General features: G+C 26.1%; 11 long non-coding RNA genes across 15 annotated transcripts; all 11 read left to right on the forward strand.

Moving 5' to 3' along the window:
- The first annotated feature begins 6930 nt into the window (after nucleotides 1-6930).
- LOC132928012 (uncharacterized) lies at nucleotides 6931-7268 on the forward strand. Its single transcript, XR_009661944.1, has 2 exons — nucleotides 6931-7103; nucleotides 7168-7268. It is a non-coding gene; the product is annotated as an uncharacterized LOC132928012 (long non-coding RNA).
- Nucleotides 7269-7587: 319 nt separating this feature from the next.
- On the forward strand, nucleotides 7588-121167 carry LOC132924669 (uncharacterized). Of its 5 annotated transcripts, none has more exons than XR_009661364.1 (7): nucleotides 7588-7736; nucleotides 8735-8862; nucleotides 101968-102115; nucleotides 106072-106219; nucleotides 109993-110140; nucleotides 117288-117435; nucleotides 121026-121167. It is a non-coding gene; the product is annotated as an uncharacterized LOC132924669 (long non-coding RNA). The 5 variants fall into 5 exon arrangements; XR_009661366.1 differs by having other exon boundaries at nucleotides 117288-117415; XR_009661365.1 differs by having other exon boundaries at nucleotides 106072-106199.
- LOC132927944 (uncharacterized) lies at nucleotides 57153-57926 on the forward strand. Its single transcript, XR_009661909.1, has 2 exons — nucleotides 57153-57276; nucleotides 57749-57926. It is a non-coding gene; the product is annotated as an uncharacterized LOC132927944 (long non-coding RNA).
- LOC132927971 (uncharacterized) lies at nucleotides 74361-75134 on the forward strand. The gene is made up of 2 exons (XR_009661917.1): nucleotides 74361-74484; nucleotides 74957-75134. It is a non-coding gene; the product is annotated as an uncharacterized LOC132927971 (long non-coding RNA).
- LOC132927975 (uncharacterized) lies at nucleotides 81737-82510 on the forward strand. The gene is made up of 2 exons (XR_009661919.1): nucleotides 81737-81860; nucleotides 82333-82510. It is a non-coding gene; the product is annotated as an uncharacterized LOC132927975 (long non-coding RNA).
- On the forward strand, nucleotides 84509-85282 carry LOC132927986 (uncharacterized). Its single transcript, XR_009661940.1, has 2 exons — nucleotides 84509-84632; nucleotides 85105-85282. It is a non-coding gene; the product is annotated as an uncharacterized LOC132927986 (long non-coding RNA).
- On the forward strand, nucleotides 87281-88054 carry LOC132927983 (uncharacterized). The gene is made up of 2 exons (XR_009661938.1): nucleotides 87281-87404; nucleotides 87877-88054. It is a non-coding gene; the product is annotated as an uncharacterized LOC132927983 (long non-coding RNA).
- Nucleotides 90053-90826, forward strand: LOC132927984 (uncharacterized). Its single transcript, XR_009661939.1, has 2 exons — nucleotides 90053-90176; nucleotides 90649-90826. It is a non-coding gene; the product is annotated as an uncharacterized LOC132927984 (long non-coding RNA).
- On the forward strand, nucleotides 92825-93598 carry LOC132927982 (uncharacterized). The gene is made up of 2 exons (XR_009661937.1): nucleotides 92825-92948; nucleotides 93421-93598. It is a non-coding gene; the product is annotated as an uncharacterized LOC132927982 (long non-coding RNA).
- Nucleotides 95597-96370, forward strand: LOC132927201 (uncharacterized). Its single transcript, XR_009661668.1, has 2 exons — nucleotides 95597-95720; nucleotides 96193-96370. It is a non-coding gene; the product is annotated as an uncharacterized LOC132927201 (long non-coding RNA).
- On the forward strand, nucleotides 99831-100604 carry LOC132927202 (uncharacterized). Its single transcript, XR_009661669.1, has 2 exons — nucleotides 99831-99954; nucleotides 100427-100604. It is a non-coding gene; the product is annotated as an uncharacterized LOC132927202 (long non-coding RNA).
- Nucleotides 121168-121896: the final 729 nt, after the last annotated feature.

Raw genomic sequence — 121896 nt, forward strand, 5'->3', positions numbered from 1 at the left:
TAAACGTCGTACTTAGGTCGAACGATTTTTGAAAACCCAAAATTTGAAATAACGAGTTTTTGGAAAAAACAAAAACTGATTCTGATTTAGAATTACATGTAGAACATTTTATCTTCTGTGATAAATTGTCGTTGGACCACCAGGTGACCTAGGAAACGCGAATGAAAATTGAAAATTTCGAAAAATGAAAATTCTCGTTTACGAAATGTTTTACGGGAAAACCGAGAGAGATAGGACGAAAGTCGTGAGACATAACATTGATCCCCATAACCAGCTTCATAAGTTTAATGCTTTTGATTTTTCGAAAAACCGTTATTAAGGATTTTTAAACGTCGTACTTAGGTCGAACGATTTTTGAAAACCCAAAATTTGAAATAACGAGTTTTTGGAAAAAACAAAAACTGATTCTGATTAAGAATTACATGTAGAACATTTTAACTTCTGTGATAAATTGTCGTTGGACCACCAGGTGACCTAGGAAACGCGAATGAAAATTGAAAATTTCGAAAAATGAAAATTCTCGTTTACGAAATGTTTTACGGGAAAACCGAGAGAGATAGGACGACAGTCGTCAGACATAAAATTGATCCCCATAACCAGCTTCATAAGTTGTATGCTTTTGATTTTTCGAAAAACTGTTATTAAGGATTTTTAAACGTCGTACTTAGGTCGAACGATTTTTGAAAACCCAAAATTTGAAATAACGAGTTTTTTGAAGAATGAAAAACTGTTTCTGGTTTGGAATTACATGTAGAACATTTTAACTTCTGTGATAAATTGTCGTTGGACCACCAGGTGACCTAGGAAACGCGAATGAAAATTGAAAATTTCGAAAAATGAAAATTCTCGTTTACGAAATGTTTTACGGGAAAACCGAGAGAGATAGGACGACAGTCGTAAGACATAAAATTGATCCCCATAACCAGCTTCATAAGTTGTATGCTTTTGATTTTTCGAAAAACCGTTATTAAGGATTTTTAAACGTCGTACTTAGGTCGAACGATTTTTGAAAACCCAAAATTTGAAATAAACAATTTTTGGAAAAAACAAAAACTGATTCTGATTTAGAATTACATGTAGAACATTTTAACTTCTGTGATAAATTTGTCGTTGGACCACCAGGTGACCTAGGAAACGCGAATGAAAATTGAAAATTTCGAAAAATGAAAATTCTCGTTTACGAAATGTTTTACGGGAAAACCGAGAGAGATAGGACGACAGTCGTAAGACATAAAATTGATCCCCATAACCAGCTTCATAAGTTGTATGCTTTTGATTTTTCGAAAAACCGTTATTAAGGATTTTTAAACGTCGTACTTAGGTCGAACGATTTTTGAAAACCCAAAATTTGAAATAAACAATTTTTGGAAAAAACAAAAACTGATTCTGATTTAGAATTACATGTAGAACATTTTAACTTCTGTGATAAATTTGTCGTTGGACCACCAGGTGACCTAGGAAACGCGAATGAAAATTGAAAATTTCGAAAAATGAAAATTCTCGTTTACGAAATGTTTTACGGGAAAACCGAGAGAGATAGGACGACAGTCGTAAGACATAAAATTGATCCCCATAACCAGCTTCATAAGTTGTATGCTTTTGATTTTTCGAAAAACCGTTATTAAGGATTTTTAAACGTCGTACTTAGTTCGAACGATTTTTGAAAACCCAAAATTTGAAATAAACAATTTTTGGAAAAAACAAAAACTGATTCTGATTTAGAATAACATGTAGAACATTTTAACTTCTGTGATAAATTTGTCGTTGGACCACCAGGTGACCTAGGAAACGCGAATGAAAATTGAAAATTTCGAAAAATGAAAATTCTCGTTTACGAAATGTTTTACGGGAAAACCGAGAGAGATAGGACGAAAGTCGTGAGACATAACATTGTTCCCCATAACCAGCTTCATAAGTTTAATGCTTTTGATTTTTCGAAAAACCGTTATTAAGGATTTTTAAACGTCGTACTTAGGTCGAACGATTTTTGAAAACCCAAAATTTGAAATAACGAGTTTTTGGAAAAAACAAAAACTGATTCTGATTTAGAATTACATGTAGAACATTTTAACTTCTGTGATAAATTGTCGTTGGACCACCAGGTGACCTAGGAAACGCGAATGAAAATTGAAAATTTCGAAAAATGAAAATTCTCGTTTACGAAGTGTTTTACGGGAAAACCGAGAGAGATAGGACGAAAGTCGTTAGTCATAAAATTGATCCCCATAACCAGCTTCATAAGTTGTATGCTTATGATTTTTTGAAAAACCGTTATTAAGGATTTTTAAACGTCGTACTTAGGTCGAACGATTTTTGAAAACCCAAAATTTGAAATAACGAGTTTTTGGAAAAAACAAAAACTGATTCTGATTTAGAATTACATGTAGAACATTTTAACTTCTGTGATAAATTGTCGTTGGACCACCAGGTGACCTAGGAAACGCGAATGAAAATTGAAAATTTTGAAAAATTAAAATTCTCGTTTACGAAGTGTTTTACGGGAAAACCGAGAGAGATAGGACGAAAGTCGTTAGTCATAAAATTGATCCCCATAACCAGCTTCATAAGTTGTATGCTTTTGATTTTTCGAAAAACTGTTATTAAGGATTTTTAAACGTCGTACTTAGGTCGAACGATTTTTGAAAACCCAAAATTTGAAATAACGAGTTTTTGGAAAAAACAAAAACTGATTCTGATTTAGAATTACATGTAGAACATTTTAACTTCTGTGATAAATTGTCGTTGGACCACCAGGTGACCTAGGAAACGCGAATGAAAATTGAAAATTTCGAAAAATGAAAATTCTCGTTTACGAAATGTTTTACGGGAAAACCGAGAGAGATAGGACGACAGTCGTAAGACATAAAATTGATCCCCATAACCAGCTTCATAAGTTGTATGCTTTTGATTTTTCGAAAAACCGTTATTAAGGATTTTTAAACGTCGTACTTAGGTCGAACGATTTTTGAAAACCCAAAATTTGAAATAAACAATTTTTGGAAAAAACAAAAACTGATTCTGATTTAGAATTACATGTAGAACATTTTAACTTCTGTGATAAATTTGTCGTTGGACCACCAGGTGACCTAGGAAACGCGAATGAAAATTGAAAATTTCGAAAAATGAAAATTCTCGTTTACGAAATGTTTTACGGGAAAACCGAGAGAGATAGGACGACAGTCGTAAGACATAAAATTGATCCCCATAACCAGCTTCATAAGTTGTATGCTTTTGATTTTTCGAAAAACCGTTATTAAGGATTTTTAAACGTCGTACTTAGGTCGAACGATTTTTGAAAACCCAAAATTTGAAATAAACAATTTTTGGAAAAAACAAAAACTGATTCTGATTTAGAATTACATGTAGAACATTTTAACTTCTGTGATAAATTTGTCGTTGGACCACCAGGTGACCTAGGAAACGCGAATGAAAATTGAAAATTTCGAAAAATGAAAATTCTCGTTTACGAAATGTTTTACGGGAAAACCGAGAGAGATAGGACGACAGTCGTAAGACATAAAATTGATCCCCATAACCAGCTTCATAAGTTGTATGCTTTTGATTTTTCGAAAAACCGTTATTAAGGATTTTTAAACGTCGTACTTAGTTCGAACGATTTTTGAAAACCCAAAATTTGAAATAAACAATTTTTGGAAAAAACAAAAACTGATTCTGATTTAGAATAACATGTAGAACATTTTAACTTCTGTGATAAATTTGTCGTTGGACCACCAGGTGACCTAGGAAACGCGAATGAAAATTGAAAATTTCGAAAAATGAAAATTCTCGTTTACGAAATGTTTTACGGGAAAACCGAGAGAGATAGGACGAAAGTCGTGAGACATAACATTGTTCCCCATAACCAGCTTCATAAGTTTAATGCTTTTGATTTTTCGAAAAACCGTTATTAAGGATTTTTAAACGTCGTACTTAGGTCGAACGATTTTTGAAAACCCAAAATTTGAAATAACGAGTTTTTGGAAAAAACAAAAACTGATTCTGATTTAGAATTACATGTAGAACATTTTAACTTCTGTGATAAATTGTCGTTGGACCACCAGGTGACCTAGGAAACGCGAATGAAAATTGAAAATTTCGAAAAATGAAAATTCTCGTTTACGAAGTGTTTTACGGGAAAACCGAGAGAGATAGGACGAAAGTCGTTAGTCATAAAATTGATCCCCATAACCAGCTTCATAAGTTGTATGCTTATGATTTTTTGAAAAACCGTTATTAAGGATTTTTAAACGTCGTACTTAGGTCGAACGATTTTTGAAAACCCAAAATTTGAAATAACGAGTTTTTGGAAAAAACAAAAACTGATTCTGATTTAGAATTACATGTAGAACATTTTAACTTCTGTGATAAATTGTCGTTGGACCACCAGGTGACCTAGGAAACGCGAATGAAAATTGAAAATTTTGAAAAATTAAAATTCTCGTTTACGAAGTGTTTTACGGGAAAACCGAGAGAGATAGGACGAAAGTCGTTAGTCATAAAATTGATCCCCATAACCAGCTTCATAAGTTGTATGCTTTTGATTTTTCGAAAAACTGTTATTAAGGATTTTTAAACGTCGTACTTAGGTCGAACGATTTTTGAAAACCCAAAATTTGAAATAACGAGTTTTTGGAAAAAACAAAAACTGATTCTGATTTAGAATTACATGTAGAACATTTTAACTTCTGTGATAAATTGTCGTTGGACCACCAGGTGACCTAGGAAACGCGAATGAAAATTGAAAATTTTGAAAAATTAAAATTCTCGTTTACGAAGTGTTTTACGGGAAAACCGAGAGAGATAGGACGAAAGTCGTTAGTCATAAAATTGATCCCCATAACCAGCTTCATAAGTTGTATGCTTTTGATTTTTCGAAAAACCGTTATTAAGGATTTTTAAACGTCGTACTTAGGTCGAACGATTTTTGAAAACCCAAAATTTGAAATAAACAATTTTTGGAAAAAACAAAAACTGATTCTGATTTAGAATTACATGTAGAACATTTTAACTTCTGTGATAAATTGTCGTTGGACCACCAGGTGACCTAGGAAACGCGAATGAAAATTGAAAATTTCGAAAAATGAAAATTCTCGTTTACGAAATGTTTTACGGGAAAACCGAGAGAGATAGGACGAAAGTCGTGAGACATAAAATTGATCCCTATAACCAGCTTCATAAGTTGTATGCTTTTGATTTTTCGAAAAACCGTTATTAAGGATTTTTAAACGTCGTACTTAGGTCGAACGATTTTTGAAAACCCAAAATTTGAAATAACGAGTTTTTGGAAAAATGAAAAACTGATTCTGGTTTGGAATTACACGTAGAACATTTTAAATTCTGTGATAAATTGTCGTTGGACCACCAGGTGACCTAGGAAAGGCGAATGAAAATTGAAAATTTCGAAAAATTAAAAAGCTCTAATAGTTACACTGTGTAACAAATGTAACAAAAAATATATATTTTGTAATATTACTCAGTCAACCTTTTTATTCATAAGAGATACTATAAAGTTGACCCATGACCCACACACACTTAAACCCAAATGACCAAACATAATATGCTGTGATCTTATACTGGTGAATCTGTGTAGTGTGTAACACAAAATTCATAATAATTTTGATTATGTCTTATATAACAAAAAATGTATGTGTTTGTACTCTTTTATAATATGTTGGATTTGATGCAATGCAATTAATTTAATATTCATTAACAATTATTTGTGATTTTTTTTTTATCGTTTTTTAATGCAGTTTCAAAAACATACATACATATTAATATCAGTAGTAAACTCAACATAATTTATAAAGCATAAATAAATCTTAGAAATAGCATTTACACACCATTACAAAGCAAAAATATCCACTACACGATTTCTATTTATAATGATACATTTACATATAACTTAGTACTTGAAGTAATAAAAATTTCTCAAAATTAAAACTAATTTTTTTCATCAGTGATTCAATATTAATAAGGGAATTGTTCAAATTTTACAACACCAGGTTAAATGGCAATATGATAAATACGCACAGCAAATAAAAAACAATTTATATACTAGACTAAATACAAATATTGATGGAACTTACTAATTTTGTTATGAATTGTTGTTACACTGTTAATTATGTTAAACATGTACCTATCAACAAAACATAAAACACATAAGATAGAATACTAACATTTATAGGACAGTGTAACATAGAGACCACAGTGCAACTAAGATGATTAACAAAGAAAAAAAAGGAAAATAATTTTAAAATAACATGTAATGATCTTATTGATAAATATAAAATATATGTAATTTGTAATTTATTATGAGTTGTAAAGTATTTATGTATTATATATTTATATTGAAATAATAAGGAAATTATTTACTTTATGAGTATAATAATATATAAGTTGTACAACATACAAATAAGTAATAATGTGTGAAATTCTATAAACAAACATTTGTTATTTAGGTCTATAGTTGCGCCAATGGCTTAAAAATAAAGGTAGTACTTACTACTTACTAGTTGGATATTAATTAATTAATAAACATTCAAATATATTACAAACAATTGATTTAGGCACTTATTATACACAAGTTTTACTTATGTTAAATGTTGAACCAAACTTCCAGCCAGGGGCAGCAAACGTAATACAAGTAATCGTTATTCGTTGCCCGTTAAAGTCGTTAAAATGTTGAATAACGGTAATTTATTAATTTCGACCGACAGAATACGACGGATAAATAATGTATCTGGTGCTGGGGACCAGGCTGAGAAATTTATATACTCAAAAATCGTTGTAGAATTATTTACAATGTTGAATAGTTGGTATTAATTTGAATTTTTGCGATTTGAGGTTAGTGTTCAAACTTTTAATTTCTGTTATCACCTATAATTTCTTATCACGGGGTCCAACTCTTATCACGGACTCCAACTGGCCCCATCACCTGTTTTACAATCGTATTTGCATTTAAGTTTTAACTGAAAATTGTTTTTAAATATTTTGTATTAAGAATAAAGTTGTTCAGATAGTTATTGTTTGATTGTTTCCGTTACTGACTTATTCAGTATTTTCCAAATACTAGTAATCATATAAAGATTTTCGTTCTAATTATGGTGTGTAGTAGTGACATTGTTTACTCCAACTATACCCATATTTAACTGACTACAATATTTTCAGATTGCAATACAGCAGACAATGAAAGCCATGGTGAGACATGAATTCACGATTCTATCAGTTTGGAAAATATAAACATCCTATGATGAAAATGGACTAGAAGATACTGATAACAATAATTGTTTTATTCAACGTACGTGTAGAGCTTACAATAGAATATAATTTATAGAAAATTAATAGTTATGTAACAAAATGTTAATGTCATGAAATCCTGACAATAGGACTAAGTAAATGATTCTTATTTACTATAATTAACTTTCATACAATTCATTTAACTTGATACTTCATAAACACTAAAAAACATGATTTTATATGATCATTTTGACGAATATCAAAAATTCATGTTTTAAACTGCTTATGAAGCACTAAGTTATCGAGTCATTCTCCAATTATTATATATATATAACTGATTAAATTTTTTTAGATGGCAATACAGCAGATGACTTAAGGAATGCTGAGACATTAATTTGTATGCATACAACTTTGGGAAAGTATGAACATCCAATGTTGAAAATGAACTAAAAGATACTGATTATAAAGAATTTATGCAATGTACGTGTAATGGTTATTAGGTATAGTTGATAGAAAATTAATAGCAATGTATCTAAAAGTTACTCAAATGCTTCCCTGACCATAATATTAATTAAATTTTTTAATTTATTATTATTAACTTGCATACATTTCATTTAAGCAGATACTTTATATACACTATAAGACATGATTTTATATGATAATTTTGACGTATATTAAAAATTTATTTTTTGATCTGCTTATAAAACAAATAATTATCAAGTTAATCTCTTGAAACCTGGACCACTATATTAGGAAAATGATTCTAATTTGTTATTATTAACTTGCATAATCTCATTTAAGCAGATACTTCATTAAAACTATAAAACATGATTTTATATAATAATTTTGACGAATATTAAATATTTATTTTTTGATCTGCTTATAAAACAAACAATTCTCAAGTTAATCTCTTGAAACTTGGACCAATATATTAAGAAAATGATTCTAAATTGTTATTATTAACTTGCATACATCTCATTTAAGCAGATACTTCATTAAAACTATAAAACATGTTTTTATATGATAATTTTGACGAATATTATATATTTATTTTTTGATCTACTTATAAAACAAACAATTCTCAAGATAATCTCTTGAACCCTGGACCACTATATTACGAAGATGATTCTAATTTATAATTATTAACTTGCATACATCTCATTTAAGCAGATACTTCATTAAAACTATAAAACATGTTTTTATATGATAATTTTGACGAATATTATATATTTATTTTTTGATCTGCTTATAAAACAAACAATTCTCAAGATAATCTCTTGAATCCTGGACCACTATATTAAGAAAATGATTCTAATTTATTATTTTTAACTTGCATACACCTCATTTAAGCAGATACTTCATTAAAACTATAAAACATGATTTTATATGATCATTTTGACGAATATCAAAAATTCATGTTTTAAACTGCTTATAAAGCACTGAGTTATCGAGTCATTCTCCAATTATTATGTATGTTTAACTGATTAAATTTTATTAGATGGCAATACAGCAGATGACTCAAGGAATGCTGAGACATTTATTTGTATGCATACGTATTTGGGAAAGTATGAACATCCAATGTTGAAAATGAACTAAAAGATACTGATTATAAAGAATTTATGCAATGTACGTGTAATGGTTATTAGGTATAGTTGATAGAAAATTAATAGCAATGTATCTAAAAGTTACTCAAATGCTTCCCTCACCATAATATTAAGAAAATGATTCGAATTTATTATTACTAACTTGCATACATCTCATTTAAGCAGATTTTTCATAAACACTATAAAACATGATTTTATATGATAAATTTGACGAATATTAAATATTTATTTTTTGATCTGCTTATAAAACAAACAATTCTCAAGTTAATCTCTTGAAAGCTGGACCACTATATTAAGAAAATGATTCTAATTTGTTATTATTAACTTGCATACATTTCATTTAAGCAGATTTTTCATTAAAACTATAAAACATGATTTTATATGATAATTTTGACGAATATTAAATATTTATTTTTTGATCTGCTTATAAAACAAACAATTCTCAAGATAATCTCTTGAAACCTGGACCACTATATTAAGAAAATGATTCTAATTTATTATTATTAACTTGCATACATCTCATTTAAGCAGATTTTACATAAACACTATAAAACATGATTTTATATGATAAATTTGACGAATATTAAATATTTATTTTTTGATCTGCTTATAAAACAAACAATTCTCAAGTTAATCTCTTGAAACCTGGACCAATATATTAAGAAAATGATTCTAATTTGTTATAATTAACTTGCATACATCTCATTTAAGCAGATACTTCATTAAAACTATAAAACATGTTTTTATATGATAATTTTGACGAATATTATATATTTATTTTTTGATCTACTTATAAAACAAACAATTCTCAAGATAATCTCTTGAACCCTGGACCACTATATTAAGAAAATGATTCTAATTTATTATTATTAACTTGCATACATCTCATTTAAGCAGATACTTCATAAACACTAAAAAACATGATTTTATATGATCATTTTGACGAATATCAAAAATTCATTTTTTAAACTGCTTATAACGCACTGAGTTATCGAGTCATTCTCCAATTATTATATATGTTTAACTGATTAAATTTTTTTAGATGACAATAAAGCAGATGACTCAAGGAATGCTGAGACATTTATTTGTATGCATACAACTTTGGGAAAGTATGAACATTCAATGTTGAAAATTAACTAAAAGTTACTGATTATAAAGAATTTATGCAATGTACGTGTAATGGTTATTAGGTATTTTTGATAGAAAATTAATAGCAATGTATCTAAAAGTTACTCAAATGCTTCCCTGACCATAATATTAAGAAAATGATTCTAATTTATTATTACTAACTTGCATACATCTCATTTAAGCAGATTTTTCATAAACACTATAAAACATGATTTTATATGATAAATTTGACGAATATTAAATATTTATTTTTTGATCTGCTTATAAAACAAACAATTCTCAAGTTAATCTCTTGAAAGCTGGACCACTATATTAAGAAAATGATTCTAATTTGTTATTATTAACTTGCATACATTTCATTTAAGCAGATTTTTCATTAAAACTATAAAACATGATTTTATATGATAATTTTGACGAATATTAAATATTTATTTTTTGATCTGCTTATAAAACAAACAATTCTCAAGATAATCTCTTGAAACCTGGACCACTATATTAAGAAAATGATTCTAATTTATTATTATTAACTTGCATACATCTCATTTAAGCAGATTTTACATAAACACTATAAAACATGATTTTATATGATAAATTTGACGAATATTAAATATTTATGTTTTTAACTGCTTATAAAACCCACAATTCTCAAGTTAATCTCTTGAAACCTACACCACTATATTAAGAAAATGATTCTAATTATTTATTATTAACTTGCATACATTTCATTTAAGCAGATACTTTATATACTCTATAATACATTATTTTATATGATAATCTTTACCAATATTAAAAATTCAAATTATTATCTGCTTATAAAACACTCAATTCTTAAGTTAGTGTCATGAAATCCAGACAATTATATTAAGTAAATGATTCTTATTTACTATTATTAACTTCTATAGATATTATGTTAGCTGATTCTTCATAAACACTATAAAACATGTTTTTATATGATAAGTTTGAGAAATATTATGAATTCCTATTTTAATCTGCTTATAAAACAGTCAATTATTAAATGTATACACCAACAGAGGGCGTGAGCGTCGCCGTAGTAGGGACGACATCCGTCGGCCGAACCGCCTCAGAAAGAAACTAGATAGTTGTGTGGCGTTCACCGTACTGCTGTGTGTCGTAACGGGTCGTTGTTTTTACTTAGCTTTTGAGTCTACTCGTTATTTATTAATTAAGATTTTTGATATTATAAACGAATTGTTCATATTTTATGCCCGAAGTTAACACAAGTAAGTTTCTTGACCCTTGACTACTAGATCAAGAAAATGATTCTAATTTATAATTTTTAACTTTCACTTTTTTCATTTTACCTGATATTTTTACTTCATAAAAACTATAAAATATGATTTTATAAGTCAATTCTGACCAATAATACAACTTAACATTTTTTCGTATTGAAAAGGAGCGATTTTCAGTTGTTGTACAAATGTATTCTTTAGTTACACTCATAATACATTTGAATTTCTTCTACAAAACATTCTGGTATATTTGTACTATCTTTTATGGCTTATCATAATTATTATTTATTATCATCTGTTATACATGTTTTGCAGTTTTACATTCGTATTTGTATTTAAGTTTCAATTGTAAATTCCTTTCATGTATTTTGTATAAAAATGAAGTTTGTCCGTTAGTTTATGTTTTGATAGTTTCCACTTCTGAATTACTCAGTGTTGTCCACGTACTAGTTGTCATATAAAAATTGTCGTTCTCCTTATGGTATCTAGTAGTGACATTTTATCATCCAACCATTATACATATTTAACTTACTATTTTTTTTTAGATGACAGTACACCAGATATACTCAGGACATATTGAGACATGAATTACCATTTCTACCACATGGGAAAGTTTCAACATCCTACGTTGAAAATGGACTAGACGATCCTGATAATAATAATAGTTTTATGCAAAGTACGAGTAATGGATATTGAATATAATTGATATTAAATTAATAGTAGTGTAAAAAAAAATCAGTGTCATGAAACCCTGACCATTAGATTGTAAGCAAATGATTCTAATTTTCCATAATTGACATTCAAATATTACATTTAAGCTGAAACTTCATAAACACAATAAAAAATGATTTAATATTCTGAATTTTGACATGATTTTACATGGTAATTTAAACAAATATTACAAAGTCATACTTTGAACTGCTTGTAAAACACTGTATTCTCAAGTTATTCTCCAACCACTATACATATTTAACTGAGTAAATTCTTTCAGATTGCGGTACAGCAGATCATTCAAGACATGCTGAGACATGAATTACCATTTCTACCACATAAGAAAGTTACAACATCCTATGTTGAAAATGGACTAGAAGATACTGATAATAATATTGGATTTATGCGATGTACGTGTAATGGTAATTAAATGTAACTGATAGCAACATAATTGCAGTATAACAAAAACTTAGTGTCATGAAATCCAGACCATTAGATTAAGTAAATGATTCTTATTTACCATTACTAACTTTCATATATATCATGTAAGCTGATACTTCATAAATACTATAAAACATGTTTTTATATGATTATTTTGACTCGTATTTTAAATTTATATTTTTAACTGCTTATAAAACATACAATTCTTAAGTTAATCTCTTGAATCCTGGACGACTATATTAAGAAAATTACTCTAATTTACCATTATTAACTTGCATACATTTCATTTAAGCAGATACTTTATATACTCTATAATACATGATTTTATACGATAATTTTGACGAATATTAAATATTTATGTTTTTAACTGCTTATAAAACCCACAATTATCAAGTTAATATCTTGAAACCTGGACCACTATATTAAGAAAATGATTCTAATTTACCATTGTTAATTTGCATACATTTCATTTAAGCTGTTACTTCATAGACACTATAAAAACATGTTTTGTATATGATTATTTTGACTCGTATTTTATTTTCATATTTTTAACTGCTTATAAAATACTGAATTCTCAAGTTATTCTTTAACAATTATACATTATTAACTTACTACATTTTTTGAGATGGACATGTTTGTCAGATCACTCAAGGCATGCAGAAACATGAATTCACATTTCTACCACTTACGAAGGTATCAACATCCTATGCTGAAAATGGACTAGAAGATACTGCTAATAATATTGGGTTTATGTAATGTGCGTGTAATGGTTATTGAATATAATTGACAGTAAATTAATGGCAGTGAAACAATTGAGATTTGTTAATAATCTGAAATAAATATTAGTAAACACCTTTGACTTGTAATTTTCATTCTTAAGAGTTACCATTAGTAACTTGCATACATTTCGTTTAAGCTGATACTTCAATAACACTATAAAACATGCTTTTTTACGATGACAATTTTGACGAATATTAAAAATTCATTTTTTTAACTGTTTATAAAACAAACAATTTCTCAAGTAAATCTCTTGAAACCTATACCACTATATTAAGAAAATGATTCTAATTATTTATTATTAACTTGCATACATTTCATTTAAGCAGATACATCATAAACACTATAAAACATGATTTTATATGATAATTTTGACGAATATTAAATATTTATATTTAGAACTGCTTATAAAACACACAATTCTCAAGTTTATCTCTTGAAACCTGGACCACTATATTAAGAAAATGATTCTAATTTTTTATTATTAACTTGCATACATTTCATTTAAGCAGATACTTCATAAACACTATAAAACATGATTTTATATGATAATTTTGACGAATATTAAATATTTATGTTTTTAACTGCTTATAAAACCCACAATTCTCAAGTTAATCTCTTGAAACCTACACCACTATATTAAGAAAATGATTCTAATTATTTATTATTAACTTGCATACATTTCATTTAAGCAGATACTTCATAAACACTATAAACATGATTTTATATGATAATTTTGACGAATATAAAATATTTATGTTTTTAACTGCTTATAAAACCCACAATTCTCAAGTTAATCTCTTGAAACCTGGACGACTATATTAAGAAAATTACTCCAATTTACCATTATTAACTTGCATACATTTCATTTAAGCAGATACTTTATATACCCTATAATACATTATTTTATATGATAATCTTTACCAATATTAAAAATTCAAATTATTATCTGCTTATAAAACACTCAATTCTTAAGTTAGTGTCATGAAATCCAGACAATTATATTAAGTAAATGATTCTTATTTACTATTATTAACTTCTATAGATATTATGTTAGCTGATTCTTCATAAACACTATAAAACATGTTTTTATATGATAAGTTTGAGAAATATTATGAATTCCTATTTTAATCTGCTTATAAAACAGTCAATTATTAAATGTATACACCAACAGAGGGCGTGAGCGTCGCCGTAGTAGGGACGACATCCGTCGGCCGAACCGCCTCAGAAAGAAACTAGATAGTTGTGTGGCGTTCACCGTACTGCTGTGTGTCGTAACGGGTCGTTGTTTTTACTTAGCTTTTGAGTCTACTCGTTATTTATTAATTAAGATTTTTGATATTATAAACGAATTGTTCATATTTTATGCCCGAAGTTAACACAAGTAAGTTTCTTGACCCTTGACTACTAGATCAAGAAAATGATTCTAATTTATAATTTTTAACTTTCACTTTTTTCATTTTACCTGATATTTTTACTTCATAAAAACTATAAAATATGATTTTATAAGTCAATTCTGACCAATAATACAACTTAACATTTTTTCGTATTGAAAAGGAGCGATTTTCAGTTGTTGTACAAATGTATTCTTTAGTTACACTCATAATACATTTGAATTTCTTCTACAAAACATTCTGGTATATTTGTACTATCTTTTATGGCTTATCATAATTATTATTTATTATCATCTGTTATACATGTTTTGCAGTTTTACATTCGTATTTGTATTTAAGTTTCAATTGTAAATTCCTTTCATGTATTTTGTATAAAAATGAAGTTTGTCCGTTAGTTTATGTTTTGATAGTTTCCACTTCTGAATTACTCAGTGTTGTCCACGTACTAGTTGTCATATAAAAATTGTCGTTCTCCTTATGGTATCTAGTAGTGACATTTTATCATCCAACCATTATACATATTTAACTTACTATTTTTTTTTAGATGACAGTACACCAGATCTACTCAGGACATATTGAGACATGAATTACCATTTCTACCACATGGGAAAGTTTCAACATCCTACGTTGAAAATGGACTAGACGATCCTGATAATAATAATAGTTTTATGCAAAGTACGAGTAATGGATATTGAATATAATTGATATTAAATTAATAGTAGTGTAAAAAAAAATCAGTGTCATGAAACCCTGACCATTAGATTGTAAGCAAATGATTCTAATTTTCCATAATTGACATTCAAATATTACATTTAAGCTGAAACTTCATAAACACAATAAAAAATGATTTAATATTCTGAATGTTGACATGATTTTACATGGTAATTTAAACAAATATTACAAAGTCATACTTTGAACTGCTTGTAAAACACTGTATTCTCAAGTTATTCTCCAACCACTATACATATTTAACTGAGTAAATTCTTTCAGATTGCGGTACAGCAGATCATTCAAGACATGCTGAGACATGAATTACCATTTCTACCACATAAGAAAGTTACAACATCCTATGTTGAAAATGGACTAGAAGATACTGATAATAATATTGGATTTATGCGATGTACGTGTAATGGTAATTAAATGTAACTGATAGCAACATAATTGCAGTATAACAAAAACTTAGTGTCATGAAATCCAGACCATTAGATTAAGTAAATGATTCTTATTTACCATTACTAACTTTCATATATATCATGTAAGCTGATACTTCATAAATACTATAAAACATGTTTTTATATGATTATTTTGACTCGTATTTTAAATTTATATTTTTAACTGCTTATAAAACCTACAATTATCAAGTTAATATCTTGAAACCTGGACCACTATATTAAGAAAATGATTCTAATTTACCATTGTTAATTTGCATACATTTCATTTAAGCTGTTACTTCATAGACACTATAAAACATGTTTTGTATATGATTATTTTGACTCGTATTTTATATTCATATTTTTAACTGCTTATAAAATACTGAATTCTCAAGTTATTCTTTAACAATTATACATTATTAACTTACTACATTTTTTCAGATGGACATGTTTGTCAGATCACTCAAGGCATGCAGAAACATGAATTCACATTTCTACCACTTACGAAGGTATCAACATCCTATGCTGAAAATGGACTAGAAGATACTGCTAATAATATTGGGTTTATGTAATGTGCGTGTAATGGTTATTGAATATAATTGACAGTAAATTAATGGCAGTGAAACAATTGAGATTTGTTAATAATCTGAAATAAATATTAGTAAACACCTTTGACTTGTAATTTTCATTCTTAAGAGTTACCATTAGTAATTTGCATACACTTCGTTTAAGCTGATACTTCAATAACACTATAAAACATGCTTTTTTACGATGACAATTTTGACGAATATTAAAAATTCATTTTTTTAACTGTTTATAAAACAAACAATTTCTCGAGTTAATCTCTTGAAACCTGGACCACTATATTAAGAAAATGATTCTAATTATTTATTATTAACTTGCATACATTTCATTTAAGCAGATACTTCATAAACACTATAAACATGATTTTATATGATAATTTTGACGAATATTAAATATTTATGTTTTTAACTGCTTATAAAACCCACAATTCTCAAGTTTATCTCTTGAAACCTGGACCACTATATTAAGAAAATGATTCTAATTTTTTATTATTAACTTGCATACATTTCATTTAAGCAGATACTTCATAAACACTATAAACATGATTTTATATGATAATTTTGACGAATATTAAATATTTATGTTTTTAACTGCTTATAAAACCCACAATTCTCAAGTTAATCTCTTGAAACCTACACCACTATATTAAGAAAATGATTCTAATTATTTATTATTAACTTGCATACATTTCATTTAAGCAGATTTTACATAAACACTATAAAACATGATTTTATATGATAAATTTGACGAATATTAAATATTTATTTTTTGATCTGCTTATAAAACAAACAATTCTCAAGTTAATCTCTTGAAACCTGGACCAAAATATTAAGAAAATGATTCTAATTTGTTATAATTAACTTGCATACATCTCATTTAAGCAGATACTTCATTAAAACTTTAAAACATGATTTTATATGATAATCTTGACGAATATTAAATATTTATTTTTTGATCTGCTTATAAAACAAACAATTCTCAAGATAATCTCTTGAACCCTGGACCACTATATTAAGAAAATGATTCTAATTTATTATTATTAACTTGCATACATCTCATTTAAGCAGATTTTTCATAAACACTATAAAACATGATTTTATATGATAAATTTGACGAATATTAAATATTTATGTTTTTAACTGCTTATAAAACCCACAATTCTCAAGTTAATCTCTTGAAACCTACACCACTATATTAAGAAAATGATTCTAATTATTTATTATTAACTTGCATACATTTCATTTAAGCAGATACTTTATATACTCTATAATACATTATTTTATATGATAATCTTTACCAATATTAAAAATTCAAATTATTATCTGCTTATAAAACACTCAATTCTTAAGTTAGTGTCATGTAATCCAGACAATTATATTAAGTAAATGATTCTTATTTACTATTATTAACTTCTATAGATATTATGTTAGCTGATTCTTCATAAACACTATAAAACATGTTTTTATATGATAAGTTTGAGAAATATTATGAATTCCTATTTTAATCTGCTTATAAAACAGTCAATTATTAAATGTATACACCAACAGAGGGCGTGAGCGTCGCCGTAGTAGGGACGACATCCGTCGGCCGAACCGCCTCAGAAAGAAACTAGATAGTTGTGTGGCGTTCACCGTACTGCTGTGTGTCGTAACGGGTCGTTGTTTTTACTTAGCTTTTGAGTCTACTCGTTATTTATTAATTAAGATTTTTGATATTATAAACGAATTGTTCATATTTTATGCCCGAAGTTAACACAAGTAAGTTTCTTGACCCTTGACTACTAGATCAAGAAAATGATTCTAATTTATAATTTTTAACTTTCACTTTTTTCATTTTACCTGATATTTTTACTTCATAAAAACTATAAAATATGATTTTATAAGTCAATTCTGACCAATAATACAACTTAACATTTTTTCGTATTGAAAAGGAGCGATTTTCAGTTGTTGTACAAATGTATTCTTTAGTTACACTCATAATACATTTGAATTTCTTCTACAAAACATTCTGGTATATTTGTACTATCTTTTATGGCTTATCATAATTATTATTTATTATCATCTGTTATACATGTTTTGCAGTTTTACATTCGTATTTGTATTTAAGTTTCAATTGTAAATTCCTTTCATGTATTTTGTATAAAAATGAAGTTTGTCCGTTAGTTTATGTTTTGATAGTTTCCACTTCTGAATTACTCAGTGTTGTCCACGTACTAGTTGTCATATAAAAATTGTCGTTCTCCTTATGGTATCTAGTAGTGACATTTTATCATCCAACCATTATACATATTTAACTTACTATTTTTTTTTAGATGGCAGTACACCAGATATACTCAGGACATATTGAGACATGAATTACCATTTCTACCACATGGGAAAGTTTCAACATCCTACGTTGAAAATGGACTAGACGATCCTGATAATAATAATAGTTTTATGCAAAGTACGAGTAATGGATATTGAATATAATTGATATTAAATTAATAGTAGTGTAAAAAAAAATCAGTGTCATGAAACCCTGACCATTAGATTGTAAGCAAATGATTCTAATTTTCCATAATTGACATTCAAATATTACATTTAAGCTGAAACTTCATAAACACAATAAAAAATGATTTAATATTCTGAATGTTGACATGATTTTACATGGTAATTTAAACAAATATTACAAAGTCATACTTTGAACTGCTTGTAAAACACTGTATTCTCAAGTTATTCTCCAACCACTATACATATTTAACTGAGTAAATTCTTTCAGATTGCGGTACAGCAGATCATTCAAGACATGCTGAGACATGAATTACCATTTCTGCCACATAAGAAAGTTACAACATCCTATGTTGAAAATGGACTAGAAGATACTGATAATAATATTGGATTTATGCGATGTACGTGTAATGGTAATTAAATGTAACTGATAGCAACATAATTGCAGTATAACAAAAACTTAGTGTCATGAAATCCAGACCATTAGATTAAGTAAATGATTCTTATTTACCATTACTAACTTTCATATATATCATGTAAGCTGATACTTCATAAATACTATAAAACATGTTTTTATATGATTATTTTGACTCGTATTTTAAATTTATATTTTTAACTGCTTATAAAACCTACAATTATCAAGTTAATATCTTGAAACCTGGACCACTATATTAAGAAAATGATTCTAATTTACCATTGTTAATTTGCATACATTTCATTTAAGCTGTTACTTCATAGACACTATAAAACATGTTTTGTATATGATTATTTTGACTCGTATTTTATATTCATATTTTTAACTGCTTATAAAATACTGAATTCTCAAGTTATTCTTTAACAATTATACATTATTAACTTACTACATTTTTTCAGATGGACATGTTTGTCAGATCACTCAAGGCATGCAGAAACATGAATTCACATTTCTACCACTTACGAAGGTATCAACATCCTATGCTGAAAATGGACTAGAAGATACTGCTAATAATATTGGGTTTATGTAATGTGCGTGTAATGGTTATTGAATATAATTAACAGTAAATTAATGGCAGTGAAACAATTGAGATTTGTTAATAATCTGAAATAAATATTAGTAAACACCTTTGACTTGTAATTTTCATTCTTAAGAGTTACCATTAGTAACTTGCATACATTTCGTTTAAGCTGATACTTCAATAACACTATAAAACATGCTTTTTTACGATGACAATTTTGACGAATATTAAAAATTAATTTTTTTAACTGTTTATAAAACAAACAATTTCTCAAGTAAATCTCTTGAAACCTATACCACTATATTAAGAAAATGATTCTAATTATTTATTATTAACTTGCATACATTTCATTTAAGCAGATACTTCATAAACACTATAAAACATGATTTTAAATGATAATTTTGACGAATATTAAATATTTATATTTAGAACTGCTTATAAAACAAACAATTCTCAAGTTAATCTCTTGAAAGCTGGACCACTATATTAAGAAAATGATTCTAATTTGTTATTATTAACTTGCATACATTTCATTTAAGCAGATTTTTCATTAAAAACTATAAAACATGATTTTATATGATAAATTTGACGAATATTAAATATTTATTTTTTGATCTGCTTATAAAACAAACAATTCTCAAGTTAATCTCTTGAAACCTGGACCAAAATATTAAGAAAATGATTCTAATTTGTTATAATTAACTTGCATACATCTCATTTAAGCAGATACTTCATTAAAACTTTAAAACATGATTTTATATGATAATCTTGACGAATATTAAATATTTATTTTTTGATCTGCTTATAAAACAAACAATTCTCAAGATAATCTCTTGAAACCTACACCACTATATTAAGAAAATTACTCCAATTTACCATTATTAACTTGCATACATTTCATTTAAGCAGATACTTTATATACTCTATAATACATTATTTTATATGATAATCTTTACCAATATTAAAAATTCAAATTATTATCTGCTTATAAAACACTCAATTCTTAAGTTAGTGTCATGAAATCCAGACCATTATATTAAGTAAATGATTCTTATTTACTATTATTAACTTCTATAGATATTATGTTAGCTGATTCTTCATAAACACTATAAAACATGTTTTTATATGATAAGTTTGAGAAATATTATGAATTCCTATTTTAATCTGCTTATAAAACAGTCAATTATTAAATGTATACACCAACAGAGGGCGTGAGCGTCGCCGTAGTAGGGACGACATCCGTCGGCCGAACCGCCTCAGAAAGAAACTAGATAGTTGTGTGGCGTTCACCGTACTGCTGTGTGTCGTAACGGGTCGTTGTTTTTACTTAGCTTTTGAGTCTACTCGTTATTTATTAATTAAGATTTTTGATATTATAAACGAATTGTTCATATTTTATGCCCGAAGTTAACACAAGTAAGTTTCTTGACCCTTGACTACTAGATCAAGAAAATGATTCTAATTTATAATTTTTAACTTTCACTTTTTTCATTTTACCTGATATTTTTACTTCATAAAAACTATAAAATATGATTTTATAAGTCAATTCTGACCAATAATACAACTTAAAATTTTTTCGTATTGAAAAGGAGCGATTTTCAGTTGTTGTACAAATGTATTCTTTAGTTACACTCATAATACATTTGAATTTCTTCTACAAAACATTCTGGTATATTTGTACTATCTTTTATGGCTTATCATAATTATTATTTATTATCATCTGTTATACATGTTTTGCAGTTTTACATTCGTATTTGTATTTAAGTTTCAATTGTAAATTCCTTTCATGTATTTTGTATAAAAATGAAGTTTGTCCGTTAGTTTATGTTTTGATAGTTTCCACTTCTGAATTACTCAGTGTTGTCCACGTACTAGTTGTCATATAAAAATTGTCGTTCTCCTTATGGTATCTAGTAGTGACATTTTATCATCCAACCATTATACATATTTAACTTACTATTTTTTTTTAGATGGCAGTACACCAGATATACTCAGGACATATTGAGACATGAATTACCATTTCTACCACATGGGAAAGTTTCAACATCCTACGTTGAAAATGGACTAGACGATCCTGATAATAATAATAGTTTTATGCAAAGTACGAGTAATGGATATTGAATATAATTGATATTAAATTAATAGTAGTGTAAAAAAAAATCAGTGTCATGAAACCCTGACCATTAGATTGTAAGCAAATGATTCTAATTTTCCATAATTGACATTCAAATATTACATTTAAGCTGAAACTTCATAAACACAATAAAAAATGATTTAATATTCTGAATGTTGACATGATTTTACATGGTAATTTAAACAAATATTACAAAGTCATACTTTGAACTGCTTGTAAAACACTGTATTCTCAAGTTATTCTCCAACCACTATACATATTTAACTGAGTAAATTCTTTCAGATTGCGGTACAGCAGATCATTCAAGACATGCTGAGACATGAATTACCATTTCTGCCACATAAGAAAGTTACAACATCCTATGTTGAAAATGGACTAGAAGATACTGATAATAATATTGGATTTATGCGATGTACGTGTAATGGTAATTAAATGTAACTGATAGCAACATAATTGCAGTATAACAAAAACTTAGTGTCATGAAATCCAGACCATTAGATTAAGTAAATGATTCTTATTTACCATTACTAACTTTCATATATATCATGTAAGCTGATACTTCATAAATACTATAAAACATGTTTTTATATGATTATTTTGACTCGTATTTTAAATTTATATTTTTAACTGCTTATAAAACCTACAATTATCAAGTTAATATCTTGAAACCTGGACCACTATATTAAGAAAATGATTCTAATTTACCATTGTTAATTTGCATACATTTCATTTAAGCTGTTACTTCATAGACACTATAAAACATGTTTTGTATATGATTATTTTGACTCGTATTTTATATTCATATTTTTAACTGCTTATAAAATACTGAATTCTCAAGTTATTCTTTAACAATTATACATTATTAACTTACTACATTTTTTCAGATGGACATGTTTGTCAGATCACTCAAGGCATGCAGAAACATGAATTCACATTTCTACCACTTACGAAGGTATCAACATCCTATGCTGAAAATGGACTAGAAGATACTGCTAATAATATTGGGTTTATGTAATGTGCGTGTAATGGTTATTGAATATAATTAACAGTAAATTAATGGCAGTGAAACAATTGAGATTTGTTAATAATCTGAAATAAATATTAGTAAACACCTTTGACTTGTAATTTTCATTCTTAAGAGTTACCATTAGTAACTTGCATACATTTCGTTTAAGCTGATACTTCAATAACACTATAAAACATGCTTTTTTACGATGACAATTTTGACGAATATTAAAAATTAATTTTTTTAACTGTTTATAAAACAAACAATTTCTCAAGTAAATCTCTTGAAACCTATACCACTATATTAAGAAAATGATTCTAATTATTTATTATTAACTTGCATACATTTCATTTAAGCAGATACTTCATAAACACTATAAAACATGATTTTAAATGATAATTTTGACGAATATTAAATATTTATATTTAGAACTGCTTATAAAACAAACAATTCTCAAGTTAATCTCTTGAAAGCTGGACCACTATATTAAGAAAATGATTCAAATTTGTTATTATTAACTTGCATACATTTCATTTAAGCAGATTTTTCATTAAAACTATAAAACATGATTTTATATGATAAATTTGACGAATATTAAATATTTATTTTTTGATCTGCTTATAAAACAAACAATTCTCAAGTTAATCTCTTGAAACCTGGACCAAAATATTAAGAAAATGATTCTAATTTGTTATAATTAACTTGCATACATCTCATTTAAGCAGATACTTCATTAAAACTTTAAAACATGATTTTATATGATAATCTTGACGAATATTAAATATTTATTTTTTGATCTGCTTATAAAACAAACAATTCTCAAGATAATCTCTTGAAACCTACACCACTATATTAAGAAAATTACTCCAATTTACCATTATTAACTTGCATACATTTCATTTAAGCAGATACTTTATATACTCTATAATACATTATTTTATATGATAATCTTTACCAATATTAAAAATTCAAATTATTATCTGCTTATAAAACACTCAATTCTTAAGTTAGTGTCATGAAATCCAGACCATTATATTAAGTAAATGATTCTTATTTACTATTATTAACTTCTATAGATATTATGTTAGCTGATTCTTCATAAACACTATAAAACATGTTTTTATATGATAAGTTTGAGAAATATTATGAATTCCTATTTTAATCTGCTTATAAAACAGTCAATTATTAAATGTATACACCAACAGAGGGCGTGAGCGTCGCCGTAGTAGGGACGACATCCGTCGGCCGAACCGCCTCAGAAAGAAACTAGATAGTTGTGTGGCGTTCACCGTACTGCTGTGTGTCGTAACGGGTCGTTGTTTTTACTTAGCTTTTGAGTCTACTCGTTATTTATTAATTAAGATTTTTGATATTATAAACGAATTGTTCATATTTTATGCCCGAAGTTAACACAAGTAAGTTTCTTGACCCTTGACTACTAGATCAAGAAAATGATTCTAATTTATAATTTTTAACTTTCACTTTTTTCATTTTACCTGATATTTTTACTTCATAAAAACTATAAAATATGATTTTATAAGTCAATTCTGACCAATAATACAACTTAAAATTTTTTCGTATTGAAAAGGAGCGATTTTCAGTTGTTGTACAAATGTATTCTTTAGTTACACTCATAATACATTTGAATTTCTTCTACAAAACATTCTGGTATATTTGTACTATCTTTTATGGCTTATCATAATTATTATTTATTATCATCTGTTATACATGTTTTGCAGTTTTACATTCGTATTTGTATTTAAGTTTCAATTGTAAATTCCTTTCATGTATTTTGTATAAAAATGAAGTTTGTCCGTTAGTTTATGTTTTGATAGTTTCCACTTCTGAATTACTCAGTGTTGTCCACGTACTAGTTGTCATATAAAAATTGTCGTTCTCCTTATGGTATCTAGTAGTGACATTTTATCATCCAACCATTATACATATTTAACTTACTATTTTTTTTTAGATGGCAGTACACCAGATATACTCAGGACATATTGAGACATGAATTACCATTTCTACCACATGGGAAAGTTTCAACATCCTACGTTGAAAATGGACTAGACGATCCTGATAATAATAATAGTTTTATGCAAAGTACGAGTAATGGATATTGAATATAATTGATATTAAATTAATAGTAGTGTAAAAAAAAATCAGTGTCATGAAACCCTGACCATTAGATTGTAAGCAAATGATTCTAATTTTCCATAATTGACATTCAAATATTACATTTAAGCTGAAACTTCATAAACACAATAAAAAATGATTTAATATTCTGAATGTTGACATGATTTTACATGGTAATTTAAACAAATATTACAAAGTCATACTTTGAACTGCTTGTAAAACACTGTATTCTCAAGTTATTCTCCAACCACTATACATATTTAACTGAGTAAATTCTTTCAGATTGCGGTACAGCAGATCATTCAAGACATGCTGAGACATGAATTACCATTTCTGCCACATAAGAAAGTTACAACATCCTATGTTGAAAATGGACTAGAAGATACTGATAATAATATTGGATTTATGCGATGTACGTGTAATGGTAATTAAATGTAACTGATAGCAACATAATTGCAGTATAACAAAAACTTAGTGTCATGAAATCCAGACCATTAGATTAAGTAAATGATTCTTATTTACCATTACTAACTTTCATATATATCATGTAAGCTGATACTTCATAAATACTATAAAACATGTTTTTATATGATTATTTTGACTCGTATTTTAAATTTATATTTTTAACTGCTTATAAAACCTACAATTATCAAGTTAATATCTTGAAACCTGGACCACTATATTAAGAAAATGATTCTAATTTACCATTGTTAATTTGCATACATTTCATTTAAGCTGTTACTTCATAGACACTATAAAACATGTTTTGTATATGATTATTTTGACTCGTATTTTATATTCATATTTTTAACTGCTTATAAAATACTGAATTCTCAAGTTATTCTTTAACAATTATACATTATTAACTTACTACATTTTTTCAGATGGACATGTTTGTCAGATCACTCAAGGCATGCAGAAACATGAATTCACATTTCTACCACTTACGAAGGTATCAACATCCTATGCTGAAAATGGACTAGAAGATACTGCTAATAATATTGGGTTTATGTAATGTGCGTGTAATGGTTATTGAATATAATTAACAGTAAATTAATGGCAGTGAAACAATTGAGATTTGTTAATAATCTGAAATAAATATTAGTAAACACCTTTGACTTGTAATTTTCATTCTTAAGAGTTACCATTAGTAACTTGCATACATTTCGTTTAAGCTGATACTTCAATAACACTATAAAACATGCTTTTTTACGATGACAATTTTGACGAATATTAAAAATTAATTTTTTTAACTGTTTATAAAACAAACAATTTCTCAAGTAAATCTCTTGAAACCTATACCACTATATTAAGAAAATGATTCTAATTATTTATTATTAACTTGCATACATTTCATTTAAGCAGATACTTCATAAACACTATAAAACATGATTTTAAATGATAATTTTGACGAATATTAAATATTTATATTTAGAACTGCTTATAAAACAAACAATTCTCAAGTTAATCTCTTGAAAGCTGGACCACTATATTAAGAAAATGATTCAAATTTGTTATTATTAACTTGCATACATTTCATTTAAGCAGATTTTTCATTAAAACTATAAAACATGATTTTATATGATAAATTTGACGAATATTAAATATTTATTTTTTGATCTGCTTATAAAACAAACAATTCTCAAGTTAATCTCTTGAAACCTGGACCAAAATATTAAGAAAATGATTCTAATTTGTTATAATTAACTTGCATACATCTCATTTAAGCAGATACTTCATTAAAACTTTAAAACATGATTTTATATGATAATCTTGACGAATATTAAATATTTATTTTTTGATCTGCTTATAAAACAAACAATTCTCAAGATAATCTCTTGAACCCTGGACCACTATATTAAGAAAATGATTCTAATTTATTATTATTAACTTGCATACATCTCATTTAAGCAGATTTTTCATAAACACTATAAAACATGATTTTATATGATAAATTTGACGAATATTAAATATTTATTTTTTGATCTGCTTATAAAACAAACAATTCTCAAGTTAATCTCTTGAAAGCTGGACCACTATATTAAGAAAATGATTCTAATTTATTATTATTAACTTGCATACATCTCATTTAAGCAGATTTTACATAAACACTATAAAACATGATTTTATATGATAAATTTGACGAATATTAAATATTTATTTTTTGATCTGCTTATAAAACAAACAATTCTCAAGTTAATCTCTTGAAACCTGGACCAAAATATTAAGAAAATGATTCTAATTTGTTATAATTAACTTGCATACATCTCATTTAAGCAGATACTTCATTAAAACTTTAAAACATGATTTTATATGATAATTTTGACGAATATTAAATATTTATGTTTTTAACTGCTTATAAAACCCACAATTCTCAAGTTAATCTCTTGAAACCTACACCACTATATTAAGAAAATTACTCCAATTTACCATTATTAACTTGCATACATTTCATTTAAGCAGATACTTTATATACTCTATAATACATTATTTTATATGATAATCTTTACCAATATTAAAAATTCAAATTATTATCTGCTTATAAAACACTCAATTCTTAAGTTAGTGTCATGAAATCCAGACCATTATATTAAGTAAATGATTCTTATTTACTATTATTAACTTCTATAGATATTATGTTAGCTGATTCTTCATAAACACTATAAAACATGTTTTTATATGATAAGTTTGAGAAATATTATGAATTCCTATTTTAATCTGCTTATAAAACAGTCAATTATTAAATGTATACACCAACAGAGGGCGTGAGCGTCGCCGTAGTAGGGACGACATCCGTCGGCCGAACCGCCTCAGAAAGAAACTAGATAGTTGTGTGGCGTTCACCGTACTGCTGTGTGTCGTAACGGGTCGTTGTTTTTACTTAGCTTTTGAGTCTACTCGTTATTTATTAATTAAGATTTTTGATATTATAAACGAATTGTTCATATTTTATGCCCGAAGTTAACACAAGTAAGTTTCTTGACCCTTGACTACTAGATCAAGAAAATGATTCTAATTTATAATTTTTAACTTTCACTTTTTTCATTTTACCTGATATTTTTACTTCATAAAAACTATAAAATATGATTTTATAAGTCAATTCTGACCAATAATACAACTTAAAATTTTTTCGTATTGAAAAGGAGCGATTTTCAGTTGTTGTACAAATGTATTCTTTAGTTACACTCATAATACATTTGAATTTCTTCTACAAAACATTCTGGTATATTTGTACTATCTTTTATGGCTTATCATAATTATTATTTATTATCATCTGTTATACATGTTTTGCAGTTTTACATTCGTATTTGTATTTAAGTTTCAATTGTAAATTCCTTTCTTGTATTTTGTATAAAAATGAAGTTTGTCCGTTAGTTTATGTTTTGATAGTTTCCACTTCTGAATTACTCAGTGTTGTCCACGTACTAGTTGTCATATAAAAATTGTCGTTCTCCTTATGGTATCTAGTAGTGACATTTTATCATCCAACCATTATACATATTTAACTTACTATTTTTTTTTAGATGGCAGTACACCAGATATACTCAGGACATATTGAGACATGAATTACCATTTCTACCACATGGGAAAGTTTCAACATCCTACGTTGAAAATGGACTAGACGATCCTGATAATAATAATAGTTTTATGCAAAGTACGAGTAATGGATATTGAATATAATTGATATTAAATTAATAGTAGTGTAAAAAAAAATCAGTGTCATGAAACCCTGACCATTAGATTGTAAGCAAATGATTCTAATTTTCCATAATTGACATTCAAATATTACATTTAAGCTGAAACTTCATAAACACAATAAAAAATGATTTAATATTCTGAATGTTGACATGATTTTACATGGTAATTTAAACAAATATTACAAAGTCATACTTTGAACTGCTTGTAAAACACTGTATTCTCAAGTTATTCTCCAACCACTATACATATTTAACTGAGTAAATTCTTTCAGATTGCGGTACAGCAGATCATTCAAGACATGCTGAGACATGAATTACCATTTCTGCCACATAAGAAAGTTACAACATCCTATGTTGAAAATGGACTAGAAGATACTGATAATAATATTGGATTTATGCGATGTACGTGTAATGGTAATTAAATGTAACTGATAGCAACATAATTGCAGTATAACAAAAACTTAGTGTCATGAAATCCAGACCATTAGATTAAGTAAATGATTCTTATTTACCATTACTAACTTTCATATATATCATGTAAGCTGATACTTCATAAATACTATAAAACATGTTTTTATATGATTATTTTGACTCGTATTTTAAATTTATATTTTTAACTGCTTATAAAACCTACAATTATCAAGTTAATATCTTGAAACCTGGACCACTATATTAAGAAAATGATTCTAATTTACCATTGTTAATTTGCATACATTTCATTTAAGCTGTTACTTCATAGACACTATAAAACATGTTTTGTATATGATTATTTTGACTCGTATTTTATATTCATATTTTTAACTGCTTATAAAATACTGAATTCTCAAGTTATTCTTTAACAATTATACATTATTAACTTACTACATTTTTTCAGATGGACATGTTTGTCAGATCACTCAAGGCATGCAGAAACATGAATTCACATTTCTACCACTTACGAAGGTATCAACATCCTATGCTGAAAATGGACTAGAAGATACTGCTAATAATATTGGGTTTATGTAATGTGCGTGTAATGGTTATTGAATATAATTAACAGTAAATTAATGGCAGTGAAACAATTGAGATTTGTTAATAATCTGAAATAAATATTAGTAAACACCTTTGACTTGTAATTTTCATTCTTAAGAGTTACCATTAGTAACTTGCATACATTTCGTTTAAGCTGATACTTCAATAACACTATAAAACATGCTTTTTTACGATGACAATTTTGACGAATATTAAAAATTAATTTTTTTAACTGTTTATAAAACAAACAATTTCTCAAGTAAATCTCTTGAAATCTATACCACTATATTAAGAAAATGATACTAATTATTTATTATTAACTTGCATACATTTCATTTAAGCAGATACTTCATAAACACTATAAAACATGATTTTAAATGATAATTTTGACGAATATTAAATATTTATATTTAGAACTGCTTATAAAACAAACAATTCTCAAGTTAATCTCTTGAAAGCTGGACCACTATATTAAGAAAATGATTCTAATTTGTTATTATTAACTTGCATACATTTCATTTAAGCAGATACTTCATAAACACTATAAAACATGATTTTATATGATAATTTTGATGAATATTAAATATTTATAATTAGAACTGCTTATAAAACACATAATTCTCAAGATAATCTCTTGAAACCTGGACCTCTATATTAAGAAAATGATTCTAATTTATTATTATTAACTTGCATACATCTCATTTAAGCAGATTTTACATAAACACTATAAAACATGATTTTATATGATAAATTTGACGAATATTAAATATTTATTTTTTGATCTGCTTATAAAACAAACAATTCTCAAGTTAATCTCTTGAAACCTGGACCAAAATATTAAGAAAATGATTCTAATTTGTTATAATTAACTTGCATACATCTCATTTAAGCAGATACTTCATTAAAACTTTAAAACATGATTTTATATGATAATCTTGACGAATATTAAATATTTATTTTTTGATCTGCTTATAAAACAAACAATTCTCAAGATAATCTCTTGAACCCTGGACCACTATATTAAGAAAATGATTCTAATTTATTATTATTAACTTGCATACATCTCATTTAAGCAGATTTTTCATAAACACTATAAAACATGATTTTATATGATAAATTTGACGAATATTAAATATTTATGTTTTTAACTGCTTATAAAACCCACAATTCTCAAGTTAATCTCTTGAATCCTACACCACTATATTAAGAAAATGATTCTAATTATTTATTATTAACTTGCATACATTTCATTTAAGCAGATACTTTATATACTCTATAATACATTATTTTATATGATAATCTTTACCAATATTAAAAATTCAAATTATTATCTGCTTATAAAACACTCAATTCTTAAGTTAGTGTCATGTAATCCAGACAATTATATTAAGTAAATGATTCTTATTTACTATTATTAACTTCTATAGATATTATGTTAGCTGATTCTTCATAAACACTATAAAACATGTTTTTATATGATAAGTTTGAGAAATATTATGAATTCCTATTTTAATCTGCTTATAAAACAGTCAATTATTAAATGTATACACCAACAGAGGGCGTGAGCGTCGCCGTAGTGGGGACGACATCCGTCGGCCGAACCGCCTCAGAATGAAACTAGATAGTTGTGTGGCGTTCACCGTACTGCTGTGTGTCGTAACGGGTCGTTGTTTTTACTTAGCTTTTGAGTCTACTCGTTATTTATTAATTAAGATTTTTGATATTATAAACGAATTGTTCATATTTTATGCCCGAAGTTAACACAAGTAAGTTTCTTGACCCTTGACTACTAGATCAAGAAAATGATTCTAATTTATAATTTTTAACTTTCACTTTTTTCATTTTACCTGATATTTTTACTTCATAAAAACTATAAAATATGATTTTATAAGTCAATTCTGACCAATAATACAACTTAAAATTTTTTCGTATTGAAAAGGAGCGATTTTCAGTTGTTGTACAAATGTATTCTTTAGTTACACTCATAATACATTTGAATTTCTTCTACAAAACATTCTGGTATATTTGTACTATCTTTTATGGCTTATCATAATTATTATTTATTATCATCTGTTATACATGTTTTGCAGTTTTACATTCGTATTTGTATTTAAGTTTCAATTGTAAATTCCTTTCATGTATTTTGTATAAAAATGAAGTTTGTCCGTTAGTTTATGTTTTGATAGTTTCCACTTCTGAATTACTCAGTGTTGTCCACGTACTAGTTGTCATATAAAAATTGTCGTTCTCCTTATGGTATCTAGTAGTGACATTTTATCATCCAACCATTATACATATTTAACTTACTATTTTTTTTTAGATGGCAGTACACCAGATATACTCAGGACATATTGAGACATGAATTACCATTTCTACCACATGGGAAAGTTTCAACATCCTACGTTGAAAATGGACTAGACGATCCTGATAATAATAATAGTTTTATGCAAAGTACGAGTAATGGATATTGAATATAATTGATATTAAATTAATAGTAGTGTAAAAAAAAATCAGTGTCATGAAACCCTGACCATTAGATTGTAAGCAAATGATTCTAATTTTCCATAATTGACATTCAAATATTACATTTAAGCTGAAACTTCATAAACACAATAAAAAATGATTTAATATTCTGAATGTTGACATGATTTTACATGGTAATTTAAACAAATATTACAAAGTCATACTTTGAACTGCTTGTAAAACACTGTATTCTCAAGTTATTCTCCAACCACTATACATATTTAACTGAGTAAATTCTTTCAGATTGCGGTACAGCAGATCATTCAAGACATGCTGAGACATGAATTACCATTTCTACCACATAAGAAAGTTACAACATCCTATGTTGAAAATGGACTAGAAGATACTGATAATAATATTGGATTTATGCGATGTACGTGTAATGGTAATTAAATGTAACTGATAGCAACATAATTGCAGTATAACAAAAACTTAGTGTCATGAAATCCAGACCATTAGATTAAGTAAATGATTCTTATTTACCATTACTAACTTTCATATATATCATGTAAGCTGATACTTCATAAATACTATAAAACATGTTTTTATATGATTATTTTGACTCGTATTTTAAATTTATATTTTTAACTGCTTATAAAACCTACAATTATCAAGTTAATATCTTGAAACCTGGACCACTATATTAAGAAAATGATTCTAATTTACCATTGTTAATTTGCATACATTTCATTTAAGCTGTTACTTCATAGACACTATAAAACATGTTTTGTATATGATTATTTTGACTCGTATTTTAAATTTATATTTTTAACTGCTTATAAAACCCACAATTCTCAAGTTAATCTCTTGAAACCTACACCACTATACTAAGAAAATGATTCTAATTATTTATTATTAACTTGCATACATTTCATTTAAGCAGATACTTTATATACTCTATAATACATTATTTTATATGATAATCTTTACCAATATTAAAAATTCAAATTATTATCTGCTTATAAAACACTCAATTCTTAAGTTAGTGTCATGAAATCCAGACAATTATATTAAGTAAATGATTCTTATTTACTATTATTAACTTCTATAGATATTATGTTAGCTGATTCTTCATAAACACTATAAAACATGTTTTTATATGATAAGTTTGAGAAATATTATGAATTCCTATTTTAATCTGCTTATAAAACAGTCAATTATTAAATGTATACACCAACAGAGGGCGTGAGCGTCGCCGTAGTAGGGACGACATCCGTCGGCCGAACCGCCTCAGAAAGAAACTAGATAGTTGTGTGGCGTTCACCGTACTGCTGTGTGTCGTAACGGGTCGTTGTTTTTACTTAGCTTTTGAGTCTACTCGTTATTTATTAATTAAGATTTTTGATATTATAAACGAATTGTTCATATTTTATGCCCGAAGTTAACACAAGTAAGTTTCTTGACCCTTGACTACTAGATCAAGAAAATGATTCTAATTTATAATTTTTAACTTTCACTTTTTTCATTTTACCTGATATTTTTACTTCATAAAAACTATAAAATATGATTTTATAAGTCAATTCTGACCAATAATACAACTTAAAATTTTTTCGTATTGAAAAGGAGCGATTTTCAGTTGTTGTACAAATGTATTCTTTAGTTACACTCATAATACATTTGAATTTCTTCTACAAAACATTCTGGTATATTTGTACTATCTTTTATGGCTTATCATAATTATTATTTATTATCATCTGTTATACATGTTTTGCAGTTTTACATTCGTATTTGTATTTAAGTTTCAATTGTAAATTCCTTTCATGTATTTTGTATAAAAATGAAGTTTGTCCGTTAGTTTATGTTTTGATAGTTTCCACTTCTGAATTACTCAGTGTTGTCCACGTACTAGTTGTCATATAAAAATTGTCGTTCTCCTTATGGTATCTAGTAGTGACATTTTATCATCCAACCATTATACATATTTAACTTACTATTTTTTTTTAGATGGCAGTACACCAGATATACTCAGGACATATTGAGACATGAATTACCATTTCTACCACATGGGAAAGTTTCAACATCCTACGTTGAAAATGGACTAGACGATCCTGATAATAATAATAGTTTTATGCAAAGTACGAGTAATGGATATTGAATATAATTGATATTAAATTAATAGTAGTGTAAAAAAAAATCAGTGTCATGAAACCCTGACCATTAGATTGTAAGCAAATGATTCTAATTTTCCATAATTGACATTCAAATATTACATTTAAGCTGAAACTTCATAAACACAATAAAAAATGATTTAATATTCTGAATGTTGACATGATTTTACATGGTAATTTAAACAAATATTACAAAGTCATACTTTGAACTGCTTGTAAAACACTGTATTCTCAAGTTATTCTCCAACCACTATACATATTTAACTGAGTAAATTCTTTCAGATTGCGGTACAGCAGATCATTCAAGACATGCTGAGACATGAATTACCATTTCTACCACATAAGAAAGTTACAACATCCTATGTTGAAAATGGACTAGAAGATACTGATAATAATATTGGATTTATGCGATGTACGTGTAATGGTAATTAAATGTAACTGATAGCAACATAATTGCAGTATAACAAAAACTTAGTGTCATGAAATCCAGACCATTAGATTAAGTAAATGATTCTTATTTACCATTACTAACTTTCATATATATCATGTAAGCTGATACTTCATAAATACTATAAAACATGTTTTTATATGATTATTTTGACTCGTATTTTAAATTTATATTTTTAACTGCTTATAAAACCTACAATTATCAAGTTAATATCTTGAAACCTGGACCACTATATTAAGAAAATGATTCTAATTTACCATTGTTAATTTGCATACATTTCATTTAAGCTGTTACTTCATAGACACTATAAAACATGTTTTGTATATGATTATTTTGACTCGTATTTTATATTCATATTTTTAACTGCTTATAAAATACTGAATTCTCAAGTTATTCTTTAACAATTATACATTATTAACTTACTACATTTTTTCAGATGGACATGTTTGTCAGATCACTCAAGGCATGCAGAAACATGAATTCACATTTCTACCACTTACGAAGGTATCAACATCCTATGCTGAAAATGGACTAGAAGATACTGCTAATAATATTGGGTTTATGTAATGTGCGTGTAATGGTTATTGAATATAATTGACAGTAAATTAATGGCAGTGAAACAATTGAGATTTGTTAATAATCTGAAATAAATATTAGTAAACACCTTTGACTTGTAATTTTCATTCTTAAGAGTTACCATTAGTAATTTGCATACACTTCGTTTAAGCTGATACTTCAATAACACTATAAAACATGCTTTTTTACGATGACAATTTTGACGAATATTAAAAATTCATTTTTTTAACTGTTTATAAAACAAACAATTTCTCGAGTTAATCTCTTGAAACCTGGACCACTATATTAAGAAAATGATTCTAATTATTTATTATTAACTTGCATACATTTCATTTAAGCAGATACTTCATAAACACTATAAACATGATTTTATATGATAATTTTGACGAATATTAAATATTTATGTTTTTAACTGCTTATAAAACCCACAATTCTCAAGTTTATCTCTTGAAACCTGGACCACTATATTAAGAAAATGATTCTAATTTTTTATTATTAACTTGCATACATTTCATTTAAGCAGATACTTCATAAACACTATAAAACATGATTTTATATGATAATTTTGATGAATATTAAATATTTATAATTAGAACTGCTTATAAAACACATAATTCTCAAGATAATCTCTTGAAACCTGGACCTCTATATTAAGAAAATGATTCTAATTTATTATTATTAACTTGCATACATCTCATTTAAGCAGATTTTACATAAACACTATAAAACATGATTTTATATGATAAATTTGACGAATATTAAATATTTATTTTTTGATCTGCTTATAAAACAAACAATTCTCAAGTTAATCTCTTGAAACCTGGACCAAAATATTAAGAAAATGATTCTAATTTGTTATAATTAACTTGCATACATCTCATTTAAGCAGATACTTCATTAAAACTTTAAAACATGATTTTATATGATAATCTTGACGAATATTAAATATTTATTTTTTGATCTGCTTATAAAACAAACAATTCTCAAGATAATCTCTTGAACCCTGGACCACTATATTAAGAAAATGATTCTAATTTATTATTATTAACTTGCATACATCTCATTTAAGCAGATTTTTCATAAACACTATAAAACATGATTTTATATGATAATCTTGACGAATATTAAATATTTATTTTTTGATCTGCTTATAAAACAAACAATTCTCAAGATAATATCTTGAACCCTGGACCACTATATTAAGAAAATGATTCTAATTTATTATTATTAACTTGCATACATCTCATTTAAGCAGATTTTTCATAAACACTATAAAACATGATTTTATATGATAAATTTGACGAATATTAAATATTTATTTTTTGATCTGCTTATAAAACAAACAATTCTCAAGTTAATCTCTTGAAAGCTGGACCACTATATTAAGAAAATGATTCTAATTTATTATTATTAACTTGCATACATCTCATTTAAGCAGATTTTACATAAACACTATAAAACATGATTTTATATGATAAATTTGACGAATATTAAATATTTATTTTTTGATCTGCTTATAAAACAAACAATTCTCAAGTTAATCTCTTGAAACCTGGACCAAAATATTAAGAAAATGATTCTAATTTGTTATAATTAACTTGCATACATCTCATTTAAGGAGATACTTCATTAAAACTTTAAAACATGATTTTATATGATAATTTTGACGAATATTAAATATTTATGTTTTTAACTGCTTATAAAACCCACAATTCTCAAGTTAATCTCTTGAAACCTACACCACTATATTAAGAAAATTACTCCAATTTACCATTATTAACTTGCATACATTTCATTTAAGCAGATACTTTATATACTCTATAATACATTATTTTATATGATAATCTTTACCAATATTAAAAATTCAAATTATTATCTGCTTATAAAACACTCAATTCTTAAGTTAGTGTCATGAAATCCAGACCATTATATTAAGTAAATGATTCTTATTTACTATTATTAACTTCTATAGATATTATGTTAGCTGATTCTTCATAAACACTATAAAACATGTTTTTATATGATAAGTTTGAGAAATATTATGAATTCCTATTTTAATCTGCTTATAAAACAGTCAATTATTAAATGTATACACCAACAGAGGGCGTGAGCGTCGCCGTAGTAGGGACGACATCCGTCGGCCGAACCGCCTCAGAAAGAAACTAGATAGTTGTGTGGCGTTCACCGTACTGCTGTGTGTCGTAACGGGTCGTTGTTTTTACTTAGCTTTTGAGTCTACTCGTTATTTATTAATTAAGATTTTTGATATTATAAACGAATTGTTCATATTTTATGCCCGAAGTTAACACAAGTAAGTTTCTTGACCCTTGACTACTAGATCAAGAAAATGATTCTAATTTATAATTTTTAACTTTCACTTTTTTCATTTTACCTGATATTTTTACTTCATAAAAACTATAAAATATGATTTTATAAGTCAATTCTGACCAATAATACAACTTAAAATTTTTTCGTATTGAAAAGGAGCGATTTTCAGTTGTTGTACAAATGTATTCTTTAGTTACACTCATAATACATTTGAATTTCTTCTACAAAACATTCTGGTATATTTGTACTATCTTTTATGGCTTATCATAATTATTATTTATTATCATCTGTTATACATGTTTTGCAGTTTTACATTCGTATTTGTATTTAAGTTTCAATTGTAAATTCCTTTCATGTATTTTGTATAAAAATGAAGTTTGTCCGTTAGTTTATGTTTTGATAGTTTCCACTTCTGAATTACTCAGTGTTGTCCACGTACTAGTTGTCATATAAAAATTGTCGTTCTCCTTATGGTATCTAGTAGTGACATTTTATCATCCAACCATTATACATATTTAACTTACTATTTTTTTTTAGATGGCAGTACACCAGATATACTCAGGACATATTGAGACATGAATTACCATTTCTACCACATGGGAAAGTTTCAACATCCTACGTTGAAAATGGACTAGACGATCCTGATAATAATAATAGTTTTATGCAAAGTACGAGTAATGGATATTGAATATAATTGATATTAAATTAATAGTAGTGTAAAAAAAAATCAGTGTCATGAAACCCTGACCATTAGATTGTAAGCAAATGATTCTAATTTTCCATAATTGACATTCAAATATTACATTTAAGCTGAAACTTCATAAACACAATAAAAAATGATTTAATATTCTGAATGTTGACATGATTTTACATGGTAATTTAAACAAATATTACAAAGTCATACTTTGAACTGCTTGTAAAACACTGTATTCTCAAGTTATTCTCCAACCACTATACATATTTAACTGAGTAAATTCTTTCAGATTGCGGTACAGCAGATCATTCAAGACATGCTGAGACATGAATTACCATTTCTGCCACATAAGAAAGTTACAACATCCTATGTTGAAAATGGACTAGAAGATACTGATAATAATATTGGATTTATGCGATGTACGTGTAATGGTAATTAAATGTAACTGATAGCAACATAATTGCAGTATAACAAAAACTTAGTGTCATGAAATCCAGACCATTAGATTAAGTAAATGATTCTTATTTACCATTACTAACTTTCATATATATCATGTAAGCTGATACTTCATAAATACTATAAAACATGTTTTTATATGATTATTTTGACTCGTATTTTAAATTTATATTTTTAACTGCTTATAAAACCTACAATTATCAAGTTAATATCTTGAAACCTGGACCACTATATTAAGAAAATGATTCTAATTTACCATTGTTAATTTGCATACATTTCATTTAAGCTGTTACTTCATAGACACTATAAAACATGTTTTGTATATGATTATTTTGACTCGTATTTTATATTCATATTTTTAACTGCTTATAAAATACTGAATTCTCAAGTTATTCTTTAACAATTATACATTATTAACTTACTACATTTTTTCAGATGGACATGTTTGTCAGATCACTCAAGGCATGCAGAAACATGAATTCACATTTCTACCACTTACGAAGGTATCAACATCCTATGCTGAAAATGGACTAGAAGATACTGCTAATAATATTGGGTTTATGTAATGTGCGTGTAATGGTTATTGAATATAATTGACAGTAAATTAATGGCAGTGAAACAATTGAGATTTGTTAATAATCTGAAATAAATATTAGTAAACACCTTTGACTTGTAATTTTCATTCTTAAGAGTTACCATTAGTAACTTGCATACATTTCGTTTAAGCTGATACTTCAATAACACTATAAAACATGCTTTTTTACGATGACAATTTTGACGAATATTAAAAATTAATTTTTTTAACTGTTTATAAAAAAAACAATTTCTCAAGTAAATCTCTTGAAACCTATACCACTATATTAAGAAAATGATTCTAATTATTTATTATTAACTTGCATACATTTCATTTAAGCAGATACTTCATAAACACTATAAAACATGATTTTAAATGATAATTTTGACGAATATTAAATATTTATATTTAGAACTGCTTATAAAACAAACAATTCTCAAGTTAATCTCTTGAAAGCTGGACCACTATATTAAGAAAATGATTCTAATTTGTTATTATTAACTTGCATACATTTCATTTAAGCAGATTTTTCATTAAAACTATAAAACATGATTTTATATGATAAATTTGACGAATATTAAATATTTATTTTTTGATCTGCTTATAAAACAAACAATTCTCAAGTTAATCTCTTGAAACCTGGACCAAAATATTAAGAAAATGATTCTAATTTGTTATAATTAACTTGCATACATCTCATTTAAGCAGATACTTCATTAAAACTTTAAAACATGATTTTATATGATAATCTTGACGAATATTAAATATTTATTTTTTGATCTGCTTATAAAACAAACAATTCTCAAGATAATCTCTTGAACCCTGGACCACTATATTAAGAAAATGATTCTAATTTATTATTATTAACTTGCATACATCTCATTTAAGCAGATTTTTCATAAACACTATAAAACATGATTTTATATGATAAATTTGACGAATATTAAATATTTATTTTTTGATCTGCTTATAAAACAAACAATTCTCAAGTTAATCTCTTGAAAGCTGGACCACTATATTAAGAAAATGATTCTAATTTATTATTATTAACTTGCATACATCTCATTTAAGCAGATTTTACATAAACACTATAAAACATGATTTTATATGATAAATTTGACGAATATTAAATATTTATTTTTTGATCTGCTTATAAAACAAACAATTCTCAAGTTAATCTCTTGAAAGCTGGACCACTATATTAAGAAAATGATTCTAATTTATTATTATTAACTTGCATACATCTCATTTAAGCAGATTTTACATAAACACTATAAAACATGATTTTATATGATAAATTTGACGAATATTAAATATTTATTTTTTGATCTGCTTATAAAACAAACAATTCTCAAGTTAATCTCTTGAAACCTGGACCAAAATATTAAGAAAATGATTCTAATTTGTTATAATTAACTTGCATACATCTCATTTAAGGAGATACTTCATTAAAACTTTAAAACATGATTTTATATGATAATTTTGACGAATATTAAATATTTATGTTTTTAACTGCTTATAAAACCCACAATTCTCAAGTTAATCTCTTGAAACCTACACCACTATATTAAGAAAATTACTCCAATTTACCATTATTAACTTGCATACATTTCATTTAAGCAGATACTTTATATACTCTATAATACATTATTTTATATGATAATCTTTACCAATATTAAAAATTCAAATTATTATCTGCTTATAAAACACTCAATTCTTAAGTTAGTGTCATGAAATCCAGACCATTATATTAAGTAAATGATTCTTATTTACTATTATTAACTTCTATAGATATTATGTTAGCTGATTCTTCATAAACACTATAAAACATGTTTTTATATGATAAGTTTGAGAAATATTATGAATTCCTATTTTAATCTGCTTATAAAACAGTCAATTATTAAATGTATACACCAACAGAGGGCGTGAGCGTCGCCGTAGTAGGGACGACATCCGTCGGCCGAACCGCCTCAGAAAGAAACTAGATAGTTGTGTGGCGTTCACCGTACTGCTGTGTGTCGTAACGGGTCGTTGTTTTTACTTAGCTTTTGAGTCTACTCGTTATTTATTAATTAAGATTTTTGATATTATAAACGAATTGTTCATATTTTATGCCCGAAGTTAACACAAGTAAGTTTCTTGACCCTTGACTACTAGATCAAGAAAATGATTCTAATTTATAATTTTTAACTTTCACTTTTTTCATTTTACCTGATATTTTTACTTCATAAAAACTATAAAATATGATTTTATAAGTCAATTCTGACCAATAATACAACTTAAAATTTTTTCGTTTTGAAAAGGAGCGATTTTCAGTTGTTGTACAAATGTATTCTTTAGTTACACTCATAATACATTTGAATTTCTTCTACAAAACATTCTGGTATATTTGTACTATCTTTTATGGCTTATCATAATTATTATTTATTATCATCTGTTATACATGTTTTGCAGTTTTACATTCGTATTTGTATTTAAGTTTCAATTGTAAATTCCTTTCATGTATTTTGTATAAAAATGAAGTTTGTCCGTTAGTTTATGTTTTGATAGTTTCCACTTCTGAATTACTCAGTGTTGTCCACGTACTAGTTGTCATATAAAAATTGTCGTTCTCCTTATGGTATCTAGTAGTGACATTTTATCATCCAACCATTATACATATTTAACTTACTATTTTTTTTTAGATGGCAGTACACCAGATATACTCAGGACATATTGAGACATGAATTACCATTTCTACCACATGGGAAAGTTTCAACATCCTACGTTGAAAATGGACTAGACGATCCTGATAATAATAATAGTTTTATGCAAAGTACGAGTAATGGATATTGAATATAATTGATATTAAATTAATAGTAGTGTAAAAAAAAATCAGTGTCATGAAACCCTGACCATTAGATTGTAAGCAAATGATTCTAATTTTCCATAATTGACATTCAAATATTACATTTAAGCTGAAACTTCATAAACACAATAAAAAATGATTTAATATTCTGAATGTTGACATGATTTTACATGGTAATTTAAACAAATATTACAAAGTCATACTTTGAACTGCTTGTAAAACACTGTATTCTCAAGTTATTCTCCAACCACTATACATATTTAACTGAGTAAATTCTTTCAGATTGCGGTACAGCAGATCATTCAAGACATGCTGAGACATGAATTACCATTTCTACCACATAAGAAAGTTACAACATCCTATGTTGAAAATGGACTAGAAGATACTGATAATAATATTGGATTTATGCGATGTACGTGTAATGGTAATTAAATGTAACTGATAGCAACATAATTGCAGTATAACAAAAACTTAGTGTCATGAAATCCAGACCATTAGATTAAGTAAATGATTCTTATTTACCATTACTAACTTTCATATATATCATGTAAGCTGATACTTCATAAATACTATAAAACATGTTTTTATATGATTATTTTGACTCGTATTTTAAATTTATATTTTTAACTGCTTATAAAACCTACAATTATCAAGTTAATATCTTGAAACCTGGACCACTATATTAAGAAAATGATTCTAATTTACCATTGTTAATTTGCATACATTTCATTTAAGCTGTTACTTCATAGACACTATAAAACATGTTTTGTATATGATTATTTTGACTCGTATTTTATATTCATATTTTTAACTGCTTATAAAATACTGAATTCTCAAGTTATTCTTTAACAATTATACATTATTAACTTACTACATTTTTTCAGATGGACATGTTTGTCAGATCACTCAAGGCATGCAGAAACATGAATTCACATTTCTACCACTTACGAAGGTATCAACATCCTATGCTGAAAATGGACTAGAAGATACTGCTAATAATATTGGGTTTATGTAATGTGCGTGTAATGGTTATTGAATATAATTGACAGTAAATTAATGGCAGTGAAACAATTGAGATTTGTTAATAATCTGAAATAAATATTAGTAAACACCTTTGACTTGTAATTTTCATTCTTAAGAGTTACCATTAGTAACTTGCATACATTTCGTTTAAGCTGATACTTCAATAACACTATAAAACATGCTTTTTTACGATGACAATTTTGACGAATATTAAAAATTAATTTTTTTAACTGTTTATAAAAAAAACAATTTCTCAAGTAAATCTCTTGAAACCTATACCACTATATTAAGAAAATGATTCTAATTATTTATTATTAACTTGCATACATTTCATTTAAGCAGATACTTCATAAACACTATAAAACATGATTTTAAATGATAATTTTGACGAATATTAAATATTTATATTTAGAACTGCTTATAAAACAAACAATTCTCAAGTTAATCTCTTGAAAGCTGGACCACTATATTAAGAAAATGATTCTAATTTGTTATTATTAACTTGCATACATTTCATTTAAGCAGATTTTTCATTAAAACTATAAAACATGATTTTATATGATAAATTTGACGAATATTAAATATTTATTTTTTGATCTGCTTATAAAACAAACAATTCTCAAGTTAATCTCTTGAAACCTGGACCAAAATATTAAGAAAATGATTCTAATTTGTTATAATTAACTTGCATACATCTCATTTAAGCAGATACTTCATTAAAACTTTAAAACATGATTTTATATGATAATCTTGACGAATATTAAATATTTATTTTTTGATCTGCTTATAAAACAAACAATTCTCAAGATAATCTCTTGAACCCTGGACCACTATATTAAGAAAATGATTCTAATTTATTATTATTAACTTGCATACATCTCATTTAAGCAGATTTTTCATAAACACTATAAAACATGATTTTATATGATAAATTTGACGAATATTAAATATTTATTTTTTGATCTGCTTATAAAACAAACAATTCTCAAGTTAATCTCTTGAAAGCTGGACCACTATATTAAGAAAATGATTCTAATTTATTATTATTAACTTGCATACATCTCATTTAAGCAGATTTTACATAAACACTATAAAACATGATTTTATATGATAAATTTGACGAATATTAAATATTTATTTTTTGATCTGCTTATAAAACAAACAATTCTCAAGTTAATCTCTTGAAAGCTGGACCACTATATTAAGAAAATGATTCTAATTTATTATTATTAACTTGCATACATCTCATTTAAGCAGATTTTACATAAACACTATAAAACATGATTTTATATGATAAATTTGACGAATATTAAATATTTATTTTTTGATCTGCTTATAAAACAAACAATTCTCAAGTTAATCTCTTGAAACCTGGACCAAAATATTAAGAAAATGATTCTAATTTGTTATAATTAACTTGCATACATCTCATTTAAGGAGATACTTCATTAAAACTTTAAAACATGATTTTATATGATAATTTTGACGAATATTAAATATTTATGTTTTTAACTGCTTATAAAACCCACAATTCTCAAGTTAATCTCTTGAAACCTACACCACTATATTAAGAAAATTACTCCAATTTACCATTATTAACTTGCATACATTTCATTTAAGCAGATACTTTATATACTCTATAATACATTATTTTATATGATAATCTTTACCAATATTAAAAATTCAAATTATTATCTGCTTATAAAACACTCAATTCTTAAGTTAGTGTCATGAAATCCAGACCATTATATTAAGTAAATGATTCTTATTTACTATTATTAACTTCTATAGATATTATGTTAGCTGATTCTTCATAAACACTATAAAACATGTTTTTATATGATAAGTTTGAGAAATATTATGAATTCCTATTTTAATCTGCTTATAAAACAGTCAATTATTAAATGTATACACCAACAGAGGGCGTGAGCGTCGCCGTAGTAGGGACGACATCCGTCGGCCGAACCGCCTCAGAAAGAAACTAGATAGTTGTGTGGCGTTCACCGTACTGCTGTGTGTCGTAACGGGTCGTTGTTTTTACTTAGCTTTTGAGTCTACTCGTTATTTATTAATTAAGATTTTTGATATTATAAACGAATTGTTCATATTTTATGCCCGAAGTTAACACAAGTAAGTTTCTTGACCCTTGACTACTAGATCAAGAAAATGATTCTAATTTATAATTTTTAACTTTCACTTTTTTCATTTTACCTGATATTTTTACTTCATAAAAACTATAAAATATGATTTTATAAGTCAATTCTGACCAATAATACAACTTAAAATTTTTTCGTTTTGAAAAGGAGCGATTTTCAGTTGTTGTACAAATGTATTCTTTAGTTACACTCATAATACATTTGAATTTCTTCTACAAAACATTCTGGTATATTTGTACTATCTTTTATGGCTTATCATAATTATTATTTATTATCATCTGTTATACATGTTTTGCAGTTTTACATTCGTATTTGTATTTAAGTTTCAATTGTAAATTCCTTTCATGTATTTTGTATAAAAATGAAGTTTGTCCGTTAGTTTATGTTTTGATAGTTTCCACTTCTGAATTACTCAGTGTTGTCCACGTACTAGTTGTCATATAAAAATTGTCGTTCTCCTTATGGTATCTAGTAGTGACATTTTATCATCCAACCATTATACATATTTAACTTACTATTTTTTTTTAGATGGCAGTACACCAGATATACTCAGGACATATTGAGACATGAATTACCATTTCTACCACATGGGAAAGTTTCAACATCCTACGTTGAAAATGGACTAGACGATCCTGATAATAATAATAGTTTTATGCAAAGTACGAGTAATGGATATTGAATATAATTGATATTAAATTAATAGTAGTGTAAAAAAAAATCAGTGTCATGAAACCCTGACCATTAGATTGTAAGCAAATGATTCTAATTTTCCATAATTGACATTCAAATATTACATTTAAGCTGAAACTTCATAAACACAATAAAAAATGATTTAATATTCTGAATGTTGACATGATTTTACATGGTAATTTAAACAAATATTACAAAGTCATACTTTGAACTGCTTGTAAAACACTGTATTCTCAAGTTATTCTCCAACCACTATACATATTTAACTGAGTAAATTCTTTCAGATTGCGGTACAGCAGATCATTCAAGACATGCTGAGACATGAATTACCATTTCTGCCACATAAGAAAGTTACAACATCCTATGTTGAAAATGGACTAGAAGATACTGATAATAATATTGGATTTATGCGATGTACGTGTAATGGTAATTAAATGTAACTGATAGCAACATAATTGCAGTATAACAAAAACTTAGTGTCATGAAATCCAGACCATTAGATTAAGTAAATGATTCTTATTTACCATTACTAACTTTCATATATATCATGTAAGCTGATACTTCATAAATACTATAAAACATGTTTTTATATGATTATTTTGACTCGTATTTTAAATTTATATTTTTAACTGCTTATAAAACCTACAATTATCAAGTTAATATCTTGAAACCTGGACCACTATATTAAGAAAATGATTCTAATTTACCATTGTTAATTTGCATACATTTCATTTAAGCTGTTACTTCATAGACACTATAAAACATGTTTTGTATATGATTATTTTGACTCGTATTTTATATTCATATTTTTAACTGCTTATAAAATACTGAATTCTCAAGTTATTCTTTAACAATTATACATTATTAACTTACTACATTTTTTCAGATGGACATGTTTGTCAGATCACTCAAGGCATGCAGAAACATGAATTCACATTTCTACCACTTACGAAGGTATCAACATCCTATGCTGAAAATGGACTAGAAGATACTGCTAATAATATTGGGTTTATGTAATGTGCGTGTAATGGTTATTGAATATAATTGACAGTAAATTAATGGCAGTGAAACAATTGAGATTTGTTAATAATCTGAAATAAATATTAGTAAACACCTTTGACTTGTAATTTTCATTCTTAAGAGTTACCATTAGTAACTTGCATACATTTCGTTTAAGCTGATACTTCAATAACACTATAAAACATGCTTTTTTACGATGACAATTTTGACGAATATTAAAAATTAATTTTTTTAACTGTTTATAAAACAAACAATTTCTCAAGTAAATCTCTTGAAACCTATACCACTATATTAAGAAAATGATTCTAATTATTTATTATTAACTTGCATACATTTCATTTAAGCAGATACTTCATAAACACTATAAAACATGATTTTAAATGATAATTTTGACGAATATTAAATATTTATATTTAGAACTGCTTATAAAACAAACAATTCTCAAGTTAATCTCTTGAAAGCTGGACCACTATATTAAGAAAATGATTCTAATTTTTTATTATTAACTTGCATACATTTCATTTAAGCAGATTTTTCATTAAAACTATAAAACATGATTTTATATGATAAATTTGACGAATATTAAATATTTATTTTTTGATCTGCTTATAAAACAAACAATTCTCAAGTTAATCTCTTGAAACCTGGACCAAAATATTAAGAAAATGATTCTAATTTGTTATAATTAACTTGCATACATCTCATTTAAGCAGATACTTCATTAAAACTTTAAAACATGATTTTATATGATAATCTTGACGAATATTAAATATTTATTTTTTGATCTGCTTATAAAACAAACAATTCTCAAGATAATCTCTTGAACCCTGGACCACTATATTAAGAAAATGATTCTAATTTATTATTATTAACTTGCATACATCTCATTTAAGCAGATTTTTCATAAACACTATAAAACATGATTTTATATGATAAATTTGACGAATATTAAATATTTATTTTTTGATCTGCTTATAAAACAAACAATTCTCAAGTTAATCTCTTGAAAGCTGGACCACTATATTAAGAAAATGATTCTAATTTATTATTATTAACTTGCATACATCTCATTTAAGGAGATACTTCATTAAAACTTTAAAACATGATTTTATATGATAATTTTGACGAATATTAAATATTTATGTTTTTAACTGCTTATAAAACCCACAATTCTCAAGTTAATCTCTTGAAACCTACACCACTATATTAAGAAAATTACTCCAATTTACCATTATTAACTTGCATACATTTCATTTAAGCAGATACTTTATATACTCTATAATACATTATTTTATATGATAATCTTTACCAATATTAAAAATTCAAATTATTATCTGCTTATAAAACACTCAATTCTTAAGTTAGTGTCATGAAATCCAGACCATTATATTAAGTAAATGATTCTTATTTACTATTATTAACTTCTATAGATATTATGTTAGCTGATTCTTCATAAACACTATAAAACATGTTTTTATATGATAAGTTTGAGAAATATTATGAATTCCTATTTTAATCTGCTTATAAAACAGTCAATTATTAAATGTATACACCAACAGAGGGCGTGAGCGTCGCCGTAGTAGGGACGACATCCGTCGGCCGAACCGCCTCAGAAAGAAACTAGATAGTTGTGTGGCGTTCACCGTACTGCTGTGTGTCGTAACGGGTCGTTGTTTTTACTTAGCTTTTGAGTCTACTCGTTATTTATTAATTAAGATTTTTGATATTATAAACGAATTGTTCATATTTTATGCCCGAAGTTAACACAAGTAAGTTTCTTGACCCTTGACTACTAGATCAAGAAAATGATTCTAATTTATAATTTTTAACTTTCACTTTTTTCATTTTACCTGATATTTTTACTTCATAAAAACTATAAAATATGATTTTATAAGTCAATTCTGACCAATAATACAACTTAAAATTTTTTCGTATTGAAAAGGAGCGATTTTCAGTTGTTGTACAAATGTATTCTTTAGTTACACTCATAATACATTTGAATTTCTTCTACAAAACATTCTGGTATATTTGTACTATCTTTTATGGCTTATCATAATTATTATTTATTATCATCTGTTATACATGTTTTGCAGTTTTACATTCGTATTTGTATTTAAGTTTCAATTGTAAATTCCTTTCATGTATTTTGTATAAAAATGAAGTTTGTCCGTTAGTTTATGTTTTGATAGTTTCCACTTCTGAATTACTCAGTGTTGTCCACGTACTAGTTGTCATATAAAAATTGTCGTTCTCCTTATGGTATCTAGTAGTGACATTTTATCATCCAACCATTATACATATTTAACTTACTATTTTTTTTTAGATGGCAGTACACCAGATATACTCAGGACATATTGAGACATGAATTACCATTTCTACCACATGGGAAAGTTTCAACATCCTACGTTGAAAATGGACTAGACGATCCTGATAATAATAATAGTTTTATGCAAAGTACGAGTAATGGATATTGAATATAATTGATATTAAATTAATAGTAGTGTAAAAAAAAATCAGTGTCATGAAACCCTGACCATTAGATTGTAAGCAAATGATTCTAATTTTCCATAATTGACATTCAAATATTACATTTAAGCTGAAACTTCATAAACACAATAAAAAATGATTTAATATTCTGAATGTTGACATGATTTTACATGGTAATTTAAACAAATATTACAAAGTCATACTTTGAACTGCTTGTAAAACACTGTATTCTCAAGTTATTCTCCAACCACTATACATATTTAACTGAGTAAATTCTTTCAGATTGCGGTACAGCAGATCATTCAAGACATGCTGAGACATGAATTACCATTTCTGCCACATAAGAAAGTTACAACATCCTATGTTGAAAATGGACTAGAAGATACTGATAATAATATTGGATTTATGCGATGTACGTGTAATGGTAATTAAATGTAACTGATAGCAACATAATTGCAGTATAACAAAAACTTAGTGTCATGAAATCCAGACCATTAGATTAAGTAAATGATTCTTATTTACCATTACTAACTTTCATATATATCATGTAAGCTGATACTTCATAAATACTATAAAACATGTTTTTATATGATTATTTTGACTCGTATTTTAAATTTATATTTTTAACTGCTTATAAAACCTACAATTATCAAGTTAATATCTTGAAACCTGGACCACTATATTAAGAAAATGATTCTAATTTACCATTGTTAATTTGCATACATTTCATTTAAGCTGTTACTTCATAGACACTATAAAACATGTTTTGTATATGATTATTTTGACTCGTATTTTATATTCATATTTTTAACTGCTTATAAAATACTGAATTCTCAAGTTATTCTTTAACAATTATACATTATTAACTTACTACATTTTTTCAGATGGACATGTTTGTCAGATCACTCAAGGCATGCAGAAACATGAATTCACATTTCTACCACTTACGAAGGTATCAACATCCTATGCTGAAAATGGACTAGAAGATACTGCTAATAATATTGGGTTTATGTAATGTGCGTGTAATGGTTATTGAATATAATTGACAGTAAATTAATGGCAGTGAAACAATTGAGATTTGTTAATAATCTGAAATAAATATTAGTAAACACCTTTGACTTGTAATTTTCATTCTTAAGAGTTACCATTAGTAACTTGCATACATTTCGTTTAAGCTGATACTTCAATAACACTATAAAACATGCTTTTTTACGATGACAATTTTGACGAATATTAAAAATTAATTTTTTTAACTGTTTATAAAACAAACAATTTCTCAAGTAAATCTCTTGAAACCTATACCACTATATTAAGAAAATGATTCTAATTATTTATTATTAACTTGCATACATTTCATTTAAGCAGATACTTCATAAACACTATAAAACATGATTTTAAATGATAATTTTGACGAATATTAAATATTTATATTTAGAACTGCTTATAAAACAAACAATTCTCAAGTTAATCTCTTGAAAGCTGGACCACTATATTAAGAAAATGATTCTAATTTTTTATTATTAACTTGCATACATTTCATTTAAGCAGATTTTTCATTAAAACTATAAAACATGATTTTATATGATAAATTTGACGAATATTAAATATTTATTTTTTGATCTGCTTATAAAACAAACAATTCTCAAGTTAATCTCTTGAAACCTGGACCAAAATATTAAGAAAATGATTCTAATTTGTTATAATTAACTTGCATACATCTCATTTAAGCAGATACTTCATTAAAACTTTAAAACATGATTTTATATGATAATCTTGACGAATATTAAATATTTATGTTTTTAACTGCTTATAAAACCCACAATTCTCAAGTTAATCTCTTGAAACCTACACCACTATATTAAGAAAATTACTCCAATTTACCATTATTAACTTGCATACATTTCATTTAAGCAGATACTTTATATACTCTATAATACATTATTTTATATGATAAATTTGACGAATATTAAATATTTATTTTTTGATCTGCTTATAAAACAAACAATTCTCAAGTTAATCTCTTGAAAGCTGGACCACTATATTAAGAAAATGATTCTAATTTATTATTATTAACTTGCATACATCTCATTTAAGGAGATACTTCATTAAAACTTTAAAACATGATTTTATATGATAATTTTGACGAATATTAAATATTTATGTTTTTAACTGCTTATAAAACCCACAATTCTCAAGTTAATCTCTTGAAACCTACACCACTATATTAAGAAAATTACTCCAATTTACCATTATTAACTTGCATACATTTCATTTAAGCAGATACTTTATATACTCTATAATACATTATTTTATATGATAATCTTTACCAATATTAAAAATTCAAATTATTATCTGCTTATAAAACACTCAATTCTTAAGTTAGTGTCATGAAATCCAGACCATTATATTAAGTAAATGATTCTTATTTACTATTATTAACTTCTATAGATATTATGTTAGCTGATTCTTCATAAACACTATAAAACATGTTTTTATATGATAAGTTTGAGAAATATTATGAATTCCTATTTTAATCTGCTTATAAAACAGTCAATTATTAAATGTATACACCAACAGAGGGCGTGAGCGTCGCCGTAGTAGGGACGACATCCGTCGGCCGAACCGCCTCAGAAAGAAACTAGATAGTTGTGTGGCGTTCACCGTACTGCTGTGTGTCGTAACGGGTCGTTGTTTTTACTTAGCTTTTGAGTCTACTCGTTATTTATTAATTAAGATTTTTGATATTATAAACGAATTGTTCATATTTTATGCCCGAAGTTAACACAAGTAAGTTTCTTGACCCTTGACTACTAGATCAAGAAAATGATTCTAATTTATAATTTTTAACTTTCACTTTTTTCATTTTACCTGATATTTTTACTTCATAAAAACTATAAAATATGATTTTATAAGTCAATTCTGACCAATAATACAACTTAAAATTTTTTCGTATTGAAAAGGAGCGATTTTCAGTTGTTGTACAAATGTATTCTTTAGTTACACTCATAATACATTTGAATTTCTTCTACAAAACATTCTGGTATATTTGTACTATCTTTTATGGCTTATCATAATTATTATTTATTATCATCTGTTATACATGTTTTGCAGTTTTACATTCGTATTTGTATTTAAGTTTCAATTGTAAATTCCTTTCATGTATTTTGTATAAAAATGAAGTTTGTCCGTTAGTTTATGTTTTGATAGTTTCCACTTCTGAATTACTCAGTGTTGTCCACGTACTAGTTGTCATATAAAAATTGTCGTTCTCCTTATGGTATCTAGTAGTGACATTTTATCATCCAACCATTATACATATTTAACTTACTATTTTTTTTTAGATGGCAGTACACCAGATATACTCAGGACATATTGAGACATGAATTACCATTTCTACCACATGGGAAAGTTTCAACATCCTACGTTGAAAATGGACTAGACGATCCTGATAATCATAATAGTTTTATGCAAAGTACGAGTAATGGATATTGAATATAATTGATATTAAATTAATAGTAGTGTAAAAAAAAATCAGTGTCATGAAACCCTGACCATTAGATTGTAAGCAAATGATTCTAATTTTCCATAATTGACATTCAAATATTACATTTAAGCTGAAACTTCATAAACACAATAAAAAATGATTTAATATTCTGAATGTTGACATGATTTTACATGGTAATTTAAACAAATATTACAAAGTCATACTTTGAACTGCTTGTAAAACACTGTATTCTCAAGTTATTCTCCAACCACTATACATATTTAACTGAGTAAATTCTTTCAGATTGCGGTACAGCAGATCATTCAAGACATGCTGAGACATGAATTACCATTTCTGCCACATAAGAAAGTTACAACATCCTATGTTGAAAATGGACTAGAAGATACTGATAATAATATTGGATTTATGCGATGTACGTGTAATGGTAATTAAATGTAACTGATAGCAACATAATTGCAGTATAACAAAAACTTAGTGTCATGAAATCCAGACCATTAGATTAAGTAAATGATTCTTATTTACCATTACTAACTTTCATATATATCATGTAAGCTGATACTTCATAAATACTATAAAACATGTTTTTATATGATTATTTTGACTCGTATTTTAAATTTATATTTTTAACTGCTTATAAAACCTACAATTATCAAGTTAATATCTTGAAACCTGGACCACTATATTAAGAAAATGATTCTAATTTACCATTGTTAATTTGCATACATTTCATTTAAGCTGTTACTTCATAGACACTATAAAACATGTTTTGTATATGATTATTTTGACTCGTATTTTATATTCATATTTTTAACTGCTTATAAAATACTGAATTCTCAAGTTATTCTTTAACAATTATACATTATTAACTTACTACATTTTTTCAGATGGACATGTTTGTCAGATCACTCAAGGCATGCAGAAACATGAATTCACATTTCTACCACTTACGAAGGTATCAACATCCTATGCTGAAAATGGACTAGAAGATACTGCTAATAATATTGGGTTTATGTAATGTGCGTGTAATGGTTATTGAATATAATTGACAGTAAATTAATGGCAGTGAAACAATTGAGATTTGTTAATAATCTGAAATAAATATTAGTAAACACCTTTGACTTGTAATTTTCATTCTTAAGAGTTACCATTAGTAACTTGCATACATTTCGTTTAAGCTGATACTTCAATAACACTATAAAACATGCTTTTTTACGATGACAATTTTGACGAATATTAAAAATTAATTTTTTTAACTGTTTATAAAACAAACAATTTCTCAAGTAAATCTCTTGAAACCTATACCACTATATTAAGAAAATGATTCTAATTATTTATTATTAACTTGCATACATTTCATTTAAGCAGATACTTCATAAACACTATAAAACATGATTTTAAATGATAATTTTGACAAATATTAAATATTTATATTTAGAACTGCTTATAAAACAAACAATTCTCAAGTTAATCTCTTGAAAGCTGGACCACTATATTAAGAAAATGATTCTAATTTTTTATTATTAACTTGCATACATTTCATTTAAGCAGATTTTTCATTAAAACTATAAAACATGATTTTATATGATAAATTTGACGAATATTAAATATTTATTTTTTGATCTGCTTATAAAACAAACAATTCTCAAGTTAATCTCTTGAAACCTGGACCAAAATATTAAGAAAATGATTCTAATTTGTTATAATTAACTTGCATACATCTCATTTAAGCAGATACTTCATTAAAACTTTAAAACATGATTTTATATGATAATCTTGACGAATATTAAATATTTATTTTTTGATCTGCTTATAAAACAAACAATTCTCAAGATAATCTCTTGAACCCTGGACCACTATATTAAGAAAATGATTCTAATTTATTATTATTAACTTGCATACATCTCATTTAAGCAGATTTTTCATAAACACTATAAAACATGATTTTATATGATAAATTTGACGAATATTAAATATTTATTTTTTGATCTGCTTATAAAACAAACAATTCTCAAGTTAATCTCTTGAAAGCTGGACCACTATATTAAGAAAATGATTCTAATTTATTATTATTAACTTGCATACATCTCATTTAAGCAGATTTTACATAAACACTATAAAACATGATTTTATATGATAAATTTGACGAATATTAAATATTTATTTTTTGATCTGCTTATAAAACAAACAATTCTCAAGTTAATCTCTTGAAACCTGGACCAAAATATTAAGAAAATGATTCTAATTTGTTATAATTAACTTGCATACATCTCATTTAAGCAGATACTTCATTAAAACTTTAAAACATGATTTTATATGATAATTTTGACGAATATTAAATATTTATGTTTTTAACTGCTTATAAAACCCACAATTCTCAAGTTAATCTCTTGAAACCTACACCACTATATTAAGAAAATTACTCCAATTTACCATTATTAACTTGCATACATTTCATTTAAGCAGATACTTTATATACTCTATAATACATTATTTTATATGATAATCTTTACCAATATTAAAAATTCAAATTATTATCTGCTTATAAAACACTCAATTCTTAAGTTAGTGTCATGAAATCCAGACCATTATATTAAGTAAATGATTCTTATTTACTATTATTAACTTCTATAGATATTATGTTAGCTGATTCTTCATAAACACTATAAAACATGTTTTTATATGATAAGTTTGAGAAATATTATGAATTCCTATTTTAATCTGCTTATAAAACAGTCAATTATTAAATGTATACACCAACAGAGGGCGTGAGCGTCGCCGTAGTAGGGACGACATCCGTCGGCCGAACCGCCTCAGAAAGAAACTAGATAGTTGTGTGGCGTTCACCGTACTGCTGTGTGTCGTAACGGGTCGTTGTTTTTACTTAGCTTTTGAGTCTACTCGTTATTTATTAATTAAGATTTTTGATATTATAAACGAATTGTTCATATTTTATGCCCGAAGTTAACACAAGTAAGTTTCTTGACCCTTGACTACTAGATCAAGAAAATGATTCTAATTTATAATTTTTAACTTTCACTTTTTTCATTTTACCTGATATTTTTACTTCATAAAAACTATAAAATATGATTTTATAAGTCAATTCTGACCAATAATACAACTTAAAATTTTTTCGTATTGAAAAGGAGCGATTTTCAGTTGTTGTACAAATGTATTCTTTAGTTACACTCATAATACATTTGAATTTCTTCTACAAAACATTCTGGTATATTTGTACTATCTTTTATGGCTTATCATAATTATTATTTATTATCATCTGTTATACATGTTTTGCAGTTTTACATTCGTATTTGTATTTAAGTTTCAATTGTAAATTCCTTTCATGTATTTTGTATAAAAATGAAGTTTGTCCGTTAGTTTATGTTTTGATAGTTTCCACTTCTGAATTACTCAGTGTTGTCCACGTACTAGTTGTCATATAAAAATTGTCGTTCTCCTTATGGTATCTAGTAGTGACATTTTATCATCCAACCATTATACATATTTAACTTACTATTTTTTTTTAGATGGCAGTACACCAGATATACTCAGGACATATTGAGACATGAATTACCATTTCTACCACATGGGAAAGTTTCAACATCCTACGTTGAAAATGGACTAGACGATCCTGATAATAATAATAGTTTTATGCAAAGTACGAGTAATGGATATTGAATATAATTGATATTAAATTAATAGTAGTGTAAAAAAAAATCAGTGTCATGAAACCCTGACCATTAGATTGTAAGCAAATGATTCTAATTTTCCATAATTGACATTCAAATATTACATTTAAGCTGAAACTTCATAAACACAATAAAAAATGATTTAATATTCTGAATGTTGACATGATTTTACATGGTAATTTAAACAAATATTACAAAGTCATACTTTGAACTGCTTGTAAAACACTGTATTCTCAAGTTATTCTCCAACCACTATACATATTTAACTGAGTAAATTCTTTCAGATTGCGGTACAGCAGATCATTCAAGACATGCTGAGACATGAATTACCATTTCTACCACATAAGAAAGTTACAACATCCTATGTTGAAAATGGACTAGAAGATACTGATAATAATATTGGATTTATGCGATGTACGTGTAATGGTAATTAAATGTAACTGATAGCAACATAATTGCAGTATAACAAAAACTTAGTGTCATGAAATCCAGACCATTAGATTAAGTAAATGATTCTTATTTACCATTACTAACTTTCATATATATCATGTAAGCTGATACTTCATAAATACTATAAAACATGTTTTTATATGATTATTTTGACTCGTATTTTAAATTTATATTTTTAACTGCTTATAAAACCTACAATTATCAAGTTAATATCTTGAAACCTGGACCACTATATTAAGAAAATGATTCTAATTTACCATTGTTAATTTGCATACATTTCATTTAAGCTGTTACTTCATAGACACTATAAAACATGTTTTGTATATGATTATTTTGACTCGTATTTTATATTCATATTTTTAACTGCTTATAAAATACTGAATTCTCAAGTTATTCTTTAACAATTATACATTATTAACTTACTACATTTTTTCAGATGGACATGTTTGTCAGATCACTTAAGGCATGCAGAAACATGAATTCACATTTCTACCACTTACGAAGGTATCAACATCCTATGCTGAAAATGGACTAGAAGATACTGCTAATAATATTGGGTTTATGTAATGTGCGTGTAATGGTTATTGAATATAATTGACAGTAAATTAATGGCAGTGAAACAATTGAGATTTGTTAATAATCTGAAATAAATATTAGTAAACACCTTTGACTTGTAATTTTCATTCTTAAGAGTTACCATTAGTAACTTGCATACACTTCGTTTAAGCTGATACTTCAATAACACTATAAAACATGCTTTTTTACGATGACAATTTTGACGAATATTAAAAATTCATTTTTTTAACTGTTTATAAAACAAACAATTTCTCGAGTTAATCTCTTGAAACCTGGACCACTATATTAAGAAAATGATTCTAATTATTTATTATTAACTTGCATACATTTCATTTAAGCAGATACTTCATAAACACTATAAACATGATTTTATATGATAATTTTGACGAATATTAAATATTTATGTTTTTAACTGCTTATAAAACAAACAATTCTCAAGTTTATCTCTTGAAACCTGGACCACTATATTAAGAAAATGATTCTAATTTTTTATTATTAACTTGCATACATTTCATTTAAGCAGATACTTCATAAACACTATAAAACATGATTTTATATGATAATTTTGATGAATATTAAATATTTATAATTAGAACTGCTTATAAAACACATAATTCTCAAGATAATCTCTTGAAACCTGGACCTCTATATTAAGAAAATGATTCTAATTTATTATTATTAACTTGCATACATCTCATTTAAGCAGATTTTACATAAACACTATAAAACATGATTTTATATGATAAATTTGACGAATATTAAATATTTATTTTTTGATCTGCTTATAAAACAAACAATTCTCAAGTTAATCTCTTGAAACCTGGACCAAAATATTAAGAAAATGATTCTAATTTGTTATAATTAACTTGCATACATCTCATTTAAGCAGATACTTCATTAAAACTTTAAAACATGATTTTATATGATAATCTTGACGAATATTAAATATTTATTTTTTGATCTGCTTATAAAACAAACAATTCTCAAGATAATCTCTTGAACCCTGGACCACTATATTAAGAAAATGATTCTAATTTATTATTATTAACTTGCATACATCTCATTTAAGCAGATTTTTCATAAACACTATAAAACATGATTTTATATGATAAATTTGACGAATATTAAATATTTATTTTTTGATCTGCTTATAAAACAAACAATTCTCAAGTTAATCTCTTGAAAGCTGGACCACTATATTAAGAAAATGATTCTAATTTATTATTATTAACTTGCATACATCTCATTTAAGCAGATTTTACATAAACACTATAAAACATGATTTTATATGATAAATTTGACGAATATTAAATATTTATTTTTTGATCTGCTTATAAAACAAACAATTCTCAAGTTAATCTCTTGAAACCTGGACCAAAATATTAAGAAAATGATTCTAATTTGTTATAATTAACTTGCATACATCTCATTTAAGCAGATACTTCATTAAAACTTTAAAACATGATTTTATATGATAATTTTGACGAATATTAAATATTTATGTTTTTAACTGCTTATAAAACCCACAATTCTCAAGTTAATCTCTTGAAATCTACACCACTATATTAAGAAAATTACTCCAATTTACCATTATTAACTTGCATACATTTCATTTAAGCAGATACTTTATATACTCTATAATACATTATTTTATATGATAATCTTTACCAATATTAAAAATTCAAATTATTATCTGCTTATAAAACACTCAATTCTTAAGTTAGTGTCATGAAATCCAGACCATTATATTAAGTAAATGATTCTTATTTACTATTATTAACTTCTATAGATATTATGTTAGCTGATTCTTCATAAACACTATAAAACATGTTTTTATATGATAAGTTTGAGAAATATTATGAATTCCTATTTTAATCTGCTTATAAAACAGTCAATTATTAAATGTATACACCAACAGAGGGCGTGAGCGTCGCCGTAGTAGGGACGACATCCGTCGGCCGAACCGCCTCAGAAAGAAACTAGATAGTTGTGTGGCGTTCACCGTACTGCTGTGTGTCGTAACGGGTCGTTGTTTTTACTTAGCTTTTGAGTCTACTCGTTATTTATTAATTAAGATTTTTGATATTATAAACGAATTGTTCATATTTTATGCCCGAAGTTAACACAAGTAAGTTTCTTGACCCTTGACTACTAGATCAAGAAAATGATTCTAATTTATAATTTTTAACTTTCACTTTTTTCATTTTACCTGATATTTTTACTTCATAAAAACTATAAAATATGATTTTATAAGTCAATTCTGACCAATAATACAACTTAAAATTTTTTCGTATTGAAAAGGAGCGATTTTCAGTTGTTGTACAAATGTATTCTTTAGTTACACTCATAATACATTTGAATTTCTTCTACAAAACATTCTGGTATATTTGTACTATCTTTTATGGCTTATCATAATTATTATTTATTATCATCTGTTATACATGTTTTGCAGTTTTACATTCGTATTTGTATTTAAGTTTCAATTGTAAATTCCTTTCATGTATTTTGTATAAAAATGAAGTTTGTCCGTTAGTTTATGTTTTGATAGTTTCCACTTCTGAATTACTCAGTGTTGTCCACGTACTAGTTGTCATATAAAAATTGTCGTTCTCCTTATGGTATCTAGTAGTGACATTTTATCATCCAACCATTATACATATTTAACTTACTATTTTTTTTTAGATGGCAGTACACCAGATATACTCAGGACATATTGAGACATGAATTACCATTTCTACCACATGGGAAAGTTTCAACATCCTACGTTGAAAATGGACTAGACGATCCTGATAATCATAATAGTTTTATGCAAAGTACGAGTAATGGATATTGAATATAATTGATATTAAATTAATAGTAGTGTAAAAAAAAATCAGTGTCATGAAACCCTGACCATTAGATTGTAAGCAAATGATTCTAATTTTCCATAATTGACATTCAAATATTACATTTAAGCTGAAACTTCATAAACACAATAAAAAATGATTTAATATTCTGAATGTTGACATGATTTTACATGGTAATTTAAACAAATATTACAAAGTCATACTTTGAACTGCTTGTAAAACACTGTATTCTCAAGTTATTCTCCAACCACTATACATATTTAACTGAGTAAATTCTTTCAGATTGCGGTACAGCAGATCATTCAAGACATGCTGAGACATGAATTACCATTTCTACCACATAAGAAAGTTACAACATCCTATGTTGAAAACGGACTAGAAGATACTGATAATAATATTGGATTTATGCGATGTACGTGTAATGGTAATTAAATGTAACTGATAGCAACATAATTGCAGTATAACAAAAACTTAGTGTCATGAAATCCAGACCATTAGATTAAGTAAATGATTCTTATTTACCATTACTAACTTTCATATATATCATGTAAGCTGATACTTCATAAATACTATAAAACATGTTTTTATATGATTATTTTGACTCGTATTTTAAATTTATATTTTTAACTGCTTATAAAACCTACAATTATCAAGTTAATATCTTGAAACCTGGACCACTATATTAAGAAAATGATTCTAATTTACCATTGTTAATTTGCATACATTTCATTTAAGCTGTTACTTCATAGACACTATAAAACATGTTTTGTATATGATTATTTTGACTCGTATTTTATATTCATATTTTTAACTGCTTATAAAATACTGAATTCTCAAGTTATTCTTTAACAATTATACATTATTAACTTACTACATTTTTTCAGATGGACATGTTTGTCAGATCACTCAAGGCATGCAGAAACATGAATTCACATTTCTACCACTTACGAAGGTATCAACATCCTATGCTGAAAATGGACTAGAAGATACTGCTAATAATATTGGGTTTATGTAATGTGCGTGTAATGGTTATTGAATATAATTGACAGTAAATTAATGGCAGTGAAACAATTGAGATTTGTTAATAATCTGAAATAAATATTAGTAAACACCTTTGACTTGTAATTTTCATTCTTAAGAGTTACCATTAGTAACTTGCATACATTTCGTTTAAGCTGATACTTCAATAACACTATAAAACATGCTTTTTTACGATGACAATTTTGACGAATATTAAAAATTCATTTTTTTAACTGTTTATAAAACAAACAATTTCTCAAGTAAATCTCTTGAAATCTATACCACTATATTAAGAAAATGATTCTAATTATTTATTATTAACTTGCATACATTTCATTTAAGCAGATACTTCATAAACACTATAAAACATGATTTTATATGATAATTTTGACGAATATTAAATATTTATATTTAGAACTGCTTATAAAACAAACAATTCTCAAGTTAATCTCTTGAAAGCTGGACCACTATATTAAGAAAATGATTCTAATTTGTTATTATTAACTTGCATACATTTCATTTAAGCAGATTTTTCATTAAAACTATAAAACATGATTTTATATGATAATTTTGACGAATATTAAATATTTATTTTTTGATCTGCTTATAAAACAAACAATTCTCAAGATAATCTCTTGAAACCTGGACCTCTATATTAAGAAAATGATTCTAATTTATTATTATTAACTTGCATACATCTCATTTAAGCAGATTTTACATAAACACTATAAAACATGATTTTATATGATAAATTTGACGAATATTAAATATTTATTTTTTGATCTGCTTATAAAACAAACAATTCTCAAGTTAATCTCTTGAAACCTGGACCAAAATATTAAGAAAATGATTCTAATTTGTTATAATTAACTTGCATACATCTCATTTAAGCAGATACTTCATTAAAACTTTAAAACATGATTTTATATGATAATCTTGACGAATATTAAATATTTATTTTTTGATCTGCTTATAAAACAAACAATTCTCAAGATAATCTCTTGAACCCTGGACCACTATATTAAGAAAATGATTCTAATTTATTATTATTAACTTGCATACATCTCATTTAAGCAGATTTTTCATAAACACTATAAAACATGATTTTATATGATAAATTTGACGAATATTAAATATTTATTTTTTGATCTGCTTATAAAACAAACAATTCTCAAGTTAATCTCTTGAAAGCTGGACCACTATATTAAGAAAATGATTCTAATTTATTATTATTAACTTGCATACATCTCATTTAAGCAGATTTTACATAAACACTATAAAACATGATTTTATATGATAAATTTGACGAATATTAAATATTTATTTTTTGATCTGCTTATAAAACAAACAATTCTCAAGTTAATCTCTTGAAACCTGGACCAAAATATTAAGAAAATGATTCTAATTTGTTATAATTAACTTGCATACATCTCATTTAAGCAGATACTTCATTAAAACTTTAAAACATGATTTTATATGATAATTTTGACGAATATTAAATATTTATGTTTTTAACTGCTTATAAAACCCACAATTCTCAAGTTAATCTCTTGAAACCTACACCACTATATTAAGAAAATGATTCTAATTTACCATTGTTAATTTGCATACATTTCATTTAAGCTGTTACTTCATAGACACTATAAAACATGTTTTGTATATGATTATTTTGACTCGTATTTTATATTCATATTTTTAACTGCTTATAAAATACTGAATTCTCAAGTTATTCTTTAACAATTATACATTATTAACTTACTACATTTTTTCAGATGGACATGTTTGTCAGATCACTCAAGGCATGCAGAAACATGAATTCACATTTCTACCACTTACGAAGGTATCAACATCCTATGCTGAAAATGGACTAGAAGATACTGCTAATAATATTGGGTTTATGTAATGTGCGTGTAATGGTTATTGAATATAATTAACAGTAAATTAATGGCAGTGAAACAATTGAGATTTGTTAATAATCTGAAATAAATATTAGTAAACACCTTTGACTTGTAATTTTCATTCTTAAGAGTTACCATTAGTAACTTGCATACATTTCGTTTAAGCTGATACTTCAATAACACTATAAAACATGCTTTTTTACGATGACAATTTTGACGAATATTAAAAATTAATTTTTTTAACTGTTTATAAAACAAACAATTTCTCAAGTAAATCTCTTGAAATCTATACCACTATATTAAGAAAATGATTCTAATTTGTTATTATTAACTTGCATACATTTCATTTAAGCAGATTTTTCATTAAAACTATAAAACATGATTTTATATGATAATTTTGACGAATATTAAATATTTATATTTAGAACTGCTTATAAAACAAACAATTCTCAAGTTAATCTCTTGAAAGCTGGACCACTATATTAAGAAAATGATTCTAATTTGTTATTATTAACTTGCATACATTTCATTTAAGCAGATTTTTCATTAAAACTATAAAACATGATTTTATATGATAATTTTGACGAATATTAAATATTTATTTTTTGATCTGCTTATAAAACAAACAATTCTCAAGATAATCTCTTGAAACCTGGACCTCTATATTAAGAAAATGATTCTAATTTATTATTATTAACTTGCATACATCTCATTTAAGCAGATTTTACATAAACACTATAAAACATGATTTTATATGATAAATTTGACGAATATTAAATATTTATTTTTTGATCTGCTTATAAAACAAACAATTCTCAAGTTAATCTCTTGAAACCTGGACCAAAATATTAAGAAAATGATTCTAATTTGTTATAATTAACTTGCATACATCTCATTTAAGCAGATACTTCATTAAAACTTTAAAACATGATTTTATATGATAATCTTGACGAATATTAAATATTTATTTTTTGATCTGCTTATAAAACAAACAATTCTCAAGATAATCTCTTGAACCCTGGACCACTATATTAAGAAAATGATTCTAATTTATTATTATTAACTTGCATACATCTCATTTAAGCAGATTTTTCATAAACACTATAAAACATGATTTTATATGATAAATTTGACGAATATTAAATATTTATTTTTTGATCTGCTTATAAAACAAACAATTCTCAAGTTAATCTCTTGAAAGCTGGACCACTATATTAAGAAAATGATTCTAATTTATTATTATTAACTTGCATACATCTCATTTAAGCAGATTTTACATAAACACTATAAAACATGATTTTATATGATAAATTTGACGAATATTAAATATTTATTTTTTGATCTGCTTATAAAACAAACAATTCTCAAGTTAATCTCTTGAAACCTGGACCAAAATATTAAGAAAATGATTCTAATTTGTTATAATTAACTTGCATACATCTCATTTAAGCAGATACTTCATTAAAACTTTAAAACATGATTTTATATGATAATTTTGACGAATATTAAATATTTATGTTTTTAACTGCTTATAAAACCCACAATTCTCAAGTTAATCTCTTGAAACCTACACCACTATATTAAGAAAATGATTCTAATTATTTATTATTAACTTGCATACATTTCATTTAAGCAGATACTTTATATACTCTATAATACATTATTTTATATGATAATCTTTACCAATATTAAAAATTCAAATTATTATCTGCTTATAAAACACTCAATTCTTAAGTTAGTGTCATGAAATCCAGACCATTATATTAAGTAAATGATTCTTATTTACTATTATTAACTTCTATAGATATTATGTTAGCTGATTCTTCATAAACACTATAAAACATGTTTTTATATGATAAGTTTGAGAAATATTATGAATTCCTATTTTAATCTGCTTATAAAACAGTCAATTATTAAATGTATACACCAACAGAGGGCGTGAGCGTCGCCGTAGTAGGGACGACATCCGTCGGCCGAACCGCCTCAGAAAGAAACTAGATAGTTGTGTGGCGTTCACCGTACTGCTGTGTGTCGTAACGGGTCGTTGTTTTTACTTAGCTTTTGAGTCTACTCGTTATTTATTAATTAAGATTTTTGATATTATAAACGAATTGTTCATATTTTATGCCCGAAGTTAACACAAGTAAGTTTCTTGACCCTTGACTACTAGATCAAGAAAATGATTCTAATTTATAATTTTTAACTTTCACTTTTTTCATTTTACCTGATATTTTTACTTCATAAAAACTATAAAATATGATTTTATAAGTCAATTCTGACCAATAATACAACTTAAAATTTTTTCGTATTGAAAAGGAGCGATTTTCAGTTGTTGTACAAATGTATTCTTTAGTTACACTCATAATACATTTGAATTTCTTCTACAAAACATTCTGGTATATTTGTACTATCTTTTATGGCTTATCATAATTATTATTTATTATCATCTGTTATACATGTTTTGCAGTTTTACATTCGTATTTGTATTTAAGTTTCAATTGTAAATTCCTTTCATGTATTTTGTATAAAAATGAAGTTTGTCCGTTAGTTTATGTTTTGATAGTTTCCACTTCTGAATTACTCAGTGTTGTCCACGTACTAGTTGTCATATAAAAATTGTCGTTCTCCTTATGGTGTCTAGTAGTGACATTTTATCATCCAACCATTATACATATTTAACTTACTATTTTTTTTTAGATGGCAGTACACCAGATATACTCAGGACATATTGAGACATGAATTACCATTTCTACCACATGGGAAAGTTTCAACATCCTACGTTGAAAATGGACTAGACGATCCTGATAATAATAATAGTTTTATGCAAAGTACGAGTAATGGATATTGAATATAATTGATATTAAATTAATAGTAGTGTAAAAAAAAATCAGTGTCATGAAACCCTGACCATTAGATTGTAAGCAAATGATTCTAATTTTCCATAATTGACATTCAAATATTACATTTAAGCTGAAACTTCATAAACACAATAAAAAATGATTTAATATTCTGAATGTTGACATGATTTTACATGGTAATTTAAACAAATATTACAAAGTCATACTTTGAACTGCTTGTAAAACACTGTATTCTCAAGTTATTCTCCAACCACTATACATATTTAACTGAGTAAATTCTTTCAGATTGCGGTACAGCAGATCATTCAAGACATGCTGAGACATGAATTACCATTTCTACCACATAAGAAAGTTACAACATCCTATGTTGAAAATGGACTAGAAGATACTGATAATAATATTGGATTTATGCGATGTACGTGTAATGGTAATTAAATGTAACTGATAGCAACATAATTGCAGTATAACAATAACTTAGTGTCATGAAATCCAGACCATTAGATTAAGTAAATGATTCTTATTTACCATTACTAACTTTCATATATATCATGTAAGCTGATACTTCATAAATACTATAAAACATGTTTTTATATGATTATTTTGACTCGTATTTTAAATTTATATTTTTAACTGCTTATAAAACCTACAATTATCAAGTTAATATCTTGAAACCTGGACCACTATATTAAGAAAATGATTCTAATTTACCATTGTTAATTTGCATACATTTCATTTAAGCTGTTACTTCATAGACACTATAAAACATGTTTTGTATATGATTATTTTGACTCGTATTTTATATTCATATTTTTAACTGCTTATAAAATACTGAATTCTCAAGTTATTCTTTAACAATTATACATTATTAACTTACTACATTTTTTCAGATGGACATGTTTGTCAGATCACTCAAGGCATGCAGAAACATGAATTCACATTTCTACCACTTACGAAGGTATCAACATCCTATGCTGAAAATGGACTAGAAGATACTGCTAATAATATTGGGTTTATGTAATGTGCGTGTAATGGTTATTGAATATAATTAACAGTAAATTAATGGCAGTGAAACAATTGAGATTTGTTAATAATCTGAAATAAATATTAGTAAACACCTTTGACTTGTAATTTTCATTCTTAAGAGTTACCATTAGTAACTTGCATACATTTCGTTTAAGCTGATACTTCAATAACACTATAAAACATGCTTTTTTACGATGACAATTTTGACGAATATTAAAAATTAATTTTTTTAACTGTTTATAAAACAAACAATTTCTCAAGTAAATCTCTTGAAATCTATACCACTATATTAAGAAAATGAATCTAATTTGTTATTATTAACTTGCATACATTTCATTTAAGCAGATTTTTCATTAAAACTATAAAACATGATTTTATATGATAATTTTGACGAATATTAAATATTTATATTTAGAACTGCTTATAAAACAAACAATTCTCAAGTTAATCTCTTGAAAGCTGGACCACTATATTAAGAAAATGATTCTAATTTGTTATTATTAACTTGCATACATTTCATTTAAGCAGATTTTTCATTAAAACTATAAAACATGATTTTATATGATAATTTTGACGAATATTAAATATTTATTTTTTGATCTGCTTATAAAACAAACAATTCTCAAGATAATCTCTTGAAACCTGGACCTCTATATTAAGAAAATGATTCTAATTTATTATTATTAACTTGCATACATCTCATTTAAGCAGATACTTCATTAAAACTTTAAAACATGATTTTATATGATAATCTTGACGAATATTAAATATTTATTTTTTGATCTGCTTATAAAACAAACAATTCTCAAGATAATCTCTTGAACCCTGGACCACTATATTAAGAAAATGATTCTAATTTATTATTATTAACTTGCATACATCTCATTTAAGCAGATTTTTCATAAACACTATAAAACATGATTTTATATGATAAATTTGACGAATATTAAATATTTATTTTTTGATCTGCTTATAAAACAAACAATTCTCAAGTTAATCTCTTGAAAGCTGGACCACTATATTAAGAAAATGATTCTAATTTATTATTATTAACTTGCATACATCTCATTTAAGCAGATTTTACATAAACACTATAAAACATGATTTTATATGATAAATTTGACGAATATTAAATATTTATTTTTTGATCTGCTTATAAAACAAACAATTCTCAAGTTAATCTCTTGAAACCTGGACCAAAATATTAAGAAAATGATTCTAATTTGTTATAATTAACTTGCATACATCTCATTTAAGCAGATACTTCATTAAAACTTTAAAACATGATTTTATATGATAATTTTGACGAATATTAAATATTTATGTTTTTAACTGCTTATAAAACCCACAATTCTCAAGTTAATCTCTTGAAACCTACACCACTATATTAAGAAAATGATTCTAATTATTTATTATTAACTTGCATACATTTCATTTAAGCAGATACTTTATATACTCTATAATACATTATTTTATATGATAATCTTTACCAATATTAAAAATTCAAATTATTATCTGCTTATAAAACACTCAATTCTTAAGTTAGTGTCATGAAATCCAGACCATTATATTAAGTAAATGATTCTTATTTACTATTATTAACTTCTATAGATATTATGTTAGCTGATTCTTCATAAACACTATAAAACATGTTTTTATATGATAAGTTTGAGAAATATTATGAATTCCTATTTTAATCTGCTTATAAAACAGTCAATTATTAAATGTATACACCAACAGAGGGCGTGAGCGTCGCCGTAGTAGGGACGACATCCGTCGGCCGAACCGCCTCAGAAAGAAACTAGATAGTTGTGTGGCGTTCACCGTACTGCTGTGTGTCGTAACGGGTCGTTGTTTTTACTTAGCTTTTGAGTCTACTCGTTATTTATTAATTAAGATTTTTGATATTATAAACGAATTGTTCATATTTTATGCCCGAAGTTAACACAAGTAAGTTTCTTGACCCTTGACTACTAGATCAAGAAAATGATTCTAATTTATAATTTTTAACTTTCACTTTTTTCATTTTACCTGATATTTTTACTTCATAAAAACTATAAAATATGATTTTATAAGTCAATTCTGACCAATAATACAACTTAAAATTTTTTCGTATTGAAAAGGAGCGATTTTCAGTTGTTGTACAAATGTATTCTTTAGTTACACTCATAATACATTTGAATTTCTTCTACAAAACATTCTGGTATATTTGTACTATCTTTTATGGCTTATCATAATTATTATTTATTATCATCTGTTATACATGTTTTGCAGTTTTACATTCGTATTTGTATTTAAGTTTCAATTGTAAATTCCTTTCATGTATTTTGTATAAAAATGAAGTTTGTCCGTTAGTTTATGTTTTGATAGTTTCCACTTCTGAATTACTCAGTGTTGTCCACGTACTAGTTGTCATATAAAAATTGTCGTTCTCCTTATGGTGTCTAGTAGTGACATTTTATCATCCAACCATTATACATATTTAACTTACTATTTTTTTTTAGATGGCAGTACACCAGATATACTCAGGACATATTGAGACATGAATTACCATTTCTACCACATGGGAAAGTTTCAACATCCTACGTTGAAAATGGACTAGACGATCCTGATAATAATAATAGTTTTATGCAAAGTACGAGTAATGGATATTGAATATAATTGATATTAAATTAAAAGTAGTGTAAAAAAAAATCAGTGTCATGAAACCCTGACCATTAGATTGTAAGCAAATGATTCTAATTTTCCATAATTGACATTCAAATATTACATTTAAGCTGAAACTTCATAAACACAATAAAAAATGATTTAATATTCTGAATGTTGACATGATTTTACATGGTAATTTAAACAAATATTACAAAGTCATACTTTGAACTGCTTGTAAAACACTGTATTCTCAAGTTATTCTCCAACCACTATACATATTTAACTGAGTAAATTCTTTCAGATTGCGGTACAGCAGATCATTCAAGACATGCTGAGACATGAATTACCATTTCTACCACATAAGAAAGTTACAACATCCTATGTTGAAAATGGACTAGAAGATACTGATAATAATATTGGATTTATGCGATGTACGTGTAATGGTAATTAAATGTAACTGATAGCAACATAATTGCAGTATAACAATAACTTAGTGTCATGAAATCCAGACCATTAGATTAAGTAAATGATTCTTATTTACCATTACTAACTTTCATATATATCATGTAAGCTGATACTTCATAAATACTATAAAACATGTTTTTATATGATTATTTTGACTCGTATTTTAAATTTATATTTTTAACTGCTTATAAAACCTACAATTATCAAGTTAATATCTTGAAACCTGGACCACTATATTAAGAAAATGATTCTAATTTACCATTGTTAATTTGCATACATTTCATTTAAGCTGTTACTTCATAGACACTATAAAACATGTTTTGTATATGATTATTTTGACTCGTATTTTATATTCATATTTTTAACTGCTTATAAAATACTGAATTCTCAAGTTATTCTTTAACAATTATACATTATTAACTTACTACATTTTTTCAGATGGACATGTTTGTCAGATCACTCAAGGCATGCAGAAACATGAATTCACATTTCTACCACTTACGAAGGTATCAACATCCTATGCTGAAAATGGACTAGAAGATACTGCTAATAATATTGGGTTTATGTAATGTGCGTGTAATGGTTATTGAATATAATTAACAGTAAATTAATGGCAGTGAAACAATTGAGATTTGTTAATAATCTGAAATAAATATTAGTAAACACCTTTGACTTGTAATTTTCATTCTTAAGAGTTACCATTAGTAACTTGCATACATTTCGTTTAAGCTGATACTTCAATAACACTATAAAACATGCTTTTTTACGATGACAATTTTGACGAATATTAAAAATTCATTTTTTTAACTGTTTATAAAACAAACAATTTCTCAAGTAAATCTCTTGAAATCTATACCACTATATTAAGAAAATGATTCTAATTATTTATTATTAACTTGCATACATTTCATTTAAGCAGATACTTCATAAACACTATAAAACATGATTTTATATGATAATTTTGACGAATATTAAATATTTATATTTAGAACTGCTTATAAAACAAACAATTCTCAAGTTAATCTCTTGAAAGCTGGACCACTATATTAAGAAAATGATTCTAATTTGTTATTATTAACTTGCATACATTTCATTTAAGCAGATTTTTCATTAAAACTATAAAACATGATTTTATATGATAATTTTGACGAATATTAAATATTTATTTTTTGATCTGCTTATAAAACAAACAATTCTCAAGATAATCTCTTGAAACCTGGACCTCTATATTAAGAAAATGATTCTAATTTATTATTATTAACTTGCATACATCTCATTTAAGCAGATTTTACATAAACACTATAAAACATGATTTTATATGATAAATTTGACGAATATTAAATATTTATTTTTTGATCTGCTTATAAAACAAACAATTCTCAAGTTAATCTCTTGAAACCTGGACCAAAATATTAAGAAAATGATTCTAATTTGTTATAATTAACTTGCATACATCTCATTTAAGCAGATACTTCATTAAAACTTTAAAACATGATTTTATATGATAATCTTGACGAATATTAAATATTTATTTTTTGATCTGCTTATAAAACAAACAATTCTCAAGATAATCTCTTGAACCCTGGACCACTATATTAAGAAAATGATTCTAATTTATTATTATTAACTTGCATACATCTCATTTAAGCAGATTTTTCATAAACACTATAAAACATGATTTTATATGATAAATTTGACGAATATTAAATATTTATTTTTTGATCTGCTTATAAAACAAACAATTCTCAAGTTAATCTCTTGAAAGCTGGACCACTATATTAAGAAAATGATTCTAATTTATTATTATTAACTTGCATACATCTCATTTAAGCAGATTTTACATAAACACTATAAAACATGATTTTATATGATAAATTTGACGAATATTAAATATTTATTTTTTGATCTGCTTATAAAACAAACAATTCTCAAGTTAATCTCTTGAAACCTGGACCAAAATATTAAGAAAATGATTCTAATTTGTTATAATTAACTTGCATACATCTCATTTAAGCAGATACTTCATTAAAACTTTAAAACATGATTTTATATGATAATTTTGACGAATATTAAATATTTATGTTTTTAACTGCTTATAAAACCCACAATTCTCAAGTTAATCTCTTGAACCCTGGACCACTATATTAAGAAAATGATTCTAATTTATTATTATTAACTTGCATACATCTCATTTAAGCAGATTTTTCATAAACACTATAAAACATGATTTTATATGATAATCTTTACCAATATTAAAAATTCAAATTATTATCTGCTTATAAAACACTCAATTCTTAAGTTAGTGTCATGAAATCCAGACCATTATATTAAGTAAATGATTCTTATTTACTATTATTAACTTCTATAGATATTATGTTAGCTGATTCTTCATAAACACTATAAAACATGTTTTTATATGATAAGTTTGAGAAATATTATGAATTCCTATTTTAATCTGCTTATAAAACAGTCAATTATTAAATGTATACACCAACAGAGGGCGTGAGCGTCGCCGTAGTAGGGACGACATCCGTCGGCCGAACCGCCTCAGAAAGAAACTAGATAGTTGTGTGGCGTTCACCGTACTGCTGTGTGTCGTAACGGGTCGTTGTTTTTACTTAGCTTTTGAGTCTACTCGTTATTTATTAATTAAGATTTTTGATATTATAAACGAATTGTTCATATTTTATGCCCGAAGTTAACACAAGTAAGTTTCTTGACCCTTGACTACTAGATCAAGAAAATGATTCTAATTTATAATTTTTAACTTTCACTTTTTTCATTTTACCTGATATTTTTACTTCATAAAAACTATAAAATATGATTTTATAAGTCAATTCTGACCAATAATACAACTTAAAATTTTTTCGTATTGAAAAGGAGCGATTTTCAGTTGTTGTACAAATGTATTCTTTAGTTACACTCATAATACATTTGAATTTCTTCTACAAAACATTCTGGTATATTTGTACTATCTTTTATGGCTTATCATAATTATTATTTATTATCATCTGTTATACATGTTTTGCAGTTTTACATTCGTATTTGTATTTAAGTTTCAATTGTAAATTCCTTTCATGTATTTTGTATAAAAATGAAGTTTGTCCGTTAGTTTATGTTTTGATAGTTTCCACTTCTGAATTACTCAGTGTTGTCCACGTACTAGTTGTCATATAAAAATTGTCGTTCTCCTTATGGTATCTAGTAGTGACATTTTATCATCCAACCATTATACATATTTAACTTACTATTTTTTTTTAGATGGCAGTACACCAGATATACTCAGGACATATTGAGACATGAATTACCATTTCTACCACATGGGAAAGTTTCAACATCCTACGTTGAAAATGGACTAGACGATCCTGATAATAATAATAGTTTTATGCAAAGTACGAGTAATGGATATTGAATATAATTGATATTAAATTAATAGTAGTGTAAAAAAAAATCAGTGTCATGAAACCCTGACCATTAGATTGTAAGCAAATGATTCTAATTTTCCATAATTGACATTCAAATATTACATTTAAGCTGAAACTTCATAAACACAATAAAAAATGATTTAATATTCTGAATGTTGACATGATTTTACATGGTAATTTAAACAAATATTACAAAGTCATACTTTGAACTGCTTGTAAAACACTGTATTCTCAAGTTATTCTCCAACCACTATACATATTTAACTGAGTAAATTCTTTCAGATTGCGGTACAGCAGATCATTCAAGACATGCTGAGACATGAATTACCATTTCTACCACATAAGAAAGTTACAACATCCTATGTTGAAAACGGACTAGAAGATACTGATAATAATATTGGATTTATGCGATGTACGTGTAATGGTAATTAAATGTAACTGATAGCAACATAATTGCAGTATAACAAAAACTTAGTGTCATGAAATCCAGACCATTAGATTAAGTAAATGATTCTTATTTACCATTACTAACTTTCATATATATCATGTAAGCTGATACTTCATAAATACTATAAAACATGTTTTTATATGATTATTTTGACTCGTATTTTAAATTTATATTTTTAACTGCTTATAAAACCTACAATTATCAAGTTAATATCTTGAAACCTGGACCACTATATTAAGAAAATGATTCTAATTTACCATTGTTAATTTGCATACATTTCATTTAAGCTGTTACTTCATAGACACTATAAAACATGTTTTGTATATGATTATTTTGACTCGTATTTTATATTCATATTTTTAACTGCTTATAAAATACTGAATTCTCAAGTTATTCTTTAACAATTATACATTATTAACTTACTACATTTTTTCAGATGGACATGTTTGTCAGATCACTTAAGGCATGCAGAAACATGAATTCACATTTCTACCACTTACGAAGGTATCAACATCCTATGCTGAAAATGGACTAGAAGATACTGCTAATAATATTGGGTTTATGTAATGTGCGTGTAATGGTTATTGAATATAATTGACAGTAAATTAATGGCAGTGAAACAATTGAGATTTGTTAATAATCTGAAATAAATATTAGTAAACACCTTTGACTTGTAATTTTCATTCTTAAGAGTTACCATTAGTAACTTGCATACATTTCGTTTAAGCTGATACTTCAATAACACTATAAAACATGCTTTTTTACGATGACAATTTTGACGAATATTAAAAATTCATTTTTTTTAACTGTTTATAAAACAAACAATTTCTCAAGTAAATCTCTTGAAACCTATACCACTATATTAAGAAAATGATTCTAATTATTTATTATTAACTTGCATACATTTCATTTAAGCAGATACTTCATAAACACTATAAAACATGATTTTATATGATAATTTTGACGAATATTAAATATTTATATTTAGAACTGCTTATAAAACAAACAATTCTCAAGTTAATCTCTTGAAAGCTGGACCACTATATTAAGAAAATGATTCTAATTTGTTATTATTAACTTGCATACATTTCATTTAAGCAGATTTTTCATTAAAACTATAAAACATGATTTTATATGATAATTTTGACGAATATTAAATATTTATTTTTTGATCTGCTTATAAAACAAACAATTCTCAAGATAATCTCTTGAAACCTGGACCTCTATATTAAGAAAATGATTCTAATTTATTATTATTAACTTGCATACATCTCATTTAAGCAGATTTTACATAAACACTATAAAACATGATTTTATATGATAAATTTGACGAATATTAAATATTTATTTTTTGATCTGCTTATAAAACAAACAATTCTCAAGTTAATCTCTTGAAACCTGGACCAAAATATTAAGAAAATGATTCTAATTTGTTATAATTAACTTGCATACATCTCATTTAAGCAGATACTTCATTAAAACTTTAAAACATGATTTTATATGATAATCTTGACGAATATTAAATATTTATTTTTTGATCTGCTTATAAAACAAACAATTCTCAAGATAATCTCTTGAACCCTGGACCACTATATTAAGAAAATGATTCTAATTTATTATTATTAACTTGCATACATCTCATTTAAGCAGATTTTTCATAAACACTATAAAACATGATTTTATATGATAAATTTGACGAATATTAAATATTTATTTTTTGATCTGCTTATAAAACAAACAATTCTCAAGTTAATCTCTTGAAAGCTGGACCACTATATTAAGAAAATGATTCTAATTATTTATTATTAACTTGCATACATTTCATTTAAGCAGATACTTTATATACTCTATAATACATTATTTTATATGATAATCTTTACCAATATTAAAAATTCAAATTATTATCTGCTTATAAAACACTTAATTCTTAAGTTAGTGTCATGTAATCCAGACAATTATATTAAGTAAATGATTCTTATTTACTATTATTAACTTCTATAGATATTATGTTAGCTGATTCTTCATAAACACTATAAAACATGTTTTTATATGATAAGTTTGAGAAATATTATGAATTCCTATTTTAATCTGCTTATAAAACAGTCAATTATTAAATGTATACACCAACAGAGGGCGTGAGCGTCGCCGTAGTAGGGACGACATCCGTCGGCCGAACCGCCTCAGAAAGAAACTAGATAGTTGTGTGGCGTTCACCGTACTGCTGTGTGTCGTAACGGGTCGTTGTTTTTACTTAGCTTTTGAGTCTACTCGTTATTTATTAATTAAGATTTTTGATATTATAAACGAATTGTTCATATTTTATGCCCGAAGTTAACACAAGTAAGTTTCTTGACCCTTGACTACTAGATCAAGAAAATGATTCTAATTTATAATTTTTAACTTTCACTTTTTTCATTTTACCTGATATTTTTACTTCATAAAAACTATAAAATATGATTTTATAAGTCAATTCTGACCAATAATACAACTTAAAATTTTTTCGTATTGAAAAGGAGCGATTTTCAGTTGTTGTACAAATGTATTCTTTAGTTACACTCATAATACATTTGAATTTCTTCTACAAAACATTCTGGTATATTTGTACTATCTTTTATGGCTTATCATAATTATTATTTATTATCATCTGTTATACATGTTTTGCAGTTTTACATTCGTATTTGTATTTAAGTTTCAATTGTAAATTCCTTTCATGTATTTTGTATAAAAATGAAGTTTGTCCGTTAGTTTATGTTTTGATAGTTTCCACTTCTGAATTACTCAGTGTTGTCCACGTACTAGTTGTCATATAAAAATTGTCGTTCTCCTTATGGTATCTAGTAGTGACATTTTATCATCCAACCATTATACATATTTAACTTACTATTTTTTTTTAGATGGCAGTACACCAGATATACTCAGGACATATTGAGACATGAATTACCATTTCTACCACATGGGAAAGTTTCAACATCCTACGTTGAAAATGGACTAGACGATCCTGATAATAATAATAGTTTTATGCAAAGTACGAGTAATGGATATTGAATATAATTGATATTAAATTAATAGTAGTGTAAAAAAAAATCAGTGTCATGAAACCCTGACCATTAGATTGTAAGCAAATGATTCTAATTTTCCATAATTGACATTCAAATATTACATTTAAGCTGAAACTTCATAAACACAATAAAAAATGATTTAATATTCTGAATGTTGACATGATTTTACATGGTAATTTAAACAAATATTACAAAGTCATACTTTGAACTGCTTGTAAAACACTGTATTCTCAAGTTATTCTCCAACCACTATACATATTTAACTGAGTAAATTCTTTCAGATTGCGGTACAGCAGATCATTCAAGACATGCTGAGACATGAATTACCATTTCTACCACATAAGAAAGTTACAACATCCTATGTTGAAAATGGACTAGAAGATACTGATAATAATATTGGATTTATGCGATGTACGTGTAATGGTAATTAAATGTAACTGATAGCAACATAATTGCAGTATAACAAAAACTTAGTGTCATGAAATCCAGACCATTAGATTAAGTAAATGATTCTTATTTACCATTACTAACTTTCATATATATCATGTAAGCTGATACTTCATAAATACTATAAAACATGTTTTTATATGATTATTTTGACTCGTATTTTAAATTTATATTTTTAACTGCTTATAAAACCTACAATTATCAAGTTAATATCTTGAAACCTGGACCACTATATTAAGAAAATGATTCTAATTTACCATTGTTAATTTGCATACATTTCATTTAAGCTGTTACTTCATAGACACTATAAAACATGTTTTGTATATGATTATTTTGACTCGTATTTTATATTCATATTTTTAACTGCTTATAAAATACTGAATTCTCAAGTTATTCTTTAACAATTATACATTATTAACTTACTACATTTTTTCAGATGGACATGTTTGTCAGATCACTCAAGGCATGCAGAAACATGAATTCACATTTCTACCACTTACGAAGGTATCAACATCCTATGCTGAAAATGGACTAGAAGATACTGCTAATAATATTGGGTTTATGTAATGTGCGTGTAATGGTTATTGAATATAATTGACAGTAAATTAATGGCAGTGAAACAATTGAGATTTGTTAATAATCTGAAATAAATATTAGTAAACACCTTTGACTTGTAATTTTCATTCTTAAGAGTTACCATTAGTAACTTGTATACATTTCGTTTAAGCTGATACTTCAATAACACTATAAAACATGCTTTTTTACGATGACAATTTTGACGAATATTAAAAATTCATTTTTTTAACTGTTTATAAAACAAACAATTTCTCAAGTAAATCTCTTGAAACCTATACCACTATATTAAGAAAATGATTCTAATTATTTATTATTAACTTGCATACATTTCATTTAAGCAGATACTTCATAAACACTATAAAACATGATTTTATATGATAATTTTGACGAATATTAAATATTTATATTTAGAACTGCTTATAAAACAAACAATTCTCAAGTTAATCTCTTGAAAGCTGGACCACTATATTAAGAAAATGATTCTAATTTGTTATTATTAACTTGCATACATTTCATTTAAGCAGATTTTTCATTAAAACTATAAAACATGATTTTATATGATAATTTTGACGAATATTAAATATTTATTTTTTGATCTGCTTATAAAACAAACAATTCTCAAGATAATCTCTTGAAACCTGGACCTCTATATTAAGAAAATGATTCTAATTTATTATTATTAACTTGCATACATCTCATTTAAGCAGATTTTACATAAACACTATAAAACATGATTTTATATGATAAATTTGACGAATATTAAATATTTATTTTTTGATCTGCTTATAAAACAAACAATTCTCAAGTTAATCTCTTGAAACCTGGACCAAAATATTAAGAAAATGATTCTAATTTGTTATAATTAACTTGCATACATCTCATTTAAGCAGATACTTCATTAAAACTTTAAAACATGATTTTATATGATAATCTTGACGAATATTAAATATTTATTTTTTGATCTGCTTATAAAACAAACAATTCTCAAGATAATCTCTTGAACCCTGGACCACTATATTAAGAAAATGATTCTAATTTATTATTATTAACTTGCATACATCTCATTTAAGCAGATTTTTCATAAACACTATAAAACATGATTTTATATGATAAATTTGACGAATATTAAATATTTATTTTTTGATCTGCTTATAAAACAAACAATTCTCAAGATAATCTCTTGAACCCTGGACCACTATATTAAGAAAATGATTCTAATTTATTATTATTAACTTGCATACATCTCATTTAAGCAGATTTTTCATAAACACTATAAAACATGATTTTATATGATAATTTTGACGAATATTAAATATTTATGTTTTTAACTGCTTATAAAACCCACAATTCTCAAGTTAATCTCTTGAAACCTACACCACTATATTAAGAAAATGATTCTAATTATTTATTATTAACTTGCATACATTTCATTTAAGCAGATACTTCATAAACACTATAAACATGATTTTATATGATAATTTTGACGAATATAAAATATTTATGTTTTTAACTGCTTATAAAACCCACAATTCTCAAGTTAATCTCTTGAAACCTGGACGACTATATTAAGAAAATTACTCCAATTTACCATTATTAACTTGCATACATTTCATTTAAGCAGATACTTTATATACTCTATAATACATTATTTTATATGATAATCTTTACCAATATTAAAAATTCAAATTATTATCTGCTTATAAAACACTCAATTCTTAAGTTAGTGTCATGTAATCCAGACAATTATATTAAGTAAATGATTCTTATTTACTATTATTAACTTCTATAGATATTATGTTAGCTGATTCTTCATAAACACTATAAAACATGTTTTTATATGATAAGTTTGAGAAATATTATGAATTCCTATTTTAATCTGCTTATAAAACAGTCAATTATTAAATGTATACACCAACAGAGGGCGTGAGCGTCGCCGTAGTAGGGACGACATCCGTCGGCCGAACCGCCTCAGAAAGAAACTAGATAGTTGTGTGGCGTTCACCGTACTGCTGTGTGTCGTAACGGGTCGTTGTTTTTACTTAGCTTTTGAGTCTACTCGTTATTTATTAATTAAGATTTTTGATATTATAAACGAATTGTTCATATTTTATGCCCGAAGTTAACACAAGTAAGTTTCTTGACCCTTGACTACTAGATCAAGAAAATGATTCTAATTTATAATTCTTAACTTTCACTTTTTTCATTTTACCTGATATTTTTACTTCATAAAAACTATAAAATATGATTTTATAAGTCAATTCTGACCAATAATACAACTTAACATTTTTTCGTATTGAAAAGGAGCGATTTACAGTTGTTGTACAAATGTATTCTTTAGTTACACTCATAATACATTTGAATTTCTTCTACAAAACATTCTGGTATATTTGTACTATCTTTTATGGCTTATCATAATTATTATTTATTATCATCTGTTATACATGTTTTGCAGTTTTACATTCGTATTTGTATTTAAGTTTCAATTGTAAATTCCTTTCATGTATTTTGTATAAAAATGAAGTTTGTCCGTTAGTTTATGTTTTGATAGTTTCCACTTCTGAATTACTCAGTGTTGTCCACGTACTAGTTGTCATATAAAAATTGTCGTTCTCCTTATGGTATCTAGTAGTGACATTTTATCATCCAACCATTATACATATTTAACTTACTATTTTTTTTTAGATGGCAGTACACCAGATATACTCAGGACATATTGAGACATGAATTACCATTTCTACCACATGGGAAAGTTTCAACATCCTACGTTGAAAATGGACTAGACGATCCTGATAATAATAATAGTTTTATGCAAAGTACGAGTAATGGATATTGAATATAATTGATATTAAATTAATAGTAGTGTAAAAAAAAATCAGTGTCATGAAACCCTGACCATTAGATTGTAAGCAAATGATTCTAATTTTCCATAATTGACATTCAAATATTACATTTAAGCTGAAACTTCATAAACACAATAAAAAATGATTTAATATTCTGAATGTTGACATGATTTTACATGGTAATTTAAACAAATATTACAAAGTCATACTTTGAACTGCTTGTAAAACACTGTATTCTCAAGTTATTCTCCAACCACTATACATATTTAACTGAGTAAATTCTTTCAGATTGCGGTACAGCAGATCATTCAAGACATGCTGAGACATGAATTACCATTTCTACCACATAAGAAAGTTACAACATCCTATGTTGAAAACGGACTAGAAGATACTGATAATAATATTGGATTTATGCGATGTACGTGTAATGGTAATTAAATGTAACTGATAGCAACATAATTGCAGTATAACAAAAACTTAGTGTCATGAAATCCAGACCATTAGATTAAGTAAATGATTCTTATTTACCATTACTAACTTTCATATATATCATGTAAGCTGATACTTCATAAATACTATAAAACATGTTTTTATATGATTATTTTGACTCGTATTTTAAATTTATATTTTTAACTGCTTATAAAACCTACAATTATCAAGTTAATATCTTGAAACCTGGACCACTATATTAAGAAAATGATTCTAATTTACCATTGTTAATTTGCATACATTTCATTTAAGCTGTTACTTCATAGACACTATAAAACATGTTTTGTATATGATTATTTTGACTCGTATTTTATATTCATATTTTTAACTGCTTATAAAATACTGAATTCTCAAGTTATTCTTTAACAATTATACATTATTAACTTACTACATTTTTTCAGATGGACATGTTTGTCAGATCACTTAAGGCATGCAGAAACATGAATTCACATTTCTACCACTTACGAAGGTATCAACATCCTATGCTGAAAATGGACTAGAAGATACTGCTAATAATATTGGGTTTATGTAATGTGCGTGTAATGGTTATTGAATATAATTGACAGTAAATTAATGGCAGTGAAACAATTGAGATTTGTTAATAATCTGAAATAAATATTAGTAAACACCTTTGACTTGTAATTTTCATTCTTAAGAGTTACCATTAGTAACTTGCATACATTTCGTTTAAGCTGATACTTCAATAACACTATAAAACATGCTTTTTTACGATGACAATTTTGACGAATATTAAAAATTCATTTTTTTAACTGTTTATAAAACAAACAATTTCTCAAGTAAATCTCTTGAAACCTATACCACTATATTAAGAAAATGATTCTAATTATTTATTATTAACTTGCATACATTTCATTTAAGCAGATACTTCATAAACACTATAAAACATGATTTTATATGATAATTTTGACGAATATAAAATATTTATGTTTTTAACTGCTTATAAAACCCACAATTCTCAAGTTAATCTCTTGAAACCTGGACGACTATATTAAGAAAATTACTCCAATTTACCATTATTAACTTGCATACATTTCATTTAAGCAGATACTTCATAAACACTATAAACATGATTTTATATGATAATCTTTACCAATATTAAAAATTCAAATTATTATCTGCTTATAAAACACTCAATTCTTAAGTTAGTGTCATGAAATCCAGACCATTATATTAAGTAAATGATTCTTATTTACTATTATTAACTTCTATAGATATTATGTTAGCTGATTCTTCATAAACACTATAAAACATGTTTTTATATGATAAGTTTGAGAAATATTATGAATTCCTATTTTAATCTGCTTATAAAACAGTCAATTATTAAATGTATACACCAACAGAGGGCGTGAGCGTCGCCGTAGTAGGGACGACATCCGTCGGCCGAACCGCCTCAGAAAGAAACTAGATAGTTGTGTGGCGTTCACCGTACTGCTGTGTGTCGTAACGGGTCGTTGTTTTTACTTAGCTTTTGAGTCTACTCGTTATTTATTAATTAAGATTTTTGATATTATAAACGAATTGTTCATATTTTATGCCCGAAGTTAACACAAGTAAGTTTCTTGACCCTTGACTACTAGATCAAGAAAATGATTCTAATTTATAATTCTTAACTTTCACTTTTTTCATTTTACCTGATATTTTTACTTCATAAAAACTATAAAATATGATTTTATAAGTCAATTCTGACCAATAATACAACTTAACATTTTTTCGTATTGAAAAGGAGCGATTTACAGTTGTTGTACAAATGTATTCTTTAGTTACACTCATAATACATTTGAATTTCTTCTACAAAACATTCTGGTATATTTGTACTATCTTTTATGGCTTATCATAATTATTATTTATTATCATCTGTTATACATGTTTTGCAGTTTTACATTCGTATTTGTATTTAAGTTTCAATTGTAAATTCCTTTCATGTATTTTGTATAAAAATGAAGTTTGTCCGTTAGTTTATGTTTTGATAGTTTCCACTTCTGAATTACTCAGTGTTGTCCACGTACTAGTTGTCATATAAAAATTGTCGTTCTCCTTATGGTATCTAGTAGTGACATTTTATCATCCAACCATTATACATATTTAACTTACTATTTTTTTTTAGATGGCAGTACACCAGATATACTCAGGACATATTGAGACATGAATTACCATTTCTACCACATGGGAAAGTTTCAACATCCTACGTTGAAAATGGACTAGACGATCCTGATAATAATAATAGTTTTATGCAAAGTACGAGTAATGGATATTGAATATAATTGATATTAAATTAATAGTAGTGTAAAAAAAAATCAGTGTCATGAAACCCTGACCATTAGATTGTAAGCAAATGATTCTAATTTTCCATAATTGACATTCAAATATTACATTTAAGCTGAAACTTCATAAACACAATAAAAAATGATTTAATATTCTGAATGTTGACATGATTTTACATGGTAATTTAAACAAATATTACAAAGTCATACTTTGAACTGCTTGTAAAACACTGTATTCTCAAGTTATTCTCCAACCACTATACATATTTAACTGAGTAAATTCTTTCAGATTGCGGTACAGCAGATCATTCAAGACATGCTGAGACATGAATTACCATTTCTACCACATAAGAAAGTTACAACATCCTATGTTGAAAACGGACTAGAAGATACTGATAATAATATTGGATTTATGCGATGTACGTGTAATGGTAATTAAATGTAACTGATAGCAACATAATTGCAGTATAACAAAAACTTAGTGTCATGAAATCCAGACCATTAGATTAAGTAAATGATTCTTATTTACCATTACTAACTTTCATATATATCATGTAAGCTGATACTTCATAAATACTATAAAACATGTTTTTATATGATTATTTTGACTCGTATTTTAAATTTATATTTTTAACTGCTTATAAAACCTACAATTATCAAGTTAATATCTTGAAACCTGGACCACTATATTAAGAAAATGATTCTAATTTACCATTGTTAATTTGCATACATTTCATTTAAGCTGTTACTTCATAGACACTATAAAACATGTTTTGTATATGATTATTTTGACTCGTATTTTATATTCATATTTTTAACTGCTTATAAAATACTGAATTCTCAAGTTATTCTTTAACAATTATACATTATTAACTTACTACATTTTTTCAGATGGACATGTTTGTCAGATCACTTAAGGCATGCAGAAACATGAATTCACATTTCTACCACTTACGAAGGTATCAACATCCTATGCTGAAAATGGACTAGAAGATACTGCTAATAATATTGGGTTTATGTAATGTGCGTGTAATGGTTATTGAATATAATTGACAGTAAATTAATGGCAGTGAAACAATTGAGATTTGTTAATAATCTGAAATAAATATTAGTAAACACCTTTGACTTGTAATTTTCATTCTTAAGAGTTACCATTAGTAACTTGCATACATTTCGTTTAAGCTGATACTTCAATAACACTATAAAACATGCTTTTTTACGATGACAATTTTGACGAATATTAAAAATTCATTTTTTTAACTGTTTATAAAACAAACAATTTCTCAAGTAAATCTCTTGAAACCTATACCACTATATTAAGAAAATGATTCTAATTATTTATTATTAACTTGCATACATTTCATTTAAGCAGATACTTCATAAACACTATAAAACATGATTTTATATGATAATTTTGACGAATATAAAATATTTATGTTTTTAACTGCTTATAAAACCCACAATTCTCAAGTTAATCTCTTGAAACCTGGACGACTATATTAAGAAAATTACTCCAATTTACCATTATTAACTTGCATACATTTCATTTAAGCAGATACTTCATAAACACTATAAACATGATTTTATATGATAATCTTTACCAATATTAAAAATTCAAATTATTATCTGCTTATAAAACACTCAATTCTTAAGTTAGTGTCATGAAATCCAGACCATTATATTAAGTAAATGATTCTTATTTACTATTATTAACTTCTATAGATATTATGTTAGCTGATTCTTCATAAACACTATAAAACATGTTTTTATATGATAAGTTTGAGAAATATTATGAATTCCTATTTTAATCTGCTTATAAAACAGTCAATTATTAAATGTATACACCAACAGAGGGCGTGAGCGTCGCCGTAGTAGGGACGACATCCGTCGGCCGAACCGCCTCAGAAAGAAACTAGATAGTTGTGTGGCGTTCACCGTACTGCTGTGTGTCGTAACGGGTCGTTGTTTTTACTTAGCTTTTGAGTCTACTCGTTATTTATTAATTAAGATTTTTGATATTATAAACGAATTGTTCATATTTTATGCCCGAAGTTAACACAAGTAAGTTTCTTGACCCTTGACTACTAGATCAAGAAAATGATTCTAATTTATAATTCTTAACTTTCACTTTTTTCATTTTACCTGATATTTTTACTTCATAAAAACTATAAAATATGATTTTATAAGTCAATTCTGACCAATAATACAACTTAACATTTTTTCGTATTGAAAAGGAGCGATTTACAGTTGTTGTACAAATGTATTCTTTAGTTACACTCATAATACATTTGAATTTCTTCTACAAAACATTCTGGTATATTTGTACTATCTTTTATGGCTTATCATAATTATTATTTATTATCATCTGTTATACATGTTTTGCAGTTTTACATTCGTATTTGTATTTAAGTTTCAATTGTAAATTCCTTTCATGTATTTTGTATAAAAATGAAGTTTGTCCGTTAGTTTATGTTTTGATAGTTTCCACTTCTGAATTACTCAGTGTTGTCCACGTACTAGTTGTCATATAAAAATTGTCGTTCTCCTTATGGTATCTAGTAGTGACATTTTATCATCCAACCATTATACATATTTAACTTACTATTTTTTTTTAGATGGCAGTACACCAGATATACTCAGGACATATTGAGACATGAATTACCATTTCTACCACATGGGAAAGTTTCAACATCCTACGTTGAAAATGGACTAGACGATCCTGATAATAATAATAGTTTTATGCAAAGTACGAGTAATGGATATTGAATATAATTGATATTAAATTAATAGTAGTGTAAAAAAAAATCAGTGTCATGAAACCCTGACCATTAGATTGTAAGCAAATGATTCTAATTTTCCATAATTGACATTCAAATATTACATTTAAGCTGAAACTTCATAAACACAATAAAAAATGATTTAATATTCTGAATGTTGACATGATTTTACATGGTAATTTAAACAAATATTACAAAGTCATACTTTGAACTGCTTGTAAAACACTGTATTCTCAAGTTATTCTCCAACCACTATACATATTTAACTGAGTAAATTCTTTCAGATTGCGGTACAGCAGATCATTCAAGACATGCTGAGACATGAATTACCATTTCTACCACATAAGAAAGTTACAACATCCTATGTTGAAAACGGACTAGAAGATACTGATAATAATATTGGATTTATGCGATGTACGTGTAATGGTAATTAAATGTAACTGATAGCAACATAATTGCAGTATAACAAAAACTTAGTGTCATGAAATCCAGACCATTAGATTAAGTAAATGATTCTTATTTACCATTACTAACTTTCATATATATCATGTAAGCTGATACTTCATAAATACTATAAAACATGTTTTTATATGATTATTTTGACTCGTATTTTAAATTTATATTTTTAACTGCTTATAAAACCTACAATTATCAAGTTAATATCTTGAAACCTGGACCACTATATTAAGAAAATGATTCTAATTTACCATTGTTAATTTGCATACATTTCATTTAAGCTGTTACTTCATAGACACTATAAAACATGTTTTGTATATGATTATTTTGACTCGTATTTTATATTCATATTTTTAACTGCTTATAAAATACTGAATTCTCAAGTTATTCTTTAACAATTATACATTATTAACTTACTACATTTTTTCAGATGGACATGTTTGTCAGATCACTTAAGGCATGCAGAAACATGAATTCACATTTCTACCACTTACGAAGGTATCAACATCCTATGCTGAAAATGGACTAGAAGATACTGCTAATAATATTGGGTTTATGTAATGTGCGTGTAATGGTTATTGAATATAATTGACAGTAAATTAATGGCAGTGAAACAATTGAGATTTGTTAATAATCTGAAATAAATATTAGTAAACACCTTTGACTTGTAATTTTCATTCTTAAGAGTTACCATTAGTAACTTGCATACATTTCGTTTAAGCTGATACTTCAATAACACTATAAAACATGCTTTTTTACGATGACAATTTTGACGAATATTAAAAATTCATTTTTTTAACTGTTTATAAAACAAACAATTTCTCAAGTAAATCTCTTGAAACCTATACCACTATATTAAGAAAATGATTCTAATTATTTATTATTAACTTGCATACATTTCATTTAAGCAGATACTTCATAAACACTATAAAACATGATTTTATATGATAATTTTGACGAATATAAAATATTTATGTTTTTAACTGCTTATAAAACCCACAATTCTCAAGTTAATCTCTTGAAACCTGGACGACTATATTAAGAAAATTACTCCAATTTACCATTATTAACTTGCATACATTTCATTTAAGCAGATACTTCATAAACACTATAAACATGATTTTATATGATAATCTTTACCAATATTAAAAATTCAAATTATTATCTGCTTATAAAACACTCAATTCTTAAGTTAGTGTCATGAAATCCAGACCATTATATTAAGTAAATGATTCTTATTTACTATTATTAACTTCTATAGATATTATGTTAGCTGATTCTTCATAAACACTATAAAACATGTTTTTATATGATAAGTTTGAGAAATATTATGAATTCCTATTTTAATCTGCTTATAAAACAGTCAATTATTAAATGTATACACCAACAGAGGGCGTGAGCGTCGCCGTAGTAGGGACGACATCCGTCGGCCGAACCGCCTCAGAAAGAAACTAGATAGTTGTGTGGCGTTCACCGTACTGCTGTGTGTCGTAACGGGTCGTTGTTTTTACTTAGCTTTTGAGTCTACTCGTTATTTATTAATTAAGATTTTTGATATTATAAACGAATTGTTCATATTTTATGCCCGAAGTTAACACAAGTAAGTTTCTTGACCCTTGACTACTAGATCAAGAAAATGATTCTAATTTATAATTCTTAACTTTCACTTTTTTCATTTTACCTGATATTTTTACTTCATAAAAACTATAAAATATGATTTTATAAGTCAATTCTGACCAATAATACAACTTAACATTTTTTCGTATTGAAAAGGAGCGATTTACAGTTGTTGTACAAATGTATTCTTTAGTTACACTCATAATACATTTGAATTTCTTCTACAAAACATTCTGGTATATTTGTACTATCTTTTATGGCTTATCATAATTATTATTTATTATCATCTGTTATACATGTTTTGCAGTTTTACATTCGTATTTGTATTTAAGTTTCAATTGTAAATTCCTTTCATGTATTTTGTATAAAAATGAAGTTTGTCCGTTAGTTTATGTTTTGATAGTTTCCACTTCTGAATTACTCAGTGTTGTCCACGTACTAGTTGTCATATAAAAATTGTCGTTCTCCTTATGGTATCTAGTAGTGACATTTTATCATCCAACCATTATACATATTTAACTTACTATTTTTTTTTAGATGGCAGTACACCAGATATACTCAGGACATATTGAGACATGAATTACCATTTCTACCACATGGGAAAGTTTCAACATCCTACGTTGAAAATGGACTAGACGATCCTGATAATAATAATAGTTTTATGCAAAGTACGAGTAATGGATATTGAATATAATTGATATTAAATTAATAGTAGTGTAAAAAAAAATCAGTGTCATGAAACCCTGACCATTAGATTGTAAGCAAATGATTCTAATTTTCCATAATTGACATTCAAATATTACATTTAAGCTGAAACTTCATAAACACAATAAAAAATGATTTAATATTCTGAATGTTGACATGATTTTACATGGTAATTTAAACAAATATTACAAAGTCATACTTTGAACTGCTTGTAAAACACTGTATTCTCAAGTTATTCTCCAACCACTATACATATTTAACTGAGTAAATTCTTTCAGATTGCGGTACAGCAGATCATTCAAGACATGCTGAGACATGAATTACCATTTCTACCACATAAGAAAGTTACAACATCCTATGTTGAAAACGGACTAGAAGATACTGATAATAATATTGGATTTATGCGATGTACGTGTAATGGTAATTAAATGTAACTGATAGCAACATAATTGCAGTATAACAAAAACTTAGTGTCATGAAATCCAGACCATTAGATTAAGTAAATGATTCTTATTTACCATTACTAACTTTCATATATATCATGTAAGCTGATACTTCATAAATACTATAAAACATGTTTTTATATGATTATTTTGACTCGTATTTTAAATTTATATTTTTAACTGCTTATAAAACCTACAATTATCAAGTTAATATCTTGAAACCTGGACCACTATATTAAGAAAATGATTCTAATTTACCATTGTTAATTTGCATACATTTCATTTAAGCTGTTACTTCATAGACACTATAAAACATGTTTTGTATATGATTATTTTGACTCGTATTTTATATTCATATTTTTAACTGCTTATAAAATACTGAATTCTCAAGTTATTCTTTAACAATTATACATTATTAACTTACTACATTTTTTCAGATGGACATGTTTGTCAGATCACTTAAGGCATGCAGAAACATGAATTCACATTTCTACCACTTACGAAGGTATCAACATCCTATGCTGAAAATGGACTAGAAGATACTGCTAATAATATTGGGTTTATGTAATGTGCGTGTAATGGTTATTGAATATAATTGACAGTAAATTAATGGCAGTGAAACAATTGAGATTTGTTAATAATCTGAAATAAATATTAGTAAACACCTTTGACTTGTAATTTTCATTCTTAAGAGTTACCATTAGTAACTTGCATACATTTCGTTTAAGCTGATACTTCAATAACACTATAAAACATGCTTTTTTACGATGACAATTTTGACGAATATTAAAAATTCATTTTTTTAACTGTTTATAAAACAAACAATTTCTCAAGTAAATCTCTTGAAACCTATACCACTATATTAAGAAAATGATTCTAATTATTTATTATTAACTTGCATACATTTCATTTAAGCAGATACTTCATAAACACTATAAAACATGATTTTATATGATAATTTTGACGAATATAAAATATTTATGTTTTTAACTGCTTATAAAACCCACAATTCTCAAGTTAATCTCTTGAAACCTGGACGACTATATTAAGAAAATTACTCCAATTTACCATTATTAACTTGCATACATTTCATTTAAGCAGATACTTCATAAACACTATAAACATGATTTTATATGATAATCTTTACCAATATTAAAAATTCAAATTATTATCTGCTTATAAAACACTCAATTCTTAAGTTAGTGTCATGAAATCCAGACCATTATATTAAGTAAATGATTCTTATTTACTATTATTAACTTCTATAGATATTATGTTAGCTGATTCTTCATAAACACTATAAAACATGTTTTTATATGATAAGTTTGAGAAATATTATGAATTCCTATTTTAATCTGCTTATAAAACAGTCAATTATTAAATGTATACACCAACAGAGGGCGTGAGCGTCGCCGTAGTAGGGACGACATCCGTCGGCCGAACCGCCTCAGAAAGAAACTAGATAGTTGTGTGGCGTTCACCGTACTGCTGTGTGTCGTAACGGGTCGTTGTTTTTACTTAGCTTTTGAGTCTACTCGTTATTTATTAATTAAGATTTTTGATATTATAAACGAATTGTTCATATTTTATGCCCGAAGTTAACACAAGTAAGTTTCTTGACCCTTGACTACTAGATCAAGAAAATGATTCTAATTTATAATTCTTAACTTTCACTTTTTTCATTTTACCTGATATTTTTACTTCATAAAAACTATAAAATATGATTTTATAAGTCAATTCTGACCAATAATACAACTTAACATTTTTTCGTATTGAAAAGGAGCGATTTACAGTTGTTGTACAAATGTATTCTTTAGTTACACTCATAATACATTTGAATTTCTTCTACAAAACATTCTGGTATATTTGTACTATCTTTTATGGCTTATCATAATTATTATTTATTATCATCTGTTATACATGTTTTGCAGTTTTACATTCGTATTTGTATTTAAGTTTCAATTGTAAATTCCTTTCATGTATTTTGTATAAAAATGAAGTTTGTCCGTTAGTTTATGTTTTGATAGTTTCCACTTCTGAATTACTCAGTGTTGTCCACGTACTAGTTGTCATATAAAAATTGTCGTTCTCCTTATGGTATCTAGTAGTGACATTTTATCATCCAACCATTATACATATTTAACTTACTATTTTTTTTTAGATGGCAGTACACCAGATATACTCAGGACATATTGAGACATGAATTACCATTTCTACCACATGGGAAAGTTTCAACATCCTACGTTGAAAATGGACTAGACGATCCTGATAATAATAATAGTTTTATGCAAAGTACGAGTAATGGATATTGAATATAATTGATATTAAATTAATAGTAGTGTAAAAAAAAATCAGTGTCATGAAACCCTGACCATTAGATTGTAAGCAAATGATTCTAATTTTCCATAATTGACATTCAAATATTACATTTAAGCTGAAACTTCATAAACACAATAAAAAATGATTTAATATTCTGAATGTTGACATGATTTTACATGGTAATTTAAACAAATATTACAAAGTCATACTTTGAACTGCTTGTAAAACACTGTATTCTCAAGTTATTCTCCAACCACTATACATATTTAACTGAGTAAATTCTTTCAGATTGCGGTACAGCAGATCATTCAAGACATGCTGAGACATGAATTACCATTTCTACCACATAAGAAAGTTACAACATCCTATGTTGAAAACGGACTAGAAGATACTGATAATAATATTGGATTTATGCGATGTACGTGTAATGGTAATTAAATGTAACTGATAGCAACATAATTGCAGTATAACAAAAACTTAGTGTCATGAAATCCAGACCATTAGATTAAGTAAATGATTCTTATTTACCATTACTAACTTTCATATATATCATGTAAGCTGATACTTCATAAATACTATAAAACATGTTTTTATATGATTATTTTGACTCGTATTTTAAATTTATATTTTTAACTGCTTATAAAACCTACAATTATCAAGTTAATATCTTGAAACCTGGACCACTATATTAAGAAAATGATTCTAATTTACCATTGTTAATTTGCATACATTTCATTTAAGCTGTTACTTCATAGACACTATAAAACATGTTTTGTATATGATTATTTTGACTCGTATTTTATATTCATATTTTTAACTGCTTATAAAATACTGAATTCTCAAGTTATTCTTTAACAATTATACATTATTAACTTACTACATTTTTTCAGATGGACATGTTTGTCAGATCACTTAAGGCATGCAGAAACATGAATTCACATTTCTACCACTTACGAAGGTATCAACATCCTATGCTGAAAATGGACTAGAAGATACTGCTAATAATATTGGGTTTATGTAATGTGCGTGTAATGGTTATTGAATATAATTGACAGTAAATTAATGGCAGTGAAACAATTGAGATTTGTTAATAATCTGAAATAAATATTAGTAAACACCTTTGACTTGTAATTTTCATTCTTAAGAGTTACCATTAGTAACTTGCATACATTTCGTTTAAGCTGATACTTCAATAACACTATAAAACATGCTTTTTTACGATGACAATTTTGACGAATATTAAAAATTCATTTTTTTAACTGTTTATAAAACAAACAATTTCTCAAGTAAATCTCTTGAAACCTATACCACTATATTAAGAAAATGATTCTAATTATTTATTATTAACTTGCATACATTTCATTTAAGCAGATACTTCATAAACACTATAAAACATGATTTTATATGATAATTTTGACGAATATAAAATATTTATGTTTTTAACTGCTTATAAAACCCACAATTCTCAAGTTAATCTCTTGAAACCTGGACGACTATATTAAGAAAATTACTCCAATTTACCATTATTAACTTGCATACATTTCATTTAAGCAGATACTTCATAAACACTATAAACATGATTTTATATGATAATCTTTACCAATATTAAAAATTCAAATTATTATCTGCTTATAAAACACTCAATTCTTAAGTTAGTGTCATGAAATCCAGACCATTATATTAAGTAAATGATTCTTATTTACTATTATTAACTTCTATAGATATTATGTTAGCTGATTCTTCATAAACACTATAAAACATGTTTTTATATGATAAGTTTGAGAAATATTATGAATTCCTATTTTAATCTGCTTATAAAACAGTCAATTATTAAATGTATACACCAACAGAGGGCGTGAGCGTCGCCGTAGTAGGGACGACATCCGTCGGCCGAACCGCCTCAGAAAGAAACTAGATAGTTGTGTGGCGTTCACCGTACTGCTGTGTGTCGTAACGGGTCGTTGTTTTTACTTAGCTTTTGAGTCTACTCGTTATTTATTAATTAAGATTTTTGATATTATAAACGAATTGTTCATATTTTATGCCCGAAGTTAACACAAGTAAGTTTCTTGACCCTTGACTACTAGATCAAGAAAATGATTCTAATTTATAATTCTTAACTTTCACTTTTTTCATTTTACCTGATATTTTTACTTCATAAAAACTATAAAATATGATTTTATAAGTCAATTCTGACCAATAATACAACTTAACATTTTTTCGTATTGAAAAGGAGCGATTTACAGTTGTTGTACAAATGTATTCTTTAGTTACACTCATAATACATTTGAATTTCTTCTACAAAACATTCTGGTATATTTGTACTATCTTTTATGGCTTATCATAATTATTATTTATTATCATCTGTTATACATGTTTTGCAGTTTTACATTCGTATTTGTATTTAAGTTTCAATTGTAAATTCCTTTCATGTATTTTGTATAAAAATGAAGTTTGTCCGTTAGTTTATGTTTTGATAGTTTCCACTTCTGAATTACTCAGTGTTGTCCACGTACTAGTTGTCATATAAAAATTGTCGTTCTCCTTATGGTATCTAGTAGTGACATTTTATCATCCAACCATTATACATATTTAACTTACTATTTTTTTTTAGATGGCAGTACACCAGATATACTCAGGACATATTGAGACATGAATTACCATTTCTACCACATGGGAAAGTTTCAACATCCTACGTTGAAAATGGACTAGACGATCCTGATAATAATAATAGTTTTATGCAAAGTACGAGTAATGGATATTGAATATAATTGATATTAAATTAATAGTAGTGTAAAAAAAAATCAGTGTCATGAAACCCTGACCATTAGATTGTAAGCAAATGATTCTAATTTTCCATAATTGACATTCAAATATTACATTTAAGCTGAAACTTCATAAACACAATAAAAAATGATTTAATATTCTGAATGTTGACATGATTTTACATGGTAATTTAAACAAATATTACAAAGTCATACTTTGAACTGCTTGTAAAACACTGTATTCTCAAGTTATTCTCCAACCACTATACATATTTAACTGAGTAAATTCTTTCAGATTGCGGTACAGCAGATCATTCAAGACATGCTGAGACATGAATTACCATTTCTACCACATAAGAAAGTTACAACATCCTATGTTGAAAACGGACTAGAAGATACTGATAATAATATTGGATTTATGCGATGTACGTGTAATGGTAATTAAATGTAACTGATAGCAACATAATTGCAGTATAACAAAAACTTAGTGTCATGAAATCCAGACCATTAGATTAAGTAAATGATTCTTATTTACCATTACTAACTTTCATATATATCATGTAAGCTGATACTTCATAAATACTATAAAACATGTTTTTATATGATTATTTTGACTCGTATTTTAAATTTATATTTTTAACTGCTTATAAAACCTACAATTATCAAGTTAATATCTTGAAACCTGGACCACTATATTAAGAAAATGATTCTAATTTACCATTGTTAATTTGCATACATTTCATTTAAGCTGTTACTTCATAGACACTATAAAACATGTTTTGTATATGATTATTTTGACTCGTATTTTATATTCATATTTTTAACTGCTTATAAAATACTGAATTCTCAAGTTATTCTTTAACAATTATACATTATTAACTTACTACATTTTTTCAGATGGACATGTTTGTCAGATCACTTAAGGCATGCAGAAACATGAATTCACATTTCTACCACTTACGAAGGTATCAACATCCTATGCTGAAAATGGACTAGAAGATACTGCTAATAATATTGGGTTTATGTAATGTGCGTGTAATGGTTATTGAATATAATTGACAGTAAATTAATGGCAGTGAAACAATTGAGATTTGTTAATAATCTGAAATAAATATTAGTAAACACCTTTGACTTGTAATTTTCATTCTTAAGAGTTACCATTAGTAACTTGCATACATTTCGTTTAAGCTGATACTTCAATAACACTATAAAACATGCTTTTTTACGATGACAATTTTGACGAATATTAAAAATTCATTTTTTTAACTGTTTATAAAACAAACAATTTCTCAAGTAAATCTCTTGAAACCTATACCACTATATTAAGAAAATGATTCTAATTATTTATTATTAACTTGCATACATTTCATTTAAGCAGATACTTCATAAACACTATAAAACATGATTTTATATGATAATTTTGACGAATATTAAATATTTATATTTAGAACTGCTTATAAAACAAACAATTCTCAAGTTAATCTCTTGAAAGCTGGACCACTATATTAAGAAAATGATTCTAATTTGTTATTATTAACTTGCATACATTTCATTTAAGCAGATTTTTCATTAAAACTATAAAACATGATTTTATATGATAATTTTGACGAATATTAAATATTTATTTTTTGATCTGCTTATAAAACAAACAATTCTCAAGATAATCTCTTGAAACCTGGACCTCTATATTAAGAAAATGATTCTAATTTATTATTATTAACTTGCATACATCTCATTTAAGCAGATTTTACATAAACACTATAAAACATGATTTTATATGATAAATTTGACGAATATTAAATATTTATTTTTTGATCTGCTTATAAAACAAACAATTCTCAAGTTAATCTCTTGAAACCTGGACCAAAATATTAAGAAAATGATTCTAATTTGTTATAATTAACTTGCATACATCTCATTTAAGCAGATACTTCATTAAAACTTTAAAACATGATTTTATATGATAATCTTGACGCATATTAAATATTTATTTTTTGATCTGCTTATAAAACAAACAATTCTCAAGATAATCTCTTGAACCCTGGACCACTATATTAAGAAAATGATTCTAATTTATTATTATTAACTTGCATACATCTCATTTAAGCAGATTTTTCATAAACACTATAAAACATGATTTTATATGATAAATTTGACGAATATTAAATATTTATTTTTTGATCTGCTTATAAAACAAACAATTCTCAAGTTAATCTCTTGAAAGCTGGACCACTATATTAAGAAAATGATTCTAATTTGTTATTATTAACTTGCATACATTTCATTTAAGCAGATTTTTCATTAAAACTATAAAACATGATTTTATATGATAATTTTGACGAATATTAAATATTTATTTTTTGATCTGCTTATAAAACAAACAATTCTCAAGATAATCTCTTGAAACCTGGACCGATATATTAAGAAAATGATTCTAATTTATTATTATTAACTTGCATACATCTCATTTAAGCAGATTTTACATAAACACTATAAAACATGATTTTATATGATAAATTTGACGAATATTAAATATTTATTTTTTGATCTGCTTATAAAACAAACAATTCTCAAGGTTATCTCTTGAAACCTGGACCAAAATATTAAGAAAATGATTCTAATTTGTTATAATTAACTTGCATACATCTCATTTAAGCAGATACTTCATTAAAACTTTAAAACATGATTTTATATGATAATTTTGACGAATATTAAATATTTATGTTTTTAACTGCTTATAAAACCCACAATTCTCAAGTTAATCTCTTGAAACCTACACCACTATATTAAGAAAATGATTCTAATTATTTATTATTAACTTGCATACATTTCATTTAAGCAGATACTTCATAAACACTATAAACATGATTTTATATGATAATTTTGACGAATATAAAATATTTATGTTTTTAACTGCTTATAAAACCCACAATTCTCAAGTTAATCTCTTGAAACCTGGACGACTATATTAAGAAAATTACTCCAATTTACCATTATTAACTTGCATACATTTCATTTAAGCAGATACTTCATAAACACTATAAACATGATTTTATATGATAATCTTTACCAATATTAAAAATTTAAATTATTATCTGCTTATAAAACACTCAATTCTTAAGTTAGTGTCATGAAATCCAGACCATTATATTAAGTAAATGATTCTTATTTACTATTATTAACTTCTATAGATATTATGTTAGCTGATTCTTCATAAACACTATAAAACATGTTTTTATATGATAAGTTTGAGAAATATTATGAATTCCTATTTTAATCTGCTTATAAAACAGTCAATTATTAAATGTATACACCAACAGAGGGCGTGAGCGTCGCCGTAGTAGGGACGACATCCGTCGGCCGAACCGCCTCAGAAAGAAACTAGATAGTTGTGTGGCGTTCACCGTACTGCTGTGTGTCGTAACGGGTCGTTGTTTTTACTTAGCTTTTGAGTCTACTCGTTATTTATTAATTAAGATTTTTGATATTATAAACGAATTGTTCATATTTTATGCCCGAAGTTAACACAAGTAAGTTTCTTGACCCTTGACTACTAGATCAAGAAAATGATTCTAATTTATAATTTTTAACTTTCACTTTTTTCATTTTACCTGATATTTTTACTTCATAAAAACTATAAAATATGATTTTATAAGTCAATTCTGACCAATAATACAACTTAACATTTTTTCGTATTGAAAAGGAGCGATTTTCAGTTGTTGTACAAATGTATTCTTTAGTTACACTCATAATACATTTAATTTCTTCTACAAAACATTCTGGTATATTTGTACTATCTTTTATGGCTTATCATAATTATTATTTATTATCATCTGTTATACATGTTTTGCAGTTTTACATTCGTATTTGTATTTAAGTTTCAATTGTAAATTCCTTTCATGTATTTTGTATAAAAATGAAGTTTGTCCGTTAGTTTATGTTTTGATAGTTTCCACTTCTGAATTACTCAGTGTTGTCCACGTACTAGTTGTCATATAAAAATTGTCGTTCTCCTTATGGTATCTAGTAGTGACATTTTATCATCCAACCATTATACATATTTAACTTACTATTTTTTTTTAGATGGCAGTACACCAGATATACTCAGGACATATTGAGACATGAATTACCATTTCTACCACATGGGAAAGTTTCAACATCCTACGTTGAAAATGGACTAGACGATCCTGATAATAATAATAGTTTTATGCAAAGTACGAGTAATGGATATTGAATATAATTGATATTAAATTAATAGTAGTGTAAAAAAAAATCAGTGTCATGAAACCCTGACCATTAGATTGTAAGCAAATGATTCTAATTTTCCATAATTGACATTCAAATATTACATTTAAGCTGAAACTTCATAAACACAATAAAAAATGATTTAATATTCTGAATGTTGACATGATTTTACATGGTAATTTAAACAAATATTACAAAGTCATACTTTGAACTGCTTGTAAAACACTGTATTCTCAAGTTATTCTCCAACCACTATACATATTTAACTGAGTAAATTCTTTCAGATTGCGGTACAGCAGATCATTCAAGACATGCTGAGACATGAATTACCATTTCTACCACATAAGAAAGTTACAACATCCTATGTTGAAAACGGACTAGAAGATACTGATAATAATATTGGATTTATGCGATGTACGTGTAATGGTAATTAAATGTAACTGATAGCAACATAATTGCAGTATAACAAAAACTTAGTGTCATGAAATCCAGACCATTAGATTAAGTAAATGATTCTTATTTACCATTACTAACTTTCATATATATCATGTAAGCTGATACTTCATAAATACTATAAAACATGTTTTTATATGATTATTTTGACTCGTATTTTAAATTTATATTTTTAACTGCTTATAAAACCTACAATTATCAAGTTAATATCTTGAAACCTGGACTACTATATTAAGAAAATGATTCTAATTTACCATTGTTAATTTGCATACATTTCATTTAAGCTGTTACTTCATAGACACTATAAAACATGTTTTGTATATGATTATTTTGACTCGTATTTTATATTCATATTTTTAACTGCTTATAAAATACTGAATTCTCAAGTTATTCTTTAACAATTATACATTATTAACTTACTACATTTTTTCAGATGGACATGTTTGTCAGATCACTTAAGGCATGCAGAAACATGAATTCACATTTCTACCACTTACGAAGGTATCAACATCCTATGCTGAAAATGGACTAGAAGATACTGCTAATAATATTGGGTTTATGTAATGTGCGTGTAATGGTTATTGAATATAATTGACAGTAAATTAATGGCAGTGAAACAATTGAGATTTGTTAATAATCTGAAATAAATATTAGTAAACACCTTTGACTTGTAATTTTCATTCTTAAGAGTTACCATTAGTAACTTGCATACATTTCGTTTAAGCTGATACTTCTATAACACTATAAAACATGCTTTTTTACGATGACAATTTTGACGAATATTAAAAATTCATTTTTTTAACTGTTTATAAAACAAACAATTTCTCAAGTAAATCTCTTGAAACCTATACCACTATATTAAGAAAATGATTCTAATTATTTATTATTAACTTGCATACATTTCATTTAAGCAGATACTTCATAAACACTATAAAACATGATTTTATATGATAATTTTGACGAATATTAAATATTTATATTTAGAACTGCTTATAAAACAAACAATTCTCAAGTTAATCTCTTGAAAGCTGGACCACTATATTAAGAAAATGATTCTAATTTGTTATTATTAACTTGCATACATTTCATTTAAGCAGATTTTTCATTAAAACTATAAAACATGATTTTATATGATAATTTTGACGAATATTAAATATTTATTTTTTGATCTGCTTATAAAACAAACAATTCTCAAGATAATCTCTTGAAACCTGGACCTCTATATTAAGAAAATGATTCTAATTTATTATTATTAACTTGCATACATCTCATTTAAGCAGATTTTACATAAACACTATAAAACATGATTTTATATGATAAATTTGACGAATATTAAATATTTATTTTTTGATCTGCTTATAAAACAAACAATTCTCAAGTTAATCTCTTGAAACCTGGACCAAAATATTAAGAAAATGATTCTAATTTGTTATAATTAACTTGCATACATCTCATTTAAGCAGATACTTCATTAAAACTTTAAAACATGATTTTATATGATAATCTTGACGAATATTAAATATTTATTTTTTGATCTGCTTATAAAACAAACAATTCTCAAGATAATCTCTTGAACCCTGGACCACTATATTAAGAAAATGATTCTAATTTATTATTATTAACTTGCATACATCTCATTTAAGCAGATACTTCATTAAAACTTTAAAACATGATTTTATATGATAATCTTGACGAATATTAAATATTTATTTTTTGATCTGCTTATAAAACAAACAATACTCAAGATAATCTCTTGAACCCTGGACCACTATATTAAGAAAATGATTCTAATTTATTATTATTAACTTGCATACATCTCATTTAAGCAGATACTTCATAAACACTAAAAAACATGATTTTATATGATCATTTTGACGAATATCAAAAATTCATGTTTTAAACTGCTTATAAAGCACTGAGTTATCGAGTCATTCTCCAATTATTATATATGTTTAACTGATTAAATTTTTTTAGATGGCAATACAGCAGATGACTCAAGGAATGCTGAGACATTTATTTGTATGCATACAACTTTGGGAAAGTATGAACATTCAATGTTGAAAATTAACTAAAAGTTACTGATTATAAAGAATTTATGCAATGTACGTGTAATGGTTATTAGGTATTTTTGATAGAAAATTAATAGCAATGTATCTAAAAGTTACTCAAATGCTTCCCTGACCATAATATTAAGAAAATGATTCTAATTTGTTATAATTAACTTGCATACATCTCATTTAAGCAGATACTTCATTAAAACTTAAAAACATGATTTTATATGATAATTTTGACGAATATTAAATATTTATGTTTTTAACTGCTTATAAAACCCACAATTCTCAAGTTAATCTCTTGAAACCTACACCACTATATTAAGAAAATGATTCTAATTTTTTATTATTAACTTGCATACATTTCATTTAAGCAGATACTTTATATACTCTATAATACATTATTTTATATGATAATCTTTACCAATATTAAAAATTCAAATTATTATCTGCTTATAAAACACTCAATTCTTAAGTTAGTGTCATGAAATCCAGACCATTATATTAAGTAAATGATTCTTATTTACTATTATTAACTTCTATAGATATTATGTTAGCTGATTCTTCATAAACACTATAAAACATGTTTTTATATGATAAGTTTGAGAAATATTATGAATTCCTATTTTAATCTGCTTATAAAACAGTCAATTATTAAATGTATACACCAACAGAGGGCGTGAGCGTCGCCGTAGTAGGGACGACATCCGTCGGCCGAACCGCCTCAGAAAGAAACTAGATAGTTGTGTGGCGTTCACCGTACTGCTGTGTGTCGTAACGGGTCGTTGTTTTTACTTAGCTTTTGAGTCTACTCGTTATTTATTAATTAAGATTTTTGATATTATAAACGAATTGTTCATATTTTATGCCCGAAGTTAACACAAGTAAGTTTCTTGACCCTTGACTACTAGATCAAGAAAATGATTCTAATTTATAATTTTTAACTTTCACTTTTTTCATTTTACCTGATATTTTTACTTCATAAAAACTATAAAATATGATTTTATAAGTCAATTCTGACCAATAATACAACTTAACATTTTTTCGTATTGAAAAGGAGCGATTTTCAGTTGTTGTACAAATGTATTCTTTAGTTACACTCATAATACATTTGAATTTCTTCTACAAAACATTCTGGTATATTTGTACTATCTTTTATGGCTTATCATAATTATTATTTATTATCATCTGTTATACATGTTTTGCAGTTTTACATTCGTATTTGTATTTAAGTTTCAATTGTAAATTCCTTTCATGTATTTTGTATAAAAATGAAGTTTGTCCGTTAGTTTATGTTTTGATAGTTTCCACTTCTGAATTACTCAGTGTTGTCCACGTACTAGTTGTCATATAAAAATTGTCGTTCTCCTTATGGTATCTAGTAGTGACATTTTATCATCCAACCATTATACATATTTAACTTACTATTTTTTTTTAGATGGCAGTACACCAGATATACTCAGGACATATTGAGACATGAATTACCATTTCTACCACATGGGAAAGTTTCAACATCCTACGTTGAAAATGGACTAGACGATCCTGATAATAATAATAGTTTTATGCAAAGTACGAGTAATGGATATTGAATATAATTGATATTAAATTAATAGTAGTGTAAAAAAAAATCAGTGTCATGAAACCCTGACCATTAGATTGTAAGCAAATGATTCTAATTTTCCATAATTGACATTCAAATATTACATTTAAGCTGAAACTTCATAAACACAATAAAAAATGATTTAATATTCTGAATGTTGACATGATTTTACATGGTAATTTAAACAAATATTACAAAGTCATACTTTGAACTGCTTGTAAAACACTGTATTCTCAAGTTATTCTCCAACCACTATACATATTTAACTGAGTAAATTCTTTCAGATTGCGGTACAGCAGATCATTCAAGACATGCTGAGACATGAATTACCATTTCTACCACATAAGAAAGTTACAACATCCTATGTTGAAAATGGACTAGAAGATACTGATAATAATATTGGATTTATGCGATGTACGTGTAATGGTAATTAAATGTAACTGATAGCAACATAATTGCAGTATAACAAAAACTTAGTGTCATGAAATCCAGACCATTAGATTAAGTAAATGATTCTTATTTACCATTACTAACTTTCATATATATCATGTAAGCTGATACTTCATAAATACTATAAAACATGTTTTTATATGATTATTTTGACTCGTATTTTAAATTTATATTTTTAACTGCTTATAAAACCTACAATTATCAAGTTAATATCTTGAAACCTGGACCACTATATTAAGAAAATGATTCTAATTTACCATTGTTAATTTGCATACATTTCATTTAAGCTGTTACTTCATAGACACTATAAAACATGTTTTGTATATGATTATTTTGACTCGTATTTTATATTCATATTTTTAACTGCTTATAAAATACTGAATTCTCAAGTTATTCTTTAACAATTATACATTATTAACTTACTACATTTTTTCAGATGGACATGTTTGTCAGATCACTCAAGGCATGCAGAAACATGAATTCACATTTCTACCACTTACGAAGGTATCAACATCCTATGCTGAAAATGGACTAGAAGATACTGCTAATAATATTGGGTTTATGTAATGTGCGTGTAATGGTTATTGAATATAATTGACAGTAAATTAATGGCAGTGAAACAATTGAGATTTGTTAATAATCTGAAATAAATATTAGTAAACACCTTTGACTTGTAATTTTCATTCTTAAGAGTTACCATTAGTAACTTGCATACATTTCGTTTAAGCTGATACTTCTATAACACTATAAAACATGCTTTTTTACGATGACAATTTTGACGAATATTAAAAATTCATTTTTTTAACTGTTTATAAAACAAACAATTTCTCAAGTAAATCTCTTGAAACCTATACCACTATATTAAGAAAATGATTCTAATTATTTATTATTAACTTGCATACATTTCATTTAAGCAGATACTTCATAAACACTATAAAACATGATTTTATATGATAATTTTGACGAATATTAAATATTTATATTTAGAACTGCTTATAAAACAAACAATTCTCAAGTTAATCTCTTGAAAGCTGGACCACTATATTAAGAAAATGATTCTAATTTGTTATTATTAACTTGCATACATTTCATTTAAGCAGATTTTTCATTAAAACTATAAAACATGATTTTATATGATAATTTTGACGAATATTAAATATTTATTTTTTGATCTGCTTATAAAACAAACAATTCTCAAGATAATCTCTTGAAACCTGGACCTCTATATTAAGAAAATGATTCTAATTTATTATTATTAACTTGCATACATCTCATTTAAGCAGATTTTACATAAACACTATAAAACATGATTTTATATGATAAATTTGACGAATATTAAATATTTATTTTTTGATCTGCTTATAAAACAAACAATTCTCAAGTTAATCTCTTGAAACCTGGACCAAAATATTAAGAAAATGATTCTAATTTGTTATAATTAACTTGCATACATCTCATTTAAGCAGATACTTCATTAAAACTTTAAAACATGATTTTATATGATAATCTTGACGAATATTAAATATTTATTTTTTGATCTGCTTATAAAACAAACAATTCTCAAGATAATCTCTTGAACCCTGGACCACTATATTAAGAAAATGATTCTAATTTATTATTATTAACTTGCATACATCTCATTTAAGCAGATACTTCATTAAAACTTTAAAACATGATTTTATATGATAATCTTGACGAATATTAAATATTTATTTTTTGATCTGCTTATAAAACAAACAATACTCAAGATAATCTCTTGAACCCTGGACCACTATATTAAGAAAATGATTCTAATTTATTATTATTAACTTGCATACATCTCATTTAAGCAGATACTTCATAAACACTAAAAAACATGATTTTATATGATCATTTTGACGAATATCAAAAATTCATGTTTTAAACTGCTTATAAAGCACTGAGTTATCGAGTCATTCTCCAATTATTATATATGTTTAACTGATTAAATTTTTTTAGATGGCAATACAGCAGATGACTCAAGGAATGCTGAGACATTTATTTGTATGCATACAACTTTGGGAAAGTATGAACATTCAATGTTGAAAATTAACTAAAAGTTACTGATTATAAAGAATTTATGCAATGTACGTGTAATGGTTATTAGGTATTTTTGATAGAAAATTAATAGCAATGTATCTAAAAGTTACTCAAATGCTTCCCTGACCATAATATTAAGAAAATGATTCTAATTTGTTATAATTAACTTGCATACATCTCATTTAAGCAGATACTTCATTAAAACTTAAAAACATGATTTTATATGATAATTTTGACGAATATTAAATATTTATGTTTTTAACTGCTTATAAAACCCACAATTCTCAAGTTAATCTCTTGAAACCTACACCACTATATTAAGAAAATGATTCTAATTTTTTATTATTAACTTGCATACATTTCATTTAAGCAGATACTTTATATACTCTATAATACATTATTTTATATGATAATCTTTACCAATATTAAAAATTCAAATTATTATCTGCTTATAAAACACTCAATTCTTAAGTTAGTGTCATGAAATCCAGACCATTATATTAAGTAAATGATTCTTATTTACTATTATTAACTTCTATAGATATTATGTTAGCTGATTCTTCATAAACACTATAAAACATGTTTTTATATGATAAGTTTGAGAAATATTATGAATTCCTATTTTAATCTGCTTATAAAACAGTCAATTATTAAATGTATACACCAACAGAGGGCGTGAGCGTCGCCGTAGTAGGGACGACATCCGTCGGCCGAACCGCCTCAGAAAGAAACTAGATAGTTGTGTGGCGTTCACCGTACTGCTGTGTGTCGTAACGGGTCGTTGTTTTTACTTAGCTTTTGAGTCTACTCGTTATTTATTAATTAAGATTTTTGATATTATAAACGAATTGTTCATATTTTATGCCCGAAGTTAACACAAGTAAGTTTCTTGACCCTTGACTACTAGATCAAGAAAATGATTCTAATTTATAATTTTTAACTTTCACTTTTTTCATTTTACCTGATATTTTTACTTCATAAAAACTATAAAATATGATTTTATAAGTCAATTCTGACCAATAATACAACTTAACATTTTTTCGTATTGAAAAGGAGCGATTTTCAGTTGTTGTACAAATGTATTCTTTAGTTACACTCATAATACATTTGAATTTCTTCTACAAAACATTCTGGTATATTTGTACTATCTTTTATGGCTTATCATAATTATTATTTATTATCATCTGTTATACATGTTTTGCAGTTTTACATTCGTATTTGTATTTAAGTTTCAATTGTAAATTCCTTTCATGTATTTTGTATAAAAATGAAGTTTGTCCGTTAGTTTATGTTTTGATAGTTTCCACTTCTGAATTACTCAGTGTTGTCCACGTACTAGTTGTCATATAAAAATTGTCGTTCTCCTTATGGTATCTAGTAGTGACATTTTATCATCCAACCATTATACATATTTAACTTACTATTTTTTTTTAGATGGCAGTACACCAGATATACTCAGGACATATTGAGACATGAATTACCATTTCTACCACATGGGAAAGTTTCAACATCCTACGTTGAAAATGGACTAGACGATCCTGATAATAATAATAGTTTTATGCAAAGTACGAGTAATGGATATTGAATATAATTGATATTAAATTAATAGTAGTGTAAAAAAAAATCAGTGTCATGAAACCCTGACCATTAGATTGTAAGCAAATGATTCTAATTTTCCATAATTGACATTCAAATATTACATTTAAGCTGAAACTTCATAAACACAATAAAAAATGATTTAATATTCTGAATGTTGACATGATTTTACATGGTAATTTAAACAAATATTACAAAGTCATACTTTGAACTGCTTGTAAAACACTGTATTCTCAAGTTATTCTCCAACCACTATACATATTTAACTGAGTAAATTCTTTCAGATTGCGGTACAGCAGATCATTCAAGACATGCTGAGACATGAATTACCATTTCTACCACATAAGAAAGTTACAACATCCTATGTTGAAAATGGACTAGAAGATACTGATAATAATATTGGATTTATGCGATGTACGTGTAATGGTAATTAAATGTAACTGATAGCAACATAATTGCAGTATAACAAAAACTTAGTGTCATGAAATCCAGACCATTAGATTAAGTAAATGATTCTTATTTACCATTACTAACTTTCATATATATCATGTAAGCTGATACTTCATAAATACTATAAAACATGTTTTTATATGATTATTTTGACTCGTATTTTAAATTTATATTTTTAACTGCTTATAAAACCTACAATTATCAAGTTAATATCTTGAAACCTGGACCACTATATTAAGAAAATGATTCTAATTTACCATTGTTAATTTGCATACATTTCATTTAAGCTGTTACTTCATAGACACTATAAAACATGTTTTGTATATGATTATTTTGACTCGTATTTTATATTCATATTTTTAACTGCTTATAAAATACTGAATTCTCAAGTTATTCTTTAACAATTATACATTATTAACTTACTACATTTTTTCAGATGGACATGTTTGTCAGATCACTCAAGGCATGCAGAAACATGAATTCACATTTCTACCACTTACGAAGGTATCAACATCCTATGCTGAAAATGGACTAGAAGATACTGCTAATAATATTGGGTTTATGTAATGTGCGTGTAATGGTTATTGAATATAATTGACAGTAAATTAATGGCAGTGAAACAATTGAGATTTGTTAATAATCTGAAATAAATATTAGTAAACACCTTTGACTTGTAATTTTCATTCTTAAGAGTTACCATTAGTAACTTGCATACATTTCGTTTAAGCTGATACTTCTATAACACTATAAAACATGCTTTTTTACGATGACAATTTTGACGAATATTAAAAATTCATTTTTTTAACTGTTTATAAAACAAACAATTTCTCAAGTAAATCTCTTGAAACCTATACCACTATATTAAGAAAATGATTCTAATTATTTATTATTAACTTGCATACATTTCATTTAAGCAGATACTTCATAAACACTATAAAACATGATTTTATATGATAATTTTGACGAATATTAAATATTTATATTTAGAACTGCTTATAAAACAAACAATTCTCAAGTTAATCTCTTGAAAGCTGGACCACTATATTAAGAAAATGATTCTAATTTGTTATTATTAACTTGCATACATTTCATTTAAGCAGATTTTTCATTAAAACTATAAAACATGATTTTATATGATAATTTTGACGAATATTAAATATTTATTTTTTGATCTGCTTATAAAACAAACAATTCTCAAGATAATCTCTTGAAACCTGGACCTCTATATTAAGAAAATGATTCTAATTTATTATTATTAACTTGCATACATCTCATTTAAGCAGATTTTACATAAACACTATAAAACATGATTTTATATGATAAATTTGACGAATATTAAATATTTATTTTTTGATCTGCTTATAAAACAAACAATTCTCAAGTTAATCTCTTGAAACCTGGACCAAAATATTAAGAAAATGATTCTAATTTGTTATAATTAACTTGCATACATCTCATTTAAGCAGATACTTCATTAAAACTTTAAAACATGATTTTATATGATAATCTTGACGAATATTAAATATTTATTTTTTGATCTGCTTATAAAACAAACAATACTCAAGATAATCTCTTGAACCCTGGACCACTATATTAAGAAAATGATTCTAATTTATTATTATTAACTTGCATACATCTCATTTAAGCAGATACTTCATAAACACTAAAAAACATGATTTTATATGATCATTTTGACGAATATCAAAAATTCATGTTTTAAACTGCTTATAAAGCACTGAGTTATCGAGTCATTCTCCAATTATTATATATGTTTAACTGATTAAATTTTTTTAGATGGCAATACAGCAGATGACTCAAGGAATGCTGAGACATTTATTTGTATGCATACAACTTTGGGAAAGTATGAACATTCAATGTTGAAAATTAACTAAAAGTTACTGATTATAAAGAATTTATGCAATGTACGTGTAATGGTTATTAGGTATTTTTGATAGAAAATTAATAGCAATGTATCTAAAAGTTACTCAAATGCTTCCCTGACCATAATATTAAGAAAATGATTCTAATTTGTTATAATTAACTTGCATACATCTCATTTAAGCAGATACTTCATTAAAACTTAAAAACATGATTTTATATGATAATTTTGACGAATATTAAATATTTATGTTTTTAACTGCTTATAAAACCCACAATTCTCAAGTTAATCTCTTGAAACCTACACCACTATATTAAGAAAATGATTCTAATTTTTTATTATTAACTTGCATACATTTCATTTAAGCAGATACTTTATATACTCTATAATACATTATTTTATATGATAATCTTTACCAATATTAAAAATTCAAATTATTATCTGCTTATAAAACACTCAATTCTTAAGTTAGTGTCATGAAATCCAGACCATTATATTAAGTAAATGATTCTTATTTACTATTATTAACTTCTATAGATATTATGTTAGCTGATTCTTCATAAACACTATAAAACATGTTTTTATATGATAAGTTTGAGAAATATTATGAATTCCTATTTTAATCTGCTTATAAAACAGTCAATTATTAAATGTATACACCAACAGAGGGCGTGAGCGTCGCCGTAGTAGGGACGACATCCGTCGGCCGAACCGCCTCAGAAAGAAACTAGATAGTTGTGTGGCGTTCACCGTACTGCTGTGTGTCGTAACGGGTCGTTGTTTTTACTTAGCTTTTGAGTCTACTCGTTATTTATTAATTAAGATTTTTGATATTATAAACGAATTGTTCATATTTTATGCCCGAAGTTAACACAAGTAAGTTTCTTGACCCTTGACTACTAGATCAAGAAAATGATTCTAATTTATAATTTTTAACTTTCACTTTTTTCATTTTACCTGATATTTTTACTTCATAAAAACTATAAAATATGATTTTATAAGTCAATTCTGACCAATAATACAACTTAACATTTTTTCGTATTGAAAAGGAGCGATTTTCAGTTGTTGTACAAATGTATTCTTTAGTTACACTCATAATACATTTGAATTTCTTCTACAAAACATTCTGGTATATTTGTACTATCTTTTATGGCTTATCATAATTATTATTTATTATCATCTGTTATACATGTTTTGCAGTTTTACATTCGTATTTGTATTTAAGTTTCAATTGTAAATTCCTTTCATGTATTTTGTATAAAAATGAAGTTTGTCCGTTAGTTTATGTTTTGATAGTTTCCACTTCTGAATTACTCAGTGTTGTCCACGTACTAGTTGTCATATAAAAATTGTCGTTCTCCTTATGGTATCTAGTAGTGACATTTTATCATCCAACCATTATACATATTTAACTTACTATTTTTTTTTAGATGGCAGTACACCAGATATACTCAGGACATATTGAGACATGAATTACCATTTCTACCACATGGGAAAGTTTCAACATCCTACGTTGAAAATGGACTAGACGATCCTGATAATAATAATAGTTTTATGCAAAGTACGAGTAATGGATATTGAATATAATTGATATTAAATTAATAGTAGTGTAAAAAAAAATCAGTGTCATGAAACCCTGACCATTAGATTGTAAGCAAATGATTCTAATTTTCCATAATTGACATTCAAATATTACATTTAAGCTGAAACTTCATAAACACAATAAAAAATGATTTAATATTCTGAATGTTGACATGATTTTACATGGTAATTTAAACAAATATTACAAAGTCATACTTTGAACTGCTTGTAAAACACTGTATTCTCAAGTTATTCTCCAACCACTATACATATTTAACTGAGTAAATTCTTTCAGATTGCGGTACAGCAGATCATTCAAGACATGCTGAGACATGAATTACCATTTCTACCACATAAGAAAGTTACAACATCCTATGTTGAAAATGGACTAGAAGATACTGATAATAATATTGGATTTATGCGATGTACGTGTAATGGTAATTAAATGTAACTGATAGCAACATAATTGCAGTATAACAAAAACTTAGTGTCATGAAATCCAGACCATTAGATTAAGTAAATGATTCTTATTTACCATTACTAACTTTCATATATATCATGTAAGCTGATACTTCATAAATACTATAAAACATGTTTTTATATGATTATTTTGACTCGTATTTTAAATTTATATTTTTAACTGCTTATAAAACCTACAATTATCAAGTTAATATCTTGAAACCTGGACCACTATATTAAGAAAATGATTCTAATTTACCATTGTTAATTTGCATACATTTCATTTAAGCTGTTACTTCATAGACACTTATAAAACATGTTTTGTATATGATTATTTTGACTCGTATTTTATATTCATATTTTTAACTGCTTATAAAATACTGAATTCTCAAGTTATTCTTTAACAATTATACATTATTAACTTACTACATTTTTTCAGATGGACATGTTTGTCAGATCACTCAAGGCATGCAGAAACATGAATTCACATTTCTACCACTTACGAAGGTATCAACATCCTATGCTGAAAATGGACTAGAAGATACTGCTAATAATATTGGGTTTATGTAATGTGCGTGTAATGGTTATTGAATATAATTGACAGTAAATTAATGGCAGTGAAACAATTGAGAATTTGTTAATAATCTGAAATAAATATAAGTAAACACCTTTGACTTGTAATTTTCATTCTTAAGAGTTACCATTAGTAACTTGCATACATTTCGTTTAAGCTGATACTTCTATAACACTATAAAACATGCTTTTTTACGATGACAATTTTGACGAATATTAAAATATTCATTTTTTTAACTCGTTTATAAAACAAACAATTTCTCAAGTAAATCTCTTGAAACCTATACCACTATATTAAGAAAATGATTCTAATTATTTATTATTAACTTGCATACATTTCATTTAAGCAGATACTTCATAAACACTATAAAACATGATTTTATATGATAATTTTGACGACGAATATTAAATATTTATATTTAGAACTGCTTATAAAAACAAACAATTCTCAAGTTAATCTCTTGAAAGCTGGACCACTATATTAAGAAAATGATTCTAATTTGTTATTATTAACTTGCATACATTTCATTTAAGCAGATTTTTCATTAAAACTATAAAACATGATTTTATATGATAATTTTGACGAATATTAAATATTTATTTTTTGATCTGCTTATAAAACAAACAATTCTCAAGATAATCTCTTGAAACCTGGACCTCTATATTAAGAAAATGATTCTAATTTATTATTATTAACTTGCATACATCTCATTTAAGCAGATTTTACATAAACACTATAAAAACATGATTTTATATGATAAATTTGACGAATATTAAATATTTATTTTTTGATCTGCTTATAAAACAAACAATTTCTCAAGTTAAATCTCTTGAAACCTGGACCAAAATATTAAGAAAATGATTCTAATTTGTTATAATTAACTTGCATACATCTCATTTTAAGCAGATACTTCATTAAAACTTTAAAAACATGATTTTATATGATAGATCTTGACGAATATTAAATATTTATTTTTTGATCTGCTTATAAAACAAACAATACTCAAGATAATCTCTTGAACCCTGGACCACTATATTAAGAAAATGATTCTAATTTATTATTATTAACTTGCATACATCTCATTTAAGCAGATACTTCATAAACACTAAAAAAACATGATTTTATATGATCATTTTGACGAATATCAAAATTCATGTTTTAAACTGCTTATAAAGCACTGAGTTTATCGAGTCATTCTCCAATTATTATATATGTTTTAACTGATTAAATTTTTTTTAGATGGCAATACAGCAGATGACTCAAGGAATGCTGAGACATTTATTCTGTATGCATAACAACTTTGGGAAAGTATGAACATTCAATGTTGAAAATTAACTAAAAGTTACTGATTATAAAGAATTTATGCAATTGTACGTGTAATGGTTATTAGCGTATTTTTGATAGAAAATTAATAGCAATGTATCTAAAAGTTACTCAAATGCTTCCCTGACCATAATATTAAGAAAATGATTCTAATTTGTTATAATTAACTTGCATACTAATCCTCATTTAAGCAGATACTTCATTAAAACTTAAAAGACATGATTTTATACTGATAATTTTTGACGAATATTAAATATTCTATGTTTTTAACTCTGCTTATCTAAAACCCACAATTCTCAAGTTAATCTCTTGAAACCTACACCACTATATTAAGAAAAATGATTTCTAATTTTTTTATTATTAACTTGCATACATTTCATTTAAGCAGATACTTTATATACTCTATAATACATTATTTTATATGATAATCTTTACCAATATTAAAAATTCAAATTATTATCTGCTTATAAAACACTCAATTCTTAAGTTAGTGTCATGAAATCCAGACCATTATATTAAGTAAATGATTCTTATTTACTATTATTAACTTCTATAGATATTATGTTAGCTGATTCTTCATAAACACTATAAAACATGTTTTTATATGATAAGTTTGAGAAATATTATGAATTCCTATTTTAATCTCCAACAGAGGGCGTGAGCGTCGCCGTAGTAGGGACGACATCCGTCGGCCGAACCGCCTCAGAAAGAAACTAGATAGTTGTGTGGCGTTCACCGTACTGCTGTGTGTCGTAACGGGTCGTTGTTTTTACTTAGCTTTTGAGTCTACTCGTTATTTATTAATTAAGATTTTTGATATTATAAACGAATTGTTCATATTTTATGCCCGAAGTTAACACAAGTAAGTTTCTTGACCCTTGACTACTAGATCAAGAAAATGATTCTAATTTATAATTTTTAACTTTCACTTTTTTCATTTTACCTGATATTTTTACTTCATAAAAACTATAAAATATGATTTTATAAGTCAATTCTGACCAATAATACAACTTAACATTTTTTCGTATTGAAAAGGAGCGATTTTCAGTTGTTGTACAAATGTATTCTTTAGTTACACTCATAATACATTTGAATTTCTTCTACAAAACATTCTGGTATATTTGTACTATCTTTTATGGCTTATCATAATTATTATTTATTATCATCTGTTATACATGTTTTGCAGTTTTACATTCGTATTTGTATTTAAGTTTCAATTGTAAATTCCTTTCATGTATTTTGTATAAAAATGAAGTTTGTCCGTTAGTTTATGTTTTGATAGTTTCCACTTCTGAATTACTCAGTGTTGTCCACGTACTAGTTGTCATATAAAAATTGTCGTTCTCCTTATGGTATCTAGTAGTGACATTTTATCATCCAACCATTATACATATTTAACTTACTATTTTTTTTTAGATGGCAGTACACCAGATATACTCAGGACATATTGAGACATGAATTACCATTTCTACCACATGGGAAAGTTTCAACATCCTACGTTGAAAATGGACTAGACGATCCTGATAATAATAATAGTTTTATGCAAAGTACGAGTAATGGATATTGAATATAATTGATATTAAATTAATAGTAGTGTAAAAAAAAATCAGTGTCATGAAACCCTGACCATTAGATTGTAAGCAAATGATTCTAATTTTCCATAATTGACATTCAAATATTACATTTAAGCTGAAACTTCATAAACACAATAAAAAATGATTTAATATTCTGAATGTTGACATGATTTTACATGGTAATTTAAACAAATATTACAAAGTCATACTTTGAACTGCTTGTAAAACACTGTATTCTCAAGTTATTCTCCAACCACTATACATATTTAACTGAGTAAATTCTTTCAGATTGCGGTACAGCAGATCATTCAAGACATGCTGAGACATGAATTACCATTTCTACCACATAAGAAAGTTACAACATCCTATGTTGAAAATGGACTAGAAGATACTGATAATAATATTGGATTTATGCGATGTACGTGTAATGGTAATTAAATGTAACTGATAGCAACATAATTGCAGTATAACAAAAACTTAGTGTCATGAAATCCAGACCATTAGATTAAGTAAATGATTCTTATTTACCATTACTAACTTTCATATATATCATGTAAGCTGATACTTCATAAATACTATAAAACATGTTTTTATATGATTATTTTGACTCGTATTTTAAATTTATATTTTTAACTGCTTATAAAACCTACAATTATCAAGTTAATATCTTGAAACCTGGACCACTATATTAAGAAAATGATTCTAATTTACCATTGTTAATTTGCATACATTTCATTTAAGCTGTTACTTCATAGACACTATAAAACATGTTTTGTATATGATTATTTTGACTCGTATTTTATATTCATATTTTTAACTGCTTATAAAATACTGAATTCTCAAGTTATTCTTTAACAATTATACATTATTAACTTACTACATTTTTTCAGATGGACATGTTTGTCAGATCACTCAAGGCATGCAGAAACATGAATTCACATTTCTACCACTTACGAAGGTATCAACATCCTATGCTGAAAATGGACTAGAAGATACTGCTAATAATATTGGGTTTATGTAATGTGCGTGTAATGGTTATTGAATATAATTGACAGTAAATTAATGGCAGTGAAACAATTGAGATTTGTTAATAATCTGAAATAAATATTAGTAAACACCTTTGACTTGTAATTTTCATTCTTAAGAGTTACCATTAGTAACTTGCATACATTTCGTTTAAGCTGATACTTCTATAACACTATAAAACATGCTTTTTTACGATGACAATTTTGACGAATATTAAAAATTCATTTTTTTAACTGTTTATAAAACAAACAATTTCTCAAGTTAATCTCTTGAAACCTGGACCAAAATATTAAGAAAATGATTCTAATTTGTTATAATTAACTTGCATACATCTCATTTAAGCAGATACTTCATTAAAACTTTAAAACATGATTTTATATGATAATCTTGACGAATATTAAATATTTATTTTTTGATCTGCTTATAAAACAAACAATACTCAAGATAATCTCTTGAACCCTGGACCACTATATTAAGAAAATGATTCTAATTTATTATTATTAACTTGCATACATCTCATTTAAGCAGATACTTCATAAACACTAAAAAACATGATTTTATATGATCATTTTGACGAATATCAAAAATTCATGTTTTAAACTGCTTATAAAGCACTGAGTTATCGAGTCATTCTCCAATTATTATATATGTTTAACTGATTAAATTTTTTTAGATGGCAATACAGCAGATGACTCAAGGAATGCTGAGACATTTATTTGTATGCATACAACTTTGGGAAAGTATGAACATTCAATGTTGAAAATTAACTAAAAGTTACTGATTATAAAGAATTTATGCAATGTACGTGTAATGGTTATTAGGTATTTTTGATAGAAAATTAATAGCAATGTATCTAAAAGTTACTCAAATGCTTCCCTGACCATAATATTAAGAAAATGATTCTAATTTGTTATAATTAACTTGCATACATCTCATTTAAGCAGATACTTCATTAAAACTTAAAAACATGATTTTATATGATAATTTTGACGAATATTAAATATTTATGTTTTTAACTGCTTATAAAACCCACAATTCTCAAGTTAATCTCTTGAAACCTACACCACTATATTAAGAAAATGATTCTAATTTTTTATTATTAACTTGCATACATTTCATTTAAGCAGATACTTTATATACTCTATAATACATTATTTTATATGATAATCTTTACCAATATTAAAAATTCAAATTATTATCTGCTTATAAAACACTCAATTCTTAAGTTAGTGTCATGAAATCCAGACCATTATATTAAGTAAATGATTCTTATTTACTATTATTAACTTCTATAGATATTATGTTAGCTGATTCTTCATAAACACTATAAAACATGTTTTTATATGATAAGTTTGAGAAATATTATGAATTCCTATTTTAATCTGCTTATAAAACAGTCAATTATTAAATGTATACACCAACAGAGGGCGTGAGCGTCGCCGTAGTAGGGACGACATCCGTCGGCCGAACCGCCTCAGAAAGAAACTAGATAGTTGTGTGGCGTTCACCGTACTGCTGTGTGTCGTAACGGGTCGTTGTTTTTACTTAGCTTTTGAGTCTACTCGTTATTTATTAATTAAGATTTTTGATATTATAAACGAATTGTTCATATTTTATGCCCGAAGTTAACACAAGTAAGTTTCTTGACCCTTGACTACTAGATCAAGAAAATGATTCTAATTTATAATTTTTAACTTTCACTTTTTTCATTTTACCTGATATTTTTACTTCATAAAAACTATAAAATATGATTTTATAAGTCAATTCTGACCAATAATACAACTTAACATTTTTTCGTATTGAAAAGGAGCGATTTTCAGTTGTTGTACAAATGTATTCTTTAGTTACACTCATAATACATTTGAATTTCTTCTACAAAACATTCTGGTATATTTGTACTATCTTTTATGGCTTATCATAATTATTATTTATTATCATCTGTTATACATGTTTTGCAGTTTTACATTCGTATTTGTATTTAAGTTTCAATTGTAAATTCCTTTCATGTATTTTGTATAAAAATGAAGTTTGTCCGTTAGTTTATGTTTTGATAGTTTCCACTTCTGAATTACTCAGTGTTGTCCACGTACTAGTTGTCATATAAAAATTGTCGTTCTCCTTATGGTATCTAGTAGTGACATTTTATCATCCAACCATTATACATATTTAACTTACTATTTTTTTTTAGATGGCAGTACACCAGATATACTCAGGACATATTGAGACATGAATTACCATTTCTACCACATGGGAAAGTTTCAACATCCTACGTTGAAAATGGACTAGACGATCCTGATAATAATAATAGTTTTATGCAAAGTACGAGTAATGGATATTGAATATAATTGATATTAAATTAATAGTAGTGTAAAAAAAAATCAGTGTCATGAAACCCTGACCATTAGATTGTAAGCAAATGATTCTAATTTTCCATAATTGACATTCAAATATTACATTTAAGCTGAAACTTCATAAACACAATAAAAAATGATTTAATATTCTGAATGTTGACATGATTTTACATGGTAATTTAAACAAATATTACAAAGTCATACTTTGAACTGCTTGTAAAACACTGTATTCTCAAGTTATTCTCCAACCACTATACATATTTAACTGAGTAAATTCTTTCAGATTGCGGTACAGCAGATCATTCAAGACATGCTGAGACATGAATTACCATTTCTACCACATAAGAAAGTTACAACATCCTATGTTGAAAATGGACTAGAAGATACTGATAATAATATTGGATTTATGCGTTGTACGTGTAATGGTAATTAAATGTAACTGATAGCAACATAATTGCAGTATAACAAAAACTTAGTGTCATGAAATCCAGACCATTAGATTAAGTAAATGATTCTTATTTACCATTACTAACTTTCATATATATCATGTAAGCTGATACTTCATAAATACTATAAAACATGTTTTTATATGATTATTTTGACTCGTATTTTAAATTTATATTTTTAACTGCTTATAAAACCTACAATTATCAAGTTAATATCTTGAAACCTGGACCACTATATTAAGAAAATGATTCTAATTTACCATTGTTAATTTGCATACATTTCATTTAAGCTGTTACTTCATAGACACTATAAAACATGTTTTGTATATGATTATTTTGACTCGTATTTTATATTCATATTTTTAACTGCTTATAAAATACTGAATTTTCAAGTTATTCTTTAACAATTATACATTATTAACTTACTACATTTTTTCAGATGGACATGTTTGTCAGATCACTCAAGGCATGCAGAAACATGAATTCACATTTCTACCACTTACGAAGGTATCAACATCCTATGCTGAAAATGGACTAGAAGATACTGCTAATAATATTGGGTTTATGTAATGTGCGTGTAATGGTTATTGAATATAATTGACAGTAAATTAATGGCAGTGAAACAATTGAGATTTGTTAATAATCTGAAATAAATATTAGTAAACACCTTTGACTTGTAATTTTCATTCTTAAGAGTTACCATTAGTAACTTGTATACATTTCGTTTAAGCTGATACTTCAATAACACTATAAAACATGCTTTTTTACGATGACAATTTTGACGAATATTAAAAATTCATTTTTTTAACTGTTTATAAAACAAACAATTTCTCAAGTAAATCTCTTGAAACCTATACCACTATATTAAGAAAATGATTCTAATTATTTATTATTAACTTGCATACATTTCATTTAAGCAGATACTTCATAAACACTATAAAACATGATGTTATATGATAATTTTGACGAATATTAAATATTTATTTTTTGATCTGCTTATAAAACAAACAATTCTCAAGTTAATCTCTTGAAACCTGGACCAAAATATTAAGAAAATGATTCTAATTTGTTATAATTAACTTGCATACATCTCATTTAAGCAGATACTTCATTAAAACTTTAAAACATGATTTTATATGATAATCTTGACGAATATTAAATATTTATTTTTTGATCTGCTTATAAAACAAACAATTCTCAAGATAATCTCTTGAACCCTGGACCACTATATTAAGAAAATGATTCTAATTTATTATTATTAACTTGCATACATCTCATTTAAGCAGATACTTCATTAAAACTTTAAAACATGATTTTATATGATAATCTTGACGAATATTAAATATTTATTTTTTGATCTGCTTATAAAACAAACAATACTCAAGATAATCTCTTGAACCCTGGACCACTATATTAAGAAAATGATTCTAATTTATTATTATTAACTTGCATACATCTCATTTAAGCAGATACTTCATAAACACTAAAAAACATGATTTTATATGATCATTTTGACGAATATCAAAAATTCATGTTTTAAACTGCTTATAAAGCACTGAGTTATCGAGTCATTCTCCAATTATTATATATGTTTAACTGATTAAATTTTTTTAGATGGCAATACAGCAGATGACTCAAGGAATGCTGAGACATTTATTTGTATGCATACAACTTTGGGAAAGTATGAACATTCAATGTTGAAAATTAACTAAAAGTTACTGATTATAAAGAATTTATGCAATGTACGTGTAATGGTTATTAGGTATTTTTGATAGAAAATTAATAGCAATGTATCTAAAAGTTACTCAAATGCTTCCCTGACCATAATATTAAGAAAATGATTCTAATTTGTTATAATTAACTTGCATACATCTCATTTAAGCAGATACTTCATTAAAACTTAAAAACATGATTTTATATGATAATTTTGACGAATATTAAATATTTATGTTTTTAACTGCTTATAAAACCCACAATTCTCAAGTTAATCTCTTGAAACCTACACCACTATATTAAGAAAATGATTCTAATTTTTTATTATTAACTTGCATACATCTCATTTAAGCAGATTTTTCATAAACACTATAAAACATGATTTTATATGATAATCTTTACCAATATTAAAAATTCAAATTATTATCTGCTTATAAAACACTCAATTCTTAAGTTAGTGTCATGAAATCCAGACCATTATATTAAGTAAATGATTCTTATTTACTATTATTAACTTCTATAGATATTATGTTAGCTGATTCTTCATAAACACTATAAAACATGTTTTTATATGATAAGTTTGAGAAATATTATGAATTCCTATTTTAATCTGCTTATAAAACAGTCAATTATTAAATGTCATCTTTTATGGCTTATCATAATTATTATTTATTATCATCTGTTATACATGTTTTGCAGTTTTACATTCGTATTTGTATTTAAGTTTCAATTGTAAATTCCTTTCATGTATTTTGTATAAAAATGAAGTTTG

Source organism: Rhopalosiphum padi, chromosome 3 (genome assembly GCF_020882245.1).
Source record: "Rhopalosiphum padi isolate XX-2018 chromosome 3, ASM2088224v1, whole genome shotgun sequence".
NCBI lineage: Eukaryota > Metazoa > Arthropoda > Insecta > Hemiptera > Aphididae > Rhopalosiphum > Rhopalosiphum padi.